The sequence below is a fragment of the Lissotriton helveticus genome, chromosome 5_1 (genome assembly GCF_964261635.1).
Source record: "Lissotriton helveticus chromosome 5_1, aLisHel1.1, whole genome shotgun sequence".
NCBI classification, from domain to species: Eukaryota; Metazoa; Chordata; class Amphibia; order Caudata; family Salamandridae; genus Lissotriton; species Lissotriton helveticus.
The window spans coordinates 1,125,787,603-1,125,931,781 of NC_136065.1; positions in this window are offsets into that span (position 1 = coordinate 1,125,787,603).

Genomic DNA, 144,179 nt, shown 5'->3' on the forward strand with positions numbered 1-144,179 from the left:
TCCCCTGCTGAGGTCAGCAAATTCCCCAGTCAGGCGCCCCCTCTGCTTCACTGAGAGGGTGGCGGAAGGGGTTTTCGCTGGCTGTGATGGCAGCGGGGTTCCTGCAGATCAAAGTACATCAGTCCACTCGGGTGTCCGGGCATCCTGCTGGGGGTTGCAGCGCTAGGTCAGGTCTGCTTGCCCTCACGTTGGAAGGTTGCTAGGCATCGCCTCCGACTCCTGGGATACCTGATTCGTTAAAGAGCAGCCGCACCTCAATGTTTTCCTAATTCCTTGTGCCACAGTGGATGGGACCTCAGCCCTAAAACTCAGCCAACAGAATCTTCAGCGCTGACAAGTGCCGGGCGGTAAACCCAGTGCTCCCCACAAGCTTTGAACTTGGACATTACAGCACTCTGGTTGACATCAGAAATCAGAGCGCTGTCCACATGCTGGACTACAACCAAAAATCACTCCTCACGCGCTGGGCTGCTTGGCAAAGCGCTCCTCACAAGCTTTCTCTTGCACCAGGGGAGAACCAATGCTCATCAAGTGCTGGTTTGGTTACTTTGCAGAAGACCAGTACAGTCCCCTCTCTCTCCAACAAAAGTAAAAGTGCATTATTGTTGCAAAGTAAAGTGGAAGCACCAGGGCTCTTGCTAAATATAGTGCATATGTCAGAACTTTCCCCAAAGCAAAGGGAAAGGGCACAGGAGGAAGACTTTGATGTCCCTGAGTCCTCCGAGAACAGGATGCCAGCACACACAGGCCCTTGGAGATTCCATTCACAAGCAGAATACCACAGCTGGGCAAAAGAACCAGTCCTTTTACTCCATCAGAGACAGAAGCAGCAACTGAAGGCCAACTCCACACAGCACACAGCAGTACTCCTCCTTACAGCTCTCCAGTTCTTCTCCTTGGCAGGGTCCTTTTGTTCCTTGAGGTATTATTCAGTTTAGGGATTGTAGTTGTAATACCTATACCGCAAAATGTAATTGTTCCATTTGTGGCAATGGGTCTCTGAACCCAGTCCAAATCAGTCCTGTCCTCCTTGGTGCAGCATGACCACAGGGGGCGGAGACATCATTGTGCAAAAAGGAGACACAGCCTATTCAGGTGTCAGCAAAACTCCTCCCACCACTTTAAATGCAGACCAGGTCTATTCAGACCTGCAATGAGTAACCCAGGCAAGGAAGGGCACACCTCATTAACCTCAGTGACTGTCTAGAGTGAATGCACATCTCAGCCCCTGTCACTCACACACCAGACGCTGAATACACAAACAGCCAGAGGCACACAGAATGCTTAAGTAAGAACATGCATATTCTAAAACTAGCATTTTCAAATACAGGATTTAAAAACCACCTTTATCAAAAGATGCGTTGATAAATTCTGAGTTCAGAGAGTCTAATCAACATTTTCCTTTCTTGTCCCTATGGAAAGGTACACATGTACAAATGTTACATTGCAACCCCAATGATAAGCCCATGGTACAGGCAAACTTTCAACAGAGAAAAATGAAATGCACAGTATTTCACTATGAGGTCATGTCACACACACTACTACATGTCCTACCTTTCACATACACAGTACCCTGCACATGGGGGTACCTTGGTCCTACCTTAAGGTTACCTTACATGTAGGGTAAGGTGTGGACCAGAATGCCTCAACTCACGACTATCCTTCTACACCCCCTCCCGCCAACTTCGCTCTTCCAGTCAAGCCCTCGCCACTGTACCTCGCATCAACAAGACCACCATGGGAGGCAGATCATTCTCTTACCTGGCTGCTAAAACATGGAACTCACTCCCCGCTTACCTTCGCCTCACCCAGAAGCACCTAGCATTCAGAAAGCAACTTAAAACGTGGATATTTGACAAGTAATCCTCCTCCCATTTCTAAGCGCCTTGAGACCCTCTGGGTAGGTAGTGCGCTATATAAATTCTCTGACTTGACTTGACTTGACTCTCTCTCTGACTTGACTACATGTAAGGAAAGGGGAGGTTTGGGCCTGGCAAGTGAGCACACTTGCCAGGAAAACATTACAGTTCACAACTGCACATGCAGACACTACAGTTGTAGTTCTGAGTTACATTTACAGGGCTACTCATGTGGGTGGCACAACCAGTGCTGCAAGCCCACTAGTAGCATTTGATTTACATGCCGTGGCACACACCGTGCAGCCGTGCACTTTACTAGGGACTTACCAGTAAATCAAATATGCCAAGCATGGATAACCATTAATTGTCACAATTTATACAGAGAACATATGCACTTTAGCATTGAACAGCAGTAGTAAAGTGCCCCGAATCCTATAGCCAACATAAACAGGGTCAGGAAAACAGGAGGCAAAAAGTATGGGGACTAACCTGTCAAAAGGACCAGGTCTAACAATAATTTATTTGAAGAAATCAGTATTTTCGAAGGTGATATTTGGAGCACAAATGATGCTGGAGGTAGGCAGATGGTAAGCAGTAAGATGCCACAGGACCAGAAATGAGATGGATGGGAATGAGAATGAACACAGTGAGAGGCAGGGAGTAGAATGAACATGGGACCAATTAGGTGAGGAGAGCAACAGCCGAGGGTAGGAACGACAAGAGAGAAAAAAATGACAGGATGTGAGAAGGGTGGAAGTAAGGTCAACAGCACCGAAATGAAGTAAGCAGCATGAGACACAATGGGAGGAAGGACTAGCTTTTAAGTCCTATCGCCTATGGAAACAGCAGTAGGACAATGTAACATTCCAGAGGCTTGATGGACAATCCAATCAACCAATACTAGAACATAAAACACACATGTAGCAAATTATCATCTCTGGAGTGATTTCCTCCAAAATATTTGCACAATCTGTTTTGATTGCATTAGAACTCTGCGCACTTTATGCACGCTACCCAGGAATGAAATGGGCAGGCTTCATGGTTTAATTTGCTTTCCCCTGATTTACAAATGTAACTTGCCCATGAGCCCTTTGAATATGGCATAGAAAATGGACCCAGGGCTTGAAGCCACCAATGAGTTGGACTGCAAAACATAGCTTCAGGACTATCATGTGTAATCTGACTGCAGCAGCCTAAACATCTGCTGTGGTGCCTGTCAAAAAACTTTTTTGAAGGTAGGAAATAATAAGTCGCCTCTCTGTACACCTTGTTGTTAACACGAAAGGGTGCCTGAAATTTGAAAGTAGAAAATGTGTGACTGACCACCTGCATGTCTACAGAGCTACAACAAGTTGAAAGGGGCTGTTTTCAGAAAGTGACTGGCTGATCAGTACCCACTGGTCAAGTCAAACCAAGTCAAGTCGTAATTTTATTCGGTTAATTTTAAAACCATCAAAGTGAAAATCATAGAGCATAACACATTTAAACACTTTACATTAATACAAAAGTTCATTCCAATTTTCACACCTTCGACAGATTCTCCATGAGCCATCATATGACATTCCTACCCATCAAAACATCCTCGGGATTTAAATAAATATATAAAAAGTTTGGCCTGATCAAAAGTCCACCATTTACAGAACAATTTTACCAAAGACACAATAAAAGTTAATAAATCCACTATGGTACAGTGAGTCTATTCCTGCGCCTGATTGCTCCTATAATATAACTGGCAGCCCCAAAACACTCTACTGGGGATGCCAACATTTGCAGATAAGCCAGTGCTGGCCTGACTTGCTCAAAATTACACCCTCTTGAGAGTGGAATGATAAATTTCATGCGTAACGAAACATAAAAATCGCAGAAAAATATCATATGTAGGGTATTCTGTTCAGAGAAGTTGTCACAAGGACAGGGACTCAACGACCCTTCTTTAAAAAACCCTTTCGGGAAGGCTAGTAGCCAGGGCACCATATTGCGCTTAAATCTAATCAAAGTAAATAGATGATAAGGTTTATTATGTATGTTAAATAAGGTTGCAGCTGCCTACCTAAACTCAACATGACAAAACTTCTCACAGTCGGTTTAACTAATTCCCTTTCCTCCCTTGACATTGCTCTATCCAAAAACTGCTGCTTCAGTTCTCTGATGGCCGACTTGCGAAGTGCTCCAGGGCTTAGAAATAAGTCAGAACGGACAAGAGATTCCATTTGGGTCTTAATATAGAGGACCCAAGGTATATCGTGCCCTTTTTTCCAGGGAAATGCAATCTTGGGTGATAAATTGGTTCAGATTAGGGGTCAGTTGAGCCCAAATTCTCAGCCCGCACAATAGAGGGGCAACTGCAATCTCATTCGAGATAAAACCGGCTCCGAGGTCCTCATGAATATTAAAAACTGGGGTAGAGGCCGGGACCGACAGCAACCTACGGAAATATTTATTTTTGACTGCCTGGATTTCGCCAGTCTCTATATATCCCCATACATCACTCCCATAGGTCACCATAGGGAGACACTTAGCATTATAAATCTTCAAGAGGGCCGGGAGTGGTTTGGAGCCAATTCTTCTTGCAAACTCTAAAATGACCCCGGAAGCTCTATCTAGCGTGTTCTTTTTGTGAGCGCGCTGCGTGAACCACGAGTGCCTGTCAGCAAAAAGAACAACTAGGTATGGGAAGGTGGGGACTTTTGTTAGTTCCGTGCCCTTACAATAGAATTTGGCCTTCCTTGCTCTACCTGAACCAATAGACATTGAGTGTGACTTTTTAAAATGTGTAAATCCAGAGAGTCCATAAAATCAATAAAATAGTCTAAAAGAGATTGCAGCCCTCTCGAGGTCCTTGCCACACAAAACCGCATCATCAGCGTAGAGTAATGCAGGGATCATTTTTGTACCGGCTTTTGGGACGTCTTTACAAGAGGAAGTCAGGGCGTCCCCTAGTTTATTGATGTAGAGTGTAAACAACAGGGGAGCTAGGATGCACCCCTGTTGAACCCCTCTTTTGACAGCCCAAGTTAGGCTGCCATCCTCATTATAGTGTACAGCGACTGTGGTATTTTCGTGAATAGCCGCCAAGAAGGAAATCAAACCAGCATTCAGCCCAATGCTATGAAGGAACGCCCAGAGTTTTGATCTATTTACAAGGTCAAAAGCTGAGGTTAGGTCCATAAATGCCAAATGGAGATCCCCGCGCTTTGCGACCTTGTACTTCCCTATCACTAAGTGAAGATTAAGACATTGTCCCAATGTGCCCTTTCCCTGTCTAAATCAATATTGGCGATCAGAGATGATGCTGTTTTGATCTAGCCAGTCTGTTAGGCGGGCAAGGACAACTTTCCCCATTATTTTGGCCACGGAATCCAAGAGTGAAATTGGCCTACAACAGGCCAGATCATCTCTTGAACCCTTTTTAAAGATCGGAAGAATTACCGCCTTGGCACAAGACGGGGGACAGCCGACCTGGCTTGCAGCATTAAAAACAAAAGTTAAAATTTTTGCCCAAAAAATAGGGTCTGCTCTGTAAAGATCAGCCGGAACACCATTGGGGCCCGGTGCCTTCCCCCTTGATGTTGACTTAATTGCCTCGGTGACTTCATTCAATGAAAAGGACAGGGCATTCGCGACCCTGCCTATGTCCCCTGGCCATCTAGAGAATCCCTGACTCACATCGCTATATATGCCCCTAAAGTGATGAACCCACCTCTCTGGGGAGATGAGACAGTCTTTAACAGAATAAGAGGATTCATCAAATGTGGGACTGTTCACCACACTCCAAAACCTAGTTCTATTGGCCAAAACACTCTCTTAACTGCTTCTTTTGATTGTTGATTGCAGCTTCATATGCCCTCCTAGTTTGCATGACCCTATCAGTAGCACTTGGTTTCCCATTAAGCTCCTCCAAGAGCGCTCTGTGCAAACTAATACAGGCTTCGTCAAACCATTTTTTGTGTTTCGTGGGCCTTGATTTGCATGGGACCGTCAAGTTGACCGCTACCTGCCTCGTAATGCGGTCAAACTCACCTAAGATTATTGATGGGTCGGAGTCCTAGTCCATAAAAATACCAAACTCCTCTACGCAATCACTATATAAATTAGCAAGAAAACTGTCCGGAGTAATTACTTCCCATCTTAACCTACGTGCTTGGTCTTTTGGAGCAATATTAGTGTTAGTTACGTGAGCCAGGGGTTTAGATTTCTCAGTATCAGAAATATTGATGACCAGTGCCAGAGGATTATGGTCACTCAGGTAACTATAAGTTACACCAAAAATACCTAGTGAGTCCATCAGTAAACCTGAGACTAAAATATAGTCAATGGTGCTTTGGTGGCCCTGTCCAGTATATGTGGGAATAGGAGATAAAATATCCGACTGCGCAGGGCAGATCAAATTATGGGCCGATAAAAAGCTCTCTAGAAAAGTCCCAGCGTTTGTATGTTCAAAATGCGTTAGCCCCTGCTGGCCATACTCCTCTTCTAATCTTGATAGACAATTAGTAGGACAGACATGGATATTAAAATCTCCCAGGGCTAATAAATTTGTTAGGCGGATCAACCTTAGCCTCATAGTCATCCAAAAAGGTGTCGAGAAGTCTTAAATGCTCTAGATCGTCACTTCTCATGAAGTGACCACTAAAAAGCTCTTTAGGTTTTGCCCTGTTAGTTCGGCTGCTAGGATATTAGGTGAGCACGTATCTATTAAATTGGCTTTATACAATAGTTTGAGACTGATTAACAACAAAAGCCCCCCACTAGCTCTCCCCATTCTAGATGGTATGGCATATTCACAGAAAGACAGATACCCATCCAGAAAATAAGGTTCTTTAGAATCCCATGATCCTGCAGGGCAATAATGTGGTGGCTAGAAAGGAAGAGTTCCCAATTGGTATCCCCCCTTTCACCATGAAGTAGGTCCTGAGAGGAGGGAAGAGTGTAGAGAATGGTGGGTGCGGCTTAGCAGGAGCACTGGAAAGGAGACGCAACATGGAAAGGAGCCGGGGGAGGAAGGAGGGACATGGGAGGCAGGAAAAAAGGCAAAAAAGGAAAAAAGACACAGGCAAAGGAGGAAAATGTAGGGCAGAAGAAGTGACAGAAAAAGAGAAAAAGTACAGAGATTGCCTGAGAGAGTACAGAGACAGGAAGAGTGTAGTGAGAAAATGGGCAAATAGAGTGCGGAGTGCAGAATTCAAAATTGGAGAAAGTGTGAAAGAGAGAGTAAAGTGTGGGGAAAATGGGGCAGAGTGAACAGAACGACAAAGTGTGAAGGAAAAGCAGACAGACTGAGAGAGAGAAGCGGGACCAGAAGAGCTGGGGAAGGAGGGAAATTATGTGGCAGAAGGGAAAGGCTCAGACAAAGGTAGGAGCCGGGTTCACAATGGCCTTGACCAGTCAGAGGGCAGGTATGAGGGAGTCCAAGTAGGGCAGGACCTGGACACCTGGGGAATACAGAGCCAAGGTTCTATTCTGGCACAGATGCTCAAGTCACAGTCTGTGCACATGAGTATCTGCATATCTGTTGGTCCGTCTGATGTTGTGGCTGTATTTCAAGTGGTCAATGTAGTTGTGTGAACGTAGGTCTGCTGAGAATGATCAATGCCAATGTGTGCATGAATTTTGTTTTCCTTTGTCTGCTGGCACATTACAATGGCCAAACCCATTGCCATTGTCAGTGCTTGATCTTTGTATGGAAGGAAGAATGGATTAGATTACCTTGTTAATAGCGACATATTTATGTATGTTTTATCTTGCAGATGCTTGGTAATGTTTATTTCTCCCATCCTTTTTCTCGCTCTTCTCGTTCTACTCTCTCGCTGTCTCAATGGTTCTGGCCTCATCTTATTTATTTCAAGTTATTTTGCTATCTATATGCACATAGCTGATAATAATTTTTAAATAAAAATTGCAATATTGGTAGGTACGTTGGACGCATTTCTATCCAGGGCCGAATCAGTCCTCCAGCATGAAATTCAGCTCAGTGAAAAAAGATTGTCTTTGGGGTCGTATGTAGAACGGAAAAGATCATTCCTGGGGCTGATAAGAATGGCTAACTCACAAGTGGCAGTTACACAAATTATGAGTCACATAAGTACAGAGCCCATAGAAGCAGCAAGATCTAGTATGGTTGATATAAACCCCTCCGCGGAGTTAGTGATATCAGAGGTGGCCGTACCGACTGCTACGGAATGTATTAATTCCCCAAGATTGAGTGTCCGTGGGGCTTCAGTGCAGAACCCTGATTATTTTGCCACCCAAGCCCTACCCCAAGCCCAAACCCACTCCCCTATTACACTCTGGGCTGCTCAAGGTGACCGAGCCACTAGATCTAAAAGAACGGCTAAAGATAGCAAAGGGGTGGCAAGTGCATTTTCATTGGGGCTGGGCTCCAACAGAGAGGGAGGATCTGGGGAACCACCGGCAAAATGCACTAGGGGTGGACTAGCAACGAGGGGTAAAACCAAAGAAAAACTTAAACATCTAAATGGGAAGTCGTCCACAGAAAAACACTGAGATCCTGGGAATCATTCCCAGTGGAAGAAACAGCTAACTTCATGAGGACCATCCACTCCAGGGTACCCATGGACTCCTTCCTCCACCACATCTTCAATTTGGGTTCTGTCCCCACTTTCAAAGTCTTTACCGGCATCCTGAAAAAATTCCTCCTCTCAGAGATGTTTCCAGATGCATGGAAACATTTAAGAAAGCTTCAACAGAAGCTATTCAACTGGTACACCACCACCCTATATCCTTTCTACCATTCCCAGCCAAGGTAATGGAGAAAGCCATCAATGAAGAACTCGCTCATCACCTCAATGCAAACCAGCTCCTTGACACCAAACAATCCGGTTTTTGGCCCAACCACACTGAGACTGCCGTCATCACAGCCACAGACATCATAATGTGATCCTCGACAGTGGAGATGCAACAGCTCTCATAAGACACAACATCTCAGCAGCCCTTAATACATTCTCCACCATGATCAGAAGACTACATGAAATAGGCGTCCACGGACCCACTCTTAACTAGATCTGCTCCTGTCATACAAGAGAGAACAAAAAATCAACCACCACCCTACATGTTGAGGCCAAGAGTCTCACATGCAGAGTTCACCAAGGATCATTCATCTCTCAGTCCAACGTTATTCAACATATACATGGTCCTTTGGCAGATCTCTTCACACAACATCAACATACTCTCCTATACAGGTAACACAAAACTGATACGCTTTCTGTTGGAAAAGACACCCACTACAAACATAAACAAATATTGAATAAAAAATATTGAGTTTATTGGCGCGTCAAACATATTGACAGAAATATCAAAGGTAAAAAGATCTTTTTAATTGTAGTTATTAATATTGTTGTAAAATATAGATTAATATTGTAATATTGTTTGCAAGTGTTATTTTGCATGTAATTTATTGTAGTGTGTTTTACTGTATATGTGTATTCATTTCTTTAAATTTGCAGTTGTGGAAGATAATTAATTAATTTGGGAATTGTTGAAATTTGTCTTTTTAGTTGTATTAGTGTATAAAATATTGGATTTATAATTTGTTTTTATCAATGAGATGTTAGGTTTTTGGGGATAGGAGATTTTTGAAAAGTGTACATTTTAAAGTAAATGTAATGTTAAATATGTTAATGATGTGCAAATTAGTATAGTTAAATTCATAAATTCATACATTTATGTATATTTTTTTATAAAGATGATATATAACACATTTTAAAATAATATTTGATTGATTACAATTGGGGCAGTGTCTGCTCATGTACCATTGTAGGGATTATAATGGCTCTCTTCCCTCTTCCTTTACATGGTGGTCGAACCGCCATGAAAAGGCAGACAAAATTGGACTTTGTGGGCCCCTAGCAGGGCCCGTCCCCGTGGGTCTCTGCTATGGGGGCAGGGGGGCACATATGGTGCCCTCCCCAAACATCCATGCACTGTGTGTCTGGCACACCGTTCCTGGGGTTTGAAACCTGCTCTTTTGAATTATGGCTTGGACTGCGGGCCGTTTTCTGGGCCAGTATGGCTGTCGCATTGTAATTAGGCAGGTGTAACCTCTGACATGTAGTCGGTTGGATACCTGCCCGATACGGTGTCGATCAGACAGTCGTACGAGCACCATCATAATGAAGCCCGAAGTGTCCACCACCTTCTCTTCCCCAAATTGATTTGGATTGGAGTGGGGATAGTAAGTTCTGCCCCTTTGGTATTCAACGCCTTGCACCAGATAGGTTAGATTGGAGTGGGAATAGTAAACATCACCCCTTTAGTGTCTAATGCTTTTTACTAATTGGTACAGATTAGGGCAGAGAAAGTAAATGTCACTCCTTTAGTGTCTAACACCTTTCCCAAATTGGTATAAATTAGAGTGGGAATAGCAAATGTAACCCCTTTAGGGTCCAATTCTTTCCCCAAATTGTTTTAGATTGTAGTGGGAATAATAAATGCTACTCCTTCAGTGGCAAACATTTTCCCCAACTCGTTTGAGATTGGAGTGGGAACAGTAAATGTCACCTCTTTAGTTTTCAGTACTTTCCACATATTGGTCTAAATTGTAGTGGAACAGTAAATGTCATCCCTTTAGTGTCCAACACTGTCCCTAAATTGGTGTAGATTTGAGTGGGAATAGTAATTGTCACCCCGTTAGTGTCCAACACTTCACCAAATTGTTTTCAATTGGAATCGGAATAGTAAATGTCATCCATTTAGGGGTCTATTATATTTTCTGTTTTACTTCTGTCGGTGGTTTTCTGGCCGCCATCGTTGGTTTCGATTTCGACCATCTGATAATGAATCTGCTGGTCAAAATCGAAACTGCCCAGTTATTATGGCTGGCTTCCGACAGGCTCAAGGAGCCCCTCAGCCAGTCAGAGGCTGGCCCGTAATCCCAAAGGGCGGTCTTCCTGCCCTTGGAATTATGATTAACAGTTTTCGGCAGGGTTGCCATGTCAACCTTTCTAACATGGAAACCCTGTTGGAAAGCGTGTTTGCGTGACCCTCAGTTGGGTGCCACTGGGGCCTCTATGGTGCACCCCTGTTAATCCCTGCACCCTGTGGCGGGCACCAGGTGCCTGCCACAGGGTGCAGGGATTTACACCACTTGCCGTTTCCCTATGTAAGTATGTTTTACAGCCTGTTTACAGCTGTAACACATGCACCCATTGGGGAAATGTTGGAATGTGTCTGTTCAGTCGCATCCAAATCAAGCACCTTTATCACATTGGTGTAGATTGAAGTAGGAATAGTAAGTGTCACCACTTTTCAGTTCAACACCTTCCCTATATTGGTATAGATTGGAGTCCCCCTTTAGTGGCCAAAATGGTTCTTGTTGGTGCATGATTATTAAATTATTTTAGTGCCTTTGTTTAAATAGTATTAGAATGCAGCAGAAATAGTTTGTGTTATTTAATTAGTTTTGTTGGTGTTTAAGAATATTATAAAAATAGTAAGTTGTATGTTTGTAATAAATAATATTATTAATTACATTTTGTATATGATATAGATGTAACACATTTTTCCAAATTTATTTATGTTTTCAAAGTTTATTTTGTTTATATTTTTACATTTTTAAATATACAAATTTCAAATAAAAAATACATATTTATGTACAAATACATAAAACATGTTGATAGTACATGAAAAATTTAAATTTCAATTGTATTCAAAGTTGCAAATTTTTATATGTTTTCGAAATTGTTTTATATACTTATTTTACAAGTTTCATACACATATTTTCAACATTCATCTTAACATCATTTTTTTAGTCTATACTAAATGATTGAATATATTTTTTATTATTAATTTGCTCTACATTTTTTTACTATTTTATAAGATTTTTGACATGTTTTAAATGCTTCAATTTGTTTTAACATTTTGAATACAGGTGTTCAACATTTTTTCTTTTTTCTCATTTATTTAAATGGGGACATAGTATTTTCTTACGTTTGTTTAGCAGCCATTTTCGTCTACCATTACCTTCCATTTCGCAGTTAATCTGTGTAATTTTTAGTCTATTTTCCGGGATCCAGGTAGCAGTAAGGTGCTGCTGTTCATTGGAACAGGTAAGACCTTTTTAAAGGTTTTTCTGTACGTTTGCTGGGGTTGTAAGGGGGAGGTGTAGATGTTAACCATAATGTTGTTTCTGGGTTTTCTGTACATTTAGGGCCTAATTACGACATCGGTCGGAAAGGCTCCGAACAGTATTTGGAATTTCCTAAACCGTGTCAAAACCTATGTTTCCGACTGAGTCTGAAACATTTCCAACTGTACAATTACGATGGAAAGGTAACTGTTATGTCATTCTGAATCAGTTCCGACAGGAATTCGGAAACTCAGAGTCAGTCGAAGCTGAATCGTACAGTTCTACGGACTGCGATTCCGACCGGGGATTACAATGGCGGATTCGGATGGCCTTTCGGACTAGGAGCGTCAGACACAAAAAGGCATCAGAACTGACTTTGGGGGCCCCTAGCAGGCCCCCCTTCATCCTCAGGCCTCTGGTTGGGGGCCAGGGGGAACCCAAGGGACTCCCCTGTAGAGCCATGCACAGTGTGACAGGTACCTTGAGGTGCCCACCACTGGGGGCAAGTTTTTCCGAAACCACCCCTTTTTTCAATGGGAGCCTGTTTTGTCAGTCGGAACACACAGGCTCCTATTGAAGTCAGTGAGAGACTTTCCGAACGATATTCGGAACCATCATAATTGGTCGGTCAGAACCTCCGACCGCGAGACAGTCGAAACAGATTCCGACAAGGAGTCGGAAGGTAATCAAGCCCTCAGTTGTGTTTTTTACTAGTGTATCATTTGGGCTTTTTGTACACTGTTTTAATGATGTTTTGTTATGTTACATTGGCCCTAAACATGATGTCGGACAGACTTGCATCTACCCAACACCGCTGCGGATTGGAAACGCTCAAACATAGGTCGACTGTTCCGACCACACAATTTAGATGTGACCACATCCATTTTCCAATGGCAGCTTGTGCTGGGCCAGAAAAGGCCCTCAGCACAAACTGCAATTGAAAAATTGATGTTTTGAAACATCCCTGCACCGTGTGGCCAACACCATGTGATGCCGACCACAAAGTGCATGGATGTTTAGGGGAGCACCCTAGGTTTCCCTCAGGCCCCATATCGGAGGGCTAGCGTGAAGGTGGCCCTGCTAGGAGGCCCCATAGTCACATAGACAGCCTTTCCATGTTGGAAAGGTCGACATCAAAAGGATGTTGGCAACTGACATCATAAATGGCAGAGTCGAGGCTGGCTCTGCCGTCATTATGGAATTATTTGTTTTTCCAAATTCCCCTGCAGGTTTCACTTAGATCACGGTCATTGTAATACAGCAGTCAGAGTGAAACCAACAATATCGGGTGGAATGCCTCCGACAGCTGATTGGAGGCTTTCCGCTCCACATTGTAATAGGACTCAAACTGTTATGTTAATTTTTTTAAGGGTGATTAAGGGTCTTATTACAATGTCACTCGGATTTGCCTCTGACCGACATTGTCTCGGACTCGGGACCGACCGACCTTCGGTCAGCGATTCCGACTGCCAGATTAAGATGCAACCAAACACTGTTCGGACGCATACTCACTTTTCACTATGGAACCTTGTGTAACGGCCATAAACCGGATGTAATACAGGCCCCTATAGAGAAATCGATGTGTGTGTAAAACCCGGCACCCTGTGGCAGGCCCTCAATGGGGCCTGCCACACTGTGCAGGGTTTTACAGGGGGGTACCCTAGGTACCCCCTTAGCCACCAACTGTAGACCACAAAGGCAAAGGGGCCCTGTTAGGGGCCAAACACAGTCACTTTCCAACAGCCTTTGCATGCCAGAAAGTCCAGCACGGAAAGGCTTTAGGATACTGACATTGTAATCCGACAGCGGTAGGGCCATCCATAGGGGGATATGGTGTGGTTCCGACCAGCTGGAAGACTCCAAGAGCCGATCGGAACCAAGTCGAAATGACAAGCCTGTTCATGTTGCAACTGCCAACATCATAACCAGGTAGTTGGACCACAAGCCGACCCTGTCGGTTGGAAAGCCTCTGCCTAGCGGTCAGAGACTTTTCGACCGGCATCGTCACCGGCCCCTAAGTGTAATGTACATGTATTTTTGGGAATGTTATGTGCTTTGTGGGTGGGTTTTCTTGTTTACTTTTTTGTCAATGAACATGTCCTATGGTATTGGGAGTCACGTTCGGTTTATATTAAACCAATATAGTTAGTAACGATTTCCTTTTTTTTCGGGTTTCCTGAAGCTTTTCTGTTTTTTAAACACTTATTTGGGTTTTTAATGGTTCCTACATACTACTTTGGGCTTTTTGTTAAATAATTTTTTTGCTTTTGATGGAATATTATTTTTGACTACATCGATACAGAAGAAGATCCACAGCTACTGAACAGTATGTTATATATATTTGATTTTGTGTGGGAATGTTATATTTTATTGTTTGTGTAAATATTATATTGTTGTTATTTGGATATGTATGGTTTATGTTTTGTATTTATTTTACTTGATGGATTGAGTTTGTTCTTTGAGATTTTTGGTTGGCCAGGTTTACATTTGTCATGTAAATAATGTATATATTATTTTACATCTCAGTGTTATTTAATATTGGAGTTATTTTTAATGTTTAGACTAATGTGATAGATTATTGTGTTTATTAATTATATGAAAAATATGTTTTCATCTTTGTTTAGATGTTGTGACAGTTTTTGGGAGTTTTATAGGTTGCTATATATTTTATAGTATACTCTAGCTATTATTTCCACGTAATCTACTTTTTTATTTATGGAGATTTTGACTTTACATTGTAACATACCGTACATTCTTTTGGTTTGTTTGCCAAGTATAGGTGCAATTTGGCTAACAGATTGCTTCAATGGTAGCTTTGCTCTTTTTGTAATGCTACAATAAATGTATAGGGTGGAGACTGGCTTCTGCCTACGCAGTCGGCCTAGTAACGCTAATAACCAGGGTAATTATATACTGCAAATAACTGTGGTTTACTTGGGATACCATTAGCCCAACGGAGTAATGATATGTGATTGAGTAAAGTTACAGCACATATAAAGAAAAAAAATGAAATCCCTTAGTGAAGCCTAACACACATAAAAACAACCAAAAGGAAAATGTTGCGTAAATAAATCATAGAATGTCAATCTTATCCCATCAGTCCCAATCTATAAATTACTAGCCACACATCTTTACACATGAGATGTCAGAAGTTGGTCAAATATAGCAAGCTTTAATCAAAGCCAGTGATTGTGAGGCAACACATAAAAAGCTGATACACAGAATACATAATCAATGGCAACCATTCATTCAACAACAATGATATACAGGTAGGTAAATCTAACAGTACCAAGAAAGTGAATACAGCATAACTTTATTGTAGTCCATATTTATTAAATGGAAGTTGACGTTTCAGCCCAATGGTAAAATTGACCAGGGTCATTATAAGAACAAAATAAATATAATCAACAGCCAGTTCTCTTTACAATAATTATCAGGAAAGAAAGGGGTAATAACACCCTACAACAGAAGTAATTGAGGTTAGGTCGGTCCAAGTATTAATAGGACAAAGGTTTATCTGAACAGGTACACTCTTGGAAAAGCAGACCCTTCCCAGAGCACTGAATGCAGGGACAACTCTCAGCAGCATCAATAGCACAAACAGGTATTCGTGCACTTGCAAGGTCATATGGTGGACAACTAATGTGAAACAGCAGATAGATACTGATAACGGAGAGTGACCTCAGAACCAAGTGGACAAGAGCTGCCAAAATCTCAGAGAAGCGAACTCTTCAAGGAGCTAGGGGTTACTTCGTTGATCGCACAGTCATGTATCCGTCTGTTTGAAACACACTGAGATGTAGTCACGTTACATCTGATTCAGCCACAAATTAGCAAGTCCAAAACCTGTGGCTTGGAAGACATTGTGCCATCCTCCCACTGCATATTTTGTTTTGGTTTCCCGTGACAAGGCGCTGTCATAGACAATCCACCATGGTATTTAGAATTTCCGTTGGAGCCTGTGTCCAGAGCCATGCAGTCTGCCAACCCAAGTTGTTTTGAAATAATCCATTAGGGGCTTAGTTTGGCTTTGTTTTCTTGGTCTTGGTAGAAAAGGATTTGTATTAATAAATTGTAGGGTTAGCTACCTCTGTGACAGGGACATAGGCTAGTGTGTTTATAAGGTTTTTTTCAAAGGTGAATTGCCTGTTGGAAACATGTTCTACACTTAGTGCAGACTGTTCGAGGTGTCCTCAAATGCTTTGATTAGAATGATGATCAAAGCCTTGTAGGGCCGTGTAAGGGTACATTTTTAAAATGGTGTGAATCATGGCTTGTTCAAAGTCTATGATTATTTTTGTTGGCAGTAGTTATTTGTTTTATGTGGTTTAAGAGTTCATAGTAAGTGCTGCTTTGTTCTTTTAGTAGTAGGGCATATATAAATAAGAGATATTTGTGTTTTGATATTCACCATGTATGGTAAATAACTGAGGGAATGGTTTGAGACACATTTTGAAGGTCCCCTCCATCATCCAGGTTTGACAAAGGCTTAGTTTTAGTAAGTTATCTGCTGTAGAGAATATTAGGTAGTCATATAAAGGGAAAGGTTCCTCATTATGTGTAATTGTTATATGTTCTGGTATTTCTATGAATTTGTATCTTAAAGGAGCAGGATTACTATTGCTGGGGGCTTACGTAGTTTGTACTATTGAAAGTTTTAAAGTGGGTATAGGTGGTAGTTCAATCAATAACACTTTATTCAACTTTAAAAGATAAAATCATAAAATTCAACATAAAAGAAAGCGGAAAATCATCACAGTTGTGCATAAGAACACAAAGATGCCTTTTACAATGGTAGGCACACTTGCATCCATCGACACAATCTCAGAAACGGAACCGGCCGACCTCCCCACCACTTGATTAGAATGCGACCGAACACTGTTTAGTTGCATTCCGACATTTCCCTATGGGAGCATGTGTTACGGCCGTAGTACATGCTTCCATAGGGAAATTAGAGGCGCCTGCTACAGGGTGCAGGGATTTCCTTGCCCACCAACCGTAGGCTGCTCAGGAAAGGGGACCCTAGTAGGGCCCCCTTACTCGCTCTCTGACAGGCTTTCCATGTCAGAAAGCCCAGCATGGAATGCCTGCTGGAGACCGAGTATCGTAATCCCAAGGGTCGAAAGGTTGTCCTTTGGGATTACGGGCAGGCCTGCAATGGGCTCCTTGACTGGCTGATTTATAATCACCAAGTCAGTGATGCGGCGAGTGCAAGGTAAGTGGTTTTATCTATTTTGTATTTTACCTATCCTGTTGTCTGTCGACTCCCCCCCGCCTGCCGCACCCCTCTTACCTGTGCCGGCAGTGCCTGCTCAAGTGTCTTCAACAGTTAACTTTACAAGGTGGAACTGCAGAAAAAAAACATGGATGATTTGTACTTTAGAGAAGGAGGTATATATCTTTTTATTATTATGGGAATGGGGCTCCACGGAAGGCCAATTTTTGCCCCTAGACCCCATCCCCTGAGCTTGGCCATGCCACCTGCGTGGCCCTATGGTATCCAGTGTGCAGTGGAACACTGGGAGAGCCTCAAGGCTGCCGAGGTCCCAGCTCGGTCCCCTTCCCCTGCTGGAGCCCGAATTCCTGTTGCAGACACGGGGATGCTAAAAGGCAGCTCCCTTTTTGTCAGAGCAAAAGCTTTTATCTATTTCCCTGCACTCGTTTTTGCATGCAGGGTAACAGATGAAAACTCTGCTTTCTGCCTGCTGGACCTGTTTGACAGCTCCATCTGGCAGAAAGCCCAGTTATGTTTGCTTTTGCTTGATGGGAACTGTCAGCATCCGGCAAGCAAACGCAAGGAGCCATGTCCCGGGGGTGGACACCTCGAGAGGTATCAGGAGCTGACACTCTGGGGTGGGGTCCTGAAGGCCATAAATGGTTCCACTACGGGGGCTACGTAGCCCCCTCCAATTTACAATTTAACCTTGTGAAGGTAGTGGTTTCTGGGGCCCGTGACAAACCCCTAGGGGAGGTGGTGGTCCCCAGGGCCGCGGGGGCCATGTGACTCTCCCTTCAATTCAATAAATTGCCCCAGGGAGGTGGCAGTCCCCAGAGCTGCAGGGGGGCCATGAGGGACCCCACACTAATTTTATATGTGTTGCCCTGGGGAGGTGGTGTCCCTGGGGTTGCGAGGGGGCCGTGTGGCCCCGCGCAGTTATTTAAACATTAAGCCCAGGAAGGTGGTGGTCCCCAGGGTGTGGGGAGTGCCCTCCTCATAGCTAGGTATATTTTTGTGAGCAATAGATATTGTACAGCATTTTTGTGTTTTGATGTATGCATCGATATTATGTCGGTGATGCAATGAGCACGGTAGGCACTTGGATGAAGTCAAACTGGCTCAAACTCAACACAGACAAAACTGAAGTGGTCATCTTTGGGTGAAAGTCCTCTGGTTGGGACTCCACCTGGTGGCTAACAGACTCGGCTCTCCAACCCTACCCCCCTACCCATGGCAGAAATTTGGGAATTATCCTGGACGACAAGCTTGACATGACAGTCCAAGTAAATGTAGTGACCTCCACCAGATTCAATGTCCGAAAGATGCTGTGAAAGATCATTAAGTGGCTACCGGGGAACACCAGGAAAATACTTACGCAGACCCTGATTACCAGCATACTTGACTATGGCAACACACTCTATGAAGTAATCTCTTAGAAGCGCATGAACAGGCTACAAACCATACAAATCACTGCAGCAAGACTCATCCTCAACCTACCCGGCTGCCCCCATATCAACCACATCTCAGAGAACTTCACTGTCTCCACATACAAAATGCATCCAGTTCAAACTCCTCACACAAGACACTACACAACAATGTCCATGCCTACCTCAACAGCCGCATTCACATCCTCATACCCCTCAGTCAATTCCAGTCAGCCACTCACTAGCATATGTACCCCATATCCACAAAGCCACAGTCAGTGGCCGTACCTTCTCCTACATCTCCTTTGAAGCATGGAACAACCTCCCACATCAGAGCCTTTTCATCGGTTTTCAAGTTCCGCAAGAACCTGAAGATGTGTCTTTTTGATTGATCTCTCCATGGAGACAGCCCCAAACTACTTGCAAATAGCTTGGACACGCTCACAGGAGGATAGCATGCTAAACAAAAATATATATATATATATAACATAACAACATAACACAGACTTACATACACTCATGCACATGAACTGCTAAATATAAAAGGTTGATAGGAGGGTCCTGCACTCACATGCAGTAAGTTGACCATGAGGCACAACCACGCCGCAACTGATCGGTAAGACCGTTCCTTTTCAGACCTTAACCAATGGCCAGTGCGCCAACACCTCTATCCCGTTTTATTATTATTATTATTTTTTTTTTTTCCTCCTTCACAGGCAGTACCCCTGCCGGATACTCATTGGGCTCTAGCAGCAAATCGCTTGTGTGAGAAAACAAGTCTTTCTTTCTCACTATCTTTACTCTCGATAGTTTCACCACCCACCTTACAGCTTATACCGGGTTTTTCACAGTTAACACCATCACCCTGCCGCTAGTTCCGCAACCACGTGAACGTAACAGCAAATATGATTAGACGTGATAATGCAATCATGCTAACCTGCATCTCTGTATGTTTTTATGTCCTGTATGTTTAGTTTGCACAGTATTATCCTGAGAGGGAAACCCCATCTTACATATAATGCACCTTAGCGCGTGCAACACATAGTTTGTGTTCTGTGTCACTACTTGTAGCATAGTTCACTTTACCATCGCTCACATAGGTCCTGAGGAAAGCCAGTTTACAATTCAAGGCCTGGCTGAAACATGTACACCACCCACTGGATGCAGGAGTACCTTAAATACAACTCCACCCACATCCAACGCCTTGCTTTTAATCCTGCCAGAGGCCCAAACAATAAAGTAATCTTTTTGGGATCATTGGACAGCTTTAAACCTTTCACGTTTCACGTCACCCACACTGCACACTCAGTAATAAAACCTGCTCCGCTGTAATCAGGCGTAGAAGCACACCCAGGACACGTTCGGTAACATCGGGTGGACCCAATGATGAAGCATGCCACCAACTAGGTTGGTGGGTGAGGGCTTACCAAAAAGGAAAACACTTTCCTTTTACATACATCATACAACATACACCCTTGCGACTCCCCCACATGTCTAAATAGACTAGTTCCCATTGATAATATATATATATATATATATATATATATATATATATATATATATATATATATATATATATATAAATAAATAACCACAACACTACACTGACCAACAGAGAGATATACAGGTACCCAGGCACAAACACATCACACAGCTGCAAACCCAGACAATGAAATGAAACAGGTAGGCCAAAGAACTTGGGAATCACATATATTCCCATACAAACACCAACAGATCCCATATACAGTTCCATACAACACAGTTAAATTCAGACTGCAAACTAGAAAACATATAAAAAAAGACAGTGGTTAGAAAAGTAAACAGGCAAAGCGACAAATGAATAGATGGACAAATGGATGTCCGCTTAATTGGCATTGTGGAGTTTAAAATACTGTGTTCACTTAAATTAAGCTCTTTAACACCCATAAAATCATTGGCCTGGCTATCAAAATGCCTGCTGGTAGATGTCGGCTGACTTCTGCCTTTAGCCTCCTCTTGATCTTTTTTTTTACAGTGAGCACTTCTATATAACAATAGAATACTTTCTGCATTACTTTTTCATCAATTGACTCTTTAATATTTTTATACCAGGTCCAGGAATGTCTTGGGGAGGTGGTGGTGATGTTCCAGGCTTATCCTGTGCACTAATCAATAGTTTGAGAATTATGCCTGCCCAGTTCTGTATAGTTTCTAACCCTATGCTCACCTACTTTTTGAGCACTTCCTCTTCGGTTGACTGTAATAATTCCAGAATCAATACATTCAAGAACTTCTCTTCCTTCTGGAAGAACTTTAGGCAGGCCCCAAGATTCCTCCTAATTTAGGTGAGGCCACCTTGTCAATGTCAGTGTCCTTAGAATCAAAGGTTCTAGGAGTTTGCTAGGAATTAATGGGAGCAGAACCCTGTCAGCCCCTTTTGGGATCAGAAAGTCAAATGAAGAAGTGTTATGAGGGTGCTTTCTTCCGCCAACTAAGCCTTATCCATCCCCAATGCCAAATCACTTCTAATTAGACAGTTGTTGACAAACCCCTGCCTTACTCGGACCCGAGGAAAGACATTGCTCTCTGATGAGAAGTTCACTAATTACAGACAGGAATGTGTATCCAACTTCTGGAAGTAATATATGTGGCAGAACTTGTTGAAGCCAGCTGTGGCATAGGTTGCCCAAAACACAACTTTATAGAGATACTTTTGCACTAAAATTATCAAATATCTGAATGCATCTATAACTCACAACTTTAAAAATAAGTGAAGAAAAAAGTTGAATTTTTTTCTAGCATTTTCCCAAGCAGTGAAATAAATATATTATTCACAGCTATCAATGACTATGGAAAATCTATCCTTAAACTCCATTATAAAGGTTGCTTCTTGGTGTTCAGGCAAATGTAAACAGTATATCACGTTTTATAAACAGTGGTTCCTTGCTTTGTGGCATTACATGACACGCTTTATGAATGATTTCTTAATACAAGAATAGATTTTCATACAATGTAAAGGCGCTTTTCTTTTCCCTGTGTTACTGCAGTGCCTTTCATCCACAGCAGAACGATGCTCTTGGCAGGCATATATTTTTGACATATATGTGGGTGATGAAAATACACACTGCAGACCATGCATGACTTTTAACCTACACGCACTTGGTGCAATTTCGGATCCATCTTCCATGGCCTAACAAGAAAATGTTACAGAACAATTAAGTGAAACTAATTATATCAGAGCACACAATCTACGGTACTTAATACCACTTTTATGGTTCACAGAGTCCTAATATTACCATGAATAGAGTCCAACAAAGACAGATAGCCTTGAACACCCATGCAGAAAAGCCGCATGAGTTCCACTTTGCTACATTTTCCCAATGGCTTGTCATTTTGCATCTTACTGTATATAAAATGAATGATTTATTATTCTGTTAGCCTTAGCTTTGAAGCGTTACATTTACATTTCACCTGTCACTTGAACGATTCCTTGCAGTACGTTTCCATTGGGAAAATAAGAGCTGGTAAATACTGAAAGGGTTCAATTATTTTGTTAGTCAATCCACCGAAATTCGTAAACACGTGCGCTGTGCGAAGATCTTTCCCCCTCAGTACTTTCTTAGCCAAATGTGATTTCTTTCTACCCCTGCCACCAATGAAAACTCGATTAAAAATCTTATAATATGCACAGGACAAGCATCATTCTAGAAGCATGATACTGACGTTCATTTCCAAGTCGTTCTGCCAGTTGCAAAGCCTGGAATATTAGCTTACCTTACTCTTATTATCCAAATGACTTAGAATTAGCATATGAGCATTATCAGTTGAATTTAGAAAGCAAAACAGAAATATACTGATAACATTGTACACACACGAAGAAATAATTGAAGCAAGTTCTCTTTGTCAACCCACACTAAACAGTGAGGAACAGAGTCTCAAAGACATTCACAAATGTCTGACTGTATGCTGAGTTCACAAAATCTAAATTTGAGTTACAAATAATGACTTATAAATGTCTGAATGTGTTATTATGCACGGGTAACTCTTATTCCTATAATGAGAAATGGATGTTTTGAAGATGGGATACCATGGAATGTTTAGCAACATCCACATAATCCAACTTTGGAGGGATTTAAAATATTGTTTCTAATCTATTCCTACCCGTAAAATGGTCACATATCTACTGCTGTCAAGAGAAGTAGAAAGTCCCTATCCAGGATGGAAAAAAAACCTAAATTGGTGGATTTATATGGATAAATGTTCCTTTCATGTGGAACAAAATAAAGAAAAAAATGCATTTGTGAATTTTTAATAGCATTTTCACATTCGGAAATTGTAAACTTCATACAATTGCACATTGAAAAGCCTGTATTATGAATGGAAGAAAAATACTACAATGAGTTCTGTTGGGTCAAACAACTGCTTAGTGTTTATGAAAAATTATTCACGATAAAACATTTGAAGCTTATAAATACTGAAGACAAGTTTGGACAAGAAAACACAGTAAATATGTTTTAGATTTTATATATCCATTAAATGTTGCATGGAAAATAAGGCTGTTGTACAGTGAGATCATAGGACAAAAGTGCAAACAAAACAACGCAGCAAATAATGTGGTAGTGTAACATATATATTACCTATTGGCGTTCTCCAGTAGGTAGTTATAATTAGGACCTACTTTCCATAGGAAATCCACAACATTCTATTTGGAATAACTTTGGCGCTGGTGGACGAATCTTTGCAAATTTCTCCAAGAAAATGGCCTGCTCCGCTCTGCTCCTTCCCTGAAAGTTTGGGGGTGATTCGTCAAGTGGGGGCAGAGTAAAAAGGGGGGTCCCAAAACGTGTTTTCCCAATGCAATTTTCCATAGGGACCTTTAGCCAGGGCAACAGCCCGGACGGCTGAACAGAATTACACCAAATTTGGCAGAGAGGTAGAGTTCGGTTTGCAGATTGGGCTTTTTGTTAAATGGTGTAAATCTGTTCAGAAGTTCCTGAGAAAATCAAAAGTAAAATCATAGTGATATCTATAGACAAAGTACTGCTCGCGTACGGAAATCCGTTCAATTACGAGCACGAGCTGCATGCTGATTGGATGTCAGCTGTCTGTCAACACTCCAAACCAGGAAGTGTTGGCAGCCATCTTGTGCCTCGGTTGCACCGAGACACAAGAAAACAGTAAACAAAGTTGAAAAATAAGGAAAGGGGGCAGGGCAGAAACATCCTGACCCTCTGGGCCTGCTCAGGGGGTCCCACTTTAAAAAAAAAAAAAAAGAATTCGCAGGGTACGTGTATCGTACGCGTACGCGGTGGAAAAGGAAAAAAAACTAGAAGTCCGTTTGATTCTTAATTAGCCCCCGGGGGCAATTTTTTTCCATAATGGGGGGCTTGTAAGGCCTCCCGAGACCCGGGGAAAGCCATCTCCTGGGGTTTTATTTTGAAGTACGTGGGGGGCTCACGGCCCCTCCTTCCTGCAGCCTCAGGGACCAACACCCCCTCTGGGCTTTTTTTTTAAATATATATTTAAAAAAAAAATGTTTTCAGCTCCCCCTCCGTCTCCCCCCGTACACGTCCCGGGGACCGCCACCTTCCTGGGGCAATAATATGTAAAATTACCTTCAAGCCCCGGGGACCTGCACTACCCGGGGCTTTTTAATGTTGAGAGGGGGTTGCGCGGCCCCCCTCCTGGGGCCCTTGATGGCCCTGGGGACTACCCACCTCCCGGCTCCTGCAGTGTCTCAGGGTGCCCATATTTCTATGATAGTATGTAAAACTTTCCGTTTTTTTGTGTGCACCAGTTGTACTCTCTACGCATGCACAGGCTTGTTTCCAAGCCCATGTTTCTTTCTATTTCTTCAAGTTTGCCAAGCAAACCTCTCCTTGTTTCAGATATTAAATTTGCCACTTTCTTTTCCCGGGCCTTGTGTGTCATCCCCTGCTATACTTTTGTAATATATTAATAATTATATTCTATCTATATTTATTTAAAACGTCTTGCCGAGGCGCCAAACGTGACCGTTATGTTCTAATAGAGCATGCGCAAATTAAAGGAAAAACATTAGGGGTAGACGGACTGATGGTGGGCGTGGTGAGGCGTATTGTGGTATGCGCACCATTAATACACATGCGCTGAATGAAATGGGTACACAGGTCAATGGGGTATACTCCTCTATAGAACACCGGCATTGCTCTTACACATGGGAAGTTACATGTTTGGATTTTGAAAGTGAGAACAGATTTCACTGTTGTGTCTTTCAAAGTTCAAACTAAGTTTGCTATGGGAGGGCGGGAGCCGCAAGACTTTTGATAGCAAACAGGAGTATCCCGGGGGTAGGCACCCCGGGACACTGCAGGAACCGGCTCTGGGCCTGGAGGGCTCCAGGGCTCTCGAGGGCACCAGGCGGAGGGCCACCAAGCGCGTGTCACACAATAGAGAAATCTCCAGGGGGTGGTTGTTCCCGGGGTTTGAGGTGCACACACTTTCAATTTTTTAGGGGGGTGCCGTGGACGTGCAAGTGGCGCAAGGGGGTTGTAAATGTGGTACAGTGTTTTCTTTTACTTTGCTTTCTTGATCCAGGGTAAATATAACGTTTTTTTACAGTCAGTACCTTTCTGTCTGTTAACATAGTAACAGTTCATGAAACACTTGCGTGAGCACAGAGGTTAGAAGTTCACCACAATATGCTGCTTATTGAAATAGTTACTGTGCTGAAGATTTATATATATTTTTTTCCTAGGAACTGTTAGTCGTACAAGCTGTCAGTGGAAAAGTTTTGTTAGGGATTCCTTCCTGTTCGGGGAGTATTAGGGTAACGTGCTCCAAGCGGGACTTTACGAAGCTTAATGTTCATTGGCTGTGAAGTACCAAAAGTAGAAGGTTTTGCAGTCATTCCTTGCTCGTCTGTGGAACAACATGGACATTTTATTGGCTAAAGTGTTCCAAGCACAAGTTTGCTCCTTATTGGGTGGGAACGGTACACTGTTGTCAGTGATATTGTGATGTATTTTCCAAAAGAGTATGGGGAAAGAAAGTAGTAGAGGGCAGGTTGGGAACACTATTAACTCTGTACAGTGCCCATAAGGTGGTGGAGAGGGCGGCCGCGGTCAGTAGGGCAGTACCTGCCGGGGCTGTGACGTGGGGAGGGGGAGGGGCAGGGTGGGGTTTAGTAATGTATGGATAATTGAGGTTTGCAGGTAAGTAAACATTTAAATAAATCAAACGAATTTCGTTGCGCGCACTGCTTTGCATTTGGGGATGCAGTGCACGCAACGAAATTCGTCTATCAATTTTAGAAAAAAAACCATCCATTTAGACACTTATTTACCTATTTATTCTTCCATCGACCTTTAGATATACGTATAAAAAAATATTTATTTTCAGAAAGACACACATTCACTGGATGATGCCATCAGTGATGTCATCAGTGATGTCATTTGAGATGTCATCAGTGATGTCATGAGTGATGTCACTGGCCATGTCAAGAGTGATGTAATATGTGACGTCATCAGCAGTACATATATATATATATATATATATATATATATATATATATATATATATATATATATCTATCTATCTATATATATATATATATATATATATATATATATATATATATATATATATATATTACCCACTGGCGGTCGCCAGTAGGTAGTTATAGTTAGGATCTAGTTTCCATAGGAAATCCGCAACATTCTATTGGGAATAACTTTGGCGCCGGTTGATGAATCTTTGCGAATTTCTCAAAGAAGATGGCCCGCTCCGCTCCGCTTCTTCCCTGAAAGTTTTAGGTGGATTCGTCAAGTGGGGGCTGAGAAAAAAGGGGGGGTCCCAAAACGTGTTTTCCCCATGTTATTTTCCATAGGACGATTAGACACGGCTACAGCCCGAACGGCTGAAAGGAATTACAAGAAATTTGGCAAAATGGTAGAGTCTGATTCGCAGATCACGCTTTTGTTCAAATTGTGTAAATCCATCCAGTAGTTCCTGCGAAAATCAAAAGAAAAAAATATATATCTATAAGCGCGCACCGTGCGCGCACCGTGCGCGAATCAGGTGTGCGCGAACGGAATCCTGATTTTCTGGTGAGTCCAAAACAAAAGTGGAGAACGTGAAAAGGGGGCAGGGTAGAGACTCTCTGACACCTTAGGCCTTCCCAGGGGGTCACTAAAAAAAAATCACGAGGTGCGTGCACGTCAGAAAAAAACAAACAAAAAAAATACAGTTAAATAACGAGATTGAGTGTTTAGATGTTGGTTGGCTCTAAAAAGAGCCGTTGTGTTCATTGAGTGTTTTTTGTACCTACAAGTAAGTACCGATGCAGAGTCTAAAGTTCAAGAGGAAGACTCTGTTTCCCTCATCTGTGAAATGTACACTGTCTCCTCTATAAATGCCTTGCATGTTGTAACGCAAGTTGTTGTGGTATATAGAACCCATACCATAGTCTCTGGGAAAGCAGAAACAGACTTAGTCACATGTTTCCTTGCTTTCTCAATCTGTGGACAATATTGGTTGGACCAGTTCCATTTTTGCCTTTGGCATATATTAGAATATACAAAGGCAGTTTGTGGAAAAAGTGACATCAATTGCCCAAAGGTGTTCTTTAAAAGCATTTCCAGACCTACCCCAACCAAAGTGCCTAGGTCATTGCCACCACAGTGCACAATTATGAAATCAGGGTGTGGGAGATGCCAAAAGGATTTTACCAATGGCATCAATTGTTGACATCTTATCCTCTCTGGCCAATCCACATAATATCCACATTTGGTAAATCAAGGTTGAGAAAGCATCTATTTGCTGCATACCTTTCACTCCAGAAAATATAGCTGTGTCCTACAATCCACACTCTAAGCATCTTGAAGGGAGATCTGGTTGTACTCAGATGAGCTCTGGAAATGAAATGGCAGTTTGAAAAGTAGGTGTTTAGAAAAAAATGTGGATGAGATTCAGTGCACTTGAAAAAATGAAATGATTGGTGGTTTCTGAAAATTCAACATTGAAAACTAGGGTGTATGCTACTGTTTTTTTTAAGGAGAAATGCTAATGGTTGAGAGAAAGTGATTGAAAGGAACATTGCACAGGATAAGGCGAGATGTTAATTTGTAAGGGGATCTATGTTGTGCACTTTAAGTTAAATTGAAAAATGTATTTCTAATGTGGAAGCAGGAGTTTATTTGTATAGAGTCTGATTTTGAATTTGTCTACTTTGGAAAAACATTGTGAAAGGAGCATTTGGTATGTTGATGTGTTTGATGAGATATTTTTTGTAGTACAGTGCTGTTGTTAAAAATGTAGAGCGTGTACATGAAGTGGTCTAACCATTTACACACTTGAATATCAGGGTTAGAATTCTCAGATAGTCTCCTTGCAGTCTAGTAAACATTCTGGGTGTGCTGCACAAATGTCATAGAAAATCTTTCAGTAGCAGATAGTAATCATTTTATTGAATTGCAAGGGATACTGTCATGTGTATAAGATCACAGTGTGAGTCAAAATTCATTTCAGAAAAATGTGGCAGAATAATTTGCTTAGTTGATGTGTTTAAAAATATGGGAATACATGTACTCATGAAGTGAGTGAGGCTTTAGGATATGTACTGGTAGAAAGTCCTATGCAGCATGTGTGTCAGGCCTCTCAATTCCCAAATAGTCTCCATGCTTTGTAATACAGATCCTGGGTGTGCTGTAGAAATGCCATAGCAACTATTTCTGTATCAAGTAGTAATCCTTTCAGTGAATTTTCATTTCTACATTCTCAGTCCCACCTTGACCCCCTACACTGTCTGAACTTCACTGCACTGTCCTAAACCCTGAAACACCATCCCTAGCAAAACCTGCTAAACTCTTTCAACACTACTGTACTGCTCTAAACCCTGAAACAGAACTCCCAGCAAGACCCACTTCCACTGTAGTAATCATTTTAGTGAATTGCAAGGTATACTGTCACTTGTCTAAGATCGCAGTGTGAGTCAGAATTCATTTCAGAAAAATGTGGCAGAATAATTCGCTTAGTTAATGTGTTTAAAAATATGGGAATACATGTACTCATGAAGTGAGTCAGGCTTTAGGACATGTACTGGTAGAAAGTCCTATGCAGCATGTGTGTCAGGCCTCTCAATTCCCAGATAGTCTCCATGCTGTGTAATACAGATCCTGGGTGTGCTGTAGAAATGCCATAGCAACTCTTTCTGTAGCATGTAGGAATCATTTCAGTGAATTTTAATTTATACATTCTCAGTCCCACCTTGACCCCCTACACTGTCTGAACTTCACTGCACTGTCCTAAACCCTGAAACACCATCCCAAGCAAAAGCTGCTAAACTCTTTCAACACTACTGCACTGCTCTAACCCCTGAAACAGCACTCCCAGGAAAACCCCCTTCCACTGTAGTAATCATTTTACTGAATTGCAAGGGATACTGTCATGTGTCTAAGATCACAGTGTGAGTCGGAATTCATTTCAGAAAAATGTGGCAGAATAATTTGCTTAGTTGATGTGTTTAAAAATATGGAAATACGTGTACTCATGAAGTGAGTCAGGCTTTAGCACATGTACTGGTAGAAAGTCCTATGCAGCATGTGTTACAGGCCTCACAATTCCCAAATAGTCTCCATGCTGTGTAATAAAGATCCTGGGTGTGCTGTAGAAATGCCATAGCAACTCTCTCTGTAGCATGTAGTAATCATTTCAGTGAATTTTCATTTCTACCTTCTCAGTCCCACCTTGACCCCTTACACTGTCTGAACACCACTGCACTGTCCTAAACCCTGAAACACCATCCCTAGCAAAACCTTCTAATCTCTTTCAACACTACTGCACTGCTCTAACCCCTGAAACAGCACTCCCAGTAAGATCCCCTTCCACTGTAGTAATCTTTTTACTAAATTGCAAGGGATACTGTCATTTGTCAAAGATCACAGTGTGAGTCAGAATTCATTTCAGAAAAATGTGGCAGAATAATTTGCTTAGTTGATGTGTTTAAAAATATGGCAATACATGTACTCATGAAGTGAGTCAGGCTTTAGGACATGTAGTGGTAGAAAGTCCTATGCAGCATGTGTGTCAGGCCTCTCAATTCCCAAATAGTCTCCATGCTGTGTAATAAAGATCGTGGGTGTGCTGTAGAAATGCCATAGCAACACTCTCTGTAGCATGTAGTAATCATTTCAGTGAATTTTCATTTCTACATTCTCAGTCCCACCTTGACCCCCTACACTGTCTGAACACCACTGCACTGTCCTAAACCCTGAAACACCATCCATAGCAAAACCTGCTAAACTCTTTCAACACTACTGCACTGATCTAAACTAAGTATGGGCAAAATTTGCGAATTTGCGGTACGCGAATTCGTGCGAAAGCGAATTCGCGGTCCGTGAAATCCGCAAATTTGCGGATTTGTTTTTTGCGTGTTGGGGGGGCTTTTTGCGTGTTCGCGGGGCTTTTTGCTTGTTCGCAGGATTTTTTTAGCGCGGCTACCGCGAGGTTACCCATGCGGTCGTACATCGGCTAGTTGCATGCTCGCGTTGTGCAATTGTGTGTTCACCTGCGTTTTTTGCGTGCTCGCGGACAAAAAGTCTTGCGACCAAGCAAAAAAATCCGCAAGCATGCGAATAGCTAATTTTTTGACAATTTTGCACGATTTGCGGAACGCGAATTTGTCAAAAATTCGCAAATTCCGCAAGCGGAACGGATTTTACGCCCATGCTTACTCTAAACCCTGAAACAGTACTCCCAGTAACATCCCCTTCCACTGTAGTAATCATTTTACTGAATTGCAAGGGATACTGTCATGTGTCTAAGATCACAGTGTTAGTCAGAATTCATTTCAGAAAAATGTGGCAGAATAATTTGCTTAGTTGATGTGTTTAAAAATATGGGAATACATGTACTCATGAAGAGAGTCAGGCTTAAGGACATGTACTGGTAGAAAGTCCTATGCAGCATGTGTGTCAGGCCTCTCAATTCCCAAATAGTCTCCATGCTGTGTAATAAAGATCCTGGGTGTGCTGTAGAAATGCCATAGCAACTCTCTCTGTAGCATGTAGTAATCATTTCAGTGAATTTTCATTTCTACATCCTCAGTCCCACCTTGACCCCCTACACTGTCTGAACACCACTGCACTGTCCTAAACCCTGAAACACCATCCCTAGCAAAACCTGCTAAACTCTTTCAACACTACTGCACTGCTCTAAACCCTGAAACAGCACTCCCAGCAAGACCCCTTCCACTGTAGTAATCATTTTACTGAATTGCAAGGGATGCTGTCATGTGTCTAAGATCACAGTGTGAGTCAGAATGCATTTCAGAAAAATGTGGCAGAATAATTTGCTTAGTTGATGTGTTTAAAAATATGGGAATACATGTACTCATGAAGTGAGTCAGGCTTTAGGACATGTACTGGTAGAAAGTCCTATGCAGCATGTGTGTCAGGCCTCTCAATTCACAAATAGTCTCCATGCTGTGTAATATAGATCCTGGGTGTACCCCGAGGCAGAATAGAGTCAAAAACAAAAGTGGAGAACGTGAAAAGGGGGCAGGGTAGAAACTCCCTGACCCCCTAGGCCATGGGTACTCACAAACTTTCTCTCGGGGGCCAAATTTACAGTGTGGTTTGTGTCCGAGGGCCACACCAGTGGGGGCGGGGTCAGTGGGGAAGGGGGCAGGGCTAGAGCAAAGAAAACCTGTGACCATGAGGTTGATCACAGGTCCCTGCAGTGGACGCCTTCGTCCACTGAGCCACCAGACCCGGCATACACACATCTCTCTCTCTCGCTCGCTCTCTCTCTCTCTCTCTCTCTCTCTCTCTCTCTCCCTCCCTCCCTCTCTCTCCCTCCCTCCCTCTCTTTCTCCCCCTCCCTCCCTCTGTCTCTGTCTCCCTCTGTCTCATTCAGTCTGACTCTCTCACTCCATCTCTCCCTCTGTCTCATTCACTCTGACTGTCTCACTCCCTCTCTTCCTCTGTCTCACTCACCCTGACTGTCTCACTCTCTCTCTCTCTCTCTCTCTCTGTTTCCCTCTCCCTCACTCTATTTGCCTCTCCATCACTCTATTTCCCTCTCCCTCACTCTATTTCCCTCTCTCCCCTTCCCTCTCTCTCCTTCCCTGTCTCCCTCTCTCCTTCCCTCTCCCTCATTCCCTCTCTCTCTGTTTCCTTCTCCCTCACTCTATTTCCTTCTCCCTCCTTCCCTCTTCCTCCTTCCCTCTGTCTCCCTCTCTCTCCCTCGCTCCCTCTCGCTCTCCCTCGCTCCCTCACTACCTCACTTGCTCTCCCTCCCTCACTCTCCCTCCCTCGCGCTCTAGCGTTCCAAACCCCAGGCACTGCCCGACCCTATGTCACTACCCCCAGACCCCTGGTGCAGACACCAGGACGCTCGGAGAGGCTCGGCATCGTGCCTGGGGGCCTTATGGCTCGTCCACCACCTGTCTTCACTACCGGGCCGTACCACTGAGCTGACGGACTCTTTGAGAGCCACGGCGACCCAAAACCGGGCGCTGCGTCCCTAAAGCCAGTGAAACTCACGCAGAGGGCAGGGCGCTGCGAGAGCCTCGGCTCTGTCTCTAGCGCCCCAAACACCAGGGACTGCCGGACCCTATGTACAGATGAAGAGACGTTTATTTTGTGATTAGCATGGGGACTGAAGAAGAAAGGTGAAAGAATGTCTGTCCCAGGTGGAGCGTGAGGATAGTGTCAACCAGTACACAATTTCTGTTTTACGTCTGTTATGTCATTGATGGCTTTGACATATGTGAAAAACAAGGACCCCCTGAGTAGAGATAACAATTCCTAGGACAGGGAAATAAACAAATGTGCAAAACTTCCTAGGCAATCACAGTATGGGAACTAGTGCAAGGAGGGACGAACAACTAAGTAAATGCACATACATTCATGTATTATTTATTAAACAACAAAGACTTTATACATGTAGTTAAGAAATATAATTTATATATCACAATTTCATACACAATTAAAATGAACTTAAAATAATGATGGAATCACCAACATTTAGGAAAAAAACAATTAATATTTAAAAGGAAAAGGTGGCAAGATTATATTTTCGACGCCCGTTTCGGCGTTTAAAACAACGCCTTCCTCAGGAGCCACACAAATTTCTGCAACATAACAGAAAAATATATAATTATAACAAAACCTCATTTGTTATCTACAAAAAAACACAACTAGTGCATTCACATTTTATAAAGAAATATGTCCTCCACACTATAGCTACTAGACCCTGGCGATACTTTTTAATAATTCAAAACATAAAATTATACTCGAAAAGACACAGTTATTCACAACTGGTATAATGCTAAGGAACATGATGAATCCAACACTTGAAACATGAGCCGGTCATGTTTCAAGTGTTGGATTCATCATGTTCCTTAGCATTATACCAGTTGTGAATAACTGTGTCTTTTCGAGTATAATTTTATGTTTTGAATTATTAAAAAGTATCGCCAGGGTCTAGTAGCTATAGTGTGGAGGACATATTTCTTTATAAAATGTGAATGCACTAGTTGTGTTTTTTTGTAGATAACAAATGAGGTTTTGTTATAATTATATATTTTTCTGTTATGTTGCAGAAATTTGTGTGGCTCCTGAGGAACGCGTTGTTTTAAACGCCGAAACGCGCGTCGAAAATATAATCTTGCCACCTTTTCCTTTTAAATATTAATTGTTTTTTTCCTAAATGTTGGTGATTCCATCATTATTTTAAGTTCATTTTAATTGTGTATGAAATTGTGATATATAAATTGTATTTCTTAACTACATGTATAAAGTCTTTGTTGTTTAATAAATAATACATGAATGTATGTGCATTTACTTAGTTGTTCGTCCCTCCTTGCACTAGTTCCCATACTGTGATTGCCTAGGATGTTTTGCACATTTATTGATGGCTTTGACTTCTTTCAGTAGAAGTTGGTGCCTATTATTATTTTGTTTTCATTCGGCTCCAGTTTTATATCATTGATGGCAGTGATTTCTTTCATTGGAATTTGTTGCTGATTTTTTACTGCTTTCTGTTTTACCTCTTATGTGTGGGAGGTGCCTCTTCGCAAATGTAAAATATCTATGATACAATATAGGTGTTCTTTTTGCAAGCATCATTATGAAGTAGCTCTGTGCTACATAAATTAATCTATGTCTTTTTCTTATGCTTTGTGGGGCTAGTTTTTGATTACAAGCGCATATTTATGAATCGAACTAGCACCCCTGGTGCGGACATCAGGACGCTCGGAGAGCCTCGGCTCTCTCCCTGTAGCACGCAGAGGCGGGCAGCAAGAAGAGGCTCAGCGATTTGAGAACATTTCTTTACTGGGCACGCACACACAATCTCCACACTCAGCCACACCCAAGCACTTCACAGGTTTTTAAACGACCATTGGCATGTTAATGAGGTTTTGTTCACCTCTCAGCGCCCCTGCAGCTACACTCTGACTATAGTGAGAATCGCCCGGCCCCCACAGAGCAGCAGAGTCTGAGTCGCGCTCTGTTTGCAGACACACTTAAAAAAAAAAAAAACTCGGGTACGATGTCTGGAAGGTCCGCGGGCCGCCAGGGAAGGCTTGCCGGGCTGCCACTGGCCCGCGGCCCGTACTATGAGTACCCCTGCCCTAGGCCTTCTCAGGGGGTCCCTGAAAGACCCCGAAGTCACGTCAGAAAAAACAAAACAAAAAAATACAGTTAAATAATAAGTTTGAGTGTTTAGATGTTGGTTGGCTCTAAAAAGAGCCGTTGTGTTCATTGAATGTTTTTTGTACCTACAAGTAAGTACCGATGCAGAGTCTAAAGTTCAAGAGAAAGACTCTGTTTCCTCATCTGTGGAATATACACTGTCTCCTCTATAAATGCCTTGCATGTTGTAACGCAAGTTGTTGTGGTATATAGAACCCATATTATAGTCTCTGAGGAAAGCAGAAACAGACTTATTCACATGTTTCCTTGCTTTCTCAATCTGTGGACAATATTGGTTGGACCAGTTCCATTTTTGCCTTTGGCATATATTAGAATATACAAAGGCAGTTGTGGAAAAAGTGACATCAATTGCCCAAAGGTGTTCTTTAAAAGCATTTCCAGACCTACCCCAGTCAAAGTGCCTAGGTCATTGCCAGCACAGTGCACAAATATGAGGTCAGGGTGTGGGGAGATGCAAAAAGGATTTTACCAATGGCATCAATTGGTGACATCTTAATCCTTAACCAGGCGAGGTCGCCCCCACACACCACTGCTTCTGCCTCGTTTTTGCCTTGCCTTGTGTGTTTTGCCCTTCATTTTTTCCTCATTTTGCCTTCGTTTTTCTTCGTTCCCCGGACGACCCAGCCGACGCTGAGCCGCCCTCTGACCTCCTTTTCCCGCCGCTGACTCCCTGCGGCCCCGCTCCCCTCCTGCCCATTCGCCGCCCCGCTCCCGCCACCCAGCTGCTCCTCCCTCCCGGCTCCTCACTTAAGGGGACTGCGCAGAGGTGCAGGGAGCGACCGCTGAGCCTGTAACCAGGCGAGGTCGCCCCCACACACCACTGCTTCTGCCTCGTTTTTGCCTTGCCTTGTGTGTTTTGCCCTTCGTTTTTTCCTCATTTTGCCTTCATTTTTCTTCGTTCCCGGGACGACCCAGCTGCCGCTGAGCCGCCCTCTGACCTCCTTTTCCCGCCGCGGACTCCCTGCGGCCCCGCCCCCCTCCTGCCCATTCGCCGCCCCGCTCCCGCCACCCAGCTGCTCCTCCATCCCGGCTCCTCACTTAAGGGGACCGCGCAGAGGTGCAGGGAGCGACCGCTGAGCCTGTAACCAGGCGAGGTCGCCCCCACACACCACTGCTTCTGCCTCATTTTTGCCTTGCCTTGTGTGTTTTGCCCTTCGTTTTTTCCTCATTTTACCTTCGTTTTTCTTCGTTCCCCGGACGACCCAGCCACTGCTGAGCCGCCCTCTGACCTCCTTTTCTGCCGCTGACTCCCTGCGGCCCCGCCCCCCTCCTGCCCATTCACCGCCCCGCTCCCGCCACCCAGTTGCTACTCCCTCCCGGCTCCTCACTTATGACGCCCAGGCGAACGCGCAGCGGTCACGTGCAGCGGGCACGCAGATTGTGCGCCGAAGGCGCGCCAAAGGCAAGCCCGTCTGCGCCCGTCCGTGCCTGGACCGCGCCCAGGGCCAGGACCCCTGGCCCCCGCCGATGCGAGACCACCTGACAGACCTACAACGACGCCGCCCTCAACGCACTCAATGCCGGCCGGAACCATGCCTGCTGCCAGGCCACCCCGAAACGCATCCACGGACCCTTCACCTGCAAGGCCTGCAAGTTCACCTGCACCGCACCCGCCAAGCCAAGCACCAGCAAGACCCACCTCAAGTGCATCCTGCTCAACACCCGCTCCATCCACAGACACGCCATCGAACTCTGGAACCTGCTCGACACAACTTCACCAGACGTCGCCTTCCTCACGGAAACCTGGATGAACTCCTCCTCTGCACCCGACATCGCCTTCCCAGATGGATACAAGATCACCCAGAGGGACCGCATCAACCAGACCGGAGGAGGCATCGCCATCGTACACAAGAAGACCATCCGCATCACGACCGACTCCAACGACACCTTCTCCACCGCAGAGCACCTCCACTTCCAGATACACGCCGACCCAAAGACGACGCTCAGAGGCACCCTCGTCTACAGACCCCCGGGACCACGCACACATTTCAGCGACGACATCACGGACTTCATCAGCCCGTACGCCCTCCCCTCCGCTGACTACATCCTCCTAGGGGGACCTCAACTTCCACCTGGAGAACAACAAGGACGGCAACACCGCCGCCCTGCTGGACAACCTCACCAACCTCGGACTCAAACAACTGGTCAACACCCCCACCCACTACGCCGGCCACACGCTTGATCCCGTCTTCTCTTCCAGCAAGCACATCACCTTCAGCCACTCCACCGGACTTCACTGGACCCACCACAGCTGCGTCCACTTCAGCTTCAGAAGAACCATGACCCACCACCACCCGCAACAGGTTCCTCACAGGAGCTGGAGCAAGATCACTGCCGAGCAGCTCACCACCTCCCTCAGCCAGAACCCACCCACCAGCACAACGGACCCCAACAAAGCAGCCCGCAACTTCACGCAGTGGCTGACCACCTGCGCCGACGACCTCGCGCCACTGAAGAACCCTCCCAGCAGACCCAGAAGCAAGAAGGCCTCCTGGTTCACCGACGAACTCAAGGACTCCAAGAAGAACTGCCGCACCCTCGAGAAAGCCTGGCTCCGCGACCAGACCACAGACAACATGACCGCCCTCAAACACGCCGCCCGCAAGCACCACCAGCTTATTCGCACCACCAAGAAGAAATCACTGAAGGAACGACTGGACAACAACGCCCACAACAGCAAGGAACTCTTCAACATCGTCAAGGAGTTCTCCAACCCCAGCACCGGCAACAACGACATCACTCCTTCACAAGATCTCTGCGACTCTCTCGCCTCGTTCTTCCACCGCAAGATCGCCGACATCCACAACAGCTTTGACGCACCATCCACGCACCCTACCATCGAACCAATGCCCCCCACCGCCACCCTCCGCACCTGGACCACGGTGACCACCGAAGACACAGCCTGCACGATGAGCACCATCCACTCCGGATCTCCAACTGACCCCTGCCCCCACCACTTCTTCAACAAGGCCGACTCCACCATCGCACCCCAACTCCGGAACATCATCAACACCTCCTTCAACACCGCCACCTTCCCGGAGAGTTGAAAGCATGCCGAGCTCAGCGCCCTACTGAAGAAACCAACAGCGGACCCCACCGACATCAAGAACTTCCGCCCCATCTCGCTCCTCCCTTTTCCTGCCAAAGTCATCGAGAAGACCGTCAACAGACAGCTTGCCGCCTTCCTTGAGACGAACGGATCCCTCGACCCCTCGCAGTCCGGTTTCAGAGCCAACCACAGCACCGAGACCACCCTCATCGCAGCCACCGACGACATCTGAGCCCTGCTCGACAACGGGGAAACAGCGGCACTCATCCTCCTGGACCTCTCTGCAGCGTTCAACACTGTCTGCCACCGCACCCTAGTTCAACGCCTAAGCAACATCGGTATCCAAGAGAAGGCACTGGAGTGGATCATCTCGTTCCTCACCGGAAGAACACAGAGAGTCCGCCTCCCCCCGTTTCGATCCGAGGCCACTGAAGTCATCTGCGGCGTACCGCAAGGATCATCACTCAGCCCCACCCTCTTCAACGTCTACATGAGACCTCTTGCAGCCATCGCACGCCAGCACAACCTCAACATCATCTCCTACGCCGATGATACACAGCTGATCCTCTCCCTCACCAGAGACCCCGACACCGCCAGAATTAGCCTACACGAAGGGATGAAAGACGTCGCCGAATGGATGAAGAACAGCCGCCTGAAACTGAACTCAGACAAGACGGAAGTCCTCATCCTGGGACCATCGCCCTCCGCCTGGGACGACTCCTGGTGGCCCCCCGCCCTGGGCACCACTCCCAAGCCAACAGACCACGCACGCAACCTGGGCTTCATCCTGGACTCCTCCCTCTCGATGACCAGACAAGTCAACGCCGTCTCCTCATCATGCTTTAACACCCTACGCATGCTCCGCAAGATCTTCGGTTGGATCCCGACCGAAACCAGGAAGACGGTCACCAAGGCACTCGTCACCAGCCGACTGGACTACGGAAACACCCTCTACGCCGGAACCACAGCCAAGCTACAGAAAAGACTCCAACGCATCCATAACGCCTCCGCCCGACTCATCCTGGACATCCCCCGACGCAGCCACATCTCCAGCCACCTGAGGGACCTGCACTGGCTCCCCGTCAGCAAGAGGATCACGTTCAGGCTCCTCACCCATGCACACAAGTCTCTCCACGACCTGGGCCCCAAATACCTCAACGACCGCCTGACCTCCTACACGCCCACCCGTCAGCTACGTTCTACAAGCCTCGCCCTCGCCGCCGTACCACGCATCCGAAGAGCCAATGCCGGAGTTAGATCCTTCTCCTACCTGGCGGCCAAGACATGGAACTCCCTCCCCATCCACCTTCGGCTGACCCAGGACCATCTCGCCTTCAGGAAACAACTCAAGACCTGGCTGTTTGAGCAATAGCGGACCCCTTCCCCCAAGCGCCTTGAGACCCTTCCGGGTGAGTAGTGCGCTATACAAATGTTATGATTGATTGATTGATTGATTGAATCCTCTCTGGCCAATCCACATAATATCCACATTTGGTAAATCAAGGTTGAGAAAGCATCTATTTGCTGCATACCTTTCACTCCAGAAAATATAGCTGTGTCCTACAATCCACACTCTAAGCATCTTGAAGGGAGATCTGGTTGTACTCAGATGGGCTCTGGAAATGAATGGCAGTTTGAAAAGTAGGTGTTTAGAAAAAAATGTGGATGAGATTCAGTGCACTTGAAAAAATGAAATGATTGGTGGTTTCTGAAAATTCAACATTGAAAACTAGGGTGCATGCTGCTGTTTTTTTTAAGGAGAAATGCTAATGGTTGAGAGAAAGTGATTGAAAGGAACATTGCACAGGATACGCTGCTGTATTGAAAAGTCAAACACCCTTGCTGGTTTGGTTTACAGATGAACTTTTCACCTGTGTGTTCAGTTAGGTGTTCTATGGAGTGTTACAATGGTAACAGACAGAGAGAGCAGTGGGGGAAGGTTGAATATTATGTGAGATTGAAAGTGTTTCAATGTAGAACCAATTAAAATGTTAGTTTGGTTTTGAATTTGTGTGGGAAGATATTTGATTGGTTATCTCCAAGAATATATTTGTAAAATGAGAGGGAAGCTATGCCATTCTGTGGTTGCAGTGACTAGAGAAATTGTGTATAGTAAAAGACGAAAAAATCAGTTTGTTGAAATTCGCAAGTGAATGTTTTATAACAGAGTTGTTTTAAATGTATTAAAAAATATAAAGAATTGTAAAAGAAAAACTGCTTTTTATAAGAAAAAAAAGAATTGAAAGTATTGTTGAGAAGGCTTTTGAACTAAAAAAGAAGTTGTTTAATTTAGTAATCAATAAAATTCGAACACTAGATAGGCCAATCAATGTTATGAAGGCCAAAATTATGTGGAAAAGACTAATTAACAGAACTAATTTTTGTAATGTTTTTCTGGAGAATGGAAACATAGTTCAAGTTGTGAGCCGTTTTTTAATGAAGAGAGTTACTTTCAGAGTAATGATTTGCTGCATGCAGTTGACACCAGTGGTCGTGCTTATGAGGTTAAGAATGGTTGTCCGATTGAAAAAGAGAAAATTGTCCCTAGAAATGCAGAAGAGGTGTTAGCTGATGAAGTTTGAGGGAGACGTCCTAAGGCTCCAGTGTACACTTGGAATTGTAGTAGTATTTGTAGTGTACGACAGGATTCAATTGATTTTTTTCGCAATTTCTTATGTAAGTATACTAAAAAAAGTGTTAAACAAAAGATTAAAATGTTGCAAGAATTAGACCCCTGCAGAGTGAGAGAAAAAATAGGTTTGCAAGGTCATTCTCTGGCTTGTATTACTAAAAAAGTATGTCAAAGTGTTTTTCACCATTTTAGGATGTTAGCAGTGCATCATACTGAAGTGAGGAAATTAGTGAGAAGGTTGTATTATGCAAAAAGTCCAGCACTAATGTTAAAAAAGTTAAACAGTGCTCTTTTGCATGGATCTGTATTAGATGTAATCAACATGTGTGAAGAAATTGAGGTTAGTTACTTTGATCCTGAATAAGACAGTGCATAAATAGATACATTAATAGAAGGAAATGTGGAAGAAAATGTACAGAATTTTAGTACAGAAAAATTTGAGCAAGAAATTACAAGGTTTAAGGTAATTTCAGGTGAAAGGCCAAACTTTTCTTGTATTTGTTATAGACGAATTCATTAAAAAAATAAGACCAGGTTAGTTGATCCATATTTAAAAAGCGAAAAGGAGAATAATAATGAGTGGAAGGATTTTGCAACTTATTTGTTGTTAGACAATTGTTTTGATTTGGGTTCTGATCAACGTATTTGTAAATATTGTTATAACACATTTAATTAAAACAAAATGCCTGCTAGAGCTGTACATAATAATCTTGAGTTGGTAAATATTCCTTCTGAACTGATGGATTTAAATACTTATGAGTCTATTCTTAGTCAATGGGTGCATCCATTTCAGGCTATTGTTCGCATGGAGCCTAAGACAGGGAAATTGCCTCCTTCAGATTTACAGAGAGGATTAAAGGAAAGAGTTGTATATTTGCCTCTAGATTTAAAGAAAAATATTGAAACAATTGGTGTAGAAAATGTGGAAGAGGAACCTCTAGTTATTCTAGTTAATGGCGTTCCTACGAAGAGTAAGAAAATCTGGCAAGAATTAGTGGATGTTAGGAAAGTGAAAAAGGCAACGTTGTATTTAGTAAACAATAATCAATACTATAAAAATGTATATGTAGGAGAAGAGGAAACAACTGTAGAAGAGGACAGTGATTTGTTAACTGCACAAATTGAAAAAGTGGATGTGTCCAGAACTGAAGAAATTTATGAACATTATAGTGTGCATTCACTTCACTCTAAAGAAGTGATGGGGAATACTATTGAGTTATTCCAAATGAAAGAAGCGAAAGGAAGTCCCATTAGTGTATGGGAAGAAAGCTTGGAAGGTCATTGTTTTCCTCAGTTATTTCCAACAGGCAACAGGCAAAGGTGGACGATATGATGAACGACCTGTGCAGATTCTTGCATCTGAATACTGGACATCAAGATTATATGCAGAAGATCCAAGGTTTCGCCAATGTATTCCATATTTGTTTCATCTTCTATTTGAGAGTGACATATCTGGACTTTCTTATGCAGAGAACTATATACTAAAAAGTGGAGTACATCTGCAAAATGTTTCGGCAAAGGACTTTATGGATAAAGTCCAACAGAAAGATACTGTTTTGGAATCACAGCTAATTAATCTCATGGCATGTCAGCGGGGTACTAATGAGTATTGGTACTGTCGTCATGGGGAATTGAAATGTATGCTAAGAAACTTAGGAACTCCTACATGGTTCCTTGCTCGAAGCTGTGCAGAGTATGCTTGGGAAGATTTACTTCAATTTCTTCGAAAGGCAAATGCAAACATAGAAAATATAGAATACAAGACACCTGGAGAACTGTGCTCTTTGGATCTAGTTAATATATGCAGGCATTTCAATCATAGATTTGAAGCTATGATGTCTTTTATCACAAACAAAAAAAAATCCTCCTCTTGGAGAGGTTCTGGATTTCTTTTGGAGAAAGGAGTATCAAGCAAGAGGTGCTCCTCACATACATATGCTGCTATGGATCAAAGATGCCCCCAAATTTGGTTGACACAGTGATGAGTTTTATTGAACAATATTCTACATGTGCTGTACCAAAAAGTACAGAACAAAAGAATTTAAGACATGAAGTATTACAGTTTCAAACCCATCGTTGTGGAAAATACTGTCATCGAAAGTACAAATCTAAGGATAAGTTCTACACAAAATGTTGATTTGCATTTCCACGTCCAGTATTATCAAAAGGAAGAGTAAACAAATTTTTATGTAATCTTTGCGACATACTGTCACAAGAAAATCGCCGAAAAATACGTACAACTTAAGAAGAAATGAAGAGTCAAAATACATAAATGACTATAATCCAGTCATTTTGTCCATGTGGAATGCTAACATGGATATTCAATATGTTGCAGACAACTCCATTGCTGTGGCTTGATATGTAACGTCTTACATTACTAAATCTGAAAAGACGGAACTAAAGGAAATGTGGGAAGAAATTTCTCATGAAAAGAGCCTAAGTAAGAAAGTGTACAGCTACAGTTTGAAGATGTTGTCTCATCGAGAAATCGGAGCATATGAATGTTCAGATCGCTTATCATCTGCAAGTCTATACTCCAAATCTAGAACAATCATTTGGGTGAGTTTAGGTCTTGGAAGAACACGAAACCGAATTTTGAAATCTGTGGAAGAAATTGAGTATTTAGCAGAGAGAGAACCAGACAGTACAGATATTTTGAAGACAAATATGTTGGATACATACTATCCAAATAGAAGTAATCATCTTGAGAACGTTTGTCTCTATGAAGTACTGAAAAGCTATACTTTTAAGAGGAATATAACAGAAGATATCAATAAAGGAGTATATGCTGTGATTGGATCTGAAGGATGTGTAGTGAAACAAAGAAAAGGACATTTGATTAATCACCGAAAACTGAGGTGCGAAACTCCTGACAAAAGGGAATTTTGCTATTTAGCTCCTTTGCAACTTTTTAAGCCATGGTGTACAGAACTGGAACTACTTGGAAATTTTGACAGTTATGAAGATTCATTCAACGCAACTAAAAATACTATAGAATGTCCTGTTTTTACTAATTATCTGAAAATGTTGAACAACAAAATACAGCAAGAAGCTACAATTGCAGCAGAGATTGCTAGAGACAGTTCTCAAGACAGTCAAAGTTCTGCTTCGTTGAGTCAGGATCCACTAGGAGAACCAATTATTCAAAATGAAGCAGCAACTGCCATGGATGAGGTGGAAACAGCAATGCAACAAGCTCAAGAGGATGTAATAAACTTAGAATAATTGGAAAAACAACTAAATGTTGAGCAAAAACAAATATACGATCAAGTGACAGAACAGATTGAGCATGGTTTATATCATGAGAAAAAAGAGTGCTCATGTACGTCATTTAAACCTGTCCGACTGTACATGAGTGAAGAAGCAGGAACTGGAAAAAGTTGTCTAATTAAAGGAATTGCAACTTATCTACAGAAAAGAACTGAGTCGTCACTCTCTTGTGTTGTTACTGCTCAAACTGGGTTGGCAGCACATAACATTAAAGGGATTACTTTACATCGTTTATTGATGCTGCCAGTAGAGCATGAAAATAAATTAGAATACCACAAGCTATCTGGAGAAGCTTGTTGTGAAGTTTCTAGAGTCTTGAAAAACATGAAACTTCTCTATATTGATGAGGTAAGCATGGTATCAAATTTAATGCTTGCCTTTGTGCATTTAAGAATGCAACAAATTGTTAAAACAGAGTATGATGTGTTATTTGGAGGCAAACACGTCATAGTTTTTGGAGATCTACTACAACTAACTCCTGTGAAAGGAAAGCCAGTATTTAAAACAGTTACACATGAAGACACCAGAAAGTGCCTGGGAAGCATTGGAAGTGTTGATATTTGCAAAACAACTGGCTGAAGACGGCTGATAGCCAGAAACCGGTCCTAGGATGCTTCATTCCGGTCCAGGAAAGACATGGCTTGGCAGTTCGGGCTGGACTGTTCCCATGAGGCACAGGGTCAAGGCTGATTTGCATATGGCCATGTCTGAACTGGGGTGGTGTGGAGTGCAAAAAAAACGATGGATTTAGGCCCAGATCTCTGTACTGGGTGAATGTATGACATTGTTCTGCATTCTGTCCATCAACTGTTGTTTTGCATTTGTCACCCCGAGTGGGATGGGTATGCTCAGACAACAGTCCCATGCTCTCGACACCACTGGTGTCAAGCTATCATGGCTGAAGATAGCCAGAAACCGGTCCTAGGATGGTTGATTCTGTGGAAAATGACAATGTATATGTACATAAGCGGCGTTCATTTGTGTTCACCCTCGCCACTGTTGAAGGTAAAGCGAAAGTCACGAAACAGTGGCCCCGCCATCTTGTTCCCTTTTAGGCCACATCACGAACATAGATAGTAGCCATCTTTGTGTCATGACCTCTCTGCCCACTGCAAATAGCCTGCATCTCTCTCTCTCTCTCTCTCTCTCTCTCTCTCTCCCCAGCCTCGCAAGTACCCCCCCCGCGCCCCGACAGCCCCCGGTCTCTCCTGTTCGGGCCATAAACGCACCGCTAAACACGACCTTGTCTCCGTGCTGAACCCCTGCCCCCTCGCTCTTTCATCCTACCCATAGAACGGGCCCTTTTGGTAACCTCTTCCTCCCTGCCCGATTGCTCGGCCTGATCCCAGGCCATCACCTAGTCCAACAGATGCAGTTTATTGCTCCCTACAGTAGGACCTCGCCTCACATCAGAGGAGCGGTGATTGATCAAGGCCTTCACACCCCTAGATCTGACCGACACCCCTGCATTCCTCCCAGGAACACCCTTCCTCTCTTCTGATGACCCCCCCCGGCTACACCTGGCCTCTCGACCCAGTCCCATATCATAAAACTAGGTCTCGTGGATGTACCCCCTCCGGCCCCGCATAGCGAACGTGATCTTATCGCCTGCCCAATCTTAGATCTGACAACCCCCTTTTGCCCTCGTGTCCTGTTGGGACGTCCGGCTGCAGATTACAATCACATGTTACATTTGGGAGGGGAAAAAAACATCAGAGCGACCGGTATGGGAATAGGCCTGAAGCTGGGATTCCAAACATGTCTTTTCGTACTTCAAAGTGTCTTTATTACAATAAAGAATGTTTGTACATCATAAACCTGTGTATAAAAGACGGAGCTGTAGAGAAACTTGTCAGAGCACCTCGAGAAGATACCCTGTTGTCTGATTAGACGTGTTCTGTTCCGTCGGAAATAAACTCCTGTTTCCTGCCTTCCAGTCTCCAGCGCCTGCCTCTTTATTTGGTAATCGTGAGTTGGGTGAGAAGCGGCTAACGCCGGGCAAACCTAGAAAAGGGGTAAAACGACCTGATCTGCCTGAACCCTTTTTCCCTCAATTGGCGTCCCAAACGTGGGGCCCATCAGCGACACGTGGATCCAGTGAGAGAGGTCCCAACGACAGAGTGAACGACTGCAACGATCGGGAAGAGCTCCTGCCCGATAGACCCTTGTCTGGCAGCCGATCATCCGAACTTCACTGGTTCCGAACAGACCTCTCTCGAGTGATCTATGGTCCTGACTGGGAACCATCAGGAGTGCCACAGCAATTACGGAAAATAGAGGACGATCGGGCGCTGGAAACGGAAGACGAGAAACTGTCCATACGGTCCGGGTAAGGTCGTGTAAACACGACAAATTGCGAATTGATTGTTTGATTGTCATTGGAAAATACTAGTATTACGCATTTAATTGTTTTGTCCTGAGAGATTCTCTGTCTACAAACGGGGAAGGATAGAAGTATTCTCCCTTTGCAGATAGTGAAGGGTGGGTAGCGCAGGCTTTTGCCCCCGTTGTAACCCGTCGCGCCTACTTCCCTCTTCATTTGATTGATTATTATCCAAGCATTTATTGTTTTGGAATTGGTTCTCTTTGGATCATTCTCTATTTGCAAACAAGCACAGAGTCTCCATACTCTGTTTAGTCTTTGCAGATAGTGAAGGATAGGTAACGCAGGCCTTTGCCCCCGTTGTAATTCGTCGTGCCTATTTTTATCCCCCACTGATTGATTGTTTGACCGAACATTGATCGTTCGGAATTGGTTCTCGGAAAGGATCTTCTCTGCCTACAAACAGAGAGGAACAGGAAGATCTCTCTCTTTGCAGATAGTAAAGGGTAGGTAGCGCAGGCTTTTGCCCCCGTTGTAACCCGTCGCGCCTATTTTATTCCTCATTTGATTGATTGATTGTTTGTCCGAACTTGACTGTTTGGAATTGGTTCTCTCTTTGGGTATTCCCTATTTGCGAATACTGTAGAATAGAAATATTCTACCTAGTCTCCGCAAAGTAGTGAAGGATAGGTAGTGCTGACTTTTGTCCCCGTTGTAACCCGTCATGCCTATCTCCCCCCCATTGCTCAGTAGTTGGTTCAGCCCGGACCATTTATTAGAGGTAGACCATCTGGCTCCACCGGAGGACACCCCTAATAAAAAGGACATATATAAAGAAAATGCGGATTAGCCGCTGTATCGTGCTAGCAAATAAAAGAACATAAAAATCGTTAAGAAAAACAAAAGGAATCGAGTAAAATCAGTAGGCCACTGATGAGATCTCTTTTTAACCTCACTGAAATGGAAGCATTAGGAACAACCCCTCAGGAAATATGAAACTAGTGAGAAAAACCGAACTCAACACCATGATGACTGCGAGACAGCTCGGCTCCACCGACCACCCCGCCCAATTAACGACAAACCCTAGGCAAATATTAGAAATATACAACACTATAGCAAAGTAACAGGTTAAAACGTTTTTATTTGAACAAAAATGTATTAAACAACTATTTACACGGCAAACGGCTGCAACAACAAACCCACAATGCATTTCGTCGTCTGCTTGACGCCGTTCCTGTCCCTCCTTCCCCAAAGTAGCAATGTCGGGCTACTTTGGGCTACTTTCTACTAGGTTTTTGGGCGTCAGAAAGTCTACAAAAGCCGTCGGCGGCGGCCTGGGGTGGAGAACCATTACGCGAATAGTCCGGAGGCGACACCACGCGCCAAGGCCTGTCCCCAGGATGAACCAAGGGACCCGCTCCTGTGGCCATGGTAAAGAGCGGCTGGCCGCCCCTCGGCCGGAGAAGTCGTGGGGTGAATGGCCCGGCCCGGAATGAACTGGTCCTCCCATTCCCTTCTTCTCCCGGCGCCTTGCAGGCCACGGGGGGGGGGATGTCTTGCGTATGCCTCCGACCCCCCCCCCTCTTCTTCATCGCCTGGTCCGGCCATAACAAATGTCAGCGAGACGCCGTGGGGTGCACTGGGAGGGAGAGGCGGTGCGGACGAGCCTCTCCCGCCTCCCCAGGTGGAGGCCCCTCAGCTGCACCCCCAACGCTCCACGCACCCGGCAAAGGGTTCGTCCACTCTTGCGGTGCAGGGACGCTCCACGCACCCGGCAAAGGGTTCGTCCACTCTTGCGGTGCAGGGACGCTCCACGCACCCGGCAAAAGGTTCGTCCACTCTTGCGGTGCAGCGACGCTCCACTCACCCAGCAGGGTCTCGTCCACTGCGGCGGTGCAACGACGCCTCGCCCGGCAGGCTGGAATCCGTCTGCTCTTTCGACCCAGTGACTGCCGGTAGCTGCAGAACTCCTAAAAATGGCGGTCGACTCTGCAGGAATGAACCTGGCGTGCATGGATGGCCTGGTCGCTGGCCAGCTAGAAAAGCGAGTCCTCCGTCCAGAAGCGTTCTCCTCAGCTTTGAAGATTCTACGAGAACTGCAGGGGCCCCAGGCCCCCGATGGGGAACGACTGCCATGATTGCCCACAGAACGACCAAAACGTAGCCACGAGACGTTCAGTTTTTGAATGACCAAAAATACTGCAGACTACCGATTTGATCAGTTCCGGTGAAACATCAGTACGACCCGGTAGGAAAGATTGTTGCCCCTCCCTTTTCTTTGATTGATGGTTCATGTCACCGGTCCCTTCTGTTGCCCCTTAACGAAACTTCTGGACTGCCGAAAGAGGTTCTGGTCCGACCACGAGTTGGTGGAGACATTTTGACTATACTTGGACCCGCCTGACCCCACCCAAAATGGCGCCGGTACAAACGAAACTCGCAATTCCCCGTTGTGTTCCGGATGCTCAGACTTGATATCATGAGATATGTATGCAGTTTCTGAAGCACATGGCGGGAGGGGATGAGTATTGCCTGAACATTCGAGCAATGAATTTGATATTAAGTTCTGGCGCATCATTGATTACAGTATTATTGAAAGTTCGAATCTTTTTGACAATGATGGTACTTGCCCACAATGAATTTTCGATATGATTTTATTGCACTTATCGTACCTTGATGAAATAAAACAACCACCGACTCAGTTATGTTTTCCGCAGATAAATATGCCCTCATGTACAGTTCCAGTCTGCTCCGTGGCTGGCCCACGTGGTTGTAGGCCTGCATTTGTACGTCAACATTTTTTAAATAAAGATTTTGTGACAAACAAATATAGTCGTTGCTCTTGGATTGGTAAGTTCGAATACATAGCCATTGTTTCCGATCTACGTAAAATACAGGCGAAATAAAGCAAGTCGATTACCGAAAGGTTAAAAAGCAAAGTACCCAGAAATATTGAAAATGTGAATGATCCAAGTTTGTTGCGTGTGTTTTTTTTACTTTTGTGCAACATAAGGCAATCGATAAAGGTCCCGGTGTTCTGTTTTACTTTGTATGCCACATATCTCAGGGAAATTGTTTCAGATGCCCCTAAACCAGACCCGGTACCACTGTAGACCACCCCGCCTCCTCGAAGAAGAACACGAGTTCACCCCCACTTTACACTGACTGCCCTTTTGTTTCGACCCCCCCCCACACAAGATCCGCAATACCACACGTGGGCGATCTATGCAATGTGCAGTCCATCAATGATTATGCCTCCCGCACTACCAGTCCCTCTGGGCTTAAAACGCCGAGATGGAAGGGACTGCACCCCGCGGAGATAGGTCGAATACGTGGTAAGTAAAAGCCTTTTGGGTTTATGCGCGCGGATGTGTCTTAAAACGCTGCCCCCACCCCTTCTTTTCCCCCTTCTTTCTGCAGGTCACATCGGAACATCGACTAAAGTATGGAGAAGACCTAAGCAACGCGCCATGGTTCCGCGGGGACAAATGATACATTATCCATGGGGACTGCCCCTGAGGACATGACGATTTTGGGTGATATGAATGCACGCGCGTATGACCGGATGTGTATAACTCGACTGGATATACGTTGCACGCGTTGGCTTGATAAGAGAGATGTTTTTGTACGACTTGAGTGATGATCGAAAGACCGATGGAATGGGGAAAAAGGGGGGTCTGAACATGGTGCCTATACACGACGAGCAAACATAGATATAACAATCCCTTACTTAGAAACGACCATCTCTCTCTCTCTGAACCCAGCGACTGGAGGGGGGGGGCCGAAACAGAAACTTGACGGGTTATTGCAGTATGACAAAAATATGACTCCAACCGGCCCCCGAATAATGCAACCAAGAATGACGTGCACCTACGAGTAGGTTCATGCGATAACTAAATAGGGGAAGGTTCAGGGCTATTCCAGGGTGAGGTTTACCCAAGTACCCTCCTCCTGGAAGACTAAGAATATTGTCAATGTTTAAGATTTACCACCTCCTTCTTGCACCCTCATGGACATGAAACTCGAAGCTGCCCATTGTTCCCCCGACTGACACCCTCTGTTGCCTCAGCCTGGATACCCATTCGCTAATAACGATTCAAAGATCCCACCGTAAGTACTAGCCCGACCAGGTTAGTTCCCGAACAATTGACGAAAGTGTAAGTATTTGCGACAGAGGCCAACGGCAAAAGACAACCAAGCGAATTAAATAGGATACTAAGGGTGCACAGCATGCAGGAGGAAATATCTTTGGCCAAGTACTGTTCTATGTGTTGTCTTGAGTTCTGTATATAATACATGTACCCCCCCGCCTGAATTCATGTGTACGTAGTATATGGATTTACGTTGTCCCTCAGTCTGTGTTTCTATATAACATGACCCCTACTGTTTTGTGTTGTGTGCGCATTAAATGGCCTATTACTGTACACGTTTCTCTCTCTCTCTTTCTTCATTTTGTACGTGTACCAAATAGTTCATTTAAAATGCGGACGACTCTCCCTCCGAGGGTCCCCCTCCCCCCTGTTCCCTCTTCCTTTGTATGGTAACGTTGTGCCCCGCCGGCACGAGCCTAATTGGTTTTCGAACACAAAGGTGTTCGGCAAATTAACAGAAACTAAAACAATTGTAATTTGCCATATTACTACCTCTCCTTTCTGTAAAATGATGGAACTTGAATTGGCTATGAAGGAAAGGACAGGTTAGACGACTGAAGTCCCCTAATCTGGCCTTCTTACAGGAGGACTATATGTCAGTGGTTTTCTGTTCTCAGCTTGTTAGAAACAATGCCCAGATTGCCCCATCCCTCTGCATCCAAGTACGGATGTCCAAACGTCCCCGTTTTCTCCCGATTGGACCCAGCTCCATAACACGAAGTATAACTGATGACCCCGATTAACTGTTGCCCCCCCCGAGAAAAGAATGTTTAGCCACTATCCCTCTCTCTCACGTTGATAGAAGACCGCCAGGGCTAGGGTCAGAAAGCCACATGCGACATGAATGAACGCCAAATAGACTTAGTACAAACTCAGTAGACATGCCTGTATACATGCTCCACAGTGATAACTCCTGACCGTGACCGATGAAACGTACCCCCAACTACCTAGATCTGGGACGGAATTGAAATGTATAAATGCCTTCTCTTGCCAGTTCGCTAAAACCTGTTTTGTACCCATTCAAGGATACACAGTCACCGGAGGAGAGGGGCTGGACGTGACGCACAGCCTGGCCACAGATCGTGAGGCGCGTGTGACCTCGACCTAAGATGGAGCCGCAGAGCAACGGGACGCGGGACGATGCACCACTCTCAAACGCAGAAAATGCAGGAATGGGGGGCTGCCTTGAAGCCCTCTGCTTGTTGACCCACGCGTGCCAGAAGTCCCCGCCCCTTTGAGCCCGATTGATGGACCTGCCTGCGCATCACCCTTTTGCTCCCCTGGTCCGTCTCAAAGATCCGGTCCCACTCCGCCATCTCCTCCCTCGATTATCCGACAAAACCCCTTCTATCCTTTCCACGTGGATTTTGACTCCGAGAAAGAAATGCAGGTGCCCAGCATAAGGCACCCTTAAGAGAGATTAGCTAGGAAACAGGACTGTGGCCTAACGGCAAAGGACAGATCACACCCTGCGACGTGTAAAGAAGGACCCGAGCTGGACCTATAGCTCCACCGCCGGTGCTCAACAGCGCCAACGGAAGAAAACGAACTACCAGAGCCTACCAGTGATGACTCGCTACTAAAAAGACACTGTGGCGAAGACCCCCCCTTTTTTTCGGAACTTTCTACACCCGTTGACTAATTGCTTGTATTGGACTAAATTCCTCCCTCAACCACTTTTGCCTGTAAAATGTTTCATCGGTCACTTTTTAAATACGACAAATGTAAATTTATATGTATTCCACCTCATATGTCGCATCAACTGCACACGGTTATATGCAAGTCTACCAGTATTGACAAACGCTATTTCATTGACTACACACGACTATATGTACACCCCGTCAGTTATGATAAACACGGAAATGACCTATCTTATGTAAAAAGCTGCGACTGTGGAAAATGACAATGTATATGTACATAAGCGGCGTTCATTTGTGTTCACCCTCGCCACTGTTGAAGGTAAAGCGAAAGTCACGAAACAGTGGCCCCGCCATCTTGTTCCCTTTTGGGCCCCATCACGAACATAGATAGTAGCCATCTTTGTGTCATGACCTCTCTGCCCACTGCAAATAGCCTACATCTCTCTCTCTCTCTCTCTCTCTCTCTCTCCCCAGCCTCGCAAGTACCCCCCCCCCGCGCCCCGACAGCCCCTGGTCTCTACTGTTCGGCCCATAAACGCACCGCTAAACACGACCTTGTCTCCGTGCTGAACCCCTGCCCCCTCGCTCTTTCATCCTACCCATAGAACGGGCCCTTTTGGTAACCTCTTCCTCCCTGCCCGATAGCTCCACCGCCGGTGCTCAACAGCGCCAACGGAAGAAAACGAACTACCAGAGCCTACCAGTGATGACTCGCTACTAAAAAGACACTGTGGCGAAGACCCCCCCTTTTTTTCGGAACTTTCTACACCCCTTGACTAATTGCTTGTATTGGACTAAATTCCTCCCTCAACCACTTTTGCCTGTAAAATGTTTCATCGGTCACTTTTTAAATACGACAAATGTAAATTTATATGTATTCCACCTCGTATGTCGCATCAACTGCACACGGTTATATGCAAGTCTACCAGTATTGACAAACGCTATTTCATTGACTACACACGACTATATGTACACCCCGTCAGTTATGATAAACACGGAAATGACCTATCTTATGTAAAAAGCGGCGACTGTGGAAAATGACAATGTATATGTACATAAGCGGCGTTCATTTGTGTTCACCCTCGCCACTGTTGAAGGTAAAGCGAAAGTCACGAAACAGTGGCCCCGCCATCTTGTTCCCTTTTAGGCCCCATCACGAACATAGATAGTAGCCATCTTTGTGTCATGACCTCTCTGCCCACTGCAAATAGCCTGCATCTCTCTCTCTCTCTCTCTCTCTCTCTCTCTCCCCGGCCTCGCAAGTACCCCCCCCGCGCCCGACAGCCCCCGGTCTCTCCTGTTCGGGCCATAAACGCACCGCTAAACACGACCTTGTCTCCGTGCTGAACCCCTGCCCCCTCGCTCTTTCATCCTACCCATAGAACGGGCCCTTTTGGTAACCTCTTCCTCCCTGCCCGATTGCTCGGCCTGATCCCAGGCCATCACCTAGTCCAACAGATGCAGTTTATTGCTCCCTACAGTAGGACCTCGCCTCACATCAGAGGAGCGGTGATTGATCAAGGCCTTCACACCCCTAGATCTGACCGACACCCCTGCATTCCTCCCAGGAACACCCTTCCTCTCTTCTGATGACCCCCCGGCTACACCTGGCCTCTCGACCCAGTCCCATATCATAAAACTAGGTCTCGTGGATGTACCCCCTCCAGCCCCGCATAGCGAACGTGATCCTATCGCCTGCCCAATCTTAGATCTGACCACCCCCTTTTGCCCTCGTGTCCTGTTCAATCAATCAATCAATGACATTTATATAGCGCGCTACATACCCGTAGGGTCTCAAGGCGCTGGGGGAGGGGGGGTGCCGCTACTGCTCGAACAGCCAGGTCTTCAGCTTCTTCCTGAAGGAGAGGTGGTCTCGGGTCAGGCGCAGGTCGGTCGGGAGGGAGTTCCAGGTCTTGGCGGCCAGGTAGGAGAAGGACCTTCCTCCTGTGGTCGCTCTTCGGATGCGGGGGACGGCGGCGAGGGCGTGGTTGGCTGATCGGAGGTGGCGTTTGGGAGCGTAGAAGTTGATCCGGTTGTTGAGGTAGCTCGGGCCTTGGTCGTGTAGGGCTTTGTGTGCGTGGGTGAGGAGGCGGAAGGTGATTCTTTTGTTGACGGGGAGCCAGTGGAGGTCTCTCAGGTGTCCGGAGATGTGGCTGGTTCGTGGGATGTCGAGGATGAGTCTGGCTGAGGCGTTCTGGATCCGCTGGAGTCTCTTCTGGAGCTTGGCGGTGGTACCGGCGTAGAGGGCGTTGCCGTAGTCCAGTCGGCTGGTGACGAGGGCCTGGGTGACGGTCTTCCTGGTCTCGATGGGGATCCACCAGAAGATCTTCCGTAGCATGCGCAGGATGTTGAAGCATGACGAGGAGACGGCGTTGACTTGTCTGGTCATGGAGAGGGAGGAGTCCAGGATGAAGCCCAGGTTGCGTGCATGGTCTGTCGGTTTGGGTGCGGTGCCCAGGGCGGGAGGCCACCAGGAGTCGTCCCAGGCGGAGGGTGAAGAGCCCAGGATGAGGACCTCCGTCTTGTCAGAGTTCAGTTTCAGGCGGCTGGTCGTCATCCACTCGGCTACTTCTTTCATCCCTTCGTGCAGGTTGGCTCTGGCGGCGGCGGGGTCGTTGGTCAGGGAGAGGATCAGCTGGGTGTCGTCGGCGTAGGAGATTATGCTGAGGTTGTGTTGGCGTGCGATGGCCGCGAGGGGGCTCATGTAGACGTTGAAGAGGGTGGGGCTCAGCGAGGATCCTTGGGGGACGCGGCAGATGACTTCGGAGGCCTCTGACTTGTACGGTGGTAGGCGGACTCTCTGTGTTCTTCCAGCGAGGAAGGAGATGATCCATTCCAGTGCCTTCTCCTGGATTCCGACGTTCCTGAGGCGTTGCACTAGGGTGCGGTGGCAGACAGTGTCGAATGCTGCGGAGAGGTCTAGGAGGATGAGGGCCGCTGTTTCTCCGTTGTCCATCAGGGCTCGGATGTCATCGGTGGCGGCGAGGAGGGCGGTCTCGGTGCTGTGATTGGCTCGGAAGCCGGACTGTGAGGGGTCGAGGGATCCATTCGTCTCGAGGAAGGCGGTCATCTGCTTGTTGACTGTCTTCTCGATGACTTTGGCGGGAAACGGGAGGAGCGAGATGGGGCGGTAATTCTTGAATTCGGTGGGGTCCGCTGTGGGTTTCTTGAGTAGAGCGGTGAGTTCGGCGTGCTTCCAGCTCTCGGGGAAGGTGGCGGTGTCGAAGGATGTGTTGATGATGTCTCGCAGGTGGGGTGCGATGACGGCGTCGGCCTTGTTGAAGACGTGGTGGGGGCAGGGGTCGGTCGGTGATCCGGAGTGGATGGAGTTCATTGTGCGGATGGTGTCTTCGGTGCTGATCGGGGTCCAGGCGTGCAGGGTGGTGGTGGGGGGTGGTTGTTCGGTCTTGGTGTGCGTTGTTTGGGTGTTGAAGCTGTTGTGTATGTCCTTGATCTTGTTGTGGAAATATGAAGCGAGGGTGTTGCAGAGGTCTTGCGATGGGGTGATGTCGTTGTTTCCTGCGCTGGGGTTGGATAGCTCTTTCACGATGTTGAAGAGTTCCTTGCAGTTGTGTGCGTTGTTGTCCAGCCGGTCCTTGAATGCAGTTTTCTTGGCGGCGTGGATCAGCTGGTGGTGCTTCCGGGTGGCCAGCTTGGAGGTGGTCCTGTTGTCTGGTGTAGGATCCCTTTTCCAGACTTTCTCGAGGGCTCTGCAGTTCTTCTTGGAGCTCTTGAGTTCGTCGGTGAACCACGGGGCTTTCTTGCTGCCGGGTCTGCTGGGCGGGGTCCTCATCGGGGCGAGCTCGTCCGCGCAGGTGCTGATCCACTTTGTGAGGTTGTCGGCGGCCTGGCTGGGGTTTGCTGAGCTGGCAGGAGGGTGCTGGCTCAGGGAGGTGGCGAGCTGGTCTGCTGTGATCTTGTTCCAGCTTCTGCGGGCGGCCTGTTGCTGGTGGTGGTGGGTCGTCGTTCTCTTGAAGGTGAAGTGGACGCAGCTGTGGTCCGTCCATTGCAGCTCTGTGGCGTGGCTGAAGTCGATGTCTGTGCTGGAGGAGAAGACTGCGTCGAGTGTGTGTCCGGCGAGGTGGGTGGGGGTGGACACCAGCTGCTTGAGTCCAAGATTGGCGAGGTTGTCGAGCAGGTTGCTGGTGTTGCGGTCGTTGTTGTTCTCCAGATGGAAGTTGAGGTCCCCCAGGAGGATGTAGTCGGCGGAGGGGAGGGCATGCGGGCTGACGAAGTCGGCGATGTCCTCGCAGAATTGTGTGCGTGGTCCCGGGGGTCGGTAGATCAGGGTGCCTCTGAGGGTGGTCTTCGGGTCTGTGTGGATCTGGAAATGCAGGTGTTCCGCAGTGGTCAGGGAGTTGTCGGTGCTGGTCGTGAGACGGATGGTGTTCCTGTGGATGATGGCGATGCCTCCTCCCATCTGGTTGGCGTTGCGGTCCCTGCGGACGATCTTGTAGCCCTCTGGGATGGCGATGGCGATGTCGGGAGCTGAAGAGGCGTTCATCCAGGTCTCCGTGAGGAAGGCAACGTCAGGTGCTGTGGCGTCTAGGAGGTTCCAGAGTTCGACGGCGTGCCTGTGGACGGAGCGGGTGTTGAGCAGGATGCACTTGAGGTGGGTGCTGTTGGAGGTCGACTTGGCGGGTGCTGGAGCGAGGCAGGTCCGGATGCAGGTGAATTTGCAGGCGTGGCAGCAGAAAGGTCCGTGGGTGCGTCGTGGTGTGGCTAGGTGGCAATCTGGGAGTCGGCCGGTGTTGAGAGCGATGAGGGAGGCGGCGGAGTACGTCAGGCGGGTCGGTCGAGGTCTTCGAGGGCCAGGGGTCCTGGCACTGGGCGCGGTCCAGGCGCGGACGGGCGCAGACGGGCTTACCTTTGGCGCGCCTTCGGCGCACAATCGGCGCGCCCGCTGCGCGTCAACGCTGCACGTTCGCACGGTCGCCATATAAGGCGAAGTGCACGGGTGGGCGGAGCAGCTGGGAGGCGGGAGCGGGGAGGGAACAGAAGGAAAAAAGGGGCGGGGTCAGCGGTGGTGGCGGGAAGCGGGGGCGGCGAGGGAGGCGGGAAACAGGCAGAACGGGCAAGATCTGCTCGAAAACAAGCACAAATGAAGACAAGAAACGCTAACACGGGCAAAATCTACAATAAAAACAAGCACAAGTGAAAGACAAAACAAATCAAGAAACGCTAACACGGGCAAAATCTATAATAAAAGCAAGCACAAATGACAGACAAAACAAGTCAAGGCAAATGACAGCAGGGTCAGCCGGCAGCGAGGCAGGCAGCGAGGCAGAGGGCAAAGCGAGGGGCACACGCAGCAGCTGGTGGCCGTGCGGCGCGGGGGTGTCCCACTGTTGGGACGTCCGGCTGCAGATTACAATCACATGTTACATTTGGGAGGGGAAAACAACATCAGAGCGACCGGTATGGGAATAGGCCTGAAGCTGGGATTCCAAACATGCCTTTTCGTACTTCAAAGTGTCTTTATTACAATAAAGAATGTTTGTACATCATAAACCTGTGTATAAAAGACGGAGCCGTAGAGAAACTTGTCAGGGCACCTCGAGAAGATACCCTGTTGTCTGATTTGACGTGTTCTGTTCCGTCGGAAATAAACTCCTGTTTCCTGCCTTCCAGTCTCCAGCGCCTGCCTCTTTATTTGGTAATCGTGAGTTGGGTGAGAAGCGGCTAACGCCGGGCAAACCTAGAAAAGGGGTAAAACGACCTGATCTGCCTGAACCTTTTTTCCCTCAGATTCCAGTCCAGGAAAGACATGGCTTGGCAGTTTGGGCTGGACTGTTCCCATGAGGCACAGGGTCAAGGCTGATTTGCATATGGCCATGTCTGAACTGGGGTGGTGAGGAGTGCAAACAAACGATGGATTTAGGCCCAGATCTCTGTACTGGGGTGAATGTATGACATTGTTCTGCATTCTGTCCATCAACTGTTGGTTTTGCAATTGTCGCCCCGAGTGGGATGGGTATGCTCAGACGTGAGTCCCATGCTCTCCATACCACTGGAGTCAAGCTATCCTGGCTGAAGAAGGGCTGATAGGCAGAAACCGGTCCTAGGATGCTTGATTCCGGTCCAGGAAATACATGGCTTGGCAGTTCGGGTTGGACTGTTCCCATGAAGCACAGGGTCAAGGCTGATTTGCATATGGCCATGTCTGAACTTGGGTGGTGTGGAGTGCAACAAACGATGGATTTAGGCCCAGATCTCTGTACTGGGGTGAATGTATGACATTGTTCTACATTCTGTCCATCAACTGTTGGTTTTGCAAGTACCATGCATACCAGCATTCACAAAAGATTGCAAGCTGATTCCTGTCTCGTTAACATTGATGAACAATCAGGTTTGTGGCTTTTTGCGACCTTAGTCTTTGCGGTAGTACAGCTTTGTATATTGTTTATACCACCACAGTGTAGTGTAGTTCCTATATTCCCAATAGGCTCTGCGCATTGGAATAATATATCCTATAGATGTGATGTAGGACTTATGTCGACTAGGTCTCTATCAATATATATGAGACTTAATTGTGAGTGCTGGCTTGCTCAGAGGTCACTAGAAACTTTCTCGAGTTCACAAGAAGGGATTTAGTTTTCGACAACCGCATAAACATGACAACTTTGTTTCCCTAAGATAAAACTGATCTTCAGAGTCGTGGAAACAATAGATAGATATTTCACTCAGTCAATCGTGCATGCTTCGTTTCACCAGAGGTGCAGAGAAATAGAGAGACGGGCGCTTTCAATAAAAAGATTTATTGAACAGCCTTGTTTCTCAAGCATAAGAAATAACCTGCTACAATCGTAAAACTGGTTGCAAAATATAATGCATACAGTAAAAAGAGTAGAATAAAATAATACTGTAAAAGCATTGTATGGTGCCTAGACCATAGATAAATACATACATAAATAACAGAGGCTAAAAGTACTCAACTGGTGCTTCTAAAATACGCCTAGCCCAATGTCCCTAACCTAAGCTTAGTACGAGGGACGAAGTAAGTGAGGTGTAGTATAAATATAATATTCTTTTCCAAGATCTGTCCAAGATTTCTCTTAGGGTCTAATCAGCTCCGTACCTTGATTTGGAATGAAGAAGGTCAGGCTCAGGACTCGATTTCTCAACAACAACCCGCAAGGGTAGCTTGGAAACACTGGAGCTGAGAGAAAAGACAGCGTCTCTCTCAGTGCGTGTGCTGGAGGGCCGGCTTCCTTCGGCACTTGCTGTAGCAGGATGCGTCGGGCAAGTAGATAGTCGAACTGCTCCAAATCCACTGTGTATTTGCTATGGCAAGTGTGGGCATATTTATACCTTGAAGGTACAGAGTTTGACGTACAGGTGGACATAATAACGTCATCAAAGAGTCTCAGTTCTTTGAAATCTTTGAGTTCTTGGACAAGTCAGTTTTCCAGCAAGGGGAAGTCCCTAGCTGCTGAAGCCGAGTTTTCCAAGAAATCGTTGTAGATTTTCGGAACTAGTGGAAGTAGCCATGCCGTATTTGGACTGCATGAGCTATGTCTATATATGGTTATGATTCGTATGCCTATATAAGGATAGGATGATTTATACCTATATAAGGGCATGAATCGAGAAAATTACAATAGGGTCCTAAAATGTTATAAAACAACAGGAGAGGCTGGTCGCAGCTCAAAATAGACATTAAGCTACAATCAGCTTTTTGTACATCACAACCTAAATAGTCCACTTATCAAAGAGTAAGATTAGTAACAATTACATGTAATATATTTAGAAGTGATTGTTTGCATCCTTAAACATTGATCCACTGTACCAGAGCCTCTACAGAAGCCTGACTGACCTATTGGCAGTATAGAGCTGAACAAAATAATTCAAATGATTTATGAAAGACACTGATTTTAAAGAAAATTATTTATGTTTTCAGTATGGGTAACTTGTAAAATGTAATCACCTGATGGAACATAAGCAGTCAGTCACTTAAACATCCTCTCCCTAAGCTGTAGGTGCGGGAGAATTTCGGACTCAATTAAGGTAAAAGCTAGGGGTTAACCTGCTTACTAAAGTTGGACAAATAGGTAGAGTGTCTATAGAACATTAAAGACGAATTCCAATGACAAATCCCGATATATAAAAAATACCTCAGCCCCTTGAGTTGTTCATTTCCAGACCTTCTTTGGAGACATTTGGATAACATGTGAGCCACCTTAACAGTCATTCCACAGGTTACTGAAAGCCATTGAAGTGATTAAAATGCTGTACAAATATATTTCTCCTCTCTAAGGCAACAACCTAGCTTAACAGCAACATTCAGGCTGCTTGGAGGAGTCCAGCGTGAAGACTATTACAATGATCAAGAGCGGAATTTAGTAGGACTACCACCATAACCTTTATTTCTAGAAAGAAATTGCAGAGTACTTCTCAAACTTGTTCCACTGAAAGTAAATGGCCTTACCAACAGTTAAAATCTGTGTTTGAGCGGGAATACCTAAATACATATAGGCTCTGTGGGTTGCCAACATTTGAAGCTAGGTTAACAACTGTTCAAGTGAGCAATATTTTAATGTTAATGTTATTTGTATTTATAGAGCACAGACTGATACCCGAAGGTATCCTGGTGCTGTGAGAAGACCTACAGTGAGCTGGGCGTAGAGACATCCAGTTAACTAGAGAAAAGCCATGTTTTTAAAGCCTTTCTGAAAGACAAGAGGTTAGGAATATTTCTGATGTTCAGCGGTAGAGAGTTCCACGACTGTGCCGCATTGATCGTGAAACTCCTTTTGCCCCAATTAGCTTTTTTCACTCAAGATATGCTGATGAATTTTTAGTCGGCTGACCGTAATATTCTCTTAGGCATGTACCAGGTAAAGCGTTGTTGTAAAAATTTTGGTTCAATGCCAAGAAGAGCTTTAAATATCAGGCATAGGGACTTAAATTGGGTACGTTTACTGACAGTAAGCCAGTGAAGTTGTTTTATTTTGGCTGAGATGGATTTGTATTTAGGTGTAGCTGTTATAAGTCTGGCTGCCGTATTTTGCAGCATCTGTAGCTTGTTCATCGACCCTTTACGGACCGTAAGATATAGACTATTACAATAGTCTAGTCTAGACATTATGAGGGCAGAGACTACAGTTAGTTGTGCTTCCTTCAGCAGCCGGTGCATGATTTTTTTGCAGGATTTAAGAATGTACGAGGTGGTGGAGGCAACATGGTTGGTTTGATCCCTAAAACTCAGTTTATCATCAATCAATATTCCTAGGTTCTTGACCTTTTTAATTGACACAGGTAACGGTCCCATCTCACTTGGCCAACAACTAGGGGTCCAGAAAGGTGGGGTCATTTCCAAAGAGAATAACTTCCGTTTTACCGGAATTAAGCTTCAGACAGTTCTGGAACATCCAGTCTCCCACAGCTTTCATACATTCCTGCAGTCCTGCAATATACACACGTCCTGGACTTCTGAGGGAGCCCACCAACCCAAAAAGGAGTGATTGCTAAGGAATCTCTTGGTGCTGGTCACCATTTGGATCCAGTCCCATAGTGGGAAGATTCAGTGTATCAAAAGCTACAAAATCTCAAGATGGATTCATGCCTCTCAAATGCCCCATAAATTAATTTCACACTTCTAAAAGTGATGGTTTAATTCCCCAGCATTATATATTTCATATATTTGTGTGGTTGAATCAATCCCACCACCAGACCAGGAATCCCCAGTAAGTTTAACCCCTTCCACGCTGATGACGAGCTGGGCTCGTCATCAGGTAGCCTCCTCGCACGCTGATGACGAGCCCAGCTCATCACGTAAAGTGCGCTTTAGAAAAACTCAGCGTACGGGCGGAATTCCGCCCGCACGCATGCGGTTAAATAGCAAAAAACAGTGTTAAAATATCCATAGACTTCAACATCAGTGTTTGTTTCGTAGCATATACACCTCATATGGCCAAAACAAAACTGCAGCCAATGAGGTGAAAGTGTTGACCTCTATACACCCTATATAGGGCACCAAATCTCAGACTTCCACTGCATGTTTGCGTGTGACTGAGTCCTTGAGAAGCACTTTGTACTGTTCTGTGTTTGACCTTGTTCTGGTTACTCTCAACCTTTACTTTGTCCTCACTTGACTGCAACCAGCCCTGTCTTCAGCTTTCAGCAAATTGTGAGTTGTTTTTAAGGGGCTTATAAGATTTTAACCTCAGTAGTCCACCTAGCGGACTGTCAACAGTCACCAACTTTCAATTTGGCTCAGAAATAGAAATGAACTCTCTTCAAGTCACCGCCTTAGTGCAGCATTCTGGCACATTCACCGCGTTACACTCACTGGAACCCCCCACAGGAGTCCACCAGGTCAAGCGCTCTTACAGCATCCCTTCTGGTGGGCAGTGGGCTATGGTCAGGTACATATACCAGCACCACCCAGAGGCTGTACTCTTTGTTCCCCCGCTGGGCACTCTGTCAGACCCACCCTAAAACAAACCCAGCGTGCAGAGGCAGAATTTCGTTGCAGTGTGCATAACAAATTGAAATGTTAATTTGGGTTGCAGGCAGAGTTACAGGGCAATCCTGAGGCTGGTTGGTACATGGGGTACCCTCTCAATGAGCACAGCAGGGGTGCTCTATGCCAAAATCCCCAGGAGTCTTAACAGCAGAACCCTGGATGGAAACATCTGCACCTTGCTAGTCCTTCGAGCGGTTTAAGCCTGAGCAACCAGGTGTTTGCCTTGCAATGCTCCACCCCTAAAAAGGTGGGAGTAAAGTCATGTACTGGTGGGCAATGGTATTTAAGGGAGAAAATCCCCAGACCAATTGATAGTGACGATTGGGTTGGCCACGGTGCCGTTTGGCTCATCAGGTGGTTGGGCAGCTTAGGTTACTCATCGCTGCCTGCCCCTGGATTGCTCCTAGGTTTTACCCACCACGTTGACATGTTTAATGGATGAAATAAACCTTCAGCAAACTGTATTCAACCAAACTTTGTGTTGCATGATTAATTATTGCAGTATGTACTAAGTACCTCACTATGTTGTGGTGGAGGATTGCCTATATCAGCACTATAGAACGGCGCTATATTAAAGATCTCTCTTCGAGTAATGTTTAGTCTGTGGTCAAAATAAGATATTTATTACCATCTCCATGATTCGTGCATATATTCCCCATATCCTGCTAATAAGGTATTATGCTGTAACATCAGAAAGACCTTCCCTTTCAACACGCTTAAAGAAATAGAAAGGAAGTTAACTCTTTAGGTATTGGAAAGAATTTCCCCTCCAAAAGGAGGCCCCCTTCCACTGTGGAGGATTCTGTGAAAAAGTGACCCTCATAGTAATTCTGGGAAGGCAACACAAAAAAGGAAGCATAAGGAACTTCCTCAGTTGTAATTTACATCACAAGCATCTACAGCCACCTCCTCCATACATCAAAAAAGCCTTCCTCAGAAAAGGTATTAGAAAAGTGTGAGGAACAACAAATGCAAAAAAATTGTGTGGAATCTAGCACTTCTGACATCCAGTCAGATTTGACGCTTAAGTCATCAATGACCAAAGCCCTGCCGTTGACAAGAGAGGTCTTCTTGTCAGGAACCATCACGTAGATGGGCACATCACCAGCAAAGTCCTTTGGCAGTGCCCTGTTATAAACGTACTGTTTGGAAATGATCCCTCCTTCTGTTCCCCGAGTTGGTGGCTGGAGGAGTTGGGCTGCTTACCTAGGCCGGTCAATAAAGCCAAACATTTAGGAGTGATTGTAGATAATAAGATCTACTTTGGCAATCAGGTGAACGCATTAACTTCATTAACCTTCATTCTTAGAAAGATTAAAATGATCTTAGATTTTATTCCTCCAAACTCTCAAAGACCTGTACTATCGACCTTGATTTAGGCCAGGTTAGATTGTTGCAACAGACAATACATGAATCTACAGCAACAACATCTGAAGAAGCTACAGGTGCTCCAAAATGCTGTTGCAAGACGTTTGTCTTGCACGCCCAAGTTTGGCTCTGTGAGAAATGTCTTTCAAAATCTCCATTGGCTGCCAGTGAAGAATAGTATTGTGTTTAAATCACTCTGCAATACGTACAAGGCACTTTACCCAGCAATTCAAATGGTAACAGTACCATCAGTGACAGAAACACCATCAACGATGACTGGGGAGGCCATCCTCTCTTTATCGACTATGTGAATAAATTGGGGCAAGCAGTTCTTGCAATTCAGATTCAATCATGTATCTACATTAAAGGTTAAATGCTGGACAATACATTACTTATTTGTAACTCCAGTTCTCCAGCATTAGTATCTTTCATATATTCTTATGCAACTGTCCCAGCCCTCGGCCAGAGTATCATGAGTAATCTTGACAATTGTGTTGTGACATCTGAGCTATAGTGGCCTTTGGGAGGAGTAGAGAGCTCAGTTCTTCCTTCTCATTGACTAAAGATCATGTTGTTTCAAATGAGATGGTTGTACTACTAGACAGACAGTGTTTCTGAGGTCTAAGGCCATTTTAATACTGTTTATTACAAATTAAAGTTACCTGGGATTCCGTCATGACAGTTATTGACGCAAGCAAGCAAGTATATGAAAGATCCCAATGCTGTAGAACTGGAGTTTCAGGTATGTAACTAATTACCTTCATGACCTGGTCTACATTCAGACAGGTTTGAGCAGAAACTTGCACTACTGCATCTCAAATGTGCATTTTTTGTATTAAAATGTGTACATTTGCACAATAATTACTTTATCTTTTCACAAACAGTATTTACATCTGCACTTCTCTCTGTCTCCTCCTCTACCCCTACGCCTAACCATGGTTGTTCCATGTATGCATATACCATCATGCAGACATATAAACTGTCCACTTCCCTACATTTCGGCAGCTAACAAAGTCTTAGGACTTACACATGCCTGCTTAATTTCTGACAAAAAATAAACCTTTCAATTGTGACACAGAAGCTAACGACCTTGAGAGAAATGACTGTGCAAGATCAATGAAATCCTTTTAGAAAGTTTGAATCCTAAGAGAGTGAACTGAATCCAATCTAATAGCAGGCAGCAAAGGGGAACGCGAGCCTGGCTAATGACCTTTCCTGACACTGAATGCTGGTGCCCAGTCTCGCGGACACCCCCTGAATGGACTGTGAGAAATAACAGCACGCGCTGGCGATTTATAAACAAATGATTGCTAAAGGTAATTAACAACAGCCTTTTAAGTCCATTGCTGCTATTTTTTTGCATCCCTGCAGAAACTCAGGTTTCATGGAGTCTTTAATTCTACGGCTAGCACCAAGTGCATTGAGTTTTAGGGTGCAGATACATGCTCGGCGGAGGGGGAGGGTGGCTTCCTTTCTTCCTTTTATGATTTCACAACCTCTTTTTTTTAATTATAAATTGTGTCAGGTGTGCATAGGTTAGTGACTTGTTCAACACAAGCAATGCTGCAAGGCCATACGGTACTGTACAAACCTCTACTGACATAAGATAATATAACAACACTCCGGGTTTTCACTCGCATCCGAAGGGCAGCCCAGGAGCGGTGATCGCGGCCGCAGGAGTCTCCTGCCGGAACTGTGCCACGACTCGGCGGCTCGGCGTGAAGGAGACGGTAGAGCACAAGGCTAGCTCCCGGCTCCTGACCCCTCTTCCCCCCGCAGCTTCATCTGCTTCATCAGCAGCAGAAAGTGGAGGCAGCCGGAGGCAGCCTGAGCGCGCGGAAGCAGACCGGGTGTCAGAGCTTATGGCTGGCTTCTGGCTCCTGGCTTCTGGCTCCCTCGCAGTTTCACCAGCAGGCGTGCAGCAATTCTTCAGCAGCAGCGGCGGCTGCAGGAGTTTTCCGTCGGAGCTGCCCGGTTTACTTGGTTGCCTGAGCTGCAATATGTGTTGAGTTATGGATTTTTGATTGCTGATTTATTGTAATTGTAATTTATATTTATATTTATATAGCGCATGATCACCAACGGTCTCTAAGCGCTTGCTTTGGGAACCTGTCCTGGTTTTTCCCTGTGAGATAACCCGTACTGGGCACCCCCAAGGTGAAAGCCAGGCATCCCGCCGCGGGGGGCCATAGTGGAGATTAAGCAAGCTATTGCCCAGAGTTGCAGAGTGTGAACCCGTGATTCGAGCTGGCATCGAAGCGAGAATTATCAAGTCCGTGGACATTTTGGGCTCAAGACCCTGCCGCGTCGGGAATTGAACCCTGGTCCGGGTCTGACCTCTGCTTCATGGTCTGCCTCTTCTAACCATTGAACCACACTTCTCCACCCTGCATGTGACTCTAAAGTTCGATAAGAGCTCTGCTTTACAAAACATCTAAAAAAAAAGACAAAAACACTGCTCTCCGCCTCATTGATCATTTCCCTTACCTAACCCAGATTGGTTATTCTGCTTGGGGTACTCATTTGCCCCGTCTTGCTGACTTGCTACCCTGCTATCTCGCTACCTTGACTATGTGCTACATTGACAGTCCCTCTTTATTCTATAACTAGCCCCTACAGTCTGCCCTGCGAAGGAATGGAGAGAGGCAAAGAAGAGGCATAGGCGTGTCAGTAGAGATTCTATTACAAACAGGTCACAATCAAGATTAGCCCTTTACCCAGACTTCTCAACCTGGCCTGGAAATCATCAATTGGAGAACTGCTGAAGGGCATCTGGAGGGGAGGACACCCGCTTAGCGTGTGTTTAAATGGAGCAAAGCCAGGTAGCGCTACTGCCTTCATCTGAGGCACGGGCCGAGGCTCTATCCACTCGGAGAAATCGCTATCTCCACAGAGCCGCTAAGGGCCCAATCTATGAGGCACCAAGGAGGGCACTTCCTTTTCTCCAAGGATGGAAGTTGTCTCACAGAGCATTCCACCAACGGCGAGCTAACGCTCTCGAAAAATGGTGGGACCAAAAAACTAAGAAAAGGAGTTCAACACAAAAAACATCTAAATTAGCGGAAGTACTGATGACAACTCAAGATGGATCTTGCGCATCCCTCTCCCTCGGTTGGGTATCCAGTCTCAGCCCCAACCAGACAAACCAACCACCTCTGGAGACCACAGTAGCCTCCAAATCCACCAAAGAGGGGGACAGCATAACTCCATTAAAACTTAAATACTCTTCTATCGTAAAGGTACGCATGGATAGCAAAAGGACCAGCCATACTAGTAGCGGAAGCCCTCCAGCAATGAAAAAAACACAATAACAGAATTTTTGTTAAAAAAATCCCTTGATATCACTCAGTCAGCCCAACTGGGCATCATGGATACCTCGGACTCAATTAAGAAAAAAGTACCCAACGGTGACCTAGTAGTTACTCCGGCCCACCCTGTGGGTATAATATCTCTTATAACTCTGTCTCCCACAACAATTAGTACGCACAATCTGGTGCAACCACACCTAATAAATAGCACAGTCATTGATATTTCCTCAGGAAGCCCTCCGGACAGCCTGCTGGCGGTCATTGACCTAACAACCAGCATGACGGAGAAAGACTCAGGAGCCAAAATAGGGACCTGCCTCCAAAAAACCCAAGGATAGTCCGGAGAAAGCACCATCCTATCTCAAACTAAATTGCATAACTACGGCTGCAAAGATTCATAGCTCCATGGAGAGAGACACAGGAGCTACAGGACAACAGGCAATCGTAGGCTGCAGTTTATTATCAAGCAGCATATGAAGCCTATGAAACATTCAATGGCAGCCAAAGGGGTCCTCACTAAGTATGGGTGAATTTTGCGGATCTGCGGTCTGTGAATTTGCGCAAAATCGCCAAAAAGTCAGTGAATTCACTGACTTTTTTTGCGATTTCCATCTACTCAACTGGAGTACTTTCTACTGGCTAATCAGTAAGTGCTACCTCGTTGGGTAAATGTATAGTGCTTTTCCTACACTGCAGCTGCGTAAAGGGCCAGAAGATTTGTCTCCACTGACCATGTGTGGGAAAGGGCGGGAAGACGTTTGATACCGCTAGTGTGTGGTGCGGGGCTTCTATGCGTGTTCACATGCCTCTTGTGTATAAAGGGTCAGAGAGCGAGCAGGGCAGCAGGTGAGGAGAAAGTAGCCTCCTGGTCACAGGAACGGGGATTGCGCTCGAGAAACTCAGGGATGCAAAGACCTCCCTCGGGTATTACAGCTAATTTTTGATGGCAGATATGGGGTTAAAGCACACTTGCCCAGTCTCGACCGTGCTCACTAATGCTTTTGGGCTGATTAAAACATTACTGAATTTGAGCTTCAACTCGGGCACCTGCTTTATTTATATCTGTAAGTGCTTCCTGTTGAGGTTTAATTTTTGTGACAGGAGCCTCGTGCCAGAATGAATCCTGCCCTGCATAGTTATCCATGAAGATGCCACCGTTTTGTGCAATACCTCTACTCAACTGGAGTACTGCTGGCTAATCCAGTAAGTGCTAACTCGTTGGGTAAATAATAGTGCTTTTTCTACACTGCAGCTGCGTAGGGCCAGAAGATTTGTCTCCACTGACCATGTGTGCCTGTAACTTTGCCACAGCGCCAAATGGCACCGAGGGCCCTTGAGTGAGCTGTCCATCATAGTTGGGAAAGGGCGGGAAGATGTTTGATACAGCTAGTGTGTGGTACGGGGCTTCTATGCGTGTCAACATGCCTCATGTATGAAGGGTCAGAGAGCGAGCAGGGCAGCAGGTGAGGAGAAAGCAGCCTCCTGGTCACAGGAACGGGGATTGCGCTCGAGAAACTCAGGGATGCAAAGACCTCCCTCGGGTATTACAGCTAATTTTCGACGGCAGATATGGGGTTAAAGAACACTTGCCCAGCCTCGACCATGCTCACTAATGTTTTGGGCTGATTAAAACGTTACTGAATTTGAGCTTCAACTCGGGCAGCTTCTTTATTTATATCTGTAAGTGCTTCCTGTTGAGGTTTAATTTTTGGCCCACAGGAAGCACTTACAGAGTTAAGGCAGGTGCCCGAGTTGAAGCTAACTTTGTAACCATTTTAGAAAGGCGCTAGCAAGCACTCTGGCAGCTTGCCGGCGCCATTCTAAAATGGTTACAAAGTTAGCTTCAACTCGAGCACCTGCCTTAACTGTGCTTCCTGGGGCCCAAAAAAAAAATCTGCCCGCTCGCGAATTCGTGAATTTTTCGACAATTTCGTGAGATTCGCGGATCGCGAAATTGCCGAAAATTTGCAAATTTCGCAAGCGGAGCGGATTTTAAGCCCATACTTAGTCCTCAAACTGGCCCAGCCTCGCTTGGGGTCCCTTTTCGCACAACGGGCAAATGCACAATAAAATCTACAGAGCCCGGGCAAGTACTCGAGCAGCACGAGCTCCTCCCCTTAGCGGCCTGCATCTCTATGCTAAGCTCGAGTATAACGAAAAGTCTAATATCATCCGCTTCTAAAAATATTAAAACCATTATGGAACAAGAATCTTTATTGGCCTCTATAAATGAAACTCTGGTAAACACTGTAAGGGCCCTGACATGTCAGTCCGATAAATTGGAGTTGCAACTAGATCTAATTCAAACCCTGGCCATCTCAATACTAAAGATCGAGGAAAAAATCAGTGCACTGCAAGAGAAGCAAAAAAAAGCAGCAGGCAAGGAATCCCCCTGCCCTTCTTGCTCCTGCCACCTGATTGAGGAAAAACTATTCTCCCTGCCAGATGCATTGAATTTAATGCTAACGGACATAAAGTCGGCTCTACTGCAACAACTACGCAGTAGCCACTGCAGGCTCGACGAGAAACCAATAGACAAAAATCTGGCGGCAATACGGAAAGTGAGACCACCCTTCTGGGGCCAGTTGATGGGGAAACCCCACTGCCGGTTGTGATGCTACCAAAGCAAGACCTCGTAAAATCTCCATTATGCAAATCGGAAGCAATTTATAACCAGGGGGCTGATTTTCCTCCACAGAGTACGAATTTGGCCTGGAAGCAAAGGATAAAAAATCGCCAGGCTACCAACATAGAAAACTTCCAACCAATGATAACAAATGGCCCGTTGCCCTATCAAAAAGAGCAAAAAAAAGACAAAAGAAGGCCAGAAACAAAGTAGAGCGAGATTGTCGCCTAAACCAGCCGCCAACTAAACTAACAAAATTAGATAACAACTCGCCTAACATATATCCACTGTTTAAATGTTGTGGTAATTCGAAGAATCCATCAAGAAAAGCACAATCACCTGCCCTTCTACTCCAGGCTCCCCAGGAATCGACAAAGCCTACTTCAAATACAGTTCCCACCGTGGTAGAAAGCATACCATCACAGTCCATTTCATCAGGAATATACTTGTCGAGGTATTTACCTTCAATCACGCAAAATCAGAAGGAACCTCCGCCCGGCAATAGTGGTAACATAATAAAAGATCTAGAAATAGAACAACGCCCACCATCCTCAACTGAACACACAGAGAGATTAGTCAATTCTACAACCAAGAACGACCCAGGCTCCACCACTGATCAAAACCCCGTACTTCGAAACTTAGAGCCATCAATTCACTCACAGAGGGCACAGCAACCCACAGAATGGGTGACGACTTTAATCCCACAAGAAGTTCTTCCATCTGCAATAGAAAGTGGAGTCCTGCAGAGATCATCGCTAGTGCCCGAATTGATTAGACCTGCGCTCAATAATCATTATCCCCTAGCTCACCCTGATAAAGAAGGCCATACCAAAAGACGAGGAGCTACCGGCTAAGCTGGCCTTCTTTCCATACTATCCGTCAGAAGGGAGGCACGATGTGTTGAATCGTTCCAACATATTAAGGCTACTTCAGGCTTCTCCTATCCAGTCAAAGTTAAACTTGACATTCAGAGTGTGGAATTTAAACTTTCCCCGGAGTGCCAAAATGGGAGGGAAGCCACTTTTTTAACATTAAAAACAACTTCACTAGCAGAAGAAATACTAGACCAAAAGGACATCCTCGAGGAATGGGGCATAGGAATTTCAAAAATACAAGCACTGAAATATCCAGCTCCGTTAAGAAAGCTATATGACCCAATGACTCCAAAGGCCCACCCCTACAGTATATTGAATGGGACAGGACCCTTCCTCCTCCAGCCACAGATAGATAATATGAATATATTCTGCTTCCACTCATCATCAAGGGGTATGACTAGGAAAATAGTAACAGGACAACCAGGAAGTGCCCACCAACATGACCAGAAACCAGTTCCCTACATTTTGCAGAGTGAAGTCGCAGCCTACTCCTAGCAGTGAGAAGCGTGCATTATTGCCACAACAACAGATAACCTTCCTATCATGGAATGTAGCAGGACTATCAAGACATCTTAGCTCAAGCACAGCAAAATCACTGCTTTTAACGTCTGATGTTCTTTGTTTCCAAGAAACATGGGTTCTAACACCTCTAACAATTGTTGGCTTCCAAGGGATCCACCACATAGCTAAGAAAAAAAAACTTTGAGAGGCCCTCCGGAGGCCTGTCAATATATCTCAACTTGAGCATGAAAATAAAGGATCATTTAACACCACCTCCTTATCTCTAAATCCTTTAAGTACCCAAATGAACAACACCTTAAGTAAACATGGATTACAGTCTTTACAGCTCCTAGCAAACAGCCAAGGATCATCCCAACCGCTGAAGACCTTCAAAGGAATAAGTACCATCGACTACGTTTTTGCCACGGCAAACCTTATTAATCACCTCGCGAGCTTTAAAGTGCTTTTTTCTAAAGATAGTGACCATCTACCACTTTGTACAACATTTAACGTAAATCTCACGAAACACAAACATCATAAAGTGTTGGGTACTTCATGCAATGACGAAAGATTTCATCTAATTCGGAGGATAAAATGGGGCAAGGTCAATTTACGGAATTTAGAATTTGGAAAGCTGCCATAGGAGAGTCCCTGCAAGCCCAAAGCGGCAAATACCTACTATCTCACTGGACTCCCATTATCAGGGGTATCCATGAATTACTTAATCCTCAAAAAGGCCCCAGGCGGCACCAGTTAAAATCAACCAACAATAATCAACCGATTTTGGCGAGCTCACGGCACATTCGTAAGCTGACAATGGCACGCAAGAAAACTTGCAATGCACTAGCCAAAGTCGACCTGTCATTGGAACTCCAAGGCGCAAGAAAAAAGCTTAGGCAATTGATATGGCAGGAAAAAAAACAGCAGAGGGAAAAGGATTGGCAATATGTCCACTCAATCATGAGCAATCATAATCAGGCAGACCTATGGAGATACATCAAAAACAAACAAGCCAAGAACTAGTAAGGAGCAACTCCATCACTGAAGCAATGTGGTCTTCGCAAGTAAATAACCTCTATGTAGCTGATCAAACAGGAGCCTCTCAGCCAGAATAATCAGATCCTTCGGACGACTCAAAGGACCGTGCCTCCATATTTATGATTACTAGTATTCAAAAAGTAGTAAGCAAAATAAAATCTTTAGGTGCACCTGGTCTGAATGGCCTCCCGGCCCAATTGTTTAAAGAAGACTCATCATCATGGTCTGCAATACTTCTCTCACTGTTTATAACCTGCACTAATCTCCATCAAGTACCCGACAGCTGGAGAGGTTCAATATTGCACCCAATTTTTAAAAAGGGCGACAGACTGAATCCCTGTTATTCTCGGCTGATAGCCTTGTTGGATATTGAGGCTAAGATCTTTGCAGCTAAAAGATCTAAAACACCTAAAATATCTAGAGGCTTGGGCAACAACAAATGCAATAATTCCTTTTTGTCAAACTGGCTTCAGACCCAATTCCTCCACACTGGACAATATCATCACCCTATCTTACCTTGTCCACCAGGCAACAAACCAGAAGACATCAGTACTCTATGCATGTTTCGTGGACTATTCATCTGCATTCGATCTGGTGGACAGAGGCATTCTTTGGAGAAAACTGCAGGCGTGGGGCATTCCTAGCGGCCTCCTCAATGCCATCATATTGCTATACACAACTACCTGGGTGAGGGTCAAGCTGTCAGACACTGCGCTAACCAAGAAGATCAATACCACCCAAGGGTTAAAGCAAGGATACGTCCATGCTCCAATGTTGTTTATTTTATACACAGCAGACATGTCGCGTGCGCTCACCAACACTAATCTAATCTCCCCAAAAGTCCGTAACACATAGATCACAATATTGCAATATGCGGACGATATCGTCCTCCTCGACAATTCGAAAATAGGACTCCAGAGAGCATTAAACTCTCTCCACCTATACAATAGTGTAAATAAACTGAAAGTGAACGAAGCAAAAACAAAGGTTCTATCATTTGGAAGGACGCTACAAAAAAAAAATAACAATTGGTTCCTGGGTCCCCTAAAAATCTCTGGAACCAAATCCTATAACTATTTGGGCACATGGTTTTCTGCAAATGGCGCATCAACAACTCATAAGCGTCACTTAAAGAACAAGGCAGCGTTAATAACCACAAGACTGTGTCAACTCCATGCAGCCCTTGAAAGTCCTTACTCAGCACCAATTAGAAAGGTACTCAAGGCAGTATTACCATCTGCAATTACCTACGGCAGTGAGGCCTTTCCAGGTCAACTCACCAACACCATCGAAAAATTACATCTACAAATATACAAAAGAGGGTTCAAATTGCCCTGTTATGCCAGAGGAGCCTTGGTGAGACTTGAATTTGGCCTGGAGGGCATCACATGGTCAAGTATGGGGTCTTTTATAAAGTACTATCACAGATGCATCACGGCAACACCGGGTACCCTGACATTTATTTTGCAAGATATCTTCCAACATAAAATAAATTCATGGTCTACTTACTAACGGATATCAGCAGAAACCCTACAAATCGACCTGACCACTTTAAATACTTCTTCATTTACGTTCGCTGCAATAAAAAGTATAATGAAAAAACAGACTAGATTACTTTCCAAGACCATGGACCTGCAAAAAATTAATACCACTCCACCACTAAGGGCCCTGGCAGCATCATACAGCAATACAAGTCAAGTTGGACCTAGGTCACAACCTTATCTCAATTGCACTATAGGGAAAGCCTGTCTGACTAAAATATTGGCAGTAATAATGTTAGCACTACAAATTAAAGATTTGAATCCCAACTGTCCGCTGCTTTCTAAAATAGTCAACTGTAGACTCTGCGGCTACAAATCAGAATCTCTTTTACATTTACTGTGCAGCTGTCCGATCTTGCTTGACTGCCGTCGAACCTTACTAAATCCACTCTTTTTAAATCACAGCATAAGAACATGCAACCAAGCAATATACTGGATTTTTAGTACAATGGTCCCCCTCGAACCGGGAGGTAGAGGTGAATTTTTTAAGGCAGCGCAGGACTTCCTAAAAAACTCTATACAAAGCACTGAGATGATTATTAAGTATTAAACCTCTGCCCATTGACAATGGACATTGATGCACAATAGAGTTAGCTTATGCCATAATTGAGTCTTCTCTTAGTTGAAACTTTTTTATTCATTTTATGGAAGGTTTTTTAACTTACTTTTATTCATTATCTTCATAATAGACATGGAAAAGGGAAGATGGTAGAGAGAAAGACTGTACACCAAGTGCCTCCTTTCCTCAGGCACAAAAGACATTCATATTATTCGGTTTTGACATGTAACTAGCATTCTATTTTGCTTCTGTATAATTATGTTCCTTTTTAAATCTTTTCGATTGTCATGGTTTTAAGTAATCTACACAATAAACTTTGCATTGACTGAACAACATAACATAAGCTAACATTACATAAAAGGTATGTAACTGAGTATCATTAAGACTAGAAAAGTGAAAACATATCTAATGTGTGTATCATGAAAACAAGAAATGGATATAGCACTTCCGGGCCTATTTTGAGAAGCCATACCTTAGCAATGATTTCACAAAAGAAGGGAAACAGGGAAGAACTTACATTACACTGCCCCTTTTTATTCCTTTTGCCTCATTAGTTTGCTGCAACATTTGTTAATTCTTTCTCGAAATATGCCAGATAACTTCTTTGAGAATACGTTTTAATATTATAATATCTCTCTGGGGTTGCGCTTGAAAGCCAAATCTTCAATATGTTAGTGGATGTTACCTGACGCAGGCTGGCTAGGTGAAGAACAGTGTGTCAAAAGCTGCATCTGTTTTCTGTTCATGCCACTGCCTTTTTAGCACTTGCCTACCAACATCTTTTTTTAACTGTCTATCGTCGAGCATCTATTGTGGACAATATCATTAATTAGATAGGCTTTTGGGCAGCCCATTGCTTATCATTGGTTGACTTTCCTATTGGTTTCATACACTTGCTCTTCTGCATTCAGGTTGAAATGTTCCTATTGGAGCAGAGTCAGGATTGATTTGCAAATGACTAGGTACAAATTTACAGGGGCATAACTTGGTCCGTAAAAATAGGGGTCTGTGAGATTCAGGCTTTTCGACAACCATGCTGGCATATATTATTAAAATGTGTAATAAAGAAAGAAGTGCCGAAGAGCAGTTGAAGAGGCACTAGAAAAGGAGTGGAGTGCAGATTGTAAGGGATATTTAAATTCAAACAATTTTTTTTCAAGACACTTAAAACATAGGTGTGAGAGTGTGTTTGTGTGTGTATTTGTCTGTGCATGTATGTAGGTATCCCAGTTGAAATCTGACAGATTCCTTATTACACACAGCAGGAATGCTGAATAAAACAAACATTCACCCTAGTCAAGATATCTGTGTTAAAGCCATCATTCTTATTGCTCACTACGCCATTCCAGTTTGGACCCAGTTGTATGAAAATCAGTCTTGACCCTGCACCCCCACAGGAACAGTCCAGCCCAAAGTGCCAGGCCCTCCCTAGACCGGAAACAAGCATCTTGGGACCGGTTTCGGGGTAACATCCCTCATCAGCCAGGCTTGCTTGAATCCAGTGGCACAGCAAGCACGGAACCCATGTCTGGGCATACCCATCCCACATAGGGTGAAAAGTGCTATGGCAACAAATGATGGACGGAATGCTGAATAAATCAAAAATTCATCCCCAGTCAAGATATCTGGGTTAAATCCATCATTCTGTTGCTCACAACGCCACTCCAGTTTGGCCCCAGCCATATGCAAATCTGTCTTGACCCTGTTCCTCATGAGAATGGCCTGGCAGTTTGGGCTGGACTTTTCCCATGGGGAGAAGAGTCAAGACATTGGCATGGGGAGCGAAAAAAAAACCAATAGATTTAAGCTCAGATCTTTTTACTGGGGTGAATGTTTGACATTGTTCAACATTCTGTTTATCAATTGTTTTTTTTGTATTTGTCACCCCGAGTCGGGCGGGTATGCCCAGACGTGGGTCCCAGTTCTCTCCATGCTACTGGAGTCAAGCTAGCTTGGCTGATGAGGCTAATGCCTGGTCCCTGGATGCTTGTTTCCGTTCCAGGAAGGTCCTAGCCTGGCACTACGGTCTGAACTGTTCCCATGTTGAACAGGCCAAGACTGATTTGCAAATGGTTAGGTTTAAACTGGAATATCATGGGGAGCAAAACAATTATGGATTTATGCCCAGATCTCTGTACTGGGGTTTTAAATTCTGTCTAATAATTGTTCTTTTTGCATTCCTTATTACAAATGACTAGAAACTCCTGTATCCAACTATTTAATAGAGTATAGATTTATTAGGGGGTGTAGCACCCTAAACATCCCCCTGAAGCTGCACACCTGCAAACTGAGGTAGCATGATGTGCAAAATAACGATGGACTGTGGACTGAGTTCAGATGAATTACCACTGTCTGAGATTACTTCAAGCTTTCCATCCATCACTTCTTTTGTGTACTTCAGTGCTACTCCCTAAGTGGGACAGGTATGCCCAGTTATGGGTCCGATTCAGGCTGTGCAACTGGAACCCAGCTATACCTGACTGATGTGCCCTAACGAGATTGAAACCTTCTTTCAGCTCTCCATGAGAGTGCATGTGTTTTCTATCTCTCTCCCTTAAATGCTGCTTCGCTTATCAGATCACCACCTACTTGCGCTCTCAGTGTTGCTATCCCCTACCCTGTTATGTTATGCTCTGCAGATTTGTAGAGCGCACTTGCACCTGAAAGAATTTCCCTGCCCTGAGCAGGTGTAAGCATAGCCAAATCTAGGGTCTAGTGGGACTACTTGAAAAGACAGGTCTTCAGCTTCTTGCAGAATTCAAAAAGTGAGAAGGAGGTTCTTATTTGTAGTGGTAGGTTATCCCACACTTTAGAAGCAATGTAGAGGGCTCAACCACCTGATCTGGTTTTCCCTATGCATGGGATGTGCAGATGAGCGAAGGTGCCTGGTAGATATATGAAAGCAGCCCTCTAACTTATCCATTGCTTTCCCTGTTTCATCTAGCTTTTTGCTGCCCACATAACATAATTTTACCCTTAGGCCTAATTGTCAGACTCCGATAACCCGCAGAGATGTGCAGCAAAGGGCAGACATTCTTGGGTGTAAAAAGCATGACTTGGCTTTGTACTTTCCTCCCATAATACAGCATCTTATTGTGCTGACACTTGGAATTACAGTGAGTGGTATCTGTTCGTATTTGTAAATCGTAAGCATGGGGTGCTGAACCGGCTGTGCTAGGAAAGTTAATTGTAGCTACAGGTTGCATACAGATCTAAACAGGAAATACAGAAAATCACCAGCTTTCTTACTGCTCAAACGTTTTGCAAACCGACATAAGACTGACAAGAGAGAATAATGAAAGTTAGATCATAGAAGGACACCTTTTAAATGAAGTAATGCTCTCCAAACTCGCGCATTGAAATATGTGACCTGTAAATGTATGCTAGCGCCGGCAACTTAAGAATTATCTCACTGTGCTTTCTAAGAGACATAGGGCCACATGCATCATTGTAGGAATTTGCGATTCCAAAATTGCGAAAATTAAGGAATCGCAATTTAGGAATCGCAAATTCCTATGCATCAAGAAATCGCAAAAGTTTTTGCGATTTCTTAATTTTCCTTATTTGCGATTCCTTCATTGCGAATCGCAATTAAGGAATCGCTTAACATTGATTCCTATGGGCCTAGAGGCCCATAGGAATCAATGGGAAGGCATTCTCAATTTGCGAATTCGCAATTAAGGAATCCCTGAAATGTCACGTAAGTACATTTTACTCACACACATGTCCCAAGGGCATGTGTGTGTGTAAAATATAAGTTTAAAAAATGCACTTTTGATTTACCCGGCCACTTCAGACTTATGTTGGAGGGGTTGTGGGCTCCTCGGGGACTTCCGCCATATCTGGTGGGACTGTCCAGTGATTAGACCGTATTGGGAGGAGATTCTTTCACATATTAAGGATATCCTTCATTACCCCATAGAAGATTCTCCTGCCTATGTTCTGCTGGGTCTGTGTGACCCCGGACTTGAACATCAGACCCGGGCCGACAAAAACATCTTATGGTTATGCCTGGGAGCTGCCAAACTTACGTTGGCTGCTGCTTGGAAACGGAAGGAGGCACCGGCAATATCCCTGTGGCACGCACAGCTCTGGAAGCTCCTAAGCATGGAAAGGATGGCGGACATCTTCTTAGGTAATTTCAAGAACTTTCGATTTCTGTGGGGTCCATTGGTTACCTTTCTCTCCAAAGGTCTACCCTCCGCTGTCTGTCCTGCATCCTTGAGGTCACTGCATCTCTTTCAAATCTAATAAGAGTGAATGAATGCATGTATGGAGTCGTCACCATGAGGGGGGGAGGGGGGGGGAGAGTTTAAACTTCTGTTTGGTCACTCTAGGTACCTCATGATGGGTCCATAACCGTTTGGCTTTGGTGTGAAGACTGTGGGTTTGGAGGCCTTACCTCAATAGCTCCACGTCGAACAATGCTCTTCATAGCCTCACCGAACTGTCGGCCCCATGGCTATGTTCTCGTGGTTCGGACTGGATATGCCTATGCTAATTTGTGATGACAATGCTCCTGATTCGGTGACTCATGTGGGGGGAAATTTGTAGTGCCGTGGTGACCTTGTTATGTGTTACTTGTTTTACTTCAAATGCAAAATAAAAATTTTACATTACATTTACATTGTGCATTTTTGAAACTTTTCGCAAATTACCATGAAGGTTTACTTCATGGTAATTTTCCCCTTCCTAATTGCGAATTCGCAATTTAAAATAAATCATGCATAGCATTTAAGAAATCGCAAAATTTGCGATTTCTTAAATGCTATAGCAATTTAAGAAATCGCAAAAAATTGCGATTTCTTAAATTGCGAAAAATGAAAAAAAAATGATGCATCCCCAAAAAGGTTTTTGCATTCGCAAACGGCCGAATTTTGTGATTCGCACCGTTTGGGAATGCAAAAAAGCTTGATGCATGTGGCCCACAGAGACATTCAGTTTTTGCAATAGATGTGCGAAGAACGGTGCAAAAGGTAAAGAATTATTGTGTTGAAAATCAGGAAGCAAAGCTGATTTGAAACTTTTTTTTTTTTAGGTTTTGCCTAGGCAGCGTGCATGTTTTTTCTGCTTTATCTACTTCTGTGGGCTTTCACCTTGCCCATCACACGCCATTCACTTTCATATGTTCCCTGGCCTGCCTTTCAAAATTTCCACCATCTCCGCAACACCCTCCCACAACACTGCTTGACCGCCCCCATAACACCTCCCAGGTCACTGCTTGCCCACCCCAACTCCCCCCTCCCCTCTCCTCCATCGCTGTTTGTTTTAACGGCTTATACCCTTATGGAGGCCATAGTCTCCTTAACAGTGAGGGCTACATACAGGACACGGCAATAAAATATGTCTCACTACATGCCGACAGGGTTCCTATGGGCTCTTTTGACTGACAATATTTGCGACAATGTTATCATTGGTTAAAACGGTACCCGAGGCATTGCGAAAATTGTCGCTTTATTGCTGCACTGTATTTAAAACCTCAACAGGATAGGCATATTGCGAGCCTCTCTCTTTGCCATAAAATGGAGGCTCCTCATTTCGATGTATTCATTTGCAAGCATGTGCGCCGGTTCATTTTAACATCAGGGGTTGTAATGAATGATGTCATGTACCGTTTGCTCCCTCTTACATTTACATCACTGGATTGACCTTTTCCCCCGCACTAAACTCTGACAGCCTTCGATGTTAATGGGATAGGCTAGTGCCGGATATTGCCTGTTTCCTCACTGTTCCTGCTCGACTGTGCATGATCTCATAATGTAGGGGCAGTAACCACTGGGAGCAGCTAGGGGGCAACCAGAGATAACGGGGTTCTCTTCCTCACTTTTCTCGTTCATATGATTACTTATGCCCTGACAGGCGCTGGTTTTTCAAACTCCAGCCACCTCTATCTCCTCTCCATTCTTCTGGATACTAGAAGTGACTGCGACTTTTGCGGTTGCGGGAAGAATGTCAGCGATCGTCTCTTAAACTGTAATTGTTTTATTTTGTGACACGAGCTGTTACGCTCTTTTTAACTTAAAATTTGCTGCTCTTGCTCTGTTTTGTTTTTAGACAGCACATTTCACTTCCACTTACTCCCACTTAAAATTCATCTTTGGGCACCCGCCGCTTGAGCAGGAACACTCCCTCCCTTCACCCGGCCGCACCATCTTGGCTGAGGGAGGCAGGCTCTTCCATCAGTGGCCACCATTGTTGGGGAGGCGCTCTAGTGGTTGGGAGGGGCTGTTAGCCCACAGTATTTAGACGCGGAAATGCTAGCGCGTATTTCAGGATACTAGAAGTGACTGCGACTTTTGCGGTTGCTGGAAGAATGTTAGCGATCGCCTCTTAAACTGTAATTGTTTTATTTTGTGACACGAGCTGTTACGCTCTTTTTAACTTAACATTTGCTGCTCCTGCTCTGCTTTGTTTTTAGACAGCACATTTCACTTCCACTTACTCCCACTTAAAATTCATCTTTGGGCACCTGCCGCTTGAGCGGGAACACTCACTCCCTTCACCCGGCCGCACCATCTTGGCTGAGGGAGGCAGGCTCTTCCATCAGTGGCCGCCATTGTTGGGAGGCGCTCTAGTGGTTGGGAGGGGCTGTTAGCCCATAGTATTTAGACGCGGAAATGCTAGCGCGCAGCACACGTGCGCAGCGGGCGCGCCGATGCAAGCCCGTCTGCGCCAGTACAGGGCTAGGGGCAGGAATTCCTGGCCGTAATTCCCCAGAAATAATTCACTTTAGCAGGGATGCATTATTGGCGATCGGAGATAATCTGACGGATAGCTGTTTGCATACTATCCCTTTGGAGGATGAAGGTAACTATTGTCCTCACTGCCCTTTCTGCGCTTTTACACTCATACCCTGTGAATCTCCCTTCTTGGATACTAACGAGACCCCCCCCTTCTCCCTCTTGTATTTGAACTGTCGCTCCTTGCCCAAGCACTCGAATGAAATCCACATGCTGTTGGAGGAGAGAGATCCGGATGTCCTTTTCCTTACTGAGACTTGGACAAATCCAGCCTCCGACACAGATGTGGTCCTGGCCCTTCCTTCTAATTACACTTTGATTAGACAGGATCGAGAGTCTGGGCGGGGAGGCGGTATTGCCATTATATTTAAAAACATCTATAGTTGTAGATCAATGAAGGGCTCCTTGGTTGATTGCGAAAGCTTCTCTTTTTCTATTACCTTTACTCCCACCTGTACCTTCTCAGGCATCCTTCTCTATCCCCCTCCTGGGGGTCACACTACCTTTTGTAATGATCTGATAGGTACTGCTATAAACTTGGACAGTCATACTTCTAATTTCTCAATACTTGGTGACTTTAATATTCACCTGGACGATTTAAATTCTCTCCTTTCTCGAGAACTTGTGGCAGGAATGGAAGCTTTTCATTTCAAATTAATTGTAACTGGTCCTACCCATAAAGCTGGCCACTTACTCGATCCTTTGTTCACTAATCTAGATCATTTTATCTTGAAGGAGACGATTGCAGTACCCTGGTCAGACCACTCACTTCTCTCCTTTGTCTGGACTCCTGAGGCTTTTCCTCAATCCTCTACAAAAGCTAATAAGTTGGGTCGGAGTTGGTCCAAACTCGTGGTGGAAGAGTGGGTAACTAATCTTAACAACTCTACCCCCGCCCCCGTTAACAACCCTATTGAAGCCAATGATGACTTCAATAGTTGGCTGGAATCTTCTTTAGATCTTACTCTACCGAAGAAACATTTCTACCATCGAGCTGGTACTAACAAGAAGGCTTGGTATACGCCTGAACTCAGAAGTCTTAAACAAACTTGTAAGCAGCTCGAGCGGAAATGGAGGAAAGATTTCTCCACATCGAGTAAGGCAAAGTATAGAATAGCACTTAGACAGTATAAAGCTGGAATAAAGGATGCCCAATCTAAGTACTATCAGGAAAAGATTATGTCGGCCGCTAACACCCATACGGAAATTTTCAAAATTTTTAAATCCCTTACCACTCCCCCTGACCCTCTCCCTGACTCTTCGAATATTCAAGGGCGATGTGATGAAATTGCAAACTTTTTTCTCACTAAAGTGACTAACATCTATTCGCAATTTCCCCATCTGGACATTAATTTGAAACCTTCTAACGCCCTCCCATATGCAAGGCTAGAGATGTTCTCTCCTCTTACTTTATCAGACTCACAGCGTCTCCTGGAGAACCTTAAGTCAGGATCTCCACTTGATGTCGCGCCCCCCTCCGTACTTAAGTTAGTATCAGAGATTGTATCTCCAGTTATCCAGAATGTCATTAATACCTCTCTGGCAGTTGGACAGGTCCCTCCACTATGGTAACAAGCGCGAGTTAAAGCACTGTTAAAAAAAAAAAAAAACTTGGATCCCGGGGATTGGGCGAATTATCGTCCTATTTCTTTACTCCCCGGCATTAGTAAACTGGCTGAAAAACATGTGAATTCCATTTTGGCAGTATATGTGGAAAGTAATGGTGCCTTACATCCCACTCAGACTGGATTCAGAAGTAAGCAGGGCACGGAGACAGCCCTTCTGGCGGTGGTAGAAGATGCTAGAAAAATTGTAGATACCGGAGGCTGCGCTGCTATTATCCTGCTGCATCTCAGCTCAGCCTTCGATACGCTAAACCACCGCATTCTGATTCAAAGACTGATTGAGGTGTGGGTAGCAGGGACTGCCCTTAAGTGGTTACAATCCTTTCTCTCCGATAGATCATTCGTGGTCTGCGAAATGAGGTCCACTCAAAACAGACAGGTTACAGTATGGTGTCCCCCAGGGATCTTCGCTGAGTCCTACCATGTTTAACATCTACATGCGGCCCCTCGCGGATATTGTGCTTCCCTGGGGGATCCAGCTGGTTTTGTACGCTGACAACACTCAGTTGGTAGTGTCTCTTAGCCAGCTGGACGTGAACAACAACAACAACAACCTCAAATCCTGTCTGGTTAACGTACCTTAGTGGATGGACGCCTCTTTTTTAAAACTTAACGGTTCTAAGACCGAAGTCATGGTATTGGGTCATGCCCCTCCTCCCAACTTAGACCTCGGGTGGCCCAAAGTTTCAGGCCCTTCCCCCCTACCTAAGAAGCAAATTAAGAGCCTGGGTGTCTGGCTCGACCCCAGTCTCAGTTTCTTGGTAAAAGCTCGCAAAGTGGCTGCCACTTGCTATGGTTTAATCAGAATGCTGAGGAAGATCTTGCCTCTTCTCCCCTTTGATGCTAGACGTCTGTTGGTACAAGCCCTCATTTTATCGCAACTTGATTATTCTAATGCGATCTATTTGGGCGCACCACAGGGGACGACTAAGATCTTACAACTTGTTCAGAATTGTGCGGCCCGTCTGCTTTTAAATGTTTCGAGACGCACCTCTGCCAAGTCAGCTGCACTGGCTTCCGGTGCAACAAAGAATTTTGTTTAAATCTATGTGTACCGTACATAAATCCCTTACCGGTAATGGACCATCGCTCATCTTGCCGATGTTTCAACTTCTTCCGGTATCACGGACCCTTAGCTCTAACAATAAAATGCTCCTGTCAGTTCCTAGGATTCGCCGTGCACGCTCTGGGGGTCGTAGATTTTCGCTCCATGCGGCAAAACTATGGAACCAACTCCCTGACTCGATCCCCCTTGAACCTAGCTACTTACAGTTCAGGAAACAGCTGAAGACCTTTCTCTTCCCATGAGTGGCAGTGGTATTCTAGCTATCCTAAATGCGCTGGGATGCCTTCTGGTAGCCATGTGCAATATAAGTTTATATTCATTTATTCATTCATTCATTCATTTTACCGCCCCTTCATCAATCTTCTGGTTGGCGGACAGTCCAGTGTTCACCGCATCCTTTCTGTGCATCAGAGCTCATCCTCACTCTCAATCTGCAAATGAAATAGAATGTATAAAAATAAAAGAAAAAGTGGAAGATGCGTTTAATACATTTACCAACAACAGTTTTAGTAACACAGCAATACAAACAACTCGACGAGCGTCCTCATGACAAAAGTCTTGAGACCTTTTCACCTCTGAATATAGAACAGGTTCATAAGCTGGTATCAACAATTAACTAAGGCCCTCCTTTAGACCCCTGTTCTCCTAGAATAGTGCACTTTGTACCAGGAATCTCAAGTGCTCATCTGACTGATATTTTTAATGAAATCATCAAAACAAGTCATTTTCAAGACAATTGGAAGATGGCCTCCGTATTTCCTATACTAAAAAAATCTAATCTGGATCCACAGGAGCCTCGTAGTTATTGGCCTATCTCAAGACTGCCATTTGCTGCAAAGGTTCCAGAAAAATCACTTAATCCTCAATTAGCTATTTTTATAAAAACCCAATGGAATATTGGATTCAACCAGCATCGGATTGGTAACGTGGGCAGTCTGACATTGGCCGATGGGCCGGGGCTTTATGGTCACCAGTGGGCCAGTTTTTGTCAACCGGCCCACAGAAACTTATTGGCTTCCCAACCAGGCCACTGTAAGGTGGGGGCAACATCATGAGCAAGGGAGCTCTGAGGGGGTTGCTTTCAGCAGTGTCACTAGGCCAATGTTGTTCTGTCCGCTGTAGACTTTAATTGTGGCCTCCCGTGGGGCCGGCACAGAAGCCCAGAAGCAATGTCCCACTCCCCTGCAATTTCCCAGAGCGTAAAATTGAGATAATGTAATATGAGGGTCAGAGCTGCCAAATGTGGAACTTTGGTAATAGGTTTGAGTCCGAGCCTCACCGCAATATCCTGCGATTCTGGGCAAATGACTTAATTAGGCAAAGGCCTAAAAAAATGAATTTGATCTTCTGTAATGTAACTGGTGCTCATATAATTGCGCCCTTTGGCCTTGTTTATGCTATATAAAACTACAATAAAAAACATAACATTCTGTTTGCAAATTTTTAAGCAACTGCAAAGGCTGGAACTTAATAATGAGAGAGGATTATTTATTCAATAATTTAAAAAGTCTGTATTCCTTCTTAAAATGGCTTTTCTTCCTTTGTGTAGTTTTAACTATCAGTCATGGAACATTAAAGAAGCTTTAGACCACATTTTCAACTGCTTTCACCTTAGGTTTACTGTTCAAACCTTTAAAGTACATATCGATCGGGGGGAGGGGTGGGGGGAACAAATACCAGCTTTAGGTGATTTTCAACATTTCCGTACTGGCAAGGGCATTAAAATACTAGTAATGCTGGTTAAAAAAACAGCCAGGTAGCAAACAAAGCCATATAAGGAGTTGTGGCCTTTAGGCCAATTTATTTCACTTTGCCCACTCAGCCAAAATTCAGTGCTTCTAGTTTTCGCCAATGTTTCTGGCTCTACGAGCTTTAAAATACAGAATTTACCAAACATTTCTCTAAAAACGAGCCAGATGAGACTAGCTGTTTCGTGAACAGGCGTGATCCAGGAATGTGGGCCACTTTTTTGGGAGTGCCCGGGCCGACTTTTGATCCCAATCCGACCCTGGATTCAACTCAATTTGGATTTCGAGCAGCATGCAGCACGGAAACAGCTCTGATTATGGCCTTCGAAGAAATAAGATCTATTCTAGACCCTAGACGGAAGGCTGCCCTGATCCTATTGGATCTTTCAGCGGCCTTTGATATTGTTAACCACAATATCCTTGTCAACTGACTCCTTGAGTCTGAAATCAAAGGACAAGCTCTTAAACTTCTCAGATTATTCCCAACATATAGGTTACAATATGTGTGATAGAGCGCGCAGGTCACCCGACTATGAATTTACCATACTCACCTTGGCCCATAATCAATAACTCATAATTTAATCAGGTAACCTTCGCTCTACTACCAGTTATTTTTTACCTACTAGGTCCTATACCATTGACTTACCAATCCTTGTCACTGGTACCTGTAAACCTATTGGATCAGGGTGTTAGCATAATAGGAAAAATAACATTTGCACTCATATAATAACCACAGACTCAGGAAAGTTTTAAACTCTTTATCTACATTTCTTAAATGGTCATCATGATCCACAGATTAAACACGAATAGACTCTCAATAATGAAGATCAGAATCAAAATATAACTATGTATTAAACTGATTTCGATCATTTAGCAATAGGGAGGGTAAGAAAAGGAACTTAAAATACGGTCAAAAATGTTTAGGCACTTAACAAAAGGGAATTGAAAAAAGGAACATGTCAAACTTTATCAATAGGTAGGGTAAAGAGAAGGAACATAATATGCAAGCACAATTATCAAATATGCAACATTTAGGGAGGGGAAGTGAAGGAAACAAATTAATGACGAACCCACATAAATTTATATTTACCTAGGAATGGTGTGAAGAACTAACCCTGGCCACAGGTCAGTTTGAAGGACAGAACCCCAAAGGTTGCAGTCGCCAGTAGGCTAGCAGGTGCAGATCAGAATCAGGACAGGTAAAACCAGATTTGGATCAGGACAGGACCACCAAAGGTTAAGACCGGCACCCACAGTTCAGTTGCAACGCCTGCGCTACTCCCTCTCTGCAGCTAACAGTCAAAACCCCGATTGGGTTATCGATTTCACCGACAAAGTGCTTTGCCAGCACCTCAGCGTCCCGGACCCCGACTGGGTCAGTGAATCTTCTGACAGAGTGCTCCGCAGCACTTCTGCTCTCGATCACCTATTGAGTGCGTTTGGTCAGTGACAGGTCAGCTATTCGGACAAGTTGGACAAATTACCTAACTAAGCTTACCCTAGTTATACTATTTTCCAGATCAGTGTACCACCCCCCAATGTTGCAAGTGTAAGGATCCCCAATTTTGATTGGACAAAGAATGAGGAGAGGTCATCACACCAAATTTTGATACCTCAGCGTTGAATATTAATTTTATGTTCCCGCCCATCAATTTATTTTCACATGACATCTTTATTCCACCCAACAATGGATGTTCTATTGGCAAATACATTGTTAAAACATTGTAAACATTTGAGTTCAATAGTTCATGTTCTCAGGAGCATCTTCTAGTCAGTCAGCTCCTTGGCTGCAGTCCAAAGGTCACTGTTCCAGAGTCTTGAGACTTTTGCGCAGTCACAGTTTCAACAAAGATGGAGTACAGCGTTACAAATTAGGCCAGTTTTCCGTGTGTAACATGAAATGGAAAAGAAACAGTTTTAGAACACAGAATAAATGAATACACCGCATACCATGTATCTCTACTCTATACCCATTATTTTATTTTTAACTATAGCATTAGGATTAGGCAGAACGAACAGCTTAGCAAAAGCAGCAGTGCAAGCTTCTTGCATGTGAAGACGGATGTACGTTGTTACAACGCATACTTTTACTACGCATGCCTTTACAATGCAGGATTTACAACGCAAGTCGTTACAACGACTTGCGTTGGGGGGTGCTGGATAGTGAATCGTTTAATTTACTATTCCAACTCCAGTCCCCATGGATAGTAGGGAAGGTGTTGGATAGTAAATTAAACTATTACCTATCCTAGAGCGCCCCCCAGCGCAATTCGTTGTAATGACATGCGTTGAAAAACCTGCGTTGTAAAGGCACTGCGTGGTAAAAGTTGCATCGTAAAGGATGTTTCCCGTGAAGACATAGAGCAGCCATATGATTACTAGTGCGCAGAAGCGACAGATTCCCTCCAAAGCAAAGAATGCGTCATGTCACGTGAGTATGACAGACGCATGCCCAGTAGACACCCTCGCAAACTACTAACGGTGAATTTTGACGAATCCCTTGGGCCGTTTCGCGCACTGCGTTTAAGATCCCGCTTTGAAATAAAACCTGACATAAGAGATACGGCTTGAGAAAAAGCACACCCCGGGATAGAGATGGGATTGAAACCTGGCATTGACACAATGTATCATCGTTTTTGAAATAACTAAAGCCTCCATTAAAGCCCAATTTTTTTCTATAACCTGAAAGGGTGTTTTCTACAGATTGATACAGTAAAGTGACAAAGCCCTGATGAGATTCCGGGAACTGGTTTCCTGGTTTCGAAACGCGTCGGTGAACTTAAAGGAGTGAATAATTTCATCTACAGCTTAAACTATCAACAGCTAGTGTATAAATAGTTTTCATTTAACAATTGTGCTCCTTTTTTTTAACTTTGTCTTTCACTTTTGGAACAGAATATTTACATAACTGTATGATCTTTGTTTGTATTAAGTATTGTCTTTTGGGACGTATGATGTCATTTTGATTTACAGAATATATGCATGTCAAATTCTTGTTTGTAAATGGTATTGTATATTATTGTAAATATGTGAATGTACAGATGTATCCTTTTTTCATGTTTAAATGAACTAAAACGTTTTTCAAAAGAAAATATAAAATAGGTTGGTAAAATAAAATTACCGGGTCTAACCAAAGAATACCTCTATACCTATCTATGTCCTCTATAATTAATTTTGTTTAAAAATAAGGGTGGTGTAGGCAATTTCTGTGTGTTTTGCTAACATAAGGCCCAGCCTATTCCTTGCCCCATACGGGTCTAACTTCTTTTGGTGTATATAGATTTCAAGGCATGGCATAAGGTCTGTCCAGATTACTTTAAAAATCAAATTGTTTGGTATACTCCAGCAAGAAATCTTCGATCTTCTGCTGACAAGCTTCTGGTGGTCCCAAAAACTAAGAGAGTACACTGGGGCGGAACTTTATCGTAGTAATAGCAAAACTCTGGAACATGCTCCCCTTAAATTAAAAAAACAGCCTCAGCTTAATTTCTTATAGGAAATCATTGAAATCCTGGCTCTTTGTTAACTAGCTGCAGTACACATTTATCTAGTATGATTCTATTTTTTAAAGCAGCGCCAAGACGCACTATTAGAGCTCATGTGATGCAGTATGCGAAAAAAATGACACAGTTGGCCATTTACTCACACCATCTAGCAATCCATGTGTACACAAATCACATAATTCCCCTCACCAACACAATTGCACAACACACCACATACATCCAATCACACCACAGAATTCCACATCATGCTGCAAAATTAAACAGCACACCACATGAATAAACTTCTGTACATACCACTCCACAACACGAAATACCATTCCACATAATTACACTCCATGACACACAATCCCCCTTCACATAATTCCATTACACTCAATACCACATAATTACTATCCACATACTTCCAATGGACACTATTCCGCATAGTTCCACTACACATATCCACTCCACACCACACAATTCCACCACACTCAATTCCAAAACTAACAATTCCAATCCAACCCACACAATTCCACTCCACACCACATACATCCACTCCACTCTGAACCAAAACACATGGGTGAAAGACATTGTCATTTACAATGCCAATAGGTCTAACTCTAACCAATGAGAGACCAATGCTTGTTTGTAGTTTAGCCATTTGTGATTCCGTGCATAGGGAATCAAAATACGGAGCATACAAAGTGCTCTAATAAACAGGGAGACAATTTTGCAGTTCAGGGTAGGTGGTTTGGAAGAGTAGGATGAAAGAGGTTTGAGTTTGTGGTTATTCAATGGTAAACTTGTCAGAAGTAAATGCAGGGCAGGGAATACATAGTTCAATTAACAATACTTTTTACAAGATATACTACTGCTTGATATTTTTTACTGTAAAATCATTATTTACAAATCATTGTTAACTCAACATTTTCAGAGGTCCTTGTCTTCTGTGCATATATTTTTTATTGGCATCACTGTCTGCCAGGTACAGTCTGCTATGTGAATGGCATTATGTGTTTCATTCTGGGCAGCGGCTATTTACCTAGTGCATTTCCACTGTCATTTACAAGGATGCTGGCTAAATAGCTGTATGTATGCACTATATGACCGGCAGCAGTATAAATAGGTGGCAAATGTCATTATTTTCCAGGTGGCCGACTAAATAGCAGAGATTATGTGCTATTTGGCAGGCAGTCAAGCAAACAGCAAGGACCTTTCACTTATCACCCATCCACCACCTTGATGGCAGAAATTACGTACGTTTTGGCCAGCGGCCAAGCAAATGCAAAGAAACTTCACATTTAGCTGGCAGCTAACTGGATAGCAGAGATCCTGAACTGTTTGGTCAGTGACCATTCAAACAGCAAAGAAATGTCACTATTTCCGCTGATGACTAATAGAGATCTTGTAACATTTGGGTTACTAATAGATAGCCTTGATCATGTACTACATGACCAGTGACCGTGCAAAGAATAAAGAGACTTCACTATTTATCCGGCTGCTGACTAAAATAGTAGAGATCATGGACTATTTCACTAGCCACTATGCAAGCAGCTAAGAAACTTCACAATTTTCCTGGCCTCTGAATAATTATTACTGTCACTGACTAAATCGCAGAATTCATGTTCAAATTGGCCAATGGCTAAGCAAACAACAAAAAACAAAAAACACTGTTTACCCAGCTATCAAAGAAAATTCACTATTTAACCAGTCGTTGACTAAGTAGCAGGGGTCATGTACTATTTAGCCAGCAGTTACACAAATAGAAAATAGCGTCATCACTTTCCTGGTTGCTGACTAAATAGCAGAGATCACATACTATTTTGCCAGCGGTCATGCAAATAGCTAAGAACCTTCACCATTTACATGGACACTGACGAAATAGTATAGATTAAATACTGTTTGGTGAAGAAACCTTGCAGTTTATGCTATTGTCAATTCAATAGGACAGATTCTGCACAAGTAAGCCTGTTGCCAGATTACAACTGAAGTTTCACTGTACATTAGGTGGATATGGTGATTATGGTAGAAGTAAGTGTAGGGAGGAAGGATGTTGTGGAAATGTTAAGGGACATGATGCACATAATTGGAAGCCTTGGGCTCTTCGTTCCTATTTGAGTCTCTGCTGTTCGTCTGCTGTCCTATTTCTGCCTCTGCTCTCATCAGCCTCTGGCCATCTTTGTACATCTTTCTTTATGATGTCTCAATCTCTCTATGACAGTCTTTTGTTTCTGCTTCACCTGCACTCCGATACAGTGTGTGCCCTTTGATTTCCTCAGTATTTATTTATTGTAATGCTTCTATAGTTTTGGACGTCGTCTGGCTCCTTACCAACTCAGTCTTTCTCTGGCAGTCTCTACATATGATGCCTTTTTTAGCAAGCACAGACCCTTTTGTTTGCCATTAACCATTATTGCTGACTTCAGCCATCTGAGTTTCTCAAAACCGTTCTGTCATTCTTCACGAACCACACTACTTTTCACCCATTCACCTTTAGAACCCTGTGCCAAGGTTCAGTCCCTCTGCCACAAGATCCACTCCCAGACTACTGTGCCAGGATCATACTGCGTCTGCTCTCAAACAGAGGTTAAAGTGTAACAATCCAGTCTTTTTATTCCCTTTGCATGCTCTGGTGTTTTCAGCAAATGCTTACCAGTTCTATATGTGGGCTAAAAAGATGGAGTTGTCTGGGACATGACAGCAGAAGAAGCACAAATAGAATCTATTTACAAAAGAATATCCTAAAACGTGTGGCGTAAATCATACAGGGGTCTTCCTGTTCCCGGTCTTCTTCCTTCTCCTCCAGGTCCTTCTGTGTCATCTGATGTTGGTTTTTCTCCTGGTCCTGTTCCGGGTCCTCCTTTTCTGGGCTGTTTTGGTGGCATTCCTGGCTCTAGTTCTTCCTGACCCCTGTCTTTCTGGCCCTGCTCCTGGTCCTTTCTCGTATTAGTCCTTCCTGTGCCTTCTGATTCTGTTATTATTGATTGAGGATACTGCTGGTCTTCTCAGTCCTTCTACACCTAACCCTGTTGTCCTGGTTCTCCAAGATCCGGGACTCCTAGTCTTTCTGGTGTGGGCATCCTAATTCTTCTTGTCCTGATCCCTGTCTTTGTGATCCATCTGGTACTGAACCTATAGGTCCTAGTCCTTCTTATTAGGTCCTTTTGGGCTGGGCCTGTTCATTTTGGTCCTGGTCTGATCCCACTGGTCATTGTGTCTCTAGGTCCTGGTCCCCCTAACCCTCACCAGCCTGGTCCTGATACCCCAGTTCCTGGTCCTCCTGTTCCACTTGGTACTTCAGTTCCTCCCTGGTCCCTTTGGTTGTGACCCTTCAGGGCCTCTTCGCCCAATTCCTGGTCCTGCTAATTCTTATCCTTCCAGTCCACCTAATCCTCCCCCATGTGGTCCCTGATCTTACCTTAACCCATCTGTCCCTTCCCTGACTAGTTCTCTTGGTCCTCCTCCTACTTGTCATGATTCTCTTTGACGTGGTCCTCCATCTCCTCCTCCTCCTTGTAATCCTGATTTTACACTTACTTGTCACTATCGTCAAGGAGTTCTCCAACCCCAGCACCGGCACCAACGACATCACTCCGTCACAAGACCTCTGCGACTCCCTCACCTTGTTCTTCCACCGCAAGATCGCCGACATCCACAACAGCTTCGGCGCCCCACCCACGCACCCAACCGTCGAACCAATGCCCCCCACCGCCACCCTTCGCACCTGGACAACAGTGACCACCGAAGACACAGCCCGCACGATGAACACCATCCACTCCGGATCACCGACCGACCCCTGCCCACACCACGTCTTCAACAAGGCCGATTCCACCATCGCACCCCAACTCCGGAACATCATCAATGCCTCCTTCAACACTGCCACCTTCCCGGAGAGCTGGAAGCACGCCGAGATCAGCGCCCTCCTGAAGAAACCTACAGCGGACCCCACCGATCTCAAAAACTTCCGCCCCATCTCGCTCCTCCCTTTTCCTGCTAAAGTCATCGAGAAGATCGTCAACAGACAGCTGACCGCCTTCCTCGAGACGAACGGATCCCTCGACCCCTCGCAGTCCAGCTTCAGAGCCAACCACAGCACCGAGACCGCCCTCATCACAGCCACCGACGACATCCGGACCCTGCTCGACAAGGGGGAAACAGTGGCCCTCATCCTCCTGGACCTCTCAGCTGCGTTCAACACGGTCTGCCACCGCACCCTAGTCCAGCGCCTCAGCAACATCGGTATCCAAGAGAAGGCACTGGAGTGGATCATCTCGTTCCTCGCCGGAAGAACACAAAGAGTCCGCCTCCCCCCGTTTCGCTCCGAGGCCACCGAACTCATCTGCGGCGTCCCGCAAGGATCTTCACTCAGCCCCACCCTCTTCAACATCTACATGAAACCTCTCGCAGCCATCACACGCCAGCACAACCTCAACATCATCTCTTACGCTGATGACACCCAGCTGATCCTCTCCCTCACCAGAGACCCCGACACCGCCAGAACCTGCCTAGCCTACACGAAGGGATGAAAGACGTCGCCGAGTGGATGAAGGACAGCCGCCTGAAACTGAACTCGGACAAGACGGAAGTCCTCATCCTGGGATCTTCGCCCTCCGCCTGGGACGACTCCTGGTGGCCCCCAGCCCTGGGCACCGCACCCAAGCCAACCGACCACGCACGCAACCTGGGCTTCATCCTGGACCCCTCCCTCTCGATGACCAGACAAGTCAACGCCGTCTCCTCATCGTGCTTCAACACCCTGCGTTTGCTTCGCAAGATCTTCCGCTGGATCCCGACCGAGACCAGGAAGACTGTCACCCAGGCACTCGTCACCAGCCGACTGGACTACGGCAACGCCCTCTATGCCGGAACCACAGCCAAGCTACAGAAAAGACTCCAGCGCATCCAGAACGCCTCCGCCCGACTCATCCTGGATGTCCCCCGACGCAGCCACATCTCCAGCCACCTGAGGAACCTGCACTGGCTCCCCGTCGACAAGAGGATCACGTTCCGGCTCCTCACCCACGCACACAAGTCTCTCCACGACCTGGGCCCCAAGTACCTCAACGACCGCCTGACCTTCTACACGCCCACCCGCCAGCTACGGTCCACCAGCCTCGCCCTCGCAGCCGTACCACACATCCGAAGAGCCACCGCCGGAGGAAGATCCTTCTCTTACCTGGCTGCCAAGACTTGGAACTCCCTCCCCATCCACCTTCGGCTGACCCAGGACCATCTCGCCTTCAGGAAACAACTCAAGACCTGGCTGTTCGAGCAGTAGCATACCCCTCCCCCCAAGCACCTTGAGACCCTCCCGGGTGAGTAGTGCGCTATACAAATGGCATGATTGATTGATTGATTGACTTGTCAGCTTAGTCTTAATCCTTCTTGGTCAGGTTATCCTGTTCTTAGCCATCCGGCTTAGTCATCCAGGTTATGTGTTCCTGGCCCTCCTTGTCCTGGTTCTCTCTTTCCTCCTTGTCCTGGTCCTCCTTACCTGGTATCTCAGGTCCTGATACTCCTGGGCCTATGTGATTTGAGATTCTTTCCCCCTTTCTGGTCCTCCCAACCCTGGTTCTCTTAGCTCTTGTCCTGCTGGTTATGGTTGCCTGGTCATCGCCTTCTCATTTTCCATGACCTGTTCTCCTAGTCTTCCTAACTCTCGGTCTGCCTTGCCTACCAATGGGTTTCCTTATCTTGGCTCTCACAATTTGTGTTCTCTTCCTGGTTTTGTGCCTACTAGACTTGATCCCTTTGTTTCTTGTCCTCCTTCTTCGGGCCTTTGAAAGTCGAATACTCTTGGTTCGTATTCTCCTGATTCTTCCAGGCTCCCTTCTAGCTCTTCCTCTTTCTCCTTGATCATCATCCCTTTGACCTGGTCAATATTATCCTTCGAACCGTGCTCATCTGATTCTTAGAACATAATTTCCTGGTCTTGTTGATTCCCTCAGTCCACCTGGCCTCTTGTGTCCTAGTCTTCTTAGGCCTTGCCCTTTTAGTCCTTGTCTTCCTGGTTTGAAGCATCCTGGTCCTCCTCGCCCTGTGTCTTGTCCTGGCACTGAAATTGATGATCTGGATCCTCTTGGTCCTAGTTCTCTTTCTGAGGACTTCTGAGCCTCATACTTTTGGTCCTTGTCCTCTTGGACATTCAAGTCCAATCCCCTTAGTCTCCCTGGCTATGGCTTTTCTTATCCTCCCTATCTTCCTCACCCTTGTGCTGCTACCACCAGATCCTAGTCTCTGTGCTCAACATGGTACTCTGGGCCCCAGTCCTATGATTAAGATTGCCCTGTCACTCATATCACTGTTCCTGGTCCTCTTTGTTCTGGCTCTTGTCCTACTGGCATCTTTAGTACTGTCCCCCATATCTTCCTTGCTTAATTGGATCCCCTGGTGCAATTGGCCAAACCCCATATCTTCCTTGCTTAATTGGATCCCCTGGTGCAATTGGCCAAAATCCTCATGCTCTTATTTTTCCTATTTGTAATTGTAATTGTAAGCAGAACTTGTACAACGCACTGTAACCCAACAGGCATCCTGGCGCTAAAAGAGGGAGGTAGTGAAAAGCCACTGGGAACTGAGCAGTAAAAAGCAATTAGCTTGTAGGAAAGAGCCAAGTTTTTATTTGTTTACGAATTGGTAGAAAACCATTCAGCTGTCGCAGCTCTAGGTGCAGCTTATTCCAAAGTCTGGCAGCTGCAACACTGAAAGCCTGACCCCCCAGCTTGACTCTTCTGGTCCGGGGAATTTTCACCAAGAAGGCTGAAGAGGATCGAAGACATCGGGGAGGATCATACCAACTGAATTTACTCTGTAATGGTAAAGGGCCCAATCCTTGAAGCGCTTTAAACACAACACAGAGTGATTTAAAATAGATTTGCTGCACTAAAGGGAGCCAGTGCAGCTCCACAAGGGCCTGAGAAGAAGAGGAGTGTTGAGGACGTGACAAGGCCAACTCAGCTGCCATATTCTGGACTCTCTGTAATCTGCCAGTCAAGAACTTAGGGGATTCCAGCAGAAGGGAGTTACAGTAGTCTAATCTACTCAAAATCACGCTCCTGACTATCAGAGGGCATGTTTGAGCAGGGAGCAAAGGAAGAATCTTACTCATAGCCCTAACAAGGGAAAAACAAGTCCCCAAGGTCTTATTGACATGTGTCTCCAGAGTCAACTTTTCATTAAATAGAACCCCCAAGTTACGAACAGACTTGGATGGTAACAGTGGGGGGTCTGCATGAATAGGCCAGAAATTAGCCAAAAGATGCAGTGGCGCCCTCCCATTCTGAATGCAAAGAATTTCAGTTTTGTCTGCATTAAATTGCAGAGAGTTAGCTCTTAGCCACTGAGCCATGTTCCGCATGCAGTTGTGAAAGTTCTCCAAGGAGGTTGACTGTTCACCTTCCAGTGAAAAAATTAACTGGGTATCATCTGCATAATTAACTACCCCTAAGCCGAAAGATCTACTAATGTTCATCAAAGGACGCATGTAAATGTTAAAAAGAATGGGGCAAATCGCAGATCCCAGCGGCACCCCATGATGGACCTTAGTAAACTCAGACTGAAAAGGATGGAGAGCCACAGCCTGACGTCTGTCAGCTAGATAGGCATGGAACCATTTAAGTGCCTGACCAGCTACCCCAATATCTTCCAGCCGTTTCAGGTGGACCGAGTGGCTGACCGCATCGAAAGCGGCAGACAGATCTAATAGGATCAAGATGGCATGTTCACCCTTGTCTGCACACAAACGAAGATCATCCAACACGGTCAACAAAGCAGTCTCCGTGCCATGCCCTGGCCAAAAACCATACTGGACCTCATCCAGTAGATCATTACCCTCAAGAAACTGGGAGAGTGCTCTACTCACAAGACGTTCTACAATCTTCACTGGGTAGGGAAGAAGTGAGATTGGCCTGTAGTTTTTAAGACAGGCTGGATCTAATGAGGGCTTTTTCAATAAAGGGGAGATGATTGCTTGCTTCCAACAGGTGGGAACTGCCCCACTGTTCAAGGATTGATTGCACAGCTGTCTGAGAGGGGGAAACAGTTCAGCACCCAGCGCTTTCCAGACCCTATGTGGAAAAGGGTGTAAAGGTGAGCCAGAAGACACACTAAGCGCAATTTGTTCAAATACCTCGAGGGAGGGAGGGTCGAAATGGTCCAAACAAGGCGGCTGAGCCGGGGTCACCATTATCACTCTCCGGTCCTCCGGCCTGGCCAATAAAGGGCTAGTAGTCAAATCAGCCAGATTGCTTTCTTCAAGTCCCTTGATGATAGTGTTATTCTTATTATCAAAGAAGACAGCCAGACTGTCACAGAGCTCCTGCGTGGGGGGAGTCTTGTTGGTTGTTCAGGAAGGATTGGCTATGTCATTACAGACTTTAAAAAGGCTTTCAGAGCTATTAGAGGCCTTCAGAATTACATCAGCAAAGCACTTGGCTTTAGTTGAGATAATACTCTTCTTATAACTACTAATCTTTTCTTTCCAGATAACTTTATCTGCAGAAATAGTACCCTCTCCTCCATCTCTGCTCAGCTTGTCTACAAGCAAGTTTTAGATTTTCCAAAGCGGTGTTGTACCAGGGGGCAGGGTTTACCATCTCTTCTCATCATTTTTTGAGGGATAATCAGGTCAAGATGGTCCGTAATGTGAGAGCAGAAGACAGCATAATTATCCTCCACATGTTTCCCTGGCTCAAACAAGCCCTCAAAATGAAAGACAGGGGCAGTACTAGCTTTCCTCAACAGACCTTTCCAGTCCCTGCTGAGGAAGTGGCTAGTCTCCTTCCTGCCAGAAGCAATCTGTTTAATACCCAATACAGCAAATTTGATCAAATAATGATCAGACCAGCCTACGGAAAGGACCTCCACTTCTTTCAGCAAGTCTTCCTTGGTGAATATCAAATCCAAGGTGTGCCCCCCCGTTTGAGTAGACTCAGCTGCCCACTAACTGAGGGACAAATCCAGGCATGACTGTACAATGTTATTATACACTAGGTCCATGCTTCCATTAGACCAAAGATTGAAATCGCCTAGTATAAGGAGTCTGGCATGTGAGAGAGCCATGTTGCCAAATACATCAATCAGTTTTTGTTGTTGAGGTAGACTGGCCACTCCTGGTGGCCTAAAACAGATAATGCCTGTCAGCACCTGGTGCCCAGCATCAATTAAAGCGAAGCCCAATAGTTCGGCCCCATCGACCGGGTCAATATCAATAGAAGTTCCAGACCTCCTTATAAAGAATTCCAACCCCTCCTCCTCTCCCATTAGGGCAGGGCTTATGAAAAGCTTTATAGCCCTGAGGACAGGCTAATCCCAGTTCTAGGTCAGAGTCCGGGTGAGTCCAGGTCTCTCTCATCACTAAAACGTCCAAATCATGGACTTCTGTCAACAACAGTGTTTCGAGGTGGTGTTTACAGAGGGATCTAACTTTCAGCAAGCCGCAGCTCAAGGATTCCCCAAGGGTCAAGTTGGCTGCGGTCTCTAGCCCTATGAGGTCGACAGGTTGAGCACCTCCCTCAACCTCTTTCTGTTTGTCCATTACCTCAGAGGAGACACTAGATTATCCCAGAGTATTACAGTTTCCACAAAAAGTGGCATAGTAGCTGGCGCTGTGTGCGGACGGTGCGTGGACGGGCGCAGATGGGCTTGCCTTTGGCGCACCCGCTGCGCGCGTCCTCTGCTTGTCGGCGCCTTAAGCACATTTATGTGGTTCAGCAGTCAGGAGACTAGAGCGTGACTGACTAAGAATGGCTGCCCCAGTTGTGCCACCGGAAGTGAGGGAGGCAAGGGCTCTACCGCGGCACCACTCCCTCCACACAACCAGCACTAGCTGTGGTGGGCCGGGGAGGCAGGCAGCAAGGTGAGAGGTCGTTCTCCAAGTTCCAGAATCTGATACTGACTCTCCTGCGATTTGTTCTTGTGTTTTTTTACAGCAACTGCTCATAGCATGTCATGTGGTTACATAGGCCTTGAACAGGGAACACCTCCAAGTCACATTTAGAATAGACATCTTTCTTAAACCTTCACTCTTGACACACATTTGAATGCGCACACATATAGGATAATATTCTCTGAAACGGGTTTGCTTACATTTACACTTCTTCATAGGCATATTATAGGGGCCTTGAACATTCTGTACCAGGTTTAAGGTCACCGTGCAAAATACTATTGTTTGTTGTTGTCTACTCAGTGACAGCCCTGCAGGGGTTGAATCAATAATGGCGGCCTGACTAGAGCTCCGGCATACAACTCAAAAAGATGATGGACTGAATGTTGAACATTGTCAAACATTCACCCTCAGTCACAGATCTGGGTTTAATCCATCTTTGTTTTGCTCACCACTCCAGTTCAGTTTGGACGCAGCCATATGCAAATCAGCGCTGACCTTGTACCCAATGGGAACAGTCCAGCCTGAGCTGCCAAGCCAGGTCCTCCCTGAACTGAAAAACAAGCATCCTGGGACCGTTTTTGGGGCATCACCCCTCGTCAGCCAAGCTAGCTTGAAATATGTGATGTAGCAAGCACAGGACCCATGTCTTGGCATACCCTTCCCACTAAGGGTGAAAATACAACACAAAAAGATGAAGGATGGAATGTTGAACATTGTCAAACATTCAACCAAGTCACAGATCTGGGTTTACTCCATCGTTACTTTGCTTGTCACACCATTCCAGTTTGGACCCAGCCATATGCAAATCAACCTTGACCCTGTACCCAGTGGGAACAGTCCAGCCTGAACTGCCAGCCTAGGTCCTCCCTGAACTGGAAAACAAGCATCCTGGAAACAGTTCAGGGCATCACCCCTTCTTAACCATGCTAGCTTGAAACTGGTGGCGTAGCGAGCATGGGTCCCATGTCTGGGCATACCCTTCCCACTTAGGGTGAAAATGCAACACAAAAAGATGATGGACGGAATGTTGAACATTGTCAAACATTCATCCCCAGTCACAGATCTGGGTTTAATCCATAGTTTTTTTGCTCACCACGTCATTACAGTTTGACCCAGCCATATGCAAATCAGCCTTGACCCTGTACCCAATGGGAACAGTCCAGCCAAACTGCCAGGCCAGGTCCTCTCTGAACTGGAAAGCATGCATCCTGGGGCCGATCTCTGAGCATCAACCCATATCAGCCAAGCTAGATAGAAACTGGTGGCGTAGAGAGCACAGGACCCACTTCTGGCCATACCCTTCCGACGAAGGGTATGGAATGTTGAACATTGGCAAACATTTACCCAAGTCACAGATCTGGGTTTAATCCATCGTTATTTTGCTCACCATGCCATTCCAGTTTGGACCCAGCTATATGCAAATCAACCTTGACCCTGTAACCAGTGGGAACAGTCCAGCCCAAACTGCCAGGCTAGGTCCTCCCTGCACCGCAAAACAAGCATCCTGGAAACAGTTTCAGGGCATCACCCATCCTTAACCATGCTAGCTTGAAACTGGCAGCGTAGTGAGCACAGGGCGCACGTCTGGGCATACCCTTCCCACTTAGGGTGAAAATGCAACACAAAAAGATGATGGATGGAATGTTGAACATTGTCAAACATTCATCCCCAGTCACAGATCTGGGTTTAATCCATCGTTTTTTTGCTCACCATGCCATTCCAGTTTGGACCCAGCCATATGCAAACCAGCCTTGACCTTGTACCCAATGGGAACAGTCCATCCTGAACTGCCAAGCCAGGTCCTCCCTGAACTGAAAAACAAGCATCCTGGAAACAGTTTCAGGGCATCCCCCTCCTTAACCATGCTAGCTTTAAACTGGCAGCGTAGCAAGCACGGGACCCAAGTCTGAGCATACCCTTCCCACTTAGGGTGAATATGCAACACAAAAAGATCATGGACGGAATGTTGAACATTGTCAAACATTCCCCACAGTCACAATCTGGGTTCAATCCATCATTATGGACCCAGCCATATGCAAATCAGCCTTGACCCTGTACTCAATGGGAACAGTCCAGCCTGAACTGCCAGGCCAGGTTCGCTCTGAACTGAAAAACAACCATCCTGAGGCCAGTCTCTGGGCATCACCTCTTATCAGCCAAGCTAGTTTGAAACTGGTGCTCCGGCATGGCAACATGGGTGAAGTTTATTACATAAACAATACTGGTGCTTTGTTTAGACAGAGAAGCATTTAGCTGTCACTGTTGAGGTCGCTCCATGCAGGTATTCTAGCCAAGCGAAATCCTGTTTATATCCCTGAGAAGGACGATGGCCTGCTGTGCCGAAGAACAGGCTCCCAGATTAAACCCACAAGTAACTGGGTAGTCAGATCACCCTAATTTATTCTGGCAGATTTGCACCGCCCAAGCCAACTAGGTGGGAAACGCTAGGTAGGAGTATACAATTACACATGGATGCCTATGATCAATGTAACAGCACAATGGTTTATCTTCTTTACCATCCTCGTAATGCTGAATACTTGGTTCTGTTTCCTTGTATTAATCATTGCGGCGTAAGTATTTTGCACAACAATCATATTGCATCAATAAAAAATTGAAATGCCAATTAGAGTACTTTTTGAGTATCCCTTTAGGCATGCATGTGTTACTAACTAAAGGGAGAGTTCTGTTTCCACAATTTCCTTGGGAGTCAGAGTTGCCATGTTCTGAGGTTGCATATACCATCCAGTACTTTTTAGAGTTAGAAGTCCAGTTGGTGCATTTTGAGCTAGCCAGGACTACGGTCAACATATCCTGATTGTGAGGGTGGTCTCATTCTCGCATAGTTTTTATGTTTATGTTATCCAAACGCACAGTCTTACTGATATAGCATGAACTGTAAGACATGGTGCTCCCAAAGTTTGAGTTTGGGTACTTGTGTAATGGGTCTCCTGAGTCGTTTTTCTTTTCGTGCCCAAAGACCCTACTCACCAATTAACCAGAAATGTCCATGGTATCAGAGAAAACATTCTCCTCAGCTAAGTAGCGAACCCCTATTTATGGTTGTCTGATGTTCATGCTTGAATCTTTAAAAGGATAACCCCACAGAGGTACCCTCTCTGAATTCCAGGTTTTTCGCATGGCTAATCCAGCCAAGCGGGTTTGCTACTAAATCACAGACAAGCACTAACACAAATTACACCATGGGCTCACCCTACAGGTGGGGTCCTTCATGGTAGAGGTCCACTTAGCATATAGAACAGAGAAATTATATTTAGGGATCACATTCTTGAAAGCAAATGCCAACACAGGGAATTTTTACAAGTACATTGAAGCACTAGTACCAAACAATTGAAGACCATATGAGGATTTAGATATCCCATTGACATATCTGTAACAAATGACTTGGTTTTTAGGGACCTTACCACATAAAATAGAAAATGTCAGGCTAGATCTGTTAAGTTATGAGGGAGCAACATGGGTAGTCCTAGCTGGTTACACAGCTAATATAAGAGCTACATGTACTATACACAGGTATAGTTACATTAAATAGATGACTAATACAATTTGTTATGCAAATCATCGCAGCAACCCCAACAAGGGCTGTTCAAGCTGCTCAGCCACAATTGGCAATACCTGTATTTAGTCTAGTGACTATTAATGCAATTATGTGTGAGGGCGGGCCCACTGGCTAGAAGCTTTGAATCCCTCACCCGTTATCCGACTAATATCCTGGTAGGGTGGCCATCAATACCACCATCCTGCTCCCCGTAAGTCTCCTCTATATGTTTACTAAGGTTTGAGAGGCGTCGGAGACACATCGATTCAGCTTTTACCCTGATTGATGGGTCACATCGAAGCTGAGAGGCCTGGAGTTGCAGCGGCGATCTGTCCGAGTCCACGGGCCTTGCCGGAACTGACTAGGAAGAGCGGGGAGCAGGGAGCTGCTCGGCAGTGCTGTGAGCCAGAGATTCACATGAGGAATGCCGAAGAAACAATACTGGATAAAGCATAACGGAACTAAAATAGAAGGGGGTCGAAACCACAACACAGGTCCATACCTTTCCAACGATCGTCCCCACATCTAACTGTGGTCCGAATCATTGACAAAACGGAGCCAACTTCAAGCAATGATTGCACGAAGCAAAAATACAGGCATCCACGGCCTAGGTCTAAATTAGCAGATTGTACCCAGCCACAGCCCTGAAGAGAATCCTAAGAATTGTATTGGGACCCGAAACCCGTCGGTACTTTTCAACCGGGGGTCATGACATATTCAACAGATTAAATCCACTCCTAGGGAATAGTCATTAGTTTAAATAAAACTATCCCCATGCGTTCAAATAGTGTTCCCGCTGGTAGCAACCCTATAATGAATGTACTAACTAAATGGTTAATGAATTACCACAATGGTTCCTTCTTCCTTTTTGAAATCGTGACTTGTCATTCCTGTTTTCTGTAACAGTTGGGTTATTTTGATTTTCACAATATGAGTTGATTGTATGTTTATTTGTGGGAATTACTATGTGTTTCCCGTGTTCTGATTGTAAAAGATAAATGACATTTTTACTAAATAATAAAAAATGAGTAAATAAATACTGCAGACCAAAGAATTTTGTTGATGGTTGCTGTTTGAGTAATAGACAGCGCTAAATGTAAGATATTTTGTTATTCTAAATAGTGAGTAAAGAGAAGGGGTCCCAGTAGCCATGGAACATAAAACCACACAAATGAAAAATAATCAAGAACACATAAATTGAAACCACATTGTTTACTTCACAATGGGAATGCTTATCGAATATGCAAGGATAAATACACACAATAATAGAACACTCGTTTCGGTGGTGCCCCAAGTAGGGAGAAGGGATGGGACGGTGTAGTGAAGGTGAGGAATTGGTGAGGAAAGAAGTGGCGATTCAATAGTGACAGTAAAATCAGCAATTGTCAATCATTTGACAGAGTTACACACTATGTACAGAAAAAAATAAGACACAAAATGTTCATAAGAAAGTTCGAGAAAGTCATCCTCCAGGTTATCCAATAAATGTAGACAGTGGGGAATGGAGATGACACACGGAAATGAATATCGACGTTTCGACCCTCAGGAATGCAGATATCAATAGTTATCTTGCTGGGGGGTCTTCATCAGGACTGGGGGACACATAACCTAGTAAATGTATAGAAATATATATACATTATGAATACGGGATAGAACTCCCTGTCTATAGTTCAAACACAGTAGCACATCACACTGGGGTTTGGATGCAGTAAATGAATTAAAAACCCATACATTAGGTTGGGACACAATAATTACTAACAATCGCGTCATTTTGGGGTGTCAGTTTCAATTTACACTGATCATGAGCACGTGGCAAAAAGCTGGATCCCACATGGTGGAGGGGAGCACGGTGGCACTAGGATGGTGGGTGCCGGCAGGGTTCTGGTAAATAAAGTGCCAGATCAAGAAAAAGCCAAAAAGGACTATGGGGACTACATGAGGCTGTACACATATACCGGACCTACAAAGTAGAAGTAGGACTAGGAAGGACTTACCACAGTAGTGGTGTCTGAAGGACCGAGTCAAATGCGCAGAGAGACAACCTGGATGATCTGTGGAATAAATCCAAGGTTGAAATACATACCTTACAGCTACACCTTTTCCGACTCCTCTTACAGCTCGGAAGGCGAACAAGACCAATCCGGCCCTAGCTATCAACAAAATTATTCGGACCCTGGTTACCACCAGCAATACCAGTCCACCCCTTTTTTAGGGCAACGCCAGGGCACATGGCGCCCACCTCGAGGCAGAGGCCATTTCTGGCCGCGCGGCCAACAACGTGGATCTCACCAGAACACCAATACCTGGAATGGTGGTCGTGGCCAACAGCAACAAAAACAAGTACATTTCCAGTCGGAGCCTCAGCACGGGGAACGTGTCACCCGCAACAAGACTTACAGATGGTAGCCAACATCAATACATCAGAGGTACCAACCCACCCTCGACTATGTCTTCTGGGAGGTGCTCCTCCAGACACAGCCAGCCCTGTTGTCAATATATCGAAGGAAACTCTGAATGACGATGAAATAAAAATATTGGAAAAAGGTCTTTCCTATGTCCCTACTAGCCACCCTGATTCTTTTGCGATTCGCACTGAATTATTCAAATTCTTTCGCAAAATCAGATTGAAATATTTCTTCAGAAACTCTGAACCCAGTGTACAATCATCTGTTACTGGACTTAGACCTCCCTCTACCTTTGTTCCTTTCAGCACTGCTATGTCACACAAGATATTGGCATATGAATCAGTTGTACTACGGGATGTTCTGCAACTTCTAGGAACCAAAGTCTACACCAGATTTAACACCAGTAAAGAAGAGAAATTGGCCCTACAATCACTATCTAAGAACACCAAATTTGTCATCAAACCTGCCGACAAGGGTGGTGCCATTGTGGTACAGGATACCAGCTCTTATGAACTAGAGATTCTCCGCCAACTGAATGACGGCACCAGTTACCATCTTTTACGAGCAGACCCCTCCCAGGCAATTGCACGTGAAATTCTTGAAATCACTACAGCTGGCTTAGACCAAGGATTCCTATCCGAACATGAGTTCAAGTTTCTGAACAAACCACACCCACGGCTGGCAACCATCTATACTCTACCCAAGATACACAAATCAATGGTTGATCCCCCTGGTAGACCTATAGTATCTGGTTGTGGCTCGATCCTGGAGCCTCTGGGACAATACATCGACTTTTTTCTGAAGCCCATTGCTGAGGCCACTCCGGCCTATCTCCGGGATACTATGCACACTATAAACATCGTAGAACGACTACCCTTTGATGTGAACCAACAACTCTTAGCTACATGCGACGTCGTGTCATTGTACACATGTATCCCCCAACAGGAAGCCTTAATGGTTATTGCTCGCTGCCTACGTCAACGACCTTCCCCGGTCCAAGTACCTACGGAGTTTATAGTGGCTCTGCTACGTATAGCAATGACGAAGAACTTTTTCATCTTCAAGGACAAATTTTATATGCAGACATCGGGAGTAGCCATGGGAGCGCCCTTTGCCCCGGACGTAGCCATTCTATACATGGCCGCCTTCGAACAGGACACGGTACTGAATTCCATCAATCCATTCATAGACCATCTCGGTCTCTGGATGAGATATATTGACGATGTCCTATTGATCTGGCAAGGCAATTTGGAACAACTGATGCGGTTTTTTGAATGGCTGAATGCTCAATCCGATTTCTTAAAATTCACCATCCAATCTGACAACCACCAAATCGATTTTTTGGATCTCACTATTTATGAGAACGCAGGGTACTTATTGACCAGACTTTATCGCAAACCTGCTGAAAGAAATTCCCTTCTGCATTACGGCAGTCACCACCCTCGAGCACTGCGCGATAACCTGCCATTCGGGCAATTTCTACGCCTCCGTCTAAATTGCTCCACCAAAGAACATTATTTTACCGAATCAGAAGATCTTAAGCAGAGACTCCTAAGCAGAGGCTACCCAAAACAGTTGGTTAAGAGGGCGAGAAAAAGAGCCTGGTTCTACCCTCGTGAGGAGTTACTGATTCCTAAAACCGATAATGATCAGACAGAACAGAGACTTGTGTGCGTTACTACGTTTAACACCCAGAGCAACAGAATAAAACGCATCATCAACAACCATTGGAAATTGATTTCGGATGACATCCAGCAAACAGAACTACCACTACACGCTTTCAAAAAAACACGTAGTGTCAAAGATCATGTGGTCCGTTCTCTCCTTAGGACCCCTGAGGCCCCCCCCATTAACACCATGTGGAACCTACCTCCTATCCTGGGACACTTTCGATGTGGGTACTGCAAAGCGTGTGACAGTACAATACAGACTAAAGAATTCACATATCGCCATCACAAGATCCCACTCAAGAGTCACACAAATTGCAACACGGTCAATGTCATCTACGCCATCCTATGTCCGTGCAATTTGTTATATATTGGTCAGACTCAACAGAAAGCTAAGAGCAGGATACTCCAGCACATGAGCAGAATTCGCTGCCAAGTCCCTGGTGCCCCCATGGTCGACCATTTCTCCTCAGCAGGTCACTCTCCTGAATGCATGAAATGGGTGATAATTGAACGAGCTATACTGGGACCCCGGGGTGGTAACATTGCAGACATCCTAAACACACGTGAACTTAGATGGATGCTGACTTTTGACTCCATTGAATCAGGGCTCAATGAACAAGACAGTTCTTTTTCGCAATTGGCATGTCTGACTTAATGTTTCTCCTGGTCCGACTCACACTGGCCTTTACCCGCATGTGCGAGGTACGCCACTACTCTGTATGCGCCAGTATTAGCTTATTGTAATCATTCATGGCCTTTACCCGCTTGTGTGTGGTACGCCAACTGTATCTATGCTATTTTAGTGTATTAGCAGTTTTTAACATCCTCACTATGACTTTTATTGTTCCATCTATTGTGTGCATTTCATACTGTGGACTTAACCATCATACTTTTTCCCTGGGTGTACCGATCTGCCCGATTTACATGCGGAACCCCTCTTTATATATTTAAAAATTTTTGTATTTACAATTATTTTTATTCCTATTAGCACGGACCTCTGCTCTGCATCCCTCGGGAATGGGTCTGTCTATTTCCTTTGAATCATGTGTCCGCTCAATACGCGGCTTTCCCGTTGTAGAATACGATCTGTGCCCAGTACTCCCCTGTGTAGGATCCATGTCCCTGTTTTCTGTCTGCACCGACATTTTGCGTCAATGTCACTATTCTGCCTCGCTAGCCACCACGAAGGATGTCTACTATATCCTTTGTTTACATGTCGCTTAGCAACGACATGCAGTTTGCTTACGCTCAGACCATGTGACCAGACCTCGTGACCAGGTTGCCACAGTGATTTCAAGATTCCCGGAAACCCGCGCCGCCTTCAGACGCGAGCCCGCGATCTTAGACGGATTCTTTCCAAGACCGGTAAGCGACCAGCCGGCGGCCTGATATACCGTACTGCAGCAGTTTTTCAGGTGTTTGTACGCTTAAACGCCTCATACCGTCATCTGACAATATACTCCATGTTTTTCACAGGAGACCGCCTCGTGCGAGCTTCCCTACCGGACTAACCCCGGTACTCTGCACCGCCATTGAGACTCCACATTGCGATCGTAGACGGATTATTTCCCAGTCCGGTAAGCAGTGCGCGAGTTGGGTTATACTGTAACTGGTTTTCACATGTCTGTGTCTCCACATGACATACACTAGCAATTCCTTATGTAATTTATGTTTTCCCTACTAGACAGCCACTGTTGAGCTACCTGACTGCCTTATTCAATTATCCCTGTCGGATTCGTCTGTTTCACGATAGCGGGGTAAGTCCTTTTCCTCTGCCCCTTTCACTGTGCTGACGTCGTTCGCGCCAGGGTCCTTAACACACTTCTACCTCATTTTTAGATAGAAGTGTACTTTGAAGACATCCTCAACTCTATGCCCTATCCGGCACCACCTCACCACGTTTGGTGCATATAATGGTGAGTTTCTCCAACCACCTCCACCCATTTTTGCCCTGCAAGCTGTAAGGTATGTATTTCAACCTTGGATTTATTCCACAGATCATCCAGGTTGTCTCTCTGCGCATTTGACTCGGTCCTTCAGACACCACTACTGTGGTAAGTCCTTCCTAGTCCTACTTCTACTTTGTAGGTCCGGTATATGTGTACAGCCTCATGTAGTCCCCATAGTCCTTTTTGGCTTTTTCTTGATCTGGCACTTTATTTACCAGAACCCTGCCGGCACCCACCATCCTAGTGCCACCGTGCTCCCCTCCACCATGTGGGATCCAGCTTTTTGCCACGTGCTCATGATCAGTGTAAATTGAAACTGACACCCCAAAATGACGCGATTGTTAGTAATTATTGTGTCCCAACCTAATGTATGGGTTTTTAATTCATTTACTGCATCCAAACCCCAGTGTGATGTGCTACTGTGTTTGAACTATAGACAGGGAGTTCTATCCCGTATTCATAATGTATATATATTTCTATACATTTACTAGGTTATGTGTCCCCCAGTCCTGATGAAGACCCCCCAGCAAGATAACTATTGATATCTGCATTCCTGAGGGTCGAAACGTCGATATTCATTTCCGTGTGTCATCTCCATTCCCCACTGTCTACATTTATTGGATAACCTGGAGGATGACTTTCTCGAACTTTCTTATGAACATTTTGTGTCTTATTTTTTTCTGTACATAGTGTGTAACTCTGTCAAATGATTGACAATTGCTGATTTTACTGTCACTATTGAATCGCCACTTCTTTCCTCACCAATTCCTCACCTTCACTACACCGTCCCATCCCTTCTCCCTCCTTGGGGCACCACCGAAACGAGTGTTCTATTATTGTGTGTATTTATCCTTGCATATTCGATAAGCATTCCCATTGTGAAGTAAACAATGTGGTTTCAATTTATGTGTTCTTGATTATTTTTCATTTGTGTGGTTTTATGTTCCATGGCTACTGGGACCCCTTCTCTTTACTGATTTAACTACCCAGGTCCCTGTACCTTCTACTGGGTAAAACCCCCCTATTAACAATTCTAAATAGTGAGCCAGAGATGGGAATTGCGGGCCCGGAGGTATGGACCGGGGCCTATGTCTGGCACCCACTCCCTGGAATGATGAGAGGCCTGGCGAGGCCTGGATTTGCCGTGGCACCGGGAACGAGAGGAACGGTGGCCCGGGTGAAGCATTGCCCCCGCAGCTACCTGGCGTCAATGGCTGGGACCGAATAAAGCCAAGAACCCACTAACTAGCAGGCAAGTGCGGGAGGGGAAGCAGGGCGACTCGTTCTCGCGTGCCCTTGCCGACTGTGATTTCGGGTCCCCCATCCTCCAGTGCAGCATGCATGAAGCTCATCTGGGGGCCGGATTGGGCCTAGGCGAGGCACGGAATTCTGTGAGCCTGAAGCGGGCGAGGTGGGGAGAAGTTGAAGGGGGAGGGATTTTACCATTGGCTGCCAGTGACAACTCCTCCCCCGTGCCCTTGCCAAATGTGATTCTGGGTCCCCACCCTCGGGCGCAGTGTACATGGAGCTGGTCCAGGGGCCAGATCGGGCCTGGGCTGGACCTACCTCAATAGCCCCAGGACTCGCCACGGAATCCTGAGAGCCTGAAGCAGGTGCAGCGAGAGGGGGGTTTGAGGAGGGGGATTTGATCGTTGGTAGGAGGTGGTGACTCCCCCCATTGCTCAGTGGGTAGCGGCTCTTGCTCTGAAAGAGTCACTGGTCATGCCTGGGGGTCGATTTGAGCCCAGGAGATTGGAGCACATCAGCTTTTCACCCCTCACATGGTGGCGGCATGGGATCCAGACCAAGCTCAGGCTGCCACCTGAACATCTAATAGAAGGAAAGCTGCAGGCAGTGGGAGTACATCTTGGTGTAATTTCCCAACTACTCACATACTTATATGGAGAGTCACTCTGTACTTCCGGGAGCCGGTTCGGGCCCAGGCTGGTTGCAGAGACCCACTAGTACTATTCATGGGGCTATGTGATGTGGCCATGGACATACAGCGCGCTATTACACATTAACAAATGCATTTAGCAGGCTCCCCCTGAGTAGGCAGCGTTGAGGGAATCCTGATGCGGCAACCGTATACCTGACATACTGACTGAGTACGCACAGACTACAGGGGTAGACAACTTAGGAGCAGTCTCATAGCGGCTGTTATTCGCAATAGATGTAAGGGGGTCCCCTCTCCGATAGCTATCAAGCAAACCACAGTAGGCCTAGGTCTGCCTTAGGGGAGTGGGGGAAACAAACAGAGACAGCAGTGGCTCCCCTTCAGTCGGGGAACGCCACAGTCTATCACCTGCATTGCTGACTCTTAACTAGACCTGCTAATTGAGGCCAAAGCAGTTAAGGTGCCCCACAGAGGGTCGTAGCCTTCCTTGAGTGGTGCACAATATAAACATTAATGACTGCATAAAGGAGGGAGAGGACATCTGCTAGAGGGGTCCAGCAGCCTGGCATATGCCCACTGCGCACCAATTGGTCATGGGTCGCCTTCCCATCAACCCATCCATGATGTTGACGGGCCCACCAATACCCCTATGGCGCCTCCAGCCGGTGGCTCTTGAGGACACGTCATTCCGAGAGTTAACACAATACTGGGACGACAGAGGACACCCTCACAGAATGGGAGGCGTTTAAGGTATCAATCAGGGGTAGATGCCTAGGCATCAACTGGAATATTCGCAGACAGTTGGAGGCAGCGGTTGCGCTGGAAGAAGTAGAATTGATACAGTTGGAAATAGACTGGGCAAACAAATCCACGGGAATAACAACTCTAAAAGCCAAGAGAGGGGAGTTGTTGGAGATACTAGAACTCTTGCACCCCTTTAACTACGCGGAGCACTCTACACGTGCTCATGCGCAATCAGATAAGGTAGGGTGGCTATTGGCATGGCTTATCACCAAGACCAAACATCAAAACCTATAACAGCTCCCCGGGCCAGTGAAGACTGGCTACTGCACATGCCAATAGAAGTACACACAGAACTAGTGCACCATTACAAAGCCCTCTATACATCCAGGAACACATTTAATGCGGAAAGCTTTGTATCCATGCTAGATGGGATAACGTTACCATCCAAAGATCAGATACAGCATTGGACCTAAAATCCAGTATTTGTAAAGCGCGAACAGTTACCCGAAGGCATCCCAACACTGGGGGCCATCGGGAAGACTAAGTAAGCTACTGCTCAGAGTCACAAGGTGCTGGGCTGACCTCCCGCCGGGGATCGAACCACGAACCCCAGATTCTAGCGCCAGTCGCCCTGGCCGAGGTGCCACACCTCTTCCACTAGACCTTGATGAACCAATCACCCCTCTGGAGATTGGAGCGGCGATAAGGGCAATGGATACAAGGAAGGCGCCGGTACTGATGGCCTTCCCTGAAACTGACACAAAACATACTCGGCCACAAATACAACAGGTGTATAGTAGCGCACTCAATGTAGGAATCCTCCCACCCTCCATGCGGGAGATGTTGCATTTATCCCTCCTTAAGCCAGATAAAGCCAGATAAAAATATGACTGAACCTGGTTCATATCATCCATTGTCATTACTAAATACGGATTATAAAGTCCTGGCCAAGGACCTCACCAGTCGGCTAGTCCCAGCTCCCAGTACATCCCTTACTCTCTGCCGATACTTCGGATAGCAGAGAAAGCTCCGCGGGTCTGGCCCTACTAAGGCTGCCTAGTCTTGGACTTGGAGAAGTTCTTCGACTCCCTTGCGTGGTACTGTTTGCAGTCCTCACTAAACTAGGTATTACAGGACGATTTCTCAAATTGGTACAGCTGCTCTACACACAGCCAACTGCCAGGGTGAAGATGGGGGCATATATCGCTGAACCTATACAGATTGGTTGTGGCACCCGTTAGGGGTGTCCCCTGTCTCCCTTGCTATTTGCTCTCACGGTGGAACCTTTAGCAGCTGTATTGAGAGAACAGGGAGCAGACTGGGGCATTCCGCTGGGTGATAGCATGCATGCAGTGTCTATATGTGTGGATGACATCCTGATACATCTTAAAGATGTGTACACACTCCCGGATAACCTCATGAATACGCTGACGTCTTTCACCGAAATCTCAGGCCGAAGAGTCAACTGGAGCAAGTCATGCCTGCATCCCTTTAATCAAGGGCTGTCCGATCCTGAACTTAGCTGCAACAGAGTTTGTATACACTGGCAACCAGACACGTTTAGGTACTTCGGATCTGCATTTACAACACGCGGGTAGACTTATTGGAGGGTAACATGTGGAGAGCGATTACTGCGCTGCACTCACAGATTACTTTCTGGCGAACATTACAGCTGTCTGTAGGAGTCCGCGTTGCATTGGTAAAAATGGTGGTGCTCCCTAGACTATTGTACCAATTTGCGAATCTGCCTGTATATGTGACCCCGTCCCGCTTCCGGAAGCTAGACTCGTTACTGAGGGAATTCATATGGAACGGCGGCTGATGCCGGCTGGCACTAGTGAAGCTATGTCTCCCAGTTAACGGGAGGGGCCTAGCTGTTCCTAGTATGGAACAATACTTTATGGCATCACAATTACAAGGGCTGTCGAGGGGCTGTCAGGCTCACAGGTCTCTGACACAGCAAGCATAGAGCCCCCTTGGTCCAAGGAGGACATTCTCCGAATGTTTCACCCATGTGCCAGAACCCGGCCTCCAGAAAAACTGCTGCTCCAGATGGTGCATAAAGTATATCGCAGATGCCTCTTATTGATGCTTGGGATAACCCCTTGTGCAGCAGCCCTCCCACTGCTGGTAACACCCAAGGGGGCGGGTCCTATAACAGAGGAGGAGCGCTAGAACTGCTTTCGGCGGGAGTGCAGACATTAGGCGATCTCTTTCATGAAGGGCCACTCACTCCATTTGCAGAACTGGTGGAGACATCAGGGGTACCACAGGGTCAGTTTATACAATATTACATGCATTGGCAACACATTGGGGCAGCTGGGTAGACATGAACGCAGAGAACCCAATGCACCTTACGGTGCAGTATCTCCATTTCATGGGCAGAGGCAGACACCTCATCAGATGGTTTGCAGACTCACTCAGGATTCAAATGGCAACATCAATGGCCCCAGTCTCGCAGCAATGGGAGACAGATAGAGCGAAGCCATTCACCGATAAGGAATGGTCAGAGATACTGCTCTGCCCCTCATATATCCCGCACAACTCATGCTTTCGACTCATTCAACGTGACATCATTCAAAGAGCCTATCTCACCCAGGGGAGGATTAACAGGATCTATAGTCGAGCGGATGGGGCATGCCCCAGATGCAATGGCGCCGACTTGCTACATATGCTCTGAGCCTGCCCTTCACTACATTCATACTGGCAACACGTCTGTGACACTCTGATGGTGATTACGATTGTGATTAACAACCCTTTCATACTATCCCTTACAGACCATCTATTACACATAGATATACCCGACAGGATGATAAGCCAATTATGGCACCACCCATGTCACTTACATATTTGCTGAAGGACACTGCAAACTTAATAGGGAACAGCATATCAGAGTGATACGTAAGGTAGAGGGGTACCACTACATTACCAGGCATAGATGCTACATATGTGTTAATCTGTTTTATTATCACCTGTAAGCCAGCTACAGTCGCGGCAGGGATCGCAATGCAATAGACAATGCATTAGATAGTCCTGGCATAACTAAGCATTATTTGGTTAGCTGTAAAGAGATATAGTCATGACCATATAGAGAACGTAACCTTTGCTTGGCCAAAACTGTAGCAGCGGTTAATTCTTCTATAATATGTATTTTTTATGCTTGTTTGCTTACCAGGCAAACTTGAAAAAAAAGAAAAGCACCAATAAACAGATGTTTCAAAGAAATGAATGCAATTATGTGTAAAGTTCCCGTCAGACAGGATGAGATTCCAGTCCGGATTACACAGAAAAGTGAATCAGCTTGAAGCAGTGTTTTCCTATACGGGACATCAAGTAAAACATTTTGCCTACCATTCAGGATGGTCACCCGATGTTAGACTGCACCAGTTGGGGCACAGATGCGGCAGTCTATACCATAATGCATGATACACCATCATCAGCTGTTTTGCCTGAGGTGCTTAAACAGATACAAAATTAATACAGGGCAGCCTCTGCCCAGGATTTGGGGATGAAATTAATGGATAATTTTGTTACAGTAGCCACAATGATATTATGTCATATAAAAATGGAAGCAGCAGTGTTGGCAATATGCCAGCGGCTTATGCAGGTTGGTCCAGTAGACCGAGAGCGCAAACCTAAAATTATTGTAGAAACCTATTCCTCAATAGGTCGAGATAATTTGGGAGCAAGATCTAATAAACTATAACTTGAGGATATTTCTAAAAAGGATAACTCAATACATGCACCAGACTCTTCTTACAAAAAAACTCTGGGATAATAAGAAAAATAAGGAAAATATTAAACCACAGGGTGGATCTCTTCAATAGAATTCCTCTGAGAAGCACCATAACTTGCAGAACTGTGATACAATTAAACAGCCCAATAGGTTTTAGAATACTGATGCATGTCCGTCTAGTTCCTTTCAGGAATCATCTGAAAAATGCTCATAGAGAAGAGGATGATCAGAGGAATATGTGAAACCAAAGAAAGCTGGTAGGTTAGAACACGCACAACTAATGATATTCTTGCAGGTGTGAAGTTGTGGCTTGCACCAGGGGTATCACCCTCTGACTGGGGTGTAGATACAAATAAATGTGGGTAGTGATGCTCAAATCAGCGACATCCCCCTGGACACAGACTAAAAGCCTGCGGAAAGCAGAATCTGAATGTTCAACGATGGTTTTTATAGAGTGAGGGCTGGTCAGGTGTTCTTTCTTGAACTGTATTTATTCATAAAGTATCAGCGCTTCATCTAAAAAATAAATAAATTGGTTGTTTAACAATCCATCTGTTAGTTCAAACATAATTCCCGATGCATTTCGGACAGGTCACCCTTCGTCAGGGGATATATCTACAAAATTAACAAGCGAAAGAAAAACTGATTGGTCAACAATCAAAAAACAGGGAGAGGTATCTCTGCACCACATAAACCAAATGCATGTCAGCTCTTTCATGACGTGAGATTAATAAAAAATATACACATATAAACAAATAAAAAATCCAAGAATCAGGGTGCCTAAACACATAAATCAAATATGTGAAAACAACAGCTATAAATGCGTTTGTGAACGTGTGATGTTAACAAAATAAAAAAACTGGTGCTGAGAATGTTCAGGACCGATACACACTGTTCATTTTCATTGTTCACGATGTTTATCACACGGGCGATTTCAACTTTTGCACTTCTATTTATCACCGTTCTCAAAAGCTACACGTTTAACCTCGTCTTGGAATTAATCTCACGTACATGTTTTTATGATGCATTCTCAGCACCAGTATTTATATTCTTACCGAATGTTTCATTATTCACGATACCCGGGATTTGTTTCACAGACACCGATAGATACTGTTCATTTTCTATCGCACGGGTGATTTCAACTTTTGCACTTCTGTTTACTGCCGTTCTCATAAGCCACACGTTTAACCACATCTTGGAATTAATCTCATGCGTATGTTTTTATGAAGCATTCTCAGCACCAGTTTTTTTATTTTGATAACATCACACATTCACAAACACATTTATAGCTGTTTTTTTCACACATTTGATTTATGTGTTTAGGCACCCTTATTCCTGGATGTTTAATTCATTTATCTGTGTATATGCTCTATTAATCTCACGCCATGAAAGAGGTGACAGGCATTTGGTTTAAGTGGTGCAGGGATACCTCTCCCTGTCTTTTGATTGGTGAGCAATCAGTTTTTCCTTCGCTTGTTAATTTTGTAGATATTTCCCCTGACAAAGGGCGACCTGCCCCGAAATGCATCGGGAATTTTATTTGAACTAACAGATGGATTGATACACAACCAATTGATTTATTTTTTAGATGAAGTGCTGATACTTTATGAATAAATACAGTTCAAGAAAGAACACCTGACCAGCCCTCACTCTTTAAAAACCATTGTTGAACATTCAGATTTTGCTTTCCATAGGCTTTAGGCTGTGTCCAGTCGGATGTCGCCGATTTAAACCAAAGAAAAGCTCACAACGCTCGTCTGACTTCATACAAAAAAAGGAAGAAAAACTTCCACATCAAAAGCCTCAATTTAAAAATAAGAAGGTGGCTGGAATAACAGTTAAACGTGCCAAAAATATTTAGTATGCTAAATGAGTGACTACAACTCCAGATGGAAGGGGAAATAGCACGTACTACATTCTCTTGGCTGGAAAAGATTGGCTACAGGTGTTTGTTAGAAATGTCCCATTATGAGAAACAATAACACTACCAGCATTTTCCAACCTCGTTTAAGAATCAGTAAAACACACATATGCCTAGGAGTGGATCCTAGCTCATTTCCCGTAATTATATCATAACCACAGGGGTTGTGACAAAGGATCCCCCTTACCACATCATAATCATAAGGTCCAGCCCACAAGTGCAACCACAATATCCCATCAAACATGAAGCAAAACAACAGGTTAGAGAAATACTCACACAACTTGAATAGCAAGGACTCATAGAAAGTTGCACATCACCAATGAACAATCCTTCGTTTCCAGTCATGAAACCAGATCTATCATATTGCTTAGTCTTAGATTACAGATAATTGAACAGTGTTACATGTACATTTGCACTACAAAGCACACATGGCACGGCACTAATGAATAATATAGTGCGCAAAAAATATAACAACATATTAGACATCTCAAGTGGGTCTTTTGGTTAAAATATAGTGCCTGAAACCAGGTAATTGACTTCATTCAGCGTCCTCAGCTCTCATAAACAATTTTGTCAATTCCACAAGGATATACGAATAGCCCATGTAACAGAACTGGTGCAACAATCTGATGACCAAGACTTGTCCATTGGCGATGACATACACTAGATGGATGATGACTTAGCAACACACTTGATTAGGGTAGTTCCCATAAATATAGGATTTGATCACATGGGCTACAATTTCAATTTCGAAAGATCAGCAATTTCTTATCTCAGTGTCTTGTTTTTGGGATACGAGGTGTTAAGAGATGGCAAACGTCTAGCAACACATTTCCTAGAGAAGTATTTGCTTTTGTAACCTGCAAACACATTGAAAAATCTCCAATCAATATTTGGTGTTCTAAATTTTGGCAGAACCTACATACCAGATTATGCCAAATGGGTAAAACTGTTTTATGATTTCAGTTGTTCAAACTCTTCAAGCACACATTGGCCACCATAACATACTGAAATTGTGAGTTCAGTGCAAGCTGACATGCTAGCTTCAAAACATTTACACACATGTGGTAATATCACAAATCGTATTTATACACCAATGCAGAGATATGTTTTGCACAGCCAGAAAAGATACCGATGGCAGTACAGACCGCCGTACCAAAAAAAAAGACTCAGGGACAACAAATATTTGTTGTGACCTCGATTCCAGCCTTAGGGGCTGTCACAAAAGTATGTGTTCCTAACAGGACAGACTTACATTGAAGATGGAATCAGCAGTGGCGGCTCCTCTGCTAAGGCAGAGGAGAGTCGTCCCACTGCTATTTTGTGGTAACACAAAGGGAAAATAAAATGATAATAACTCATGTTATTATTTTATTTTCTCCTACTTCTGCCTGCTTTACCTTAGGGGTCGGCGGCAGAGAAGGAGTGGTAGCACCCTCCTAAAGTGTGCAGTGACTACTTGGCCGCCCTCTTGCGCCGCCCAAAACAGTCTTGTACACTTCGCATGTTCTCCACGCAGGGTGCATTATAGCCTGCATGGAGAACATGCCCTGGCCCCCAGTCAGAGTCTGAGTGCCAAAACACGGCACTCAGACCACTCACAATGCTGGCTAAGGCAGCATTGTAATTGTCTGACTGGTCACCTGGGTGGGCTTCCAGTAATGCCAAGCGAGGAAGGACTACGGAGGCAAGGAAGCGGCGAGAAAGTATGTTTCTATTTTATTTTTTTAATTCCCGCTTCCCCCACTTCCTTCCCCCTCCCGCCCACTACCTTCGTCATCCTCCACCCTTCCCACCCCCACCTCCCAACATCCGATCAGTGCCGGCCGCTGCTGGGATACACTAGGCAATTCACTAACTGCAACAGATGTAGCATATGGTTTAGACACTACATTACAGACACAACAATAACTCCAATATGAGCATGAATATCCTCTACCCAGTGGAATAATGCCTCTAGATTAGTATGATTTCATAATGTATACTAATGGCTCTGCCCAGATCTTCAGTTGGGACACAACACAAATACTCAGCCGCTTGCGCAGCAGTTAAGGCTAAAATGAGGGATGTAAAAATCCAGCCTCTAAAAACACACGCAGTCCCAAGGAGATTGCATTGCTCAGCTGGCTGCACTAATTTCTCTAATTCCGGCACTTGAAAATACAGATCGGAAACATTTTCTTTGGAGGGGATAACATATTATACACCCACAAATGCTTTTAAGATATTTCCACTGATTTTGTGGGACCAAGTAGCTAGAAGTTGGAGAAGTAAGGGTATATCTCAAATTGGTGATTTTTATGAGGTTGGAGGGCTCTATCCACTTTTCTGGATTTTGCAAGAGAACATAATTTACCCAGGATACAGTTTTTCCAAGTTTCTCCAAGTAAGGGACTTTGTGGGTAGGAAAAAAATTAGCTTTAGAACTGCATAAACTTATTGAAGCTATTAGGAGACAGGAGAAAATTGGGTTTTTGTATAAAATACTATTAGTCTCTAGGGGGGATGACTTGGAGAAGCATAACCTCAAATGGGCTAATATTTTGGGAGAACATGAAATATCCCTAGAGAAAGCTATTACTATGTCTGGGGAAACCCTGCTGTCTGCAAATTTTAAAGCCCAATTTTTCAAAACTGTCTTCAATCTATATTATACACCTGCAAAATTGTTGAAATTGGGGGGGAGCCAAGATGGAAAATGTTTTCAGTGTGTGGGAGTAATCATGCGGATAGTTTGCATATTTTTTATTCTTGTAGTAAATTGACTCTTTAAATCAGCCATATTGAAAACTTTCTAACCAGTCTTACTAATGTATCTATTAAAATTACTCCAGCGATGATGTTATTAGGAATTGGGCAGGATTTGGAGGCTGGGAAACCTATGTTTAAATATTGTTATTTATTGTTTATGGCTTTGGCTGTTGCCCGTCTATGTATTGCTGCTTCCTGGTTGCAGCCTGAAACCCCTGTTTTTGAAATGTGGGAGCTAGAATGTATAATATTTTTAATTTAGAATTTAGTTTATATTTAGCAAAAGGTTTAAGGAAACAAAAGACTGGTATCTATATTTGGAGGTGTTTTATGAGCATGTGAATGCTTGAAGTGTGATGTAATTTTGTGATACGGTGGATCAGTAAAATAAAAAATTTAAAAAAAAAATTCAATACAGAACCTTAATGCCCAAAACGTTTAGTGTGTGGCTTGTAATGTCCAGTCTTACAATCAGTATCTACACTATTGGAGCCAAAGTGGATTTAGAGATTCAAAAGTATACACAATTAAGCATAAAATGCTATGGGGACATGTCGCGTAACACAAAGTGAGTTTCCACGGGCGCATGTAATTCACACACTGATCCACCAATGTGTAGGAATCTATGTTGCAGGGAATTTACTGGCTGGTGAAGCTGCAAAGACAACAGTGCAGACTGCTGTTCAGAACGAGAATAGATGGAGACATTGTGAAGGTTCCCACAGCTTGGCACCCCCTTCCCAAAAGGTTTGCCATCAAAATACTCCTAGACGATAAGTTTGCAAAACATTTAATTTGCTCATTTTACTGGATTGGAGGATCGAGTAACTCCTAATTTAGACCACAGGTTAGGATTAATCCTAGCAGCACTGAGAGTCTAGCATCTGCTCATGCAGTGGTGGCAGCTCGAATTTTACTATTGCAACAACGCTACTGGTGGCCAGGTCTAAACAAACAGACAAAAGACAATGGACCTGATATAGATTTTGGTGGATGGGTTACTCTGTCACAACGATGACAGAAATCCCATTGGGAGAAATATAAATCCCATAGGATATAATGGCATTCATATTTCAGCGGATGGGATATCTGTCACCGTTGTGACGGCGTAACCCCTCCGCCAAGATCTAAATCCGGCCATATGTCCTTAAATGTGACATTTGTCAACAAATAAAGGTTTACACCACAGCTTGTCCACCACAGACTCCTACATTGATCTCAAACAAGCCTCTGGCTTGTGTTTATCTTCACCAATGTGGACCCCTACACTCTGATGGGTTTTTATTAATACATCATGTTAGCAGTCAATTCCTGCTCTCGATTTCTATGGGAATTGGCCACAGCGATCGGCTAACTCTCGATCTTGCAAATCTTCATTGGCACATATGCAGTAGCCACAAACCATTCAGGCCAGTGCATTCAAAGTTAGATCAGATGAAATAACACTTGTGTTTCCTTTCTGATGACCTGGTCCTACACGTTACCTTGTTAAAAAGTTACGTGTAAAGCACTTTTGATAAGTGATATACAATGAAGTGTGGAAGGTTTCACAGCAGAAAGCTGCTGAGCAACTATATGAACTTGAAAAAGCACATTTCGAGAAGGCTCTTGTGGTAGTCGACAGTGGTATGACTACATCTTCCACTGGGATATATTCTCTGAGTAACATTGTGTGATCTGCTATTGACATTATACAGAGTGACATGTTCCTTTTACATGAACAGACACAGCTTAGGTCTATTATGAGCTAGATTTTGCAGGCTTTGCACAATGGTTGTGTTTCATGGAAGCATTTAAACACAACAAATTTGTTTTTACCATATTATTTGACAAAATAACAAAACACTATGGCCAGGAAAGGAAAAACGTACAGAATTGTACACAATTATTCTTTACCATTCACTGTAGCAGAGACAACATCAGCTGTTTGGATGATACATAGCATTATTTCTCTTACAATATCAACTTTTTACTTAAAATACTGCTTACACCATTATCAAGCAGGCAGAATTGAAGCTCTAGAGGAGGTATTTCTACATGAGGCATGAGACTTAACTTTCACTTACAGATGTAGAAATGGTGCAATTGAGATTTTTCTTAGTAGTATAGACTGTGAGAACATATTAGGCCAATCTGGAGTTTGCAGGGAAGTTAAACTTCATGGGGCATGTAATGTACAGAATACAAACTTGCCCTGTTGTCTGAAAGGTTCCCCAGCTGCCGCAATTCATTCACTATTCAGATTGCTTCTGAATGGAAGCTATTTGATGCTTGAATGTCCAAGGTGGCTGTAGGATGAGACTGGAAATTCCATATCTGGTGACCATTTCTAAGGTTGTAAACTGTTGTACACAGATTATTTTCCACCTGCCAGCACAATTAGGGATGTGACAACTTGTCCTTCAACTCCAATCTCAAACTTGAATTTTAATGCTTTAAGCAGACTGAAAGCCATATTGTTTCAGAAGGAAGTTACTTTAATATCTGCATAGGAGATATTTGATATTTATTAACACTTGTAAAGCGCGGCTATCGCTTCGGAAGGAGCATCTTGGCGCTAAGCGATCAGAGAGCCAGCGTGGCGAGGAGTGTATCAGATGGCTGCAAGAACTGCTGAGTCGGGCTGGAGGAAAATCCAGGTCTTCAAGAGTTTCCTGAACTGGCTTTCTGAGGGGACGTGCCTAAGGTTAAAGGGAAGACTGTTCCATACCTTCGATGCCAGGAATGAAAAAGTTTTGCCACCTTTTGTTTTTAGTTTTATTCTAGGCACTACAATCAAATTTGCTTCAGCTGACCTCAAACAGCGCGATGGAATGTAGCGCTGAAAGCGCTTGGCTAGATAGAGAGGGCCGGTGTTCCTAGTGGCTTTGAAGACCGTGATAAGGAGTTTAAAAAGGACTCTCTTGTGAAGGGGAAGCCAGTGCAGCGTGTTAAGGGCTGCAGAGGCCGAGGACCTTTTTGGAAGTTTAAGAACTAATCTGGCTGCAGCATGTTGAACGCTTTGTAATTTCTTTAAAGAAGACTTTTTTATTCCCACCAGGAGGCCGTTGCAATAGTCCAGCCGGGAAAGGATTAGGGCCACCGCAACTGTTTTCCTGGCGGAGATAGGGAGGAAGTCGCAGATTTTTTCAGCTGTCGAATGAGGTTAAAGCAGCACCCAGCTGTGATGCGTACATGGTCATCGAAACTCAAGGAGGAGTCAAATTGGACACCTAAATTGCGGGCCGAAGGTACCGCACAAGGCGGTACTTCAGAGTTTTGAGGCCACCAGTCCTTTGGTGAGAAAAGGACGTCTTTGCCTAGTGGAATTATTTCGGTTTTTGCGCTGTTGCATTTTAGGTGGTTAAGATTGAGCCAGGAAAAGACTTGGGAGAGGCAGTTCTGGAATCTAAGAGCTGTGTCGGGGTATTTTTTATCAATGGTGACGACGAGCTGAGTGTCGTCAGCGTATGAAGTAACGAGGATGTTGTGGGATTCAATCAATGTTAGGAGGGGGGCCATATATAGATTGAAAAGGAGGGGGCTAAGTATGGATCCCTGGGGCACCCCGGATGTGACGGGTCTTTCGCTGGAAAGAAAAGGGCCAAGTGAGACTGTTTGTGTTCTATTGGATAAAAATGATGTAATCCATATTAAAGCAGTACCAGACACACCAATCTCGCGCATTCTGTTAATAAGGATAGCGTGAGAGATGGTGTCGAATGCTGCGGTTAAGTCGAGTAGGATGAGTACGGCATGTCTTCCATCATCCTGCAGGAACTTGATGGTGTCTGATAGCTCAATCAGTGCAGTTTCTGTTGAGTGGCCAGGGCGAAAACCAGATTGCTGTGGATGCAGGATGTGATTGTTTTCCACGAAGGCTTTTAATTCCTCGTGGACCAGCCGCTCGGTGATTTTGCCTAGTACAGGAAGTAGAGAAATGGGGCGCATATTAGATAAATCTGTAGGGGATTTGTTTTGTTTTTTCAACAGGGGCTTGACTATTGCCTTCTTCCATTCAGCGGGGACAATGCCAGTGCTGAGGGAGTCATTAATAATGGCATTGATGGAAGGGTTGACGGCCTCGGTGAAGAATAATCGGAGGGCAGGAGTCAGTAGGTGCTCTTGACTTGCAAGTCATGATGGCCTTCTGTGTCTGTTGCAGGGATACCGCAGTAAAGTTGTTAAGTGAAGGTAGTATGGGGCCGGCATCTTGCGTATGAATTGAGGGGGGGGGAAAGTCTTTGTGAATGGTGTTTATTTTGTCAATAAAAAATTCAGCTATTTGATCGCAGAGTGCTTGAGATGGGGGAATTTCCGTTGTCAGGGCCTTGGGGTGGGTGAAGGACTTGACTATATTGAAAATGGTCTGTTGTTTTTGTTTTGCTTCTTCTATAGCTGAAGTAAAAAACTCCCTTTTGGCTTTTTTTATATTGGAGAGGTATTGTTTCCTCTGTAAGATGTAGAGGGATCTCGAAGTATCATCATAGGTTTTCCTCCACTCTCTTTCCAGGACCCTGCATTTAAGGTGGCATTCGGCGAGGGTCTGGGTATACCAAGGGGCATTGGGTTTTCTTACACGACGGGCTGATTTCAGGCTGGTTGGGTTGGAGAAGGATGTGACCATTGTGTCAATCCAGAAGTGAAGATTTTTAGAATCTAGAGTTACATCTCTGACAAGAGTGGGAAGAGGGGCAAGGGGCCGGGGATTTAACATAATACGTTCCGCTACTTTCTTCCAATTAGTCGGGAAGGGTGCGGGAGAGCGCATGGTGTTGGGTTGCGCTAAGTGTTGTGTTGTAATGGAAAAAGGGATAAAACAGTGGTCCGTCCATATTTGTGGGATCGGGGGCGAGACAGTTAGGGCAGTCAAGTTAGTACAGATGCCATCTAGCGTGTGGCCGGCCCGGTGTGTTGGGGGGGAAACCAGTTGGGTGAGGCCAAAAATGTCCAGGGAGTGTTGGAAACTCAGCGTGTGGGGGTCTGAAAGGGATTCCAGATGGAGATTGAAATCACCAAGAAGGGTGAAGGTGGGGTAGTGGGTCAAGAGTGTGGCAAGGGTCTCGTCCAGGGAATCCAGAAACGAAGAGGCATTCCCAGGGGGGCGATAGACGAGTCCACCTGAGAAAGAAGTGGATGGGTTGATTTGAATAACAAATCCTATACCCTCACAGTGCTTGATAAAGGTCAGATCAAATGCATGGCACATGAGGGACGACCTGACGATAATGGCTATACCCCCACCCCTACCAGAGAGATAGTTAATCTTCAAGTTGTAAGGGCTTCTGAGATACAGTTGTTGATACCCACCAACCTTCCACACCATTTCAGAAGGCTTGTGCACCGCTTTTTTAATGCCTCAAATGCTGAAGGGAGTAGTACACTTTTAAAGGCAATTGACTGTGGGTTTTTTAGTACCTTCCAGACTGTTTTGGGAGTAATTCCATCTTTCATGCACTCCATGGTTGGAAGCATTTTTATAGGTTTACCACTTGGCCTGTTCCTCATTCTCAGGATATTGATTTTCTCCTATTCGTACGTCATGCGGCCAAATGGGCATTGCACTAACACATGTCCTCCTGTGTTGTGATGCAGAATTTTGGCACACCCTTGCTTCAGAAACGAGATGATACTTAGTTCTTGTCCTTTGGGCCTACCTGGGTACACTGCATACAGTCTGTGTTCCGCTGTCTACTGTGCACTTTCGAGTGTGCCCTGAATATATGCCTTGGAATGCAATTGCAATAATTTATGGACATAGAACTGCTGGTGGGCCCATTGAAAGCTCACTTGCGAAGTTGCCCTGCACGATTGCCATTGCTAGAAAATGCATATTTTGAGCCCTCTTGGTATGCTTCGGCTCCTGGATTTCTAGATCTCGGCTCTTCCTTTGTGAATGCACTACTGGCTGTCTTACCTTCAGCGGCTGCTGAGGGGGTGAATTTGACCATGTTTTTTCCTTGAACTTGTGAGAGGGGTGCCAACTGAAACATTGTCAATGGCAGCTGGGCACAGAATCGTTTCGCCTGCTTCTCGGAGCATTTATACAACTGACAGTTTTGAGCAGTGAAGATTTTTTTTTACTTAGGCAATGTTTTTACTTACACAAATAGCTTTTTGTGCAGTCCTGTAATGCACTTTTTATATTCCCTTTTTGGTGCGTTTTTTGGCTTTTTTAGGCTTTTAATTTTTAAAAAAGCACATTGCTTTTGAGATTTTAGTTGTAGATGACAGATCTGAATTTATATTTTAGCACTTGTTTTAGGAAGCTTTTAGTTAGCTTAAGTCCAAGAGTGGGTGTCATGTGGTTACATGGGCCTCGGCTAGGGGACACTATGTTCACGTTAAAGCTTACATCTCTCTTAAATGTTTACTCACAACACACATTTGCATAAGCACACAAATAGGATAACGTTCTCTGGAATAGGTTTTGCTTACATTTACACTTCTTCATAGGCATATTATCAGGGCTTTGAACATTCTGTACCAGGATTAAGTTCGCTGCACAAAATGTTGAAGTTAATTTTTGTCTTCTTGGCCATATGCATGCAAGGGTGGATTAAAAAATGACAGCCTGACTAGAGTTCTGGCATGGCAACATGAGGGAAATTTATTATATAAATGACACTATCCTTTGTTTAGACAGAGGTGCATTTTGATGTCACTGTCGAAGTCGTTTCTATGCTGGAATTCTTAATCGGCCTCGTACCTTGTCCAGCCACACTTCTCCAGAAGCGGGGCGGCTCGCGGTATCGGTGGCCTCCTGGCTTGTTGATAGGCAGGACCAGGTCGTCGTCCACAGCGGGGTCAGGCAATCCGTCGGCTACCGCAACTCTCTCGGCGTCGGGTTCACCTCCATCTCCGGCGTTCGCGTGTTCCTGTGAGGAGTCAGCTTCCTTATCCGGCCCCGGCACTTCTGATTGGTCCGATGGCGATGACGCTGACTCCGTTGATTGGCCCCCGAGAGATGACGCTACTGCCGAGGGCTCATCCATTGATGTCATCCAGGAAACGTTAAAGGAGCCGACAGGGTCCTGCGGACGGGGCGGAAACGAACAGGGATTAAGGTCCGCACCCCGTCCGTCCATGTCAGCGACCCCTTGACAAAGTGCCTTCCACTTTCACCAGGGAAGTGAAACGTGTAATCCACAGGGGAGGGGTGCCACCATGATGTTCATGAAGTAATTAGGCGTGCTGTAGCGTGAAATGTCCCAAACGTTACAGGATTCATGACACCCTGGTGCATCTGGCCTCTCATATTCTGGTTCAATTGGCCAATATTGACTGTATCTTTTGACAATGAGATTGGGAATGTGGTCACATGACCATTTGTATTGTCATTTAGGAATGTATAACGTAATTTGCAGAATATCTGCCTTAGCATTCTGTTCCACTTCCTGTATCCGCTATATTTCTATAATCAATATCTCATACCACATGGGATACAATATGTATTTTGGTATGGGCGTGGACAATCAGATTGGGAATGTGGTCACATGACCAGTTGTTTTGTTTTGTCATTTGTCAGTGCATAACGTTAATTTCTGAATATGCCACTTGGCATTCTGTACCGCTTTTTTTGTCAGCCATATTTGAATAATCAATGACTCATGCACAAGGGATGCAATATGTTTTTGATTTTTTATTGCATGTTTATTAGTCTGTTTTCTCCTATATCCTGACAGTAGACGACATTCTGCTTTGTATGTTTTTCTTCACTGTCCATAAATTATTGTGGTTTGCTTTTAAAGCTGGTTGGGCACTATTGCAAAAATGGCTGTGCCAAAGACCTTTTTAGGTCGAAACGCGTTGCTGCAATAAAATCTCTTGACTTGGAAACTTTGAGTGCGGTTCTTCACTTCCTTTTATGGAGGGAGGCGTGCCTTTAGATTATTTACACAGATCCGTATCCGTGACACCACACCAGCCCCACCAGGTGGACGTGACCGACATTTTACGGATAACATGTTCTTGGATATATATGTCGAAACTAGTGTCCAGCCTGACAAGTTTTCGACCACTATATGAATTAGGGAGTGGGTATGTACTAACTGGTATTAGTGTGTCTATTGTTTCATAAAAGGTAGTCTGTATTTTTGAGTGGGTGTATGAACGGTGATATTAGGGTATGAGGAAGTGCATCAGATATTAAATGGATGATGTCATCAGTGATGTCATTTGAGATGTCATCAGTGATGTCATCAGTGATGTCACTGACCATGTCATGAGTGATGTAATATGTGAAGCATATTGTTGCGGGGGCACAAGTTACAGTTAGTTCAGTAAACCAGAATGGCCAAATTTCTCTGGTTTTTTATGAGCAAAATGTCAGCCTAAATATAACACTTCTAAAATCGGCGGGTTTTTTCTGTGAATTTCTAGGGTTTTTATACTCTAATTCCTAACTATAACTTCCCTGAAACCTCTGGTTTCTTCAGTGAATTTCTAAGGTTTTTTAAATGCTAATTCCTAACTATAACGTACCTGAAACCTATGTTTTTTTTAAAGAATTGTCTAACTTTTTGTATTTGATTGTATTTAAGAAAAGATGTTTGTACTTATTATTTTATTATTATCTGTGTTTTTAAGTATTTTTATTATGTTTTAAAATATTTATGTTAAAAAAACACAGCTGATGAAAGATTTATAGTGTTATCTACTCAAATTAACACTCTTTTATTGTTTGAAATTTTGATCAATGTGATATTATATAATAGAATTTTCAATTGAGAAATCAATTTTTTTAATGTATAGTTTTTTAAAGTATTTTTTGCTCAGTTGCATTTTGTAAGATTGATTTTAATACTATGAAAGTTGTTTTGTTTTATTCCATATTTTTTAACAATTTTGTTTATTTACAAGAAAGTGTTACACACCGTACGCAATCCTACGTGATGTGTGTACGGATCTGGTATACGAATCTCACTCTCAAAAAACACATTTAGAACAGATTAATATAAGTTTTAGACATAGAGGTTTATTACTGTCTACATAAAAACAGTAATAAAGGTGTTTTAAATTAGTTTTTAATTTTTTTGGACACATTTTTGTGGACGCAAAGATATTGCATACAGGACGCAGTACTACGGGGATGGGTGCGCGAACCATGCCAGCACATACTTCTGGGCTTGCGTAGGAAATGCAATTCTGGCGTAAATTCAAAGTATGATAGATCACTGTGGAAAATGTAAATATCAGTTTTGCTTATAGACTTTCACTAATATACTTTACAAGACAATTTATAAATAGCAATTTATACTTTAGAATTAAGAGTAGCAGATTTTACGGGTGCACAACGTATACGCGACAGGTGCGCATCCCCTACGTGAATCCATGTCACTTGGAAAGAAAGCTTTTCTTTGGTTTAAAAGCTTTTAATTCTGTTAGAGGGCAGATCCAACACCTGTTTTATTCCTTTTATTTTGGGTGTGTCTTCCTGTCAGGTCATCTGTTTTGTACTTCCTTACAATTACTTATTTTGTTGGGTGTTTTAATTTTTTTCATTGCTATGGCATCCAGTCATGCAGAAGAAGAATTGCTGGATGATCCAGGGGAAGTTGAGGAGCCTGTGAAAAAAAGAAAAGAGAGTATCATGTAGGCTTTTTTCACAGTGCCTGAAGGGAGAAAAGGGTAAATGTGAGAAAAATTAAGTGCACTCTCTGCCAAAAAGTCCTTTCACGAGAATCGGACAAAAAATATTCATGTGGGACATCATCAATGAAAAAGCACCTTGAAAAGATGCATCCTAATTGATTGGCCAAGAAGTGATGGCACGTGAAAAGAGAGAGCAAGCTGCCCAGGCTGATCCAAATCAACCATCTACTTCAGGTGCAGCAGTTTCTCCTACACCTCAGCCGCATATCTTTCCTGATCTAGCAGATGCTACCATACGGTGCAGGAAATGTCAAGCAAACCTGTGTGTTAGAGAGCAATGAATTCATGCCATAATTAACATGATCAAAACAGACAAGTGTTAATTTTTTGGAGAGTTTGACAACCGTGTCTTTCTTTTTTGAACCAGTCATGTTGGACTCTTCAAGTGTTTTGTATTTTTTAAAAAGTCAAAAACACCCAAAAAAATAAACAATTGTTTGGAAATACAAAAAAAATCATAAAATAGTTTTTAAAAAGAGGTTCTTACAGAACCACCCATACTGGCTAAAAATAGAAAAATTGTTTGAATTAAAAACCGATTGCATGGATAAATGTGTGTGTGAATGATTATATGGATAGTGGATGGATTAGTGGATGAGTGCATGGGTAGTGCCTGAGTAAATGGTTGAGTGTATGACTAGTACATGAGTGATTGCATAAGTGCATTGGTAGTGCCTGAGTAAATAGATGAGTGCATGGGTAGCGCTCGAGTGGAAGGAAGGGTGCAAGAGTAATGCCTGGGTCATTGGATGAATGTATAGGTAGTGCCTGAGAGAATGGATGAGTGCATGGGTACTAGTCTACTGCCTAGTGACTGAATGATTGCATGAGTGTATGAGTAGTGCGTGGGTGTTTGCACGAGTGCACTGGTAGTGCCTGAGTGATTGGATGAGTGTATGAGTAGTGCTTGAGTGGAAGGATGGGTGCAAGAGTAATGCTTGGGTCGTTGAATGAGTGCATGGGTAGTGCTTGAGAGAATAGATGCATGCATGGGTAGTGCCTGAGTGAATGGTTGAGTGAAACAGTAGTGCCTGAGTGATAACATGAGTGCATGGTTAGTGCCTGAGCGATTTCATGAGTACAGTGGTGCTGCCTGGGGGATTGGATGAGTGCACAGGTGCCTGAGTGATTCATGAGTACAATGGTACTTCCTGGGTGATTGGATGAGTGCACAGGTAGTGCCTGAGTGAATGAATGAGTGCAAGAGTAGTCCTTGGGTGACTGTAGATACATACTGCCTGAATAAAAGAATGAGTACAACAACAATGCCTGGGTCACTGGGTGAGTGCAAGTATACTGCCTGTGAGAATGGATGAGTTTATGGGTAGTGCCTGAGTGAATGTTTGAGTGCAAGGGTAGTGCCTGAAACATTACATAACTACATGGGGAGTGTGTGAGTGATTGCAAGAGTGCAGGGTATAGTGCCTGGATGATTGCATGAGTGTACGAGAAGTACCTAAACGGAAATATGACTGCAAGAGTAATGCCTGAGTAATTGGATGAGTGTATTGGTAGTGCATGTGTGAATGTATCAGTGCATGAGTAGTGCATGAGTGGAAGGTTTGGTGGAGGAGTAATCCCTGGGTCATTTGATGAGTGCAAGTATGAGTAGAAGAGAAAAGGCCTGGGTCATTAGATTAGTGCCTGAGTGAATTGATGACTACATGGGTAATGCCTGACTGAATGCTAGAGTACAAGAGTAGTGCCTATCTGATTCCATGAGTGCATGGTTAGTGCCTCAGTGATTGGATGAGTGGAAGAATAATACCTGAGTGATTGCATAAGTACATGGGCAGTACCTGGGTGATTGCATAAGTGCAAGGGGTACTGTCTGAATGATTGGATGAGTGCATGGATAGTCCCTGAGGGACTTTCTGAGTGCAAGGGTAATATCTGAGTGCTTAGACAAGTGCATGGGTAGTGCCTGAGTAAACAAATGACTGCAACAGGAATGCCTCGGTCATTGGATGAGTGCATGGGTAGTCTCTCACTGAATGAATGAGTACAGAAGTAGTATTGGAGGGAATGCACGAGCTCAGCAGTAGTGCCTGAGTGATTGCATGAGTGTATGGATAGTGCTATGGTGATTGCATGAGTGCAGGGGTACTGCCTAAGTGATTGGAAGAGTGCATGGGTACTGCCTGCATAAGAGGATGACTACATGAATAATACCTGGGTCATTTGAAGAGTACATGGGTAGTGCCTGGGTGATTGCATGAGTGCAGGGGTAGTGCGTGGGTCATTGCATCAGTGCTGGGGTACTGTCTGGGTAATTGGAGGAGTGCATAGGTAGTGCCTCAGTGAAAGGGTTGATGCAAGGACTATGCCTAAGTTATTGGATATGTGCATGGGTACTGCCTGAATGAATAGTTAGGTTCAACACTGGTGCCTTATTGATTGCACTGGGGGTGTGATTCCATGAGTCCAGGAGTAGTGCCTGTCTGATTGAATGAGTGCATGGGAAGTACCTGAGTGAAATGATGAGTGCAAGGTTAATTTCTTGGTCATTGGATGAGTGCATGGGTAGTATTTGAGGAATTGGATGAGTGCATGGGTGGTGCCTGAGTGAATGGATGAGCATATGAGTAGTGCCTGGGTGATTGTATGAGTATATGGGTAGTGCATTGTGGATTGCGTAACTGCAGGGGTAGTGTCTGGCTGATTGCATGAGTGTATGAATTTTGTCTCTGTGAAATGAAAAATGCGAGGATAATGCCTGTGTTATCCTATTAGTGCCAAAGTTGTGCTACAGAGATTAGATGAAGGCATGAATAGGGTTTATGTGAAAGGATGACTACCTGGCTGATGACATCAACAACATAATGAAAGTTTTAAATAGTGTAAAGGGTCATCATTATTTTTATTACACCTATAGCCTATAAATGAACTTAAAACATTGTTCCATGTTATCATGCATATTATGTTATGTAGTCTTACCTTTTTAAGTAATTTAGATACATAACTCTGTTGAACTATTTTAGTATTGTCAGAAACAGGATTAAAACTGTTTTCAAACTTCACTATTACCTACTGTAAACAAGAAGAAAAACTGTTATGTAATGTAATGTATTACAGAAAGTATAATAATATATTTTTAAGAACACAACATAATTTTGGAATTACATAACATTTTCAGTTTCCCTGTTTTGCTGTCCTCAGATTCTACTGAATCGAACCATACACAATGATTTCAACATAGTATCATCATTGAACCGCTGTAAAAAAAAAATCAACGAGATTCTAAAAAAAAATAAGCCCAGAGCATTATTGTCAATATGTGCAGCTATGTTTTTCCCTATATACAGTTTCTTAATTATGTCCTTCTTGTACATTAAGTCTATTATTTCTCTTAACTACATTTGCTGAAATGTGCACTCTCATTTACATCTGGTACGAGGTAGACAACAAATATATAAACTATTTTCTTTTAACCACAATTTTCCAAATGCAATATCAATTAGCACAAATAATAATCCAAACACCAATTATAAATAATAATTGTTTCAATCCTGTCTACTTTCTGCTCACATCTTCCCAATAGGTTGAATAATGTATTTAAAATGTTCGCTTCACAAATATCCAATATAAATTTGTTATACATTAAGAGTAAATGTCAATGAACCAGTAAATATATCCAAAAGATGCAGAACGCCAGAAGCAGTATGCATTTTACTTTTGTCAGTTACCAACTCTTGAAATACATGATGCAATAAAGAACACAGGGGCATATTAGCAAAAATCTCATTAAAATTTATCGCTGTTTTAGCGGCAGGAAACTGCCACTAAAACGGTGATAATGGGCCTCGACGGAAGAACACAGAGAGTCCGCCTACCACCGTACAAGTCAGAGGCCACCAAAGTCATCTGCGGCGTCCCTCAAGGATCCTCACTGAGCCCCACCCTCTTCAACGTCTACATGAGCCCCCTCGCGGCCATCGCACGCCAACACAACCTCAACATAATCTCCTACGCCGACGACACCCAGCTGATCCTCTCCCTGACCAACGACCCCGCCACCGCCAGAGCCAACCTGCACGAAGGGATGAGAGAGGTAGCCGAATGGATGACGACCAGCCGCCTGAAACTGAACTCGGACAAGACGGAGGTCCTCATCCTGGGCTCCTCGCCCTCCGCCTGGGACGACTCCTGGTGGCCCCCCGCCCTGGGCACCGCACCCAAACCGACGGACCACGCACGCAACCTGGGCTTCATCCTGGACTCCTCCCTCTCCATGACCAGACAAGTAAACGCCGTCTCCTCGTCTTGCTTCAACATCCTGCGCATGCTACGTAAGATCTTCCGGTGGATCCCCACCGAGACGAGGAAGACGGTCACCCAGGCCCTCGTCACCAGCCGACTGGACTACGGCAACGCCCTCTACGCCGGAACCACCGCCAAGCTCCAGAAGAGACTCCAGCGGATCCAGAACGCCTCGGCCAGACTCATCCTCGACATCCCCAGACGCAGCCACATCTCCGGACACCTGAGAGATCTGCATTGGCTCCCGGTCAACAAGAGAATCACCTTCCGTCTCCTCACCCACGCGCACAAAGCCCTACACGACCAAGGCCCGAGCTACCTCAACAACCGGATCAACTTCTACACTCCCAAGCGCCTCCTCAGATCAACCAGCCACGCCCTCGCCGCCGTCCCCCGCATCCGAAGAGCGACAACAGGAGGAAGGTCCTTCTCCTACCTGGCCGCCAAGACCTGGAACTCACTCCCAACCGACCTGCGCCTGACCCAAGACCACCTCTCCTTCAGGAAGAAGCTCAAGACCTGGCTGTTCGAGCAGTAACGGCACCCCCCCCCCAACCCAGCGCCTTGAGACCCTACGGGTGAGTAGTGCGCTCTATAAATGACCTGATTGATTGATTGATTGCTAATATGCGTTATAGAATTCCAATAGAAGCACAGGTTAGATGTGCAGGACATCTAACCCCGGCTTCTATTGGCATTTTAAAACGCATATTAGCAAGCCCATTATCGCCGTTTTAGCGGCAGTTTCCTGCCGCTAAAACTGCGTGATAATTTTAACGAGGTTCTTGCTAAAATGCCCCAAAATCTTTTATCATGATTTCCTGTGAGTTCACAATGAAGCTCTTCTAGGTAAAACACAACATTCAGAATCACATTGGCATAGCAGTTGATCCCTGAACTATTTTCCAACTGATATCCTACAATCTCATTAACAGTTTCCATTTTCTTTTTCTTTACGCCTTCAAGTTTCTCTTCATTTCTTTTCTTTATTTGAACCTCAATTCCATCTTTGACATATTTCTGTTCTGGACAGACAATACGTTTCTCATTTATGGGATATTCACCTAAATCAGGAGTATAAAGTCTTCTTATACAATTATGCTCTCTTGCTCAATTTGCATCAGCACTAACCTTTTCCTCATCGAAATCTATCACATTCAAACCATATAAAGTTCTTACTCAAGATAATGCAACATATACCATTCCTTCTTTGAACACTGTACTTCAGAAATGTACAAAAGCACTGTCTACACTTAAACCTTGAGATTTATGGATAGTGACTGTATATACTAAAGATAGAGGAAATTGTTTTCTGCGAATATACAAGTCTTTTAAAATCAAAAAAAGTACAACACAATGCCCAATCTGTTTTACCTCTTTAATCTGATCAAAGTTTATCTTCAAAAATTCTATTCCATCTCTGTTCTGAAAATTAACAAAATCAACAAATCTTCCCATTGCTCCATTTACTAAACCTGGGGACGCATTGCAGAACGGACGCTGCATTTGGGATTTTGCTGCTTCTCACCTTTCATCTCTACTCCTCGCGGTACCCGCTCCGCGGGTCCCGCATCGTGAGGGGAGTCGGACCATCGCTGGGGGCCACTGCTGAGGGACAAGCAGGAGAGGACTGTGTGAGGCGGGGCTGCGAGCGTGCGCGGGTGCTGGGACTCTGTTTCCCAGGAGCACCCGCCTGCCCGGATAGTGATCACCTGGGCCGCTCTCCCCGACCCCTCCCCCTCCTAGTCAGTGAATACTATATTTGGTGGCCAGTTTTCCCGCGGCGCGGGAGCGCGCGGGTGTGCGCCGGGAGAAGCCCGGGACAAGGGCGGAACCGTCTGTGGCCGTCCGGGGCCGCTGGAGGCCGGGCCGGGCCTACCCCCCTTTGTTTGCGTATTAGATTCCTGGTCACACTTCTTACTTCAATCCCCGGCTGAATATATCTTTGTACTTGTATAATGCCGTCCCCTGCAAAGGAGAGTACTCCACTGAAGCCGGGAGGAGCTAAAATCAGGACTTTAGAGAATTATTTCTCGTGGGCGGGGGGGGGAGGGGGACAAAGAGTGTAACCTATCTCGGCTAAGGGCAGAAAGGAGACGCTCAATAGACAATTTGAAAAATACCCCCCTTGGAGACCAATCCACTTTGCCCAGGGAGGAGCTGTCCTTAATAGACGATGTCCCACTCCTGTTGAGGGATGATATGAATACCCCACCAGTTGAAGCCATGAGTATAGCTCCAGTTACTAGTCCCAGCCCCACTAGGGTGACCATTGACTTAGTCTCCCAACCACCCCTAGACCCTAAGGCTAGTAAAGTTCAACCCATACCAGCCATCACGCAAGGAGCACTTGGGCCTCCCCCCAACAAACGTAGAAGGAAGTTGAAGGGCGCACAGGGGAGGAATCAACCAAAAATCTCTCGTTTGGACTTTGGGAAGTCTTCTACTAAACCCCCTGTATTAGCAGCAAAGTTACCGGTTGATCCACACCCCAAACCTATTGCCCAGGATAACTTAGCGCCCGCCTCGATATTAAACGTGGGAACTAATATCGCCAACCTTCCCCTTTCTGTTGTTTCGCTTGGGAACTTGGAATTCTTGCTAAGGTCTCTATTATTACCGATCAGCGAGAGTATAAAAAAGATCGAGATCAGACTAACCATACTGGAGACCACACTAGGTAGTCTGAAAATCCCGGCTGTTCACCAGGAAAGGAATCTAGAACCCACCCCCATTACTTTAGCCCCCCAACAGCCTGTAAATAGGGCTACAAATATAGCCCCTTCACAAGCCGCAAATACGGTGGTTTTGCAACATCCCTTAAAGAACAACCCTGTATCAACCAGGCCCCCTAATTTTAACATTCCCATTCCCCCGGCATGCCCGGCTAATTCTGCACAGCCGGTAGACAGTACCACATTGATCCCCCTAATGAAGCTTCCCCCGAGACCACGTAGGCCTAACCTACCCCCCGAGACTAATGATTTTACTGTAGTCTTGGCAGGTGTTCCCCCACTCGAAGTAGGTGAAACTGAGGATTTTTGTGCCTTGAAAAGTAGGGTCATTAAGTGGCTAAACATAAATAGACCTCTCCCGTTACACCTTAATAATGAAATCATAATGGTAAGAAGGGTGCCATGGGTGGGGAGAACCCAAAAATCCATCATTGGAGACTGTATACTGGCGAGTTTTAGGGACACAGACACAGTGACTTATATATGCCAAGGGAAAAATAGATCTAGGGAATCCACTATTCAAACCCTTCGGGTGTCTTTCTTCTTTCCCATCACTCCTGTCCCACTGCAGCCGCCACAAATGCAAAACAACTGGGAGAGGGTTGGCAGGAGGGGGAGACACCAGGATTCTAACTATAGATCTTCATTTGGCCGACCAGAACCACCTTTTCACACCTATAATCGGTTCAATTGTCTGAATGATTTAGAGGGGGTTGATTGACAGATGGATAATGCCCCCCAGGGTTATATGGAAAAGAGTGTCCTGGTAGAGGTGTTGGGAGAGCGGAGCTCTTATGTTCAGCAAACTGTAATGACTGGCGTTGGGAAACCAGGGTGTGTTGAACCCAAGGTTACAGCCATAGAATGTATAGGAGGGGGACATGGGCTGGCCATGCATGGGCCAACACAGGAGATATTATCAAACCCACAGGAGGGATTTGAGGGGAGGGGGGAGGGAATGAGACTGATTTCCTGGAATGTAGCGGGGATAGCGGCTAAATTCATCAACAAGGAATGGGTTGATTTTATTAGGAAATTTCATGTCATATGTGTTCAGGAGACATGGGCTTTGGTGAGCAATTACCATCTACAGGGGTATAAGTGTTTTTTTGTTCCTGCTCGAAAATCCAGATCTGGGAGAGCAATGGGCGGGCTGTCCATTTATGTAGATTTAGACCTCCCGGGTACCTGGTCTTCTCCAGATTGGAACTCACATGGGATCCAGGTAGCCCGGTTCCTTGGAAAGGGGCTAAGACTTTCTGTCTTTAACATCTATAACACTGAGTCAGCAAACAACCATACCCCGCTACTAGCTGAATTAGACCAGAGGCTGGAACAAGAAATAACATCCCAAAATAAGGGGCAGTCTCATGGGCTGCTATTAATGGGAGATTTTAACTGCCATCTCTGTCCGGCATTGGTCACGGCAAATTCAGATTGGTCACAATGCCCATTGGAAAAGGGGCCGCATTTCTCTCAAACACCGATTGGGTCGGCTCTTGGTCTACTTCGGCTTAAGTATGACTTAGAACACACTATTAACATGATTGACCCACAGTTGGATGGCACACTTCCTCCAACTTTTAAGGGTAGGGGGTGCTCATCCATTATAGATTATATTTTGGCTTCGAGATCCCTGATAAACAAAATAGTCAGGGCAGGGATAGAATGGAGCAGCTTTAGCGACCATAACCCTCTCGTTTTGGTGCTCTCGTATAGGGTGGGTGCTGGATCTAGACCCCGTGGTATAATTGAGGAGAGGGTTACAGACCAAGGCAGGCGACTGAAATGGTCCAAAATAGATGGGGCAAAGTTTTTTAAAACCCTGGGTGACAAGGGCCTACCGGCCATTAACGATTGTTTAGACTTGGAAGTTCAGGGATCAAGGTTACTGGATGCATTTGAGCAGATAGCTAACCTGATCGATGGCCTACTTAAGTCCAGTGCGCCCCCACGTCACCTGGTCAACCCTCGGTGGTTTGACAAAGACTGCTCTAAGGCATTAAGGGAGTTGAAATGCTGCCTAAAGCTAAAACCGAGGGACCCCCAAAAAATTAGGGCGTGCAGAGAGAAATATAATAAAGAGACCAAAAGGAGGAAACTTGCCCTGCAGGCAGAAGCTTGGGCAGACTTAAGAGAGGCAGGGGAAAGAAAGGATCTTGCGGGCTTGCCCCTTTTTTGTTTTCCCTTTACATTAACAACTTGGAGCAGTTTCTTTTGGGTTTAAAGGCAGATTCCCCCAGGGTCGGGCAGAGGCATATCCCTGTCCTGCTTTACGCGGACGACGCGGTTCTGCTCGCGCGCACGCCGCAAAGCCTACAAATCCTGATAGACGGGTTCGTTAAGTTTATGAGCACCCTGGATCTATCTGTTAACCTGGGTAAATCTTATGTGCTCCTGGCCGGCAAAAAACCTTCCTCTAAATTCATTTATACAATAGGTACCCATATTTTAGAGGAGGTCAAAACGTTCACTTATCTCGGAGTGACTTTCGATGGCGCTTTACAGTTTAACTCCTTGGTGACGGAACGTTGTAGCAAAATGATTGCCTCAAACGGGGCAATAGCAGGATACGGCAGGAGGTTAGGTAGATGGAGCCTGGAACAGGTGGTGAACTTGTATTGCTCCGTATCATGCTCCAAAGTAATCTACGGGGCAGAAGTATGGGGCTTTGTGAACACTACTAGAATCCAACAGGAAGAAAACAAATATTTGAAATCTATCCTGAGGGTACCACCTAGCACCGCTGGATTTATAGCTCACAGGGAGCTAGGGAGGCCATACCTGGATGACCTGTTAAAATTTAGGCCAATTGTGGCCTGGTTAAAAATATGGGCTAATCCAGAGGCGCACCTAAGCAGAGAAATTTTACTGGACTGCTTAGATAGGACCAATTGCATGCGTATCCCTTGGCTCAAATATGTGAAAAATACCCTCGAAGATTTAGGTTTTGGAAATCTCTTCACGAACCCTACAACAATTTTAGCCCAGCACAAGAAACAAGTAGGGGAAATTTTCCTAGAGCGGAAAATCCATTACAGAGCTGAGGCAGAAAAACTTAAAAAGACTGTGAGGGCTCATAATCTGGTGAAAAGTGTGGAGGGTATGGAGCCTTATCTGTACCTCATGCATAATGCACAGGATAGATTTCTTATGTGCCGTTTTAGACTGAATCTACTTCCATTTCTGTTGGCTTCACCAGCAGGTTTTTCCACGTCAATTGAGCAGAAGGGACCCTGCGGCTGCGACAACAGGTCTCCGCAGGACTCCCTTCATTTTGTTTTGCTCTGTCCCTATTTTTCTATGCCCAGGCGCAGTTTTCTTGTAAATATTTTAAAAGATGCCCATCAGGAACATGCTAGGGATGCACTTGTCTTTTTGCAAAAAGCCTCCGATCCCCTTACCTTGTGCTGTATTATGAATTTTATTAAGGTTGCGGTCCGATTAAGGAGGACCAGGGGTTAGGTATGAAGATTTTGGATTCTCTATTGTATGTTTATGGATTTGCACAGCGATATCTTTTATCCATGCTAACTTTGTATAAGGATCTTGATTAATGTTTAATAACTTTTTATCAATGTATATATGTTTGTGCTTTTATGGTGTTTTTTAATCACCGAATAAAGATTCTATGAATGAATGAATACTAAACCTTCTTCTACATTCATATTACACTGTAATAATACCTGACAGTTTATACATAAATGTAAAGTCTTTTCTAAGCCTGCAGTTTTAGATACAGATTTTTCCAAAGAATCAAATTTAGACTGTAGTTTTTCTGTGAGAAGAATAGTCACTCCTTGGTGTTCAAGCGTATCAATAGGTTCAATTTCCACTATTTATTGTTTTTCCAGTTTTAAAACTTCTTGATTAAATGTAGAACACTCCTGCAGTGTAGGCATTAGGCAAACTATAGACTTCTTTTCTTCAAGCTTACTGTACATTATTTCAGCCTCTGTGTTTCCAGTTGTAAACAAGTTCTTTACTAGATTTCGTAGTGTCTTCATTGTCAAGTGTTTTAAAAACAGGTTGTCCTTTTACAGGAGTAAGTTGTAGTAGATCTCAGAATGCAATTACATGTTTTCCTCCAAACACAACATCGTAATCTGTTTTATAAAATCTGTTGCCTTCTCAAGTGTACAAAGGCAAGCATTAAGTTTGAGACCAGGCTCACCTCATCAATGATTAGAAGTTTCATTTTCTTCAGTACTCTTGACACTTCACAACAAGCTTCTCCAGATAGCTTCTGCTATTCCAATATATTATCATTGTTCAACAGGTAGCATAAGTAATCGATGTAAAGAAATCCCTTTCATGTTGTGTGCTGCTAATCCAGTTGGAGCTGTTACAACACAAGGTAAATGTGATTCTATAGTTTTGTGTAGATAAATGATCAAACTATAATTAAGAAACTTTTTCCTGTTGCAGCTTGACCTTTATTGTACATTAGAATAGGTTTAAAGGATGAAAATTGGCATTCTTTTTTTCGTGTTGCAAACCATGTTGTATCTGTTCTTTCTGTTCAATATTTAATTGTCTTCTAACTTTTCCAAAGGAATAATATCCTGTAGTGCTTGTTGTATTGCAGTTTCTACCTCACTCATGCCTACTGCTGATTCTTTTTCGATAATTGGTGTTCCCAGTGGATCTTGACTTAGTGGAGCAAAACGTTGACTATCTTGAGAACTGTCTCTAGCTATTTCAGTTGCAATCCTAGTTTCTTGTTCAATCTCATCATTTAACATTTGTAGATAAGTTGGGGAAATTGTGCATTGAATGCTATATTTACATGCATTAAAAGAATCTTCATAGCAGTCGAAATGTACAAGTAATTCCGTTTCACTATGCCAAGGCTTGAACAGTTGTAGAAGTGCTAAATAGAAACATTCCCTCTTATCTGGCCATTCGCAACTCAGTTTTCTGTGGTTAATAATATTTCCTTTGCATGTTTAACCAAACATCCATCACATCCAATTACTGCAGGTTTTTCTTCATTTATATTTTCTGTAATGTTTCCTTTAAAGCTGTAATGTTGAAGTAATTCATAGAGATATAGGTTTTACAGATGTGGACGTCTTTGGGGATAGTAAGTATCCAACATATTAGTTTCAACAATATCTGTACTTTCTGGTTCATTCACTGGTAAGTATTCGATTTCTTGTAATGTTTTTATTACTCTATTTTTAGTCCAAGCAAGACCTAAACTTACCCAAATGATTCCTCTTGACTTTGAATATAAATTGGCAGAGCTCAACCGATCCGAACATTCATAGGAAGCACTCTCTCGGTGGGAAAGCATTTTAAAGCTGAAGCTGTACAATTTCTTGCTAAGACGCTTTTCCTGTGAAATTTATTCCCACATTTCTATCATCTCTGTCTTTTCAGATTTGATTATATATGATCTAACATAGCGAGCAACAGTAATTGAATTATCTGCAACATCTTGAAAATCCATGTTTGCATTCCACATTCTCAAAATCACTGGATTATCATTAATATACTTTGAATCTTTGGTTCTTTTTAAGTTGTATGTATTCTTCAGAGAATTCTGACTTATTGTTAGCCTTACTGGTGACATGAAACTATTTACTCTTCCTTTTGAAATTATTAGACATGGGAATCCACACAACAATTTGTCTAAACTTTTCCCTTAGACTTGTTTTTTTTGGTGACAGTATTTTCCACATCGATGAATTTGAAACCGTAAAACTTGTCTCAAGCTGTTTTTTCCTCCTTCTCTTGGAATGGCACAGGTAACATACTGTTCGTTGAAAGATAAAATACTTTTATCTGTATCAGTTCCAGATTTTGGAGCATTCTTGTCCATAATAGCATGTGTATATGAAGAGTACCTCTGGCTTGGTAGTCTTTTCGCCAAAAGAAATCAGTTACTCCTCCAAGAGGAGCAATATTTTTATTGCAGATAAATGACATCATACTTTGAAACCTTTGGTTAAAATATCTTCAGACATTTACAGGATCCAAGGAATTTGGGGCCTATTAGGATCTCGGTTGGATCACCACCACCCGGCCGGCGGTGGCGAGCCGCCCGCCAAATGTCAATGTGTCACCCCCAACATATTAGTATGGCGAGAGGCACTGCAGCAGTCGGAAAGACCGTCCGCCGCTTTTCCGCCGTTCGGATTGCCGGCCTGGCGGAAAAGACAGACACTATGGTGGCGGTGCCTTGCAGGCACTGCCATCCATCTTATCATTTGCAATCTGAAAAGCTTTTCTATGGCGGCGATGCCGCCATGGAAAGACTGGCGGAACATGCTTTGGGGGCCCTTTACAGGCCCCAGAGGTGGGGGGCTGCACTTGGAGGGTACCTATGGTACCCCCCTTCATTGGCATGCACAAGGTGGCAGGCACCACACGGTGCCTGCATCTGAGAGCTTCTATGACTCCAGGGGTAGTAGCCGAAGGATTGTATATGTGTATGGGAAATACCTGAGAGAAAGTATGAGTGTAAGGGTAATGCTTGGGCCATTGCATGAGTGCATCAGTAGTGCCTGAGTGAATAGATGAGTGCATAGGTACGATCTGAGGGAATGTTTGAGTAGAATAGTAGTGCCTCAGTGATTACATGAATGTGTGGTTAATGTCTGAGTGATTATATGTGTGTATAGGTAGTGCCTCCTTGATTGCATAACTGCATGGGAGAACCTGAGTGAATTCATGAGTCGAAGAGTAATACCTGCCTCCTTAGATCAGTGCATGGCTAATGCTTGAGTACAAAGATGTAACTCTCACTTTAGTCCAGAAAGCAGCAGGTAGGTCCATAACTTTTCCTATTGGTATCATATATAAAAGAAACATACAAATATATGTATACTATTATTTTATACCCCTACCATCTGTATTGGCATTACACATGTGAGAATACATGTGCAAGCAGACACATTCCTCAGTCATAAGCCTATAAAGTCCCTTAAACGTTACAGACTGCACTTCCCATTTCAAAGAGACACCTGAAATTATGCGCCGTACATGAAGTCTAGATTTCCCTTGAGCAATACGAGCTAACCTAATCACTAATCCTTCTACCAACATGTCTTAAACCTCACTTTTGTGCTGCAGCTTCACTATTCAGCAACTACTGAGAATGTTGGGCCTAGTCAAATACAAACAACAGTCCGGTAGTAGGAGACGCTAGGTGCCGAGCGGGTGTCAGGCATTGCGGGCGGTGTGCCATTGTCGCCTCCACCCCCCTCCCGAGACCTATGTGGTGTGGATCTTTTAATTTACAAACTATACAGGTTCCTCTCAATTGAGGGAAAACCCACAACTTGATGGTTTTGTTTTTTGCACCCTTTAATTTTCACACCTGATTTTAACTTTCACAGCCTTAGCGCGCCCACACCGCCAAGGTACACTACTTACAGTCCTGATGAAAGCCCAGTAAAATTACACATAGATGGGCAGAAACATGTCGACCCCACTTTAAGTGGAAATATCCAAACCATTATTTGGCAGATTTCCCACACATATATTTTTATCTATGTCAGACTGACCATTGAATAAATCTTTTGTATGGTACAGCCTTTGACATTTTTAAATCACATTCCTTTTGACACTATTGCCACGAATAACCAGCTCTGCAGTAATCTGGCGTTGTAGCACACCAGGGAGGCATTCGGCTTCACCTGGTCGGCCCGATGATGAAGCATGTCACCACCCAGGGTGGTGAGTGAGGGCTTCTTTAGAAATCCCTAATGATTTCCAATGTGACTCATTCAGGTTGATTTTTCTTCTCTGCTTTCTGTGCTCATACATTTGTTTTTCACGACACTCTTTTGTTGTTTGAAAAGATTGACCAGGGAGACCAAGAGTGTCCTTTACAATTCCCTCTCTCTCAATTTGCTGTTACCTAGTCAAATACAAACCAGCAACCTTTTCAATGTATCTGTTAAAAGTTTAACTATATTCCAAAAAGAATGTGTGCATGTGTCTTTACCTTTTACTAGTGGTGTCATATATAAAAGAAACATAAAAATATATGTATACCTGTGTTTTATACATCTAACATCTTCAGATGCATAACATGTGTGAGAATACATGTGCAAGTCGAGACATACCTCAGTCATAAGACCATAAAGTCTCTGAAACTGGACAAAATGCATTTCACATTTCAAGGAGACACCTATATTAATAAGGTGTACTTGGAGTGTTCTTTTTCATAGACTGATACGAGGTAACCTAATCACTAATACCTCTATCAACACGTCTTAAACCTCAATTTTGTTCTACAGCTTCACTACTGAGCAACTACTGACAGTGTTGAGCCTAGCCAAATACAAAGCAACAAGTTTTTGAGTATGTCTGTTATAAGTCTCACTATATTCCAAGAAGCAAGCAAGCATGTGTCTGTACCTTGTCTTAGCGGCATCAAATATAAAAGAAATATACAAATAGATGTATACCTGAGAACTGCCTGACAGAGTCTATGACTCCAAGAGTAATGTCTGGGTAATTACATCAGTGCATGGTAGTATCTGAGTAATAGGATAACCGTAAGAGTAATGCCTGGGTCATTAGATGAGTGCATGGGTACAGTGTAGGATGGTTTAGTGTAAGAGTACTGCTTCAGTTAATGTATGAGTATATTCGTAGTATGTCGGGAATTTCAGGAGTACAGGAGTAGTACCTGGGTAGATGGGTGGGTAAGTGCTTATGTGAATTCATGAGTGTAAGAGTAATATCTGCCACCTTAGATCAGTGCATAACTAGTACTTGAGTACAAGGATGACTCAAAATGTAATCT